The 144,179-nt window shown below is 43.1% G+C and overlaps 7 protein-coding genes across 11 annotated transcripts; 6 read left to right on the forward strand and 1 right to left on the reverse strand.

Moving 5' to 3' along the window:
* Positions 1-760: 760 nt before the first annotated feature.
* On the forward strand, positions 761-20,482 carry elk1 (ETS transcription factor ELK1). The gene is made up of 9 exons (XM_062541414.1): positions 761-1,535; positions 4,445-4,656; positions 6,229-6,633; positions 10,474-10,629; positions 10,901-11,164; positions 11,890-12,031; positions 12,471-12,694; positions 13,334-13,435; positions 14,964-20,482. The coding sequence occupies exons 1-9, from the start codon at positions 1,511-1,513 to the stop codon at positions 15,060-15,062; spliced, it is 1,629 nt and encodes a 542-aa protein (XP_062397398.1). The 5' UTR covers positions 761-1,510; the 3' UTR covers positions 15,063-20,482.
* Positions 20,483-25,975: 5,493 nt separating this feature from the next.
* si:ch211-180f4.1 (uncharacterized protein LOC100144405 homolog) lies at positions 25,976-38,324 on the forward strand. 3 transcript variants are annotated; one of them, XR_009939850.1, is made up of 3 exons: positions 25,976-26,214; positions 34,472-37,382; positions 37,700-37,711. XR_009939850.1 is itself a non-coding variant. In XM_062541413.1 (3 exons), coding segments are annotated over exons 2-3 (2,229 nt in total). In that variant the 5' UTR covers positions 25,976-26,214; positions 34,472-34,571; the 3' UTR covers positions 36,958-38,324. The 3 variants fall into 3 exon arrangements, 2 of the variants coding, with proteins under 2 accessions (XP_062397397.1, XP_062397395.1); XM_062541413.1 differs by having other exon boundaries at positions 34,472-36,799; positions 36,957-38,324; XM_062541411.1 differs by having other exon boundaries at positions 34,472-38,324.
* Positions 38,325-40,049: 1,725 nt separating this feature from the next.
* otud5a (OTU deubiquitinase 5a) lies at positions 40,050-64,100 on the forward strand. 3 transcript variants are annotated; one of them, XM_062541415.1, is made up of 9 exons: positions 40,050-40,834; positions 43,058-43,151; positions 55,791-55,855; positions 55,971-56,127; positions 57,295-57,443; positions 60,612-60,797; positions 62,166-62,373; positions 62,755-62,871; positions 63,862-64,100. In XM_062541415.1, exons 1-9 carry the CDS (start codon positions 40,277-40,279, stop codon positions 63,981-63,983), a joined length of 1,656 nt encoding a protein of 551 aa, XP_062397399.1. In that variant the 5' UTR covers positions 40,050-40,276; the 3' UTR covers positions 63,984-64,100. The 3 variants fall into 3 exon arrangements, with proteins under 3 accessions (XP_062397399.1, XP_062397400.1, XP_062397401.1); XM_062541416.1 differs by having other exon boundaries at positions 43,061-43,151; XM_062541417.1 differs by lacking the exon at positions 62,755-62,871.
* A 1,120-nt stretch (positions 64,101-65,220) lies between these two features.
* pim2 (Pim-2 proto-oncogene, serine/threonine kinase) lies at positions 65,221-68,838 on the forward strand. The gene is made up of 7 exons (XM_062541418.1): positions 65,221-65,449; positions 65,801-65,904; positions 66,047-66,097; positions 66,579-66,799; positions 66,934-67,103; positions 67,213-67,389; positions 67,500-68,838. The coding sequence occupies exons 1-7, from the start codon at positions 65,386-65,388 to the stop codon at positions 67,643-67,645; spliced, it is 933 nt and encodes a 310-aa protein (XP_062397402.1). The 5' UTR covers positions 65,221-65,385; the 3' UTR covers positions 67,646-68,838.
* Positions 68,839-72,866: 4,028 nt separating this feature from the next.
* On the forward strand, positions 72,867-81,265 carry slc35a2 (solute carrier family 35 member 2). The gene is made up of 5 exons (XM_062541419.1): positions 72,867-73,279; positions 74,878-75,063; positions 75,590-75,741; positions 76,200-76,903; positions 80,304-81,265. The coding sequence occupies exons 1-5, from the start codon at positions 73,207-73,209 to the stop codon at positions 80,329-80,331; spliced, it is 1,143 nt and encodes a 380-aa protein (XP_062397403.1). The 5' UTR covers positions 72,867-73,206; the 3' UTR covers positions 80,332-81,265.
* Positions 81,266-81,854: 589 nt separating this feature from the next.
* Positions 81,855-102,899, forward strand: bcap31 (B cell receptor associated protein 31). Its single transcript, XM_062541420.1, has 8 exons — positions 81,855-81,989; positions 82,915-83,023; positions 83,894-83,994; positions 84,157-84,301; positions 90,818-90,953; positions 97,767-97,896; positions 98,146-98,246; positions 101,141-102,899. Exons 2-8 carry the CDS (start codon positions 82,932-82,934, stop codon positions 101,174-101,176), a joined length of 741 nt encoding a protein of 246 aa, XP_062397404.1. The 5' UTR covers positions 81,855-81,989; positions 82,915-82,931; the 3' UTR covers positions 101,177-102,899.
* A 5,867-nt stretch (positions 102,900-108,766) lies between these two features.
* On the reverse strand, positions 108,767-137,136 carry slc6a8 (solute carrier family 6 member 8). The gene is made up of 13 exons (XM_062541421.1): positions 136,270-137,136; positions 128,049-128,180; positions 127,136-127,400; positions 126,276-126,408; positions 122,634-122,768; positions 122,136-122,239; positions 121,363-121,487; positions 113,292-113,404; positions 112,497-112,634; positions 112,225-112,327; positions 111,364-111,464; positions 111,027-111,197; positions 108,767-109,528 (listed from the first exon to the last, which is right to left on the reverse strand). The coding sequence occupies exons 1-13, from the start codon at positions 136,565-136,567 to the stop codon at positions 109,385-109,387; spliced, it is 1,962 nt and encodes a 653-aa protein (XP_062397405.1). The 5' UTR covers positions 136,568-137,136; the 3' UTR covers positions 108,767-109,384.
* Between the last annotated feature and the right edge of the window lie 7,043 nt (positions 137,137-144,179).

The following is a 144,179-nucleotide window of genomic DNA, read 5'->3' on the forward strand; positions in this document are numbered from 1 at the left end:
ATCGAGACAGCCTAATTTAACCAGTGGTTCTCAAAGTAATTTCACGTTTTTGTTTCTGTGCTGGTCAGTGGTCACAGTTGTATCCGGAGGTAAGAAGAGACTGCACTTTTCTTAATCTCCACCTCAGCATCCCTCTGATATCCCATCACACTAGTAACAGTTGCCATGGAAACTAGATGTTGAATTGTGGCATGGATGTAAGACTCGCTTCCTGAAATAGATTGCTGTTTCACTGTAGAGGCGCACATTTCTACAAAATAGCCTACTCTCAAATTTAACCATGTGCGCTAGCCTACATCATCGACGAAACAATCTACGTTAAAAAAATGTTACAAATGTTAGTCTATGTCTATGATCTTGTGTGTAGGCAAAAACAACACTATCTAAAGGCACTGTTTGTTGCGTTTTGAAACTATTTTAGTGCGGAAGACTACATGCTCTCATCTGAGCTGCCATTCAAGACAAACAGTAGCCATGCTTGAGGGGAAAAAAACATCAGAACAACTAAATTTGCATATATGACTACCTTCCTTCGTTTTATGTTCATTTACAAATATAATAATAATAATAATAATAATAATAATAATAAATAGTCGACGATAATCTTTAAATCACTTGTTGTATAATTTCAGTGGGATTTTCACACTTCATGCATTTTTCTAGAGAGGCAATTTACGTCATGAGCAGAATGACGTTTTGTTGCTGGCTGTGAGTCCTCGCGACCAGGGAGAGTTCAGGCAAGCAGGCTGTGTAGCGTACAACGCGCACTAAAGTAGTCGGGCGTTTATGGAAACAGGAAGCCGAGGGAAAGCAAAGCAAAGGATTAAAGTCGGGTCTCTGTGTGACTTCAAAGGGCGTCTTGCTTCGTCGACCTATGATATAATGTATTTAGTACAATTTGAAACACTGAACAGCCACCATGGAGGGAAACGAGAGGACTTTTGGCGCTTTGGACATGAGTACAGTCAGACTTTCGTTTAGGTTCAACGGTGCACGTATTCGTTTACAACGAGTTCGGTGCATGAGAGCTTTCAACAGCTAGTTTTCTGTTCATTTTAAGTTGCTGTGCTAGCTAGCAGCGGAATAACTGTAAGTTAAGTTAGCGAGCTAGCTGACAGTTGGTTTAAAAAAGAATAGGGTGGAATCTCATATGCTACCATTACCGTTAGCTGCACAGCTTTCTTAGCGTTACGTTACACGTGTTTGAACAGTTGCTGTGTCGCGGAAAAGATATTAAGTAACTATAAAAAGTCGACGGACATTAGCAACACATAGGTGAAGGCCAGCGGTACTCCTTTAGCTGCTCGCTAGCTGCGTACAACCGATAACAAGCTAACGTTAATGTCAACTAACATGGAGGAAGAGATGCATGTGTTGTCAGTGCAGTGTTACATAATTGCAAAACAGAATTGTACTCGCTGGTCTCACCTTCTGCTCTTTGACGGCACGCAAACCGACTTTTGACATCTTGGATAAAATACTTATGGCTGTTAATTGACACCCTGAAGAAATGGACTCAAACACTCTGATCAGTGGTAAGTTCACATGTGTTTCCTCGGAATCTTATGAATTGGCAGGCCTCTAATCAACACTCAACTGCACTGATTTTTATTTATCAGCATCCAACACCAGCTAGTCTTATTTTACCTTGCTAGTTTGTTTTTGCTCAGTTATACCTCATGGTGTAGAGGACAACACAATGAGCATTTTGCTTAATAAAATAACCAGGCGGGAGTGTTTTGACTGTATTCGACATATTACACTCATACTCCCATTAAACGCATATAGCTGAATCAACCGTCCATTACAGCTCGTAGCCTACCAGATGGTAAGCAGATAGACCGTACATAAAGGCTTCACGGAGCGATGATGCATCATGATGATGTTGATATGAATTGTTGTTATTAAAATACATTACAAGTGAAAGCGTGGCCATTTTTACGTTTCTTCTACTAGGTAACTAAATATTACTATGTTACCAGTCAGTCCTGCTGGAGAGCGTGCAGAATATCAACCTGTTGGAGGCCTTGGGGAGGCTGATACAAACAAAAAAGAATCAGACATGTGAATGGTCCTGCAGTTCGGCCAAAGGATGATTGAGCAAGTAGCTGGAAAACGTCTAAAAATGTACTTGTTTTAATAGTATTTTTTTTACAGCGTAGCAACTCAATGCTGTAATCACACAAATGGATTTACTGATTACAGTGGAAAAAATAGTCTAATTAATGTCGGTAAACATTAATGTGTGTTTTTGAAACAGTTGTGCTGAGTGCTCAAAGCTTATCATTGGTCTGATTGAGTTGCTGCTGATTTTGAAGCTACAGATGGTGACAGCTGTGTTCAGACAAAGATTGCTTCACTCAGGTGTTGAATAGCCTGTTTCTTCTGCACAAGCGGTGAAAATTCCTGGATGAATTCTAACATGCCCTCCCACCACAACTGCTGACTGCAAAACCAAAATATGCAAATTAAGCTTGTATTTCATGGCTGCGTCAACAAACAAAAATGAGTAGGCTATTGATCCCCACTTTAGCTGTTTAGCTGGTGCATGAGTGTCTCTGTGCCAGCGTTCCTCATCTGTGCAATATCTGCATCTGAAAGTCGTGTCTCAGCGAAGCTACAAACAGGTCCCCAAAACCAGTGGTATTGATCAGGGAATTACCTCGGTGGACTATCACATTTTCTCTCAGGAATGTTATCAACTATTTCATTCCTCTCCACCATGGTTACTCAACCCCCTCTCTGTTCTTGGTGTCTCCATGGTGTAAATTAAAGCTGATATCAGGTGAAATACATCATCTGCACCTCGGCCTCTTAAGAACTGAGATAATTGGCTTTGGGGAGGTCATTGCGCAAATGCTATAGGGGCTGACAGGTTCAAAGCAGATTTATGCTCTGTTTGTCACGCTTCATTGTTTATGTTTGCATTGCTATTAAGATTTATGAGTCTCCGTGCCAATGTGCTGTGGTGTTGTCCAAGATAAACAAGGAGCCATAGATACCACTACAGCAGGTCTGGATCAGTGCTCTCCTCATGGAAAACAACAGGGCTCTCTACAGAGAAAGCACCCTTGACATATGAAGACACTTGTTGTGAATATGCGTAGCGCACAAATTGAAGTGCATTGCAATTGATCCAGTGCAGGAGAAGTTTGAGAGGCTGATGTGAGCTGAACTGGTCTTCGTAGACTACAATTGTCTCCATTTGCTTGTGATTAGAACTATGCATCTTAAATTGCAATGTTCTTGTCATAAATGTCTATAGCAGACTTTGACAGTTCACATGTCTGTCACTACTGCCAATGTAGAGATATTTGCCTGAGTTTATAGCAGCAACAGATGCAATAATTGCTGCCATTTAATGCGCTTAGCAACACCTGAATAGCGAATTTCACAGAAAATGGAAGAAAAAAAAACGTCAACCTGTTCCATGGTGACTGTTGCTTTAACACTTCTACCATGGTGATAGTTTCCTAGGTATTTGATATGAGTTGCGTAATTGGACGGGGAAAAATGGTAATAAGATTAATTTGCATTCACGTCGTGTTCTTCCTTAACTTGTGATGCCCGTCCCCTCCACTTTGTCTCTGGCAGCGCTTTTGTCAGCGGGCCTCTCTCATCCAATCACTCTGGGTAACATGATGCCAACTGCATGGAGGGTGTACTGTAATACTGAACTCTGAATAACACAAACCCGGTCCAATCCATTCAGCAGTAAGCACTAAGCATTCTTGCTTTGCGCCCTCTCACAAATTTAGAGCAAAATCAATAGCAAACCTTATAAATGTTCTACATGTTAAAAATATTATTTTTTTTTGTGGATGGATTGGACAATGGACCGTCTCTAAAGACAAAATACATGGCAAGCAAAGTTTACACTCTATCCATTTCCTTGAATTTTGTTTTGTACCAGTTTCTTTGTAAAGAATACATTTATCTGGTTTGCTGAAACGAAGTTGATTAATTAGGTCACACAAATGCACACTATAGTAGTCATAAACTGAGCCAGACGCTTTACTGCATCTGCCAAAAGCAGACTGTTTGTCATTGGTTGTCTCGTGTCCACAAATTGAAATGTCTGTTCCTCCCCCATTAATTCACTAGTGTCATTTGGGAGGCGGTGAATCATATGGAAATGTCTGTGTAGAGGGTGGATTGTTCCCTCATTCACCCATCTCCCTCTCACTCCCTCCCCCTCTCGGATTCCCACTGTCTCTCTTAAATTCAAATTCAAAGTTGCTTTTTTTAGCACGACCGTTGACATACAGTGTTGTTAAAGCATAAAGGACAATAAAGCTTTGCATTAATTTGTCAAATAACATTGAAACACCTCTCTCTGTCTCTCACCTTCTCTTTTCTCATGTGTCTCTCTTTTCTCTTCTCTCTTTCTCTGTCTCTCTTTCTCTGTCTCTTTCTTTCTTGCTCTCTCTCTCTCTTTGAGCAGCTATGGATCCATCCATCACCCTGTGGCAGTTCCTTCTGCACTTGCTGGAGAACCACAGCCACAAGCACCTCATCTCCTGGACGCCCAACGGGGACGGCGAGTTCAAGCTGCTGGACGCTGAGGAGGTAGCAAGGCTGTGGGGCCTCCGCAAGAACAAGACCAACATGAACTACGACAAGCTCAGCAGAGCCCTACGCTACTACTACGACAAGGTGAGACTCTGCTGCTGCCTGCCGTGTAGTAGTCTACCCAGCCTGGGTAACGCACACTATGGGACCAGGAGATCACAGTCAGAAATACAAGTGTGTTTTGCCGTCTAGTCTACCCAGCCTGGGTAACGCACACTATGGGACCAGGAGATCACAGTCAGAAATACAAGTGTGTTTTGCCGTCTAGTCTACCCAGCCTGGGTAACGCACACTATGGGACCAGGAGATCACAGTCAGAAATACAAGTGTGTTTTGCCGTCTAGTCTACCCAGCCTGGGTAACGCACACTATGGGACCAGGAGATCACAGTCAGAAATACAAGTGTGTTTTGCTGTCTAGTCTACCCAGCCTGGGTAACGCACACTATGGGACCAGGAGATCACAGTCAGAAATACAAGTGTGTTTTGCCGTCTAGTCTACCCAGCCTGGGTAACGCACACTATGGGACCAGGAGATCACAGTCAGAAATACAAGTGTGTTTTGCCGTCTAGTCTACCCAGCCTGGGTAACGCACACTATGGGACCAGGAGATCACAGTCAGAAATGCAAGTGTGTTTTGCCGTCTAGTCTACCCAGCCTGGGTAACGCACACTATGGGACCAGGAGATCACAGTCAGAAATGCAAGTGTGTTTTGGCAACTTTGAGCAAGGCTCATGTATAAATAAATTAAAGGTGCAATTTGGAACTACGAGTTATCCTGGCTCATTACAGAAGCGGGTGGAAGATATAAAATGATCTTATATTAAGGTTGATTTATCGAATCCCTCTGAGAGAGTTTTTTAGCCTTTAGATTGAGACTTATCTTCAACTTTGAGGTTTCCCTTCAGCCCTTAATAGCACAATATAAAACTATAAAAAAGTGTCCTTTAAAATTGTTGTCTGCACAGTTTATTTGTAGACTTTTGAAGGTGAGCTTCCTTACAATAATGTGTGCTTCAGGAGGATTATTTATATAGCTGTTATTGCTTTATAACATTCCTATCACTATGGTTATTCATATCACTAGGCGAGCTTTTGTCTTCAGTCGTTTTTCAGGCAGTTTTGTTCTGCAAATGCTACTGGTGTCTGTGGGGGGTTGCTGCTATGCTGTGCCTTTTGAACATAGCAATTATATGCTATCCCCATGGCTTTCAAGGTGATTAACGTGTTCAGACTATGCTTCTGATTCTGTCAAGAAAATTACTGTTTATTTGTCAGAGTATTTGTCTGCTTCAATAGGGATGATTTATATTTTGAAGGCGTTTATTTATATTCTTCTGGTAGTTCAGTTCAAAGTAGTCTCTCTGCACCCTTAAGTTATACATACATTGTCTTCAGTCTCTTGTGCTGTATGTGGGGAAATGCTCAAATATTCATATGCTATAAATGACAATATATATCTGTTACAGAGTGAACATAAATTGATGCATGAAATTAACCGTGTGTGTTTGTATGAGGGAGAGCGAGAGACTGAGAGAGACAGAAAGAAAGACAAAGCGAGCATCAGCGCTTTGGTTGAGGGTATATGACAGTGAGCAGAACTGATCAGTTTTGTCTTCCTTGCCTCTCCCTCTTTCCAAACGTTTCCACCACAGAACATCATCAAGAAGGTCAGTGGTCAGAAGTTCGTCTACAAGTTTGTGAACTCTCCAGACCCCGCTTCGGCCGAGGGGGTGCGAGGGCCAGAAGATGCCGCCGGAAGGGGTAGAGAGAGTGCCCCCGAGGCAATACTGCAGTCCAAACCTGCGGATGCCCTGGCTGGATCGCCGGGGGTCACCGGCATCCCTAAGGGCCTCCAGCCCCAGAGGCCCTCGCCCAGCTTCGCCCAGCGCAGCTCTCGAAACGACTACATGAAGTCAGGCCTCTACTCCACCTTCACCATCCAGTCCCTGAAGACACAACCCAAGCCCATCAAGACTGAGGGCACACTCCTGACGGCCGAGTGCCTGCCCAAGGCCGGACCTGCTGCTGTGCACACACCTGATGTGGCTCTGTGTGAGGTGAGACACTGCACTGTTCAGCTAGATTATGTCCCACTTTCTTCTAGAGTCCTGTTACACAGGCATGGTAACCAGGGATGGAAATTAGCCAAATGCGGGTGAATTTGTGCACTGGTGGGTGAATTTGGTCAACTTACCGGCCACTGATGGGTAAATATAGATAAAGGCAGCATTCCACAACTATACATTCAGATCCGGTCAAATTACATTTTTTAACTGACTGTTAAAAGTAGTAAACATAAACTTAACGAGATCTGTTGATTTACATAGAATTTCGCAAATAGTTCTCCTTTGAAGTGGCATAATTTACACTTGACTAATTCACTGCGCACTAAAATGGGGGGAAAATAGCCTAAAGAGAATCCGTGGAGGAACGCCTCAGTAAAAAATCTAATTTGTGTAGCGCTATGTTCATCTTTCCTCCAGGCCGCATACGGACATAGTTGGATCATTATAGGATGCTCCAGAAATCACACGAATTGATTGGCTTAGGCCCCATCCACACGAGAACGACAAAACAGTAATGTTTTTTTTTTTGCGTTTTGCCCTTGCCACCATACTATGGAGTTTTAGATGCCCGATAACGGGTTCCTGAGTGGGATAAAAAAAAAAAAAAAAATGTAAAGCTCGCTTGTCCTTGCAATAGTGCACCAAGGTGCTATGCCAACTACCAATAAAGTTAAAGAAGAAGAAAAGGCCGTGGATCAACACTGTGACGAAGCCATACAGTGTGATGAAGGCTTCCAGCAACAACTACCTCACTGCCTGTAATGAGGGGGAGTCAGGAGAGTGATCACCAACTACCTTGATCTGTAACAAAACACTGGAAACAAAGACAGTCTAATAGCTCAAAATGCTCATGTAAATATTTTTGCACCTTGACCATTAACAGAACTCTGAAAGCAAAGACTGCCCTGTAAGTCTAAATGCTTATGCAAATGTTAATGCACCGTGACCATTAAGATGCACTGAAAACAAAGACTGGCCAATAGCTTTAAATGCTTATGCCAATTTTGTGATTGCTCAGGTCACTTGGAATGTTATCAGCACTATTGAGTGTGATGTGTGTGTGTGTGTGTGTATATGTTGTGAAAATAAACAAAAGACTGAAACCATTCGACTTTAATTGGAAAAACAATAAAGCTTTTCAAATGTGCAAAATGCAACATCACAATGACTGCCCCAAGGTCAATGGTTGTAACAGAAATGAAAATAGTAAATACACTCTAGCACACAATATAAAAGAAACCAAACTATATACAACAAACTCCAGCATATACAACCCTATACTGTAATTTCCCGACTATAAGCCGCGGCTTATACATTGTTTTTGTTTCTTTGTTTTGTTTCTTTTAACTTGCATAAAACATTGTCCTGCGGCTTAAACACAATGCGGCTTATATGCGGGCAATAAATGCGAAGTACAACAGTCCACCGAGATGACGCGCAATTACAGAGTCTACATCATCCTGCAGTGCACATTTGTAGCCGGTTGTTTTATCATCCAAGTGCGTCTAGAAGATGTAGAAGGGTGTGTGTAGTTAACCCGATACGTTTCTAAGAATGTAAAGTTGTATGCATGAACCCTGGTTGTGGTATGGGTCCTAGCTGTGTACAAATAAAACGAAGTAGATGTCCGCACACTGGAGACTTCAAAACCGACAAGGTTTATTAAAAACAGATGCAACGTTTCGACCCACCAGGGTCTTCTTCAGGCATCATGCTTTCATGTCTGAAGAAACGTTGCATCTGTCCTGCACCTGGCCCCATTGAGGTGGGATGTGCATGCACCTATTTTACCTAAACTCCTAGCTGTTTACACCCACTGTGGTGGGTGCTGTGGCTGTGTCTTAACTTGGGCTTCGGTAGTGGCTACAGGGCATCTGAGGTGGCTGCTGGAGCAGTAAATCCCTCCGCAGTGAAAAGCTGAAAGGTTTTGTTGATGACAATGGAGGCAATGTTTGTGGTTATCTGCTGCAGATTTTCAGTGTTGCGCGTTGCGCCTCTTTTATGACAAGACACTATGGCATATGAATGAATGCAGTTCTGTTGACCTTGGTTTTGTTACCTCCGGTCAACGGAGGTTATGTTTTCATCGGGGACCGGTGTTTGTTTGTCTGTCTGTTTGCCTGTCTGTCTGTTTGTTAGCAAGATAACTAAAAAAGTAATGGATAGATTTCAATGAAATTTTCAGGGAATGTCAGAAATTACCCAAGGAAGAAATGATTAGATTTTGGGAGTGATGTGTGACACCGTCGGGATTCTGGAGCCGTTTATGTTTTTCGGTTAGTGGTGTAATGGCATGGTATGGCCACGTGGTGGCGGTCTGAATAGTTTAGGTTCAAATGTATGACAACCTAGGAAGAACACTACAGGCGGAGGTCTGCGCCCTCTGAGTGCTTTTCTAGTTGGTACTGTGTATGGAGGACAGTCCAATTTAGAGTTCTATCCAGCTTTGATGGTAGACCGTTAGATGATGGTTGACTTTTGTATCTCTAAAGGTGAATGGCTGGTAGATTTTGGAGTCCACCAGCTACAGTGGGTAGGTTGACAAAACATTTCATATCCACCCCCAATGGCAACAAATTAGGCTTCATTTGCCCTCTTGCTTTGTTACACTATGCAACAGAGAAGGCTTAGTGAACTATGTTGTTTTTTCCATGTTTATCAGTGTACTCAGCAGTGTCCTTCACAGCAAACATTCTCACCATAACAGTAGCAACATGACATGATCCCACAGCCACTGGGTATATATACCTCAAGCAGAATTATTGTTTTTCTTTAAATGTATATATTTGATTTATATTGATATGTATTAGATTTTCTAAATCAGGCACAGTTATTTACTTGGCTGACAATGTAGTCCCACTGCAGCCACTGGAAATAATGAATGCGTTATTTCATAGTAGTTCCAAACTCATAGCAGCATAAATGCATAACAGGCCATTACACAAAGTGTATATGAGTCAGTTGTCTAATGCAGTATATTACATTCGTTATTCTTTATTTACATTATTGTTATAATGAGATGGTGCACAGGTGCATGTGTATTTGTTTTGATAGCCTCAAAGGACATTGACTATGTTAACATCCATGCAGAGTCCTGCAGAGATGTAAATAGTTTTTGCCTTCTGCAAATGATTCGATGTGGGGAGTCAAATGTGTCTGTCGGAAGAGAGGGGCCTTAATGATGTGTCCTAATGACCCTGCTATGAGATAGCAACATTCGTTCTGTTGCTGCCTGCACACCTTGGGGGTCCTTGTCTTCCGGAATCGTGTTCCCATCATGGAGTCTGTTTATTCAGTTAATAGGAAGTGTTGCCTCTGTCTTTGGTCTTCATTTGCATAGAGAAAAAACATGGTGTTTTGAGTAAATAAATGAATGGCTTTAAACAAACGGAATAAAGATTGCTCCTGAAATAACTCTTTCAGATGTCTAACAAGCGCTGCTACTCAGGGGAGCGCACACATTTGCATGCAGTTTTTTATCTGACGTGACTCAGAGTCCGCCGAGTCCAAGTGTATGCTTTTGAAAGAATAAAAGTTGGTGAATGGGCAGCCCAGAGTAAGAGAGGCAGTGGCGTTTTTGTTAACCCGCCCGGTTGATGTGGCTATATCCGTTCACAAGTCCATTCATTAAAGTGGTTCTAGACCTTGGCGGTAAAGAGTCGATCTGTTGGCATAGAAGGCAAAGTACGAGTGTTTTCTTTTTGTATAGTGGAATAATTAGAGGTCATTTGAGGACAAGTGACTATGTAAACAGTGAAAATGTAAATAGAATGCGCACAGGGTTCTGAGGGATTTTTGGCGTGTGTGTGTGTGTGTGTGTGTGTGTGACAGGTGCGTCTGTGTGCCCCTGAGGCCCAGCAGAGCTCCTTGCCCCCCCACAGCAACGGAGTGGAGAGCGGCCTGCAGGTGATCGTCACCCAGCCCTCACCCTGCGCCACGCCCGCCCTGAGCCCGCAAACGCCGTCCGGCTCCACCACGGGCAGCACGGTCAGTCTCCCTCTCACCTTTACACACACACACACACACACACACACACAATGGAGAAGTAAAGAAAATGGATTTGGAGTTAATGAAACGTTTTAAATCCTGGACTGATGCTCATGGACCAATCAAAGTGTACATTGCATTCATGCCAAGCATGTACAAACACAGACGACGTGCAGGAAAGAGAAAAGAATGCAGCTCTAACTTGTTTTAAGTCTTGTCTGCCAACTAACCCCCACCCCCCCCCCCCTCCCACCCCCCATTTTCCACACAGAATGCTCACACACAGCAGACCCAAACCGTGGGCGACTCGCCGCACATCTTCGTGACGAGTATTTCGGACCAGGGCTCCCTCATCTCCCTGACGCCTGTTGGCGCCCCTGTCGGAGCTGGGGAGTGTGTGGTCAGTCAGGCATCCCAGGCACCCCAGGTGTATGTGGTCATCAAACCCCCAACAGTGAGTGCCACCTCTAAGGAGCCTAGCCCGTCCTCGGATGATGACATCCTGGAGATAGTCCTCGATCCGAAGACAGTGGAGGTAGGATTCATCTTGGACTGCTGTATAAACTTTCAGGCTCTGTTCTTTTTTCCCTGTCAACAATCTATCTGCACTGTGCTGCTGTCACATACAAGTGTCACCTACAAGCTTCAGTAGACAACACAATGTGCTACCTACATCACATTGAAATTATCCAGATCAAATGGAGGTGAGGTTTAGCAGCTGCTTCTCTTAAAAGCACCAAGTCCATTTGTAGCCGTGTGCCATATGCACTGGAGCTAGGCTAGCCGGGGTTGGACCACTCCCAAAGGTCTGTTAGCTGTAAGGCATATGGCCACATGACTGTCCATGCCTCTTTCATGTGTAGCGCCCATGCTGTCGTTAGCTTTCATCACTGTATGGGTTGTGTTTTAGTGCGTGGTATACACTGGCATTAAGTTCCATAATAAACTCAAGGCATTCTACATGACAGCATAATGAATTATCCTTAAATTCTGCCCCTGGGATGTGGCACCATGCTGTTCACATAGGCGGAGTTGGTGTTCTTACCCGTTCACATGGAACACAAGCCTGTGCTCGTCCTATTTTTCACGTAGTGTTTGAACACAGTAAAACGCATATTATTCTGTTTGCCAGACGCCTGAGGTTGTTCCACCCCGCCAACCTCCCTCTCCGAAAACCAAACTCACTCGACTCGTAGGTCGCTCGTGTTGTTTTATTTATTTTGTTGTTTCATAGTTTGTCGTCTTGTTTACACCCCTTAGGCTGTAGAGGCAGTGTCCATCCCCCGGGACGCCGAGGCCCCCACCCCTGTGGACGTCCCCTCTCCGTGCGTGGAGCCGGCAGGTCAGCCCGAGAGGCAGAAGGAGGGCGACGGAGAAACGGAGATCAAGGTCGAGCTGGCAGGTCAGTCGCAGCACAGTCCCTCGTGACCAAAGTGACATTTCTCCAACTTTTACAGGAGAGCCAAAACAAATCTAACTGCTTCTATATGTTCACAAACCTTTGGTTTTTGTTCAATGACTATTTATAAATATTTTACTTCTATAATTGTGTCAGCTAAGAGAGCTCATCAAGAGCTTTCAGGTGATATATATAACTCAATTTTGACCAAAATGTCACTTACGCCCCTTTGGTTCTCAGCTCTTGATATGTTAAGGAGACGAGCAAGGAATCTGTCAGGGATTTAGGGATTTGGCTATTTGGTCTCACAATTCTTTGCTTAAAAACACATCTATCAGGCAGCTTGATGTGCAGGTGCTGGTGCCACGTGGGCTTTTGTTGTCTGTGCCAAGCCGTCAGACTGAACTGATCGATGGCCTGAATGATGTTTGTTTTTCCACAGAGGGCTCCCCAGCCCCCTCCCTGTCTGTTCCGGTGTCCACCTCCGCTCAGGAAGTGCACCCGCCCAAGGCCAAGAAGCCGCGGGGCCTGGAGCTACCTTCGTCCCCTTCCATCTTACCGCCTGGCCTCTCCCTGGACAAAGTCAACGCGGCGGTCAACAGCCTCCTGGCCCCTGGAAGTGCCACCAACACACTAACGCCTACAGTTATCACCTCCCACGCCCTGGTGAGTGGAAGAGGCCTCCGCTTAGTACCCTTAACTCAGCTCGGCGGACAAGACCAGCTGTCAGTCAGTAGCAGCACATCACACTGATGTGACACAAGCTCAGAGAAGTCAACTCAAATCTGCGCATTTAGTCTATACGTTCATTCTGTTCTGCGAAGCCTCTTAGCCAGCAAAGGAGCAGTTTACAGGAAGGCTTCAGCTGAAGAGTCTCTTGACTGATCCTCAGCATTGTAAACACGGCTGACTCATAATGAGAATAGGGTCACATAGCGTTAATTTGAGTCAAGTTGTACTTAGCTGTGAGTAGGGTAGAGTAGTGTATACATCTTGTGTGTATTTTCAACCTGTTGAAACCTTGAGCTGCTATACTATTTCACTCTCTTCATATAAATGTGTTGAATACTACTACACATCTCTGTGTCCATATAGGGACAAGACCGTTTGTGTTGTTTCCAACACATTACTTTTGTTATTTGTTACACAATATGTGTTGAAGGTAGCACAACTTGTGTTGTTTTGTACACATCTCTGTGTCCACATAGGGACACGACAGTTGGTGCTTGTTTCCAACACATTTGTTTTAAGAGTGCACCATAAGCAGCCATGTTTAGACATTTCTCTCCCGTGTTGCTCTCCCAGACTCCGGTGTTGCTGACTCCCAGCCCGCTCCCCTCCACCATCCACTTCTGGAGCACGCTCAGTCCCATCGCCCCTCGGAGCCCTGCCAAGCTCTCCTTCCAGGTATGGCTTCCTGTTTCCTGCCTCTGCTGTCTCCCAACACCGCCCTGCACTGCGCCATCTGTCCCTCCTCACACCTTCATCTGACTGCAGGGGAGAGAGAGAGAGAAAGAGGGAGAAAGTGACAGAGAGAGAGAGAGATGGGGAGAGAGAGAGAGGAAGAGGGAGACAGAGAGCTGCCATTGTAGCTTGGCGGTTGTGTGTCAGAGTAACACAGAAGACTTCAGGCAGGGATGCTGTAGTTCAGTCTGCAGTCTGTCCCTTTGTCTCCCTCTTCTGGCAGGTCTAAGTACTGTAGTGTTTTTGAACTGCGGAAAGACTCACCTTGTTGGTGGTCTGTATACACAGTGTTGTACTGTGCAATTTTGTTAGGTGATTTAGTTTTTCTCAAAAAACTTGTCTTGCACAGTTCATTTCTATCCTCATTAACAATAATCTGTCACTTGGTTATAACATTTTGAAGCAACAAAGTAACAAACCACATTGCAGAATGAAAAAGTAAATGTAATCAGTTCAGAACTAGCGTAATCCAGTGTAGTTTTGATAGAGATGTCAAGAATTGGCAATTGCCATACTGTATATATGAATTACTATATATCTCATGGTGAATAGTTGTACATGGAATTGATAGTTACTCTGACTTGTTTTTTTCCTGTTATGCCCGAGTTGGTTGATTAATGAAACATTTTTCAAATATATTTGATGAAAAATATATTGATAAATCTGATAACTGATAAATCAGCTCAGAAGTCCCTTTACACTACCCATGTGCAGTCTTCCTACTGTACGAGTTGTCCTGCTATTCTCCCCCACTCCACTCTCGACCACCTTCAGTTAAAGTTGAAGTGAAACAGGGAGGCTACACCGAGCATGTAACCAAAGCGCTCCGTCTACTGCAACAACTAACTTCCACTGTAATCAATTGAACAGGCTATTCATGGATTTCATCAGGTTTCTTTCTACAGGTGGGTTGATCAAGCACCATGTAGTCTGCATTCATAATCAACGTGCTACATTTTACACACCTGTGGAAAGGGACCTGATGAATCCCCTGATTACCAGACGTGATCGCCGTGTGTACGTTCGAAAGAAAAAGCCCTTTCCTCTAAAACTATTACTACTTCGCTATGCAATGGAGCGCTCGACTTGCGGACCCGGTGTAGTGTAGTGTGGTGTGTGGACCCGGGTGTAGTGTAATCAAAGATCCTTAATTACTGACAAGATAGAGCAACATAATGCATCTCTATGGAAGAAAAATTCGAACAGTTTCTGTCTGCTTAAAGAGGCGTGTCGCAAAGACGTCATAGTGGGATATTGATTCCTGTCAGATTGGCAAGCAGTTCAGTTCGATTGTTAACAGGTCTGCTTAAAGGGGGATTTAGCCCCCCTCCCCTTTGCGAAGACAGAACGCGGAAATGATCGAATGTTTGCGCCTCTCGCTCCGCTTTAACCCTCTCTGTTGTAATGTAGTGTGGCGTGGACAAGGTGGTTTCAGCTGTTTTAATTTGCATCTCTGTTTTTACGCTTTCAGTTCCCCACCAACGGCAGCAGTCAGATCCACATCCCGGCCTTGAGTGTGGACGGCCTCTCCACTCCCGTCGTGTTGTCGCCTGGACCTCAGAAGCCCTGAGCACCTGCCTGACTCCAGCACCTGCTCCTACGTTCTGTAGTTTCCCACAGCCTAGCCAACGAGAGGCTAAGGACAGATGACTGACTGACACACACTCCACTCAGAGATCCCAGTGTGGCCAGTGGGCGGGGATATCTGAATCGTCAAGCCAATGACGGCACAGAACTGCATGTTCCAGTGTGGCCCCAAATCACCTGATTGGCTTGTCTACATGCCTTGGCTGCCAGGTGGCCCAGAGATGGCATCTGTAACTTCTCTTGCGTCGTAGAAAGTTCTAACTCAGTCTTTTTATTTTTCTAAGAATGTGTTTGTGCGTTTCTTTTTTCATTATTTATTTTTGTCTGATTTCAGCAAAGTAGACATTTTGGTGCATCTCTCTCTCTCTTTTTCCCCTCTCTGTTTAGTCGTGAACATTTTAGTAGTGAACACTGAGCACTTTTTCAGTGCAATGGCGCCATGATTGAGCTCATTTGTACTTTGGACTGAGCAAAAAAAAAAGAAGATTTTTTTGACCAAGTGATGACAGTCCATCTCTCTTTCAGTCAAATGTTTCAATTTCAAATTCACCATCAGATCCACAACACAAGTGACATGAATGTGGTTATGTGTGCTGTTCGGCTGGATGACTTGAAGGGAGAAACATTTCTAATGTTTGATGCACTTGGTCTGCAAAAGGAGAGGAAGACGACAAGAGAACTTTTGTGACCCTCTGTATATTTTCCATTGATAGAAGAATCTATTTTCTAAATCAGCTGGCACTTTTCCGGTGGAATTTTCACAGCCATCCTTTTGGAGTTTTCCTTTCTAGAGCTCTGCATGAAACATGGACACATTCGATGATGCGTGGTCACATTCAAGAGATTCTCTTCTCTCATTTTTTTTTGACAAATGGAATGAACTAACTTTGTCTAGTGAGACAGGAGAGTCCATCAGATTTGCATTCCACCATTTTAAAACGGCTCTTTTGTTCTACATACTGAAGCCATTCCATGTTTCGGGAAGGAAAGAAAAAATTGTCTGACTGCTTTCTTGTGCTTCTCTGATGTTGCAAAGCATCCCTTACAAAGGCAGCCTCCTCAGTGGAACAAGGTCTCTGCAGTGTCACAAGAAACCTTTTGTAATTGTATGAATTGTATGAATGAATGAACAAAAAAAACATCACAGGCAACCAAAGAAATAGCATAAGCTGTTTGTATACAAATTGAAAGCATCTTTCGTAGTGCTGCAGTGTTTGTCTGTTTTGTGGAAGGGCTGCAAGACCTAGAATAACACCACATGAATCATAATCTGCATTCATTTCAAAAGTCTGGAGAAGAGTGACTGTAATGAATGTAAGTTCTTCTGGTGGTGTAACACTTAGTGTAATTTAGCAGAAGAGGGGGAATCCATCGTTTGAGGACGCGACTGCTGTAATTTTTGTCTTGGACATTTTCCCAGCCCCGTATGAAAAGCAGTTGGTTTTTAGTGTCATGATGAAGCACCACATATGAGAGATTTCCTCAGATTTGAATCTGTGAACGAAGCCAAGCATATTTATTCCAAATGAAAAACGCTTGGCTTATGAAACAAGTGTCATCTCAACATGTTAGAAAAAAGGAGGTAAAATGATCCATGGCTGCAACCCCCCCCCCCCCCCCAACTCAGAGATGCGTAACAAACTGATTGTGGGTCCAGCAGCTTGTTCTCTGGTGCTGTTTGACTGAAAAGCCTCTTATGCTCCTTAATGCAGAGTCTGATTGAAATGCTTGTAAGCAATCCGGTCTTTAACAACACAGTCCAACATCCCACCAAGCAGCCTTCCCAAAATGTGTCAGCGCTTTTGCGGATTTGGTGTCTGTCAGTAGGAAGTGAACGATTTTGCCGGGGTTTGGCCCAAAAACGAGTGTGTCTCAAGCTCTTTGTCAAGAATGTATGTTTTTTTGTTGTTGTTGTTCTTGTTGTTGTTTTTTATCTGTAGTACAGGAATCTCTGTCAGATTGTATTAAGCACTTTCGGAGAGTGCACACACAGTCTTGTACTTAACGTGTCAGGCAGCAAGAATGCTGTGTCCTTTCAACAATCATATCTGAGGAATTGTAATGGAACGATCCAGTCCAAGCACATTCAGACGCCCCCACCCAGCTCTCCATTCACAGCAGAATATCCCATTAGCTTGCTTGTACAGATGTTATCTAAACATCTCGCCAGTTGAGTACACTTAAGAGGACGAGGTATTAAGATGCTGAGATGTGCCGATGAAATTGTTGTTTTATATTTCTCTGCATGTAAAATATGGCGCTATGCTCCATGTCTCTTTGACTGTTCGCATTTCTTAATGCACCTGTTGCAGCTCGGCCTTGAAACACTTGTGCACAGTCATCCAAAGAGAGAGAGAAATAGAGAGAGAGAGAAAGAGCCCTTGAAAGAATTAACTGTTAAAAGTGGAAGCTAACTTTATGCCATGTAGTGATTTCCTCTGTGGCCAGCTGATTGGTCAACTGGTCATCCAAGCCAATGTGTGAAGGTCTCTAATGTTTATCCATTCCTTGGTCCCTGTGCTGACTGTTTGCTGAGGCTTTTTTTTTTTTTTTTAAAGCATTATTCACACCAAACTTTCACCCGAGTTGAAGCCAAACAGATTTAACTGAATGAATGTACAGTATCTTAATCGTTTCTCTCTGTTGTAACATTCCCAGGGCACCACCACTGACCCGTTCACTACGAAGTTGAGTTGATCTTGCAGTTAAAGTTGTGATATGTGTCTGAAAATTGAATGGCATAGAGAAAGCAGAAGTACAGTAGCACTTCATTCTCATGTTCCCAGTCTACGCAGCTCTCTGACGTTCAGGTTGTATTGTAAATCCAGATGTTGTAAGTTTGAGACGACATGTTTCAACATATTGTTGTTATACAAGTTACTTTTAATTTATGGGTCACATGGGGTATTTTGAGTACACGTACAACAAATGAAATGTAAAGCCTGCTTTTGTAGTGCTCAGCAGTGGAAAGATTATTTTTTACAGAAAATATAAGCAGCTCTCACCTCTCAGACAGTTATTGCAATTGTTATGTTTGTCTTTTTTTATGTTTTAATCCTTTAACCCCATGATTAATGAAATATGTTTAGATATCATTTCTCCTTACCCTTGTTCTACCGTTAAAGTACATTTGCTTGTAGTCAGCATGTCTTTTTTCAGAGGGAGGTGAGTTTGAAAGTAGAAATCTCAGTGTGGACTGACTGTCTGTCACCGGTTGTTGACATTGTTGTCATGAAGTGGTTTGTTTTTGCCATGAAAATCAGCAGATCGTTACGAAAATGAAGCCATTTTACACAGCGTGGTGAGCTTGTTGAGTCAGCCCGGTGGATTTTCACAAGTAGGGCACATCGCTCATCCTTTACTTATTAACCAGGCAAACAATAACACCGCCTGCAATATGAAGTGGCTCACTGTGATTTCTGTTATTCTTAGTTATGGGTCATTTTAGAAAGCACACGTACAAAAACACACCTGCCCATGCACTGTGGCGCTTGTATTTGGCACTTTTGGAACACGCTTTTGTTTGTTTTCAAAGTTGAAAAAAAAAGAAAAAATATTCTCTTTCACGATGTGTACTTACATGCGGAGATGAGCGCATTTCATGCTAAGAGGATATATTGACTGTTTCTGTGTTTCAGACTTGCTTATTCTAATTCTGCGTGTCCTAAGCCTTGTAATGGGGGGTTAAATGCATTTTAAATACCGCTTGGCCTGACTGTAAGCTCTCTCTCTCCCCCTCTCTCTTTCTCTCTCTCTCTCTCTCTTGCTCTCTCTCTGCAGTTCCTTAGCATGATGTTGTGTTTGCCTTCTCTGACCTACAACCAGCGTTTGAGTTGACCACATGGCCCTGAATTGGGGGCAAGATGGGGGCTGGGCTGGGGTTGTCCAATGAGGTGGCACAACCAGATATGTATGTGAGCTTTCATGTGTGTACAAAAACAGTGGGCGTAAACAAACATGTTTCTGGGTTAATATGCAGTATAGATTAACACAGTTCTTGTGGCAGCATGGCAATGTGAATGTTCAGGTCTATGTTGCTTTGTATTTTCAGATGAAAGAGTATTTTGATAGACAGAGTAGTTTTCTAAATCGTTTGAAGATGACGACGAGCATGGTTGAGCTCAACCTTTCAGACGAAAAAGGTTATGCTTTATCTTGGCGCGTGGCCTCAACCAGCTTTCCCTCTCTGCAAAGTCAACTGAGTGAGAATCTCTCCATAGACTGTTATAGTGACCATTTAGAAGAAACAAAATACGGAGAATAAGCCAAAGCCTTAATATTGAGCATCAGATGAATATTTTGGCATGTAACACTTATATGAAAATTGTTCACAGTAATGTGAAATATTATGGCCCATTGCTTTCCCAGCTTTATATGCTAAAGAATATCTGTTACTGCTCAATAGTGGTGTGCTGTTTTTGATAGATTCATCCCTTATTGTTAGGAGTGACCAGGATGTGTTTGGTTCCCTATCCGTGTATGTTATGCAAACTAAGGGCCAGGATATGAAAAAGCCATTGAAAATGATTTCAGCTCTACAAACAGCAATCATCCGACACGGCTCATGCTATGTACTCACACCACCCTTATGCAAGTTGTATCTCAATACCAGCAAAACGTTTGGTTTCCTTCTGTCCTTTGTTTCTTGGGCATGGAGAGGGGGCATTTACCCTTTTTGATGGTCTTTTTGAAGAACCTTTTTTTTTTTTTTGCACCCCTTATTAGCTGATGTCTGCATTAGTGCTTGTCTCAGTCGTCATGCCCTTTAGGTTGTCATAGAAATATATCAACAACTTACTCTCAGCACCCATCAAATCATTTGGGCTCAAAACTGTTGAAGGTTTTATGCTTCGTTTTAATATACTTACAAAGTTACTGAAAATGATGTATCTACGATGACAGGTTGCTGTAAGTTGTGATTCCGTTCCTTTTCCTCTTTGACTTGCTTTACTATTTAATACGTCACGTGGGAGTATTCTCGTACGACCTGGTAAATCGCAACGTGTTGGAAAAAAAAAAAAACTTGCTATATATGTATGTGCAAATGTATGTGGGATATCTCTTGACATGTGGAATGCAGATTCCTTTGAGAGTCTGCATTTCAACCCCAAGACTCTGTTGCGAGTCGTTACGATCTGTTAGGCTTCTCCTTTCTTAACCCAGATGAGTGGTGCTCTCTGGGGTTTTATTTAGAGAGAAGGAGAAGTCCCTTTTCGTCTGATTTGTTTTGTTTGTTTATGAACTGTCCAAATACATTATATTTACTGGAAAAAAGAGAGACAAAACTATTTTTAATCTGCACATTCTACTTTGTTTGTGTATATGTTATAGATATTAATCTTGTTTTTTAAAGAAATCTCTGGAACTAATGTTCAAGAAAAAAAGAATAAAACCTTATTTTGTTCTGTACATTGTCAATTGTTGATCACTTTATTTCATAATTCTTATGCATGTGTCTGACATGTTTGTGCTGGTACTTTGTAAACTCCCAACAAGACTTGCTTCGTCAACAATTAGTTTAGATGGAAAATTATGGAAATGATCCTACTCCATTGCCCGCACACAATACCCCAGTCCAGCAAAAGTGGCACAAAATCTGACATGGCACATTTTAAACTTGAGAATCCCCCAAATAATTACAGCCTGCTCTAAAAAGTTGAATTTCTTCCGCTAAAAAACAAACTTTAAAAAGTAATTTCAACTAGGCCTGAATAATACAACCCAATCCCTGCTGGGAGAACTTGGTACCCCCCCCCCCCCCCCCAAAACAATGCTAAAAATATCCAAGAGAAGCCCACTCTGCCCGCTTCAGGAGTTTCCATCATGGATGTCGTCCTCTAGTTTTGGGGGTGGGGGGGGGCGGTTCTGTCCCTCCAGGGTGAGAGGCAAGGTATTAATTAATGAGGGGGGTTTTAAGCAGTGGCACAGCAGGACCTCCGCACAATGTACTGATTAGCCAAACCCCAGAACACTCCCTTGAAACCAGTCTTTGATTCCGCTTGGCGGAGACTTTCAAAAAGAATGATGAAAGAGGCTCTTTTTAAAAATGCTTATCTGTTCCATATTCTGTGGCGGTGGAGGCGAACGATGGGCCTACTTATCTGACATATTCTGTGTCGGCTTCGGGAAGCTCTGGTGCATCTCCTTGCGTTGGGGAACCGACGGGGAGGGGAGGGATGTGCCCCACTCTGTTGTTTTGCTGTCGTCACTGATGCCACCAACCTTGATCTTATCTGCTGTGCTTGATCAGTTTTATTGCCACTCGGGCTGCTAATGGCCACTAATGTGCCAAGCTTCTGAGAACCACAAGATCCACTCTGCGATAGCATCAGAAATAGCACAAAGTACCCACATTTATGGGCAAATATATTAGAGTGCTCAATTAATAGATATAGATAGATAGATACTTTATTGATCCCCAAGGGGAAATTCAAGGACAATTCTCCTCTTGCATCCTGAGACGTATGTGCCAGGATTAAAGGTGTTATGGTAAAACTGTTGTAGCATTTCAGATTCTTTAATTTAATTTCCTGACTGCCATCAGGTCATACATACAGTTACAGTATAGCAACACTACTGTTCACTGTTTATGTTGTTCTGCATTTCACTTTTGAATATCAAATCTTTGAGTCTGTCAGCATCCAACATGAAGTTAAACTACAGTCCTCGGCACCATCACAGAGGGACTGAAATCAGTTTTCCCTCAGTCCCACATCAAAGGCCACTCTGAGCCCCTGACAGGGTCCACCTCCTCACAATTAGTCTTCCCTTCTGAATAAAGCCTGAGGGAAACACAAGCCTAAGAGAAAAGTAAACGTATTGCCACAAAGTTGGGCCAGATCTGCTGTATACATCTCTGAAGTGTTCCAGGAGTGGTGCGCTGTTCAGGTTTCAGGTTACAGTGAGTAGTTTAATATACCCGAGCTGTGCGCATCTTACATAAGATGGATGGTAAAGCCCGCAGGGACGATATTAGTGCTGTCAGTACCCTGTATTAGGCAGATGGAGGATGCACAGCCAAGAAGGCAGCATTGCAATACCCTCTCGTCATGCAGTGATCTAAGGGGATGAGGTGATTTGAACCACAGATTAAATTCCTGCTTTGTTTCACTGAGGCAGAGGTTTGCTCAAATATACAGCATAATTCACAAGACAATGTACAAAACAATGTATCTGATCAACCCAATTACCCAGCTGTCTCGCTGTGATCCTGTGATGCTGTCTGTATAGTGCTCAGTGTCAGGGTGTGTGTAAATGTGTGAGAGTGTGACAGGGTGAGAAAACTGAGGAAAACGGAGAGACTGGCCTATTTATAAAATTCAGCTCATCCATATACTCTCACCCCCAATTTCACCATCTTTTGCCTACAGATTCAAACCACACTGGATCATGCAGCCACACCTTTTGACAAGTTGTCGGTCCTTCCCCTTTAAGAGGCTTATATTTATTTTACACGACTTCAGCATTCCTCTGTCCTTTGGCATATACTGAATTACAATGACCTATTTCATCAATGTCCTTCGCTAATGAACCAGGCATGCCCTGCTCCAGTGCGCCCACCGCCATTGGAGCATGGCGCGGCCACAGGCTGCATGGGACTCCGCACATTTACATGTGCATATAGATATTCTGCTCACCAGCTCTCGCTCTGAATATCATCAAAAACCTCACACTACCTGCCATGGTGCCTTTTGCCTTACAGTGTACAGTATATACCGTATTTATATTTTTCTCTTTGAACTTTTTTGTTATTCCTTTTTGTTCAATATAGGGAAATGTCCATTGCAATTTTGTCATGAACTGAACATGGCTCAGCAGTATCCAGACACAGTGCATAAGCCAGTTGAGTTCAGTTTAATCACAAAAAAGAAAGAACTTATAAATACTGCATGTGCATCACACATCTTTTTATCCCTACTGGATTGTCTAGAAAGTTTTAGTCATCGTGAATCCCATAGTGTATACCTCTTATGGTAATGCTTTATAATATGTTTCTCATAAAGCCTTTATTACAATAAAAAATAATAATAATAGCGCACCATCTTTAGTGAAACATAATAGAAAGATAGTGAGAATTATTTGTGCTTCTGATATTTTATCTCTTTACTCTACGAGATCTGCTTTTATTAAGAGAAAAAGTCTTAATTGAAATGAATTAGATATCACATAAATTAAATAAAATCACATAAATTGAATAAAAATCCCGTATTGCAGCTATAACACTTCAGTTTGTTAACATCGATTTATTCACAGAATAATGTGTAAGATAGATTCTATATTTTGGATTGTATAATGTTGCAAATAATTGAGGTAAAGTTGAATGCATTTGTGAAAACGACCAACTGCTTCATCATCAAAAAGCAATGATGGCTCAAAATTACTGAAATTCATCCCTCTCGCTTAACCCTGTTAGTAAAGGGACCAGCCCTCTTGTGTTTCTGTGCAGTTGTTCTGATGTACAGTATGTAGATTATCTTTCTAATGGAAACGGTGGCCAATCAATGTACAGGTCTTGTTTTTCGTTGTTGAGTTATTTGATTACGTTAAGTGTTTTCAGGATTTCAGATGCGTCACCCTTTGAACTATTTTTTAGACATTAAGATACACAAGTGATCTCTACTCATCCCACAGCCACTGTGACAGTCGTTGAGTCACTAAGAGGCCTTTAACACAATCTAAAATGCTTGCTAATGTCATAAACAAACCAATAAAATCAGTCTATTGTTCCATGGCCAAGCACCACTGCCCAACAAGTTGTCCAGTGAGTCACACGCCTTGTTGTGGTCTGAGTAACGGTAAAGGAGGCCGCTGGTTTGGGAAGAAAAAAAAACATGAGCGCATCAGCCCAGCTCTTCTCTGATGACTCAGCAGAAGCATGCTATAATGCCACGATCAATAGCTCCGACCAGGCAGGGAGCAAGCCCAATGACAGCAGAACAATGCTGGGCCATGTCATCCTGCAGTGATAGTGTGCTGTACACACGGCCATGAGGAGAGGAGTGTGTTAGGGCTGCCGTGTGGTTATTTGCTTTGAGCACATCTCGATGTGTCCCTTATGTGTATTTGTACTGGAGACTGCACAGCTGTCAGACTATCCTAAAAGTCTGTTTTCTGAGCATGTGTGTGGTTTCACCTACAGTTCTATTAAAATGTAAACAAAGCTCTTCTCCCAAGGAGGCAGTGCCACACACACACACAAACACACACTCTTTCTCTCTCTCTCTGTCTCTGTCACACACACACACGCACACACACGCACACACACACACACACACACACACACACACACACACACACACACACACACACACACACACACACACACACACACACACACACACACACACACACACACACACTTAAAAACACACCAAAGATCTATCCCAGCATGTCTCCACCATGGCTGTCTCAGTGGCTCAGTGGCTGCTGTCTCAGAAGTTGTTAAGACAGAGCCGGGTACGTTTGTGTGTCTCTATGTAAGCTGCAACGTGACTCTCCCGCAGGGGCAAGCCTGCACACCAGCCGGCACAATAAACTCCCATGTACGGGCCCGAGGGGGAATTAATATTTGCCTGACTAATCCAACGTAATCCCGGATTTCAAGGGATGTGATTGTTTTTCACTCGGCGTGGCAGGGTGCTGAGATGCACGCCCAGGTCTCACACATCAGAGTGGGGTATAGCGGGTGGGATGGAGACCGGGGGTGGTCTGGAGCTAAGCACAATTCAGAGATACTGGCCAGTATTTATTGCCATTGTTGTCTTTGATTGCTGTGTACAGTGTGATTCAGGCAGTAGGACAAGCCCTGCTAGAGGAAATGGAACACACACGATTAGGGGTAAAAAAGAACTAATGCTGTCATTAATTGTGTAGTCTGTGGCTTGGATTTGTGCAATGAATTGGTCATGGACATTTTTGATCAATGCTTTTGCACAATACAGTAACAGAGGCCATGCACCTTTGGGAGATAAAACCAGTTACAGAAAAAAAAATAGAATTATATTCAGTCTTTTATGTGATGGTTCTAATCCATTCATGTTGTAATTTTGATACAAACTGACCCTCAGTCAATGGTTGAGAAACTTCATGAACAACCTATGATTTCTTCTAATTGTATTAGTATTGGTGGGGTAGGTTTAATTATTCCTTAATTGAAAACTTTATATTTGAAATTATATGGATTTGGCTACATTTTGATTGTGGTTTGCAGAGATTTGGGGTCAATTTAACACAAAGAGTGATGATAGGAATTGGGTCAAGAGGGCTCTCATTGAATTATGTCAGCCAACAATCACAATTGAAATATCAAAATACATAAGGGTCTATACCAATTGTAATGTTTTATGGCTACAAATGTTTGTCAACAATGGTCTAATTTACTGAGCGCTGAATTTACACATATTTGAGCGTTAAAGGTCAGTCCATCCCGCCTTTTGTGACTGTAGGCTATTCCAAATATCATCACTATGATGCTAAGGGCAAAAGCTGCAGGCTAAATATCAGTAACTGTGTCAGTCATCGCCGATTTCCCATCCTGACCTACAATATTCTTACTCATTTTATGAAACCGAATGCCTAGGCTGCGTAGCTGACATCATCGCTTGACAACATTTTTAATTCCCACACTGCAGCAGGAACGGTAAACCCTAATAACAAGACGAAAAACTAGACCATTACATCATTCCAACGGGATAGACTGATAAGATTTTTTATATCTCATTGGTTAAGAACAGCGACCTGGCGATGCTATTGGTTCAACTTCAATAACACGTCGAATTCTACTGGAGAAGATCAGGGTCCTGGGGATGTTATTGGTCAACGACATAGTGATGAGCGGGAGTGAGAGGAGTGTACATTCAGGCGCGCAGTCTGCTTCAAATACAGTGGGAACCACACACAGGACAGGTTGAGGTAGGTAGCCTACATCAGTGAGCGGACCCGGAGTCAGATCTTGTACCCCCTGACTGCGGTTCAGAAAATCGTGTCCGGTAGGGAGCCTACACATGCATGCTTCAAGCGATTTTCCATCAACAAAAGGATATGCCACCACTGGCAAATTAGTCCGCACTGAGGATTTCCAAGCGAAGGAGGACCAAGGAATCTCCTCAATTGGACTCCGCCTGCATTTGCCGGAGGTAAGGGCGTTACTTCGAGCATTTTAATGGACATTTTAATTCTGATCCACTGTCAATCTCTCAGTGTTTATTTCAATGGAAGAAGCAAAAAGTTGCACAATACTTTGATCTTCTCTATTGTCTGCAGCGATTCCTCATTGATTGACCTGCTCCAGCGCTCGTGTGGGCGCATGCAGATGACAGTGAGCGCCTGGGTATTTGGTTAGGTTACTTTGATCTCAAGTTTGATGTCTGTCAAGTGCAGCGCCTGTGTTCTTTTTGTGCCTCTCTTTCAAGTCATACAACAGTTAATGAAATACACCCCTGGCATTTATCCTAATAATTATCTCTAATTATAGCAGTTATGTAGGCTATTTATGTTGCTATATATTTCACATTCCACAGACTATGTTAACAAACCTTTTTAGATTCAGATTCAGTAGCCTGATATAAATGTCTTGGCGTGCATGTGTTTACCATCATCACTAATAACTGCATTAAATTATTCAAATTGTTGGTGATAAGTCAACAAAATGTTTCTCTTTATGAAATTTGCATTGGATACATAGTTGGGTTCACCAACTTAAATAGTTTTAACTTACCAGGGACATTCACCATCAGAAGTTGATAATCATAGGCTACTTTTTCAGGTGAAAGTAATGATTTGCGTCATGTTCTTCACGTGTCATTGTATAACACCCCAACATTTGTTAGATGTTATGCTAGGACCTGGTGGAAATGTTGTTGTTACCAATCTCGAGCTATCTCATTGACAGCTACGCCACCGCCAGAACTCACAATAGATCTGCGGCTCCCACAGCAACCAGGGAGCCGAGCGCTCCTGCTACAACTATCTCTGTGGGGGTTGCTGGAGATGACAGTAAAAGTACAAAAACAAACTGCCGCCTACCACCCTCCATCTTTTTTTCCCTCCCTTTGTAGCTGCTTGCCATCTGCATAGGGGCGCTCAGAAACGCTCCATCACACACACACACACACACACACACACACACACACACACACACACACACACACACAAAAGCACATACACACAAGCACACACACACACACACACACACGCATGCACACATGCACAGACGCACACACACACACACACACACACACACACACACACAGACACACACACACACACACACACACACACACACACACACACACACACACTCTCTCTCTCTCCCTCTCTCTCACTGTCATGCACCTCTCTAATGACAGGACCTTGATACAGGCACATCCCACCAGATGTGTGTCCTGGCACAAGGCTCCCTATTTTGGTCTCATTTTTATAAAACGCTAATGGCCACCTCATTTCACTGTCACGAACAGGAGTGATGCACCTGTGTGTGTGCGTGTGTGCGTGTGTGTGTGTGTGTGTGTGTGTGTGTGTGTGTGTGTGTGTGTGTGCACTGTGTCTGTAGCCTATCACACAATCTGTGTGTTTCTCAACTGCCATGGATGTATAACAGAGATGTTGATTACGATAGCTGCTTACTTACAGTTTGACACTTGACACTTCAAAGAGCTCAACTTCCATTTGGGATGTAAACTTTTCTCACACTATTGTGTGCCTCTTCACCTCGCATTTTGATATCATATTTTTGTCCATGATGCGAGTAACTAAGAAGAAGATTGAAGTACAGATGTAGGTGGACAGACCATAGTTTCTTATGACCTATTGTAATCAACCTTATGCCACTTAACTGTTAACTGTACCTGGTGCTACTGCCAGAGGTATAATGGTTGTATAGAGATGGCTTTGGCATGAATGTTTTTAGTCACGAAGAGCTGCACTTAGGTAAGAAGTGGAGACTCTTGAAGCCTATTTTCGCCCTGATAATTTGAGGGAGTGAGTGTTGCAGAGGACTGACATTGCTGAAATGTTAATGCTGCTTAGCTCGGTGAGTGCACACAGTGCGATGATTCACCACTATAACAAGCCCTCCAAGTGCACGCCCTCCCTACATGTATACTCTCTCACCAGCTGGAGTGCTGGAAGGTTAGGGCATCCTCTGCACTTTGCCTCAAAAACAAAACTGTAGAGGGCTTTGCTTGATGGAGTACCCCGTGTGTGCGTGCGTGTGTGTGTGTGTGTGTGTGTGTGTGTGTGTGTGTGTGTGTGTGTGTGTGTGTGTGTGTGTGTGTGTGTGTGTGTGTGTGTGTGTGTGTGTGTGTGTGTGTGCGCGTGTGTGCGTGTGTGCGTGTGTGTGTGTGTGTGTGTGTGTGCGAGCACGCGCACGTGTTCTGTAGTGCTCTGAAATGAAGTTCTCACAGTTAATCATTTAAAGCCTGAAGTGTCAGTGGGCGGTGTTGTTGGATTGAATTGTGCGTCAGGTCTCATACACATGCTTTTATTGCAGCTCCAAGTGTTACTTTTAGCAAACAAGAAAGTATTCACAACCATATGAATAAGAAAATTACAGTGCTGGATGCGCAAACATACAGTCAGAGTTCAGTCAGATGCTCAGTGTCCTGTTAGCCAGGATTCAGAGTATCTCTTTGTACAGAAGCAATTAAACACCACCAAGTTTTACGCAGGACACATACACATATCCTATCATACTTCATAATCCATGTTGTGCACACTAATGGTTTATGCATTTGGTGTAATTGATTATTGCTTTAAATGAAATGTGATCGTCATTGGATTCGCCCCTACAGTAGAGAGAGGGAGGTGACTGAGAGCGTCAGTGCTTTTATGTCCCCAGAACAAATGAACATGAAAGCGGCGAGGCATGTCCTTGAGCCAGACTTCTCCCTCCCGGGAGTGATGCTCTTTAATTCGAGCTATCTGCAGCATCTCTTTGTCTGTGTGTCAGCGCACTTTATCTACCTATCCCAGTGCATCCCTATCTACCTTATCAAAACTGATTTCCTTCCCCCCCTTCTCTTTCTCAGAGCATAAAACAGAAGGAGGGAGTGTGAAGATCCAACAGATAGGGATGGGAAGTATTCACAAGAAAGGGAGAGAGAGAGGGAGAGAGAGAGGGAGAGAGAGAGAGAGGAAGAGAGCGAGAGAATGTAGGTGAAGGAGAATGAGAAGGAGAAATCCAAACAACAGAACTGTATTATCAGCCACAGGCAGCAAAGTCATTACATGAAGTTACTTTTTCCAACAACTTTGTTGAATTAATACCTTAAATGTAAGGAGAGATTTGGAGAATTTGTTAATATGATTTTGTAGTCAGTTAGACAGTTTTGTACCTGGCATGATATCTCAGTTCAAATTGTGCAGTTACTGATACGTGGGGCATTTTGAACTGAAGCCCAGATGAAAGTAAATGATTGTGGAAGTCAAATGTATTAATTAAGAACATAATATTGTTCATAAATGTGGAGGCTTAAACTGTGATCATTCATATTTTATCTGATGTGCAGCCGTGCATTAGATGGCTGGAAGGCAGTTCACTTTGCATTTAGAGTAAAGAGTAAAATAAGTCAAGAACTGAATTTTAAGTGTTTTGGAAAGATGCTTACGCTGGCATTTCTCTTAAGACACTCGGTCCCTGTGTCCATTTGGAGCAGCTTCTAAAAGCACTCTCGCTCTCTGCTCATGTGCTGGCTGCAAATACAGCGGCTCCTATCTGGCAGGGCGAGAGTGCACTTTGTACTGACCCCGCAGCATCTTGGTGTACTGGTGTGCTGCTGTTTTTTTTTTATTTTGCATCAAGAGTCTAATGCAACAGCTGATACATCTTTAGAGAAGACCCGATCAGATCATAATTTTACATCGACATCCAGCAATAACAAGTGATGACGTGCTTTGGGATACTTTATTTGGCCTCTTGCTAACAGAACAAAATGCCCAAAAGGAAGAAAAGAGCATTTGCACAATTTCAGTATTCCGGTTTAACTAAAGATGCCAGTCAAGGGTTGCGTGACCTATGGTCGACTTTGTTTTGCATCAGTTGAAGTATCGAGATGGCTAAATAAGGAAGCTCCTGTCATGGGAACGCAGTTGCATCTATCAGTGGGGGTGTTGATAAACCGTGAAGCCCCAGCCACTACCTCTCTTTCACGCCAATTAACAGCTGGTTTGTGCGCTCCGTACAAAAAGCCAGGGATGAAAATTAAAGACCTGCCTGCAGTACTCTCAATAATTAATAAGTCAGCCATGAATTTTTCATCACATCCAATACGTTTGCAAATGTGGGCAGATGCAGCAAAGCCCAGCGTAAAGGAAGGAAGCACCATTTTACAGAGGACTGATGAGAGTGTAATCAATACAGTTCCCATGCGTGAGTGGGCAGAGGTCTTTAGCACAATCTCTCCGCAAGTCTCAATAAATCATTCAGTTGGATAAGCATTGTGTTGTTGTTTTTTTTTAACTACTGGTATTGAGGTTGTCAGTGGCATGGGTCTATAAGTACTTTCTATTGCGGCTTTTTATTTGTTGTCTTGGTTACATTCATTTGTTGAATTGAAGGCCGTAGCAACGAGCTCCTGGCGTGTTAGTTCTGCTCAGTGGTCCTAGTTCTTATGTAGTTGGCAAGAGACTCAAGCGTGACAGCTTGAAGGTATAGAGCTAGTTTTGTGAACTTCACAATGGTCGTGTCAACATCTGGCTTGGTAATCTTGCTTAAATTAAAAGGCGTGCCTTGGAAAAGCATTTTGCCCAGTCAGTGAGGGGAATTCAACATTAAAGATGCACATCGCCTGCAAACATCTGGCTTAGTTCTGTGCTGGAAACGGTTCAAGGCTACTCCATGTTTATTTGTAAAAATAGAATTGTATTTAACAGATCCGACTCTCACTCTCATTTTTCTTTCCTCGGTAATTCAAGGCTCTCAAGAAGATTATCATTCTCATCATATCATAAAGGCCTTGCTTCTTTTTGTTGGTGGGGTTATTTGAGAATAACAGGCATTGGAGTTGGAATTCCCACAAAGACACTGGGAGACTTCACAGAAGGGAACAGATGTTCTCTGATGCCTTGTTGATGTGTTCAACCGATTTGTCTTAGAGTAAGCTTAAGTGAAGTGTTGAAGGCCATGGACTCTTGCTCTGTATCAAAGACAAAACAATTGGTTGACAGAAGCATGAAAATACATGACAGCTTGATCAATTTATTTTTAGATGGCTATCACACCTGCCAGTCAACACTCTCTATAGCTATCTAAGTAAATGCATTAGGCCTATATACCACAAGAGCTTGTGGCTGCATTTAATTTGATACATTTTACACAATTACATGTAGTAACCTGGTATTTAAGCCTCTGTTGTTAATTAACAATGCGCAGACATCCCGTTGAGTTGGCATCCCATTTAAATTAGCATCACATTATTTTTATATTGTCTATTGCTCATTCTTTCATAAGCATCTTGCATTAGACAGCATTTGTTTCACAGCAAATCCCATTTTCGGTTCTGTCATGAATTCCAAATGTACTACGCCCTTCCCCATTCCCATCACTGTCTCCGTGTTTGAGCGAGCGTAGCGAACAGTCTCACTGAGACCCAAGTCTGTGAAAGCCCCCTCTACCCCAGCCCCACACTCACACTCACACACACACGCACACACATCCCCGCCCCACACCCTCTCTCCCCCGCCCCCCTTCACCCCGGGGGCTGCTTTCCTTTTTTCCCCACTTCCTGTCAGGTTGCCATGGCATCAGGCAAGGTGGCCCCATTTCCTGCCGTCCTCAGAGGGGTCTGCGGGGGTTAGCGTCCTGAGCGGGACCGCGTGCGCTAATGCGATCAGACAGGCGTGGTGGGGACTGTCACACATCCACATCCCGGACAGACGGGGAGGGAGGAGAGGGAGGTAAGGGAGAGGGGGGGGGGGGGTTGCTGGAGAGCATGGGGTAGGGTTGTTGGTGGTATAGTGGGAGGTCTTAGCTGATTAGCCGCCACTGTCGGCTGTGGGGCGGGGCAGTCTCTCTGCCATCCACTGTGTCGTGCCGCTTCCTTGGACGTTCTGGTCCTCTCCCTCTAGGGGGGTATTACTAACCGGGGAGGTTACGCTTTTGTCTCGTTCTGGGAAGCTGCCTCCCATCTGTGGTGAAGGGTCTTGTAGCGGCTGCTTACGAGGGAAGGAGAGGAGAGGAGAGGAGAGGAGAAGGGAGGGGAGGGGAGGGACGAGCGAGTGAGAGAGTGGGGGTTGGACAGGTGCAGGAATCTCCTCTCTGCTCAGCTCCCAGCACAGGCGCTCATTAGGAGCCATTAAGCCTCTCTCCTCCTGGCTTGCGTCTCTGTGAGCTGCAGTGGGGAGAGGACGCGGTCCCAGGCAGAGACAGCCAGGGATGCGGAGGGGCTACGGGTTCAGGATGGTTCCCGTGCTGTGGGGTCCTGGGCAGTCCTCTTTAAAGCTGAGCTGAAGCATGCTCTGCTCTCCATCACATTGACACTGCTGCTCATCTCTCTCTCTCTCTCTTTCTCTCTCTCTCTCTCCTCTCCTCTCCTCCCTCTTTCTCCCTGATGCAGGTCTCGTGAGAGTCAATTTGTGTGCCTTGGTTGAGAGGAATCCGGGCTAATTATTCCCGGTCTTGTTTTTGAATATTTTTTTCTCCACATTTTAATTTTTTGTTTCATTCTGTAAGGCCCATGTATGTCATCAGGCACTGCGTGTTATGTATGTAAGCGTGTGTGTGAGTGTGTGTGTGCGCGAGTGTGCGTGTGTGCGTGTGTTCACAAGTGTGTCCATGTACCCGACTTTGTTCAGAGGATTTCAAACTAGGCTGTCATGCGAGCGTTTCCACAGGCTGAACAGATTAAAAGCCGGGGAGACTCTGCAGTCAGACGCATCGCTGCAAGTTCTTTTTGATTCGCCATCCTCCGCTCTCACCCCCCACCACGCCAATAGCTGATGGAGACAGAGCATGTGCTGGCGTGGCGTTGTCTTTGGCAACCCCATTGACAGCACAAGGTCTTCTGGGAAAGAGGATTGATTAGGGAGAGGTCCTGCACTCGCCCTCCTCCCCCTCCCTCTGCCTGTGACCTCTGTAATGACCAAATACTTCAGCAGCAGACTCGTTGTTTAATATACACACACACACGCACACTCACGTCAGCAGCACTTGGTGGGCAACAAGGGGCTCATGAATTAGTTACAGTTTAAAGGGCTTAGATAGGAGGATGTCTGAGAGCATTATCCAAAAAAACATCCCCTGTGTTGTCTACCTGGGCACTCCTAAGTGTCCCGCACTCTTTTGCAGAAAAAGAAGACGCCGTTACTTGTGATTGCATCATGGCAGCTTCTCTCTAAGTGTCCCGAAAGGCTCAGGGGGGATTTATTGTCCACATCAGGCACTTTGCCAAATGTGAAATCTTCTTTTGTGGTGATGTAATTGGTACATGGTCATAATGAGTGAGGATGGCAGCTTAAACCATATAAACATCTGCCCACTGTTTCCTTTAAACACGCCAGCATCACTCAATTGCTGAAATAAGCTGTCAAGTTGTTTTTGCCACCCCTCCTCCCCCTTGTCTTGTCTGTTTTTTTTCAGATGTGATGAATTCATAGTCGTGACCCATGTGCCCACTTTATGAAATGAGCGGTCGGGGAAAAAAATCTTTCCAATAGCCGCAACACCTTTTAAGTGCTACCAGCCTCCCACTGTCTTTTTACACCCTGCCAGTAACATTTGGCTCATTAGTGTAGAGTGGCAGTAGCTGCAAGCTAATGCTAATATTTGCCTCTTAGCTCCTAGAGACACCACACCAGACAGGTTTCATGTTGACATGGGACTGAGGGAAAGAGTTTTTTTATAGAACAAATGATCAAGTCTTCCTTCACACATATGCTATGAATGAAACTAGCTCACTGCTCTTCACTCACTGAGGGTTTGTATTTCTTCTGTACGGTATGTTACACCAGTATGTGGCACTCTTACAGAGGCCATTCTTTTCTTCTTCTTTTTTAACAGAACTGGTGTCTGCAGTTTTCTCACCTTTGTACTTACAGGCCCCTGGGGGACTATAAGACAGAATGGTTATATGAGATCATGCAGTTCTCTAGGTGCGAAGGAGACAGACAACACCAAAAGCCAGCCTCTTTGATCAGAATTGTCTTTCATGTTCCTGTTGACAGGAGCATTTGCATTTGAGAGAACATGATCCAAAGCATATTCATGTGATTAAAATATATTTTGCACAAGATAAAAGATTTAGAAACATTTGTTGATAAAATAAGAAGATGAGAATTTGAGATTATTAAGTGAATGAATGAAGCGAGCACAGATGTATTGACAATGTTAGTTATTGTTTGTTATTGTGCAACAATAACGATAATCTAGTTGTTGTTTTTGTTTTTGTTTTCTAACAGAACTGGATGACAGAGCCGCTTTCACGCCCTCCCATCTTAGGTCACCTTGCCATCTGTGAAGACTAAGCCATCGCTTGAAACAGTTTTAAAGAGGTTCAGCATGAAGAGAACTGGCATCCGTTCTTCACTCTGCGCATGGCTCCTGCTTGCAATGACTCACTGCTCCCTGGTGGGGTCCTCCTGCCCGCCGCAGTGCGTGTGTGAAACCCGTCCCTGGTACACGCCACAGTCTGTGTACCACCAGGCCAAGACAGTGGACTGCAACGAGCTCCATCTGAGCCATGTCCCGTGGAATATTTCGAGAGACACTCAAGTGCTGCTCCTCCAGAGCAACAACATTTCCGCCGTGACACAGGAGCTGCAGCGGCTGGTCAATCTCACCGAGCTGGACCTCTCCCAGAACCACTTCAGCCGCATCAAAGACATCGGCCTGACACCGCTGACACAGCTCGTCACACTCTACCTGGAGGAGAACCAGCTGAAAGAGCTTCCGGATTACGGCCTCAAGGAACTGGTGAATTTGGAGGAGCTGTACGTGAATCACAATCAGATATCCTCCATCGGCCCTAAAGCCTTCTCAGGCCTGGTGAACCTTCTGCGTCTTCACCTCAACTCCAATAAGCTGGTAGCTATTGATAGCCAGTGGTTTGAGTCGCTTCCCAACCTGGAGATCCTGATGATTGGAGAAAACCCAATCCTGGGGTTGCAGGATATGAGTTTCTATCCACTGTCCAAGCTGCACAGCTTGGTTCTGGCTGGCATGGGGCTGATGGATGTTCCAGCGGGGGCGTTCCAAGGGTTGGAATACCTCGAGAGTCTCTCCTTTTTCGATAACAAGTTAACGGCAGTACCAAAGGACGCTTTGCGCGTTCTTCCGAATCTCAAGTTCTTGGACCTCAACAAGAACCCCATCACTCGGGTGCAGGAAGGAGACTTCCGAGACTTCCCCCACTTGGAGGAGCTGAGCCTCAACAACATGGAGGAGTTGATCGCTGTTGAGAAGGGAGCTTTCGCAAACCTTCCGGAGATGGCCAAACTAGAGCTCTACAACAACCCGCACTTGTCCTACATAGACCGCGGTGCTTTCTTGGATGTGGATGGACTTCGCACTTTACTGATCCACAACAATGACATTAGCCTGTTGCCTCATGAGATTTTAGGCTCTTTCCCCAACCTGGATGAAGTCAGCCTTCACAGTAACCCACTCAGGTGTGACTGTCTGTCGAACTGGGGACCGGTCCTGGGAAATCAATCCACACTCAAACTGCTAGAATCCCAAATCACTCTGTGTGCCTACCCTTCTCATCTGATTGGACGTTCACTCCAGGAGGTGGTCACAACCAATTGGAATGTGGTTAGCAACACCTGCCTCCCTCAGATCTCCCTCCACACCTTCCCTCCCCAGCTCAATGTGTCAGCTGGTCAACCTTTGACCTTAGAGTGCTGGGCTTTTGCTGACCCTGCGCCTCAGTTCTATTGGGTGACCCCCACAGGGGACAAGGTGACCTCCGAGGTCATCGCATCACAGATGATTAATGGCAGCAGTGCCAAGAAGCACCGGCTCCAGGATCAAGGTGCTTTGGAGATCCTCCACGTCGAGCCCGAGGACGCCGGTCTCTACACCTGTGTGGCGTGGAACGCTGAGGGAGCGGACACACGGAGCATCATGGTGTTCGTGGAAAGGAGTGAGGGCGGCAGCGGCCGGCGCAGCTTCGGTGGTCCGGCCTTCAGGAACGCCACGGGAGCTCTGGTCGTGCTGGCCAAGATCATTCACGCCCAGTCGGTGGTGTTAGAGTGGAAGCTGAACGCCCCCGCGTCCCATCCCGGCCACGAGGTCACCCAGCCTAAGTGGGTCAGCGCCACCATGAAGATCGACAACCCGCACATCAGCTACTCCACCAAGGTCCCCGTGGACGTCCAGGAGTACAACCTCACTCACCTGCTGCCCTCGACCCAGTACACCGTGTGTCTGACCATGGCGGCCACCGAGCTGCAGACGCAGCACTCCTGCCTCAACATCACCACCAAGGAGGCCAGCTTCGCCGTGGAGATGGTTGCCCAGCCGACCAACGTTGCCTTGGCAGCTGTCATGGGGTCCATGTTCGCTATCTGCATAATGGCCCTGCTGGTCTTCTACATGGGGCGACGCATGAAGCAAAAGTCCTGCCACCACTCTCTAAAGAAGTACATGCAGCATGCCACGTCCATTCCTCTGAACGAGCTCTACCCCCCTCTAATCAACCTGTGGGAAAACGAGACTGAGAAAGAGAAAGAGGGATCAGTCGACTCACAGAACTCACAGATCGACACTTCAAAGACTTACATGTGGTAGGTCGGACTTGCAGGGTTAGTTGGAAAAACAAAAAAGGACGTTCACAAATGGCTTATGTATTGTATTAAAAAAAAAACATTTATCTTATAACAAAAAATGTCTTTGTGAACAAATTATATATGTATTTTTAGACTGTATATCTCTTTTTTGCAGACACACACTTTGAGTTGAGCAGTTGCATTTGCTTCCAGCTGTAATGGAGAGAACTAGCTGTGAAACCCATGGCCAAAAATACACTCACGCAGCACAGAGTGTGAAACCCATGGCCAAAAATACACTCACGCAGCACAGAGATTTGTATTTTTTGAGTGACATCGTTCCATCCAGCATGCAGAGCAATTATCACTTATACGCTTACGCTTGTTCATGGAATTATATTTATTTGTGATTTAAGCGTTTCTACCAAAACAGGTATAACTTGACTGCAAAGGCAGGTCGCCACATCTCACAGGGGTAAAGATGGTTCCAAATCACTGTACAGAACCCTTAGCATGTTTTTGCATGTTCTCCTCGTGCTCATAGCCTACAGTGAGTCCCACCTTCCCTTCTTACCTTCTCTAACCTCTTCAAGACCACAAGGTGATATTTTGTACACTTACACTTTTTACACTACTAATTAGTTTATGACTAATCCTGACAGCTGGAAAACCATGAGCCAAGTGTAATGATAAGCATCTTCAAAACAATGCTCAACAATATCAGGTGAAATGAACATGATATGCAAAAGAGATCTTTCTCATTTGTTTCTCTTTAATTTGGATCAAGTGATTTTGATTTGCCATTGTCCATGCATCCAGCTGCAGTATGATTTGGCTATAATTAATTGTGATATTCTGTATCTGATTGTGAACGTCAGCATTAGCTGCATTGACTGAAAATGGTATTTTGTTTTTCAGTAAATCTGTCTGGACTTTCATATGCAGATCAACTGAAGCACTCCCATCTAGACTGCTGCATATCCAAAAACGTGTTGCTAAACCAGTGTTATATAATGTTCAAAAATAGCTGTTACCATGTACTTTCTCAGACGGACTGTTAAAAACAAGGCACACATATGCTTATTTTGGCTTATTATATTATTGATCTCAATTGGCAAGCAATTGAAACTTATTTTTTTGTGTTGTAAAAATTATCATACATAAATTAAGATATTTTTTATTTATTTACATCTGTATTTATTTATTTATTTGCCTTGTTATTGATCTTCTAATGTCAATATTTCACACCTGAAACAATTGCATTTTTATTACCTTTCAGCTGTAGTGCTATGAAAATGTCATCAGCTTTCGTTTAAAAATGCCTGTTAGGCACGTGTGCCCTCTACTGGTCAAACATCCTGATGTCCAAGATAAACTCATGATTTGTTGTGACAGAGAATAACAGGGTATTTTATATTAGAGAATCTATTGTAATATTTTATTCAAGTAAAGTAATAATCTACACTTGATCGTTGTCAAATAGTTGAGATGTGATGGTGTATGCTGTACTTTTAGAACAAATAAACAACCACTACAAATGCTGTGTTCTGCTTGTGAATGGTTTTGATTGGTCCATTTGGGTAAACATGTCTGAACCGCTCCATTTTTAAAAGATATTATGATACAGTACAATAAATAAAAAAATGCAAACAAAACAATGAGAACAGAGAAATATGTTTTGTAGTTGGCCATCAAACAAGGCATGGCAGGCTTTAAGCAAAAGGACACTGAAGCTGTACCAAAACAACGTTTTGTGTTTTCAAAAGGTTTTATTCAGTCAGCAGATTATCTTATCCAAAGTGACTTACAAAATAAGGAATAACATTCAAGCTACAATTCACAGGAGACTTTAGGTAACACTATGTACTATTATGGGGAAGAGACTATGTACCAATGAATACTAGTTGATAGGAAAGAAGTTGATAAAAGTCTCCACACATGCTTGAGGTCATGGTGGAAATCTGTATCTCTATCCGGTAAGAATCATCATCTTAGGCTGTCTACTTACGTTGTGTAGTCTGCCGGGCAGAACTGATGTTTTTTTTTTATCATGCCTAGGTGAGTGAAACAGTGGGTGGTGTGTACACAGATGTATAGATGGCTTAATAGACAATACTTACTGGGGTTGATTGAAGCATCATCTTGGAAACTTTCAAGTTTCACGTAATTACTTGTTCACATTATAACATGATCATATCATATTATTTCAAGATATACGGTGATGCTATGGGAATGCAACATTAAGTGAATAAATAAACTACTTAATTTAACTAAAAAAAGAATCAGGAAATTATGTCTTGAGGGTTCTTACACGAATGTGAAGGAGGTGTGTGAATACACTTTTTACATACAATTTATTAGATCAAAATATACTGCTACTGAAGATGTGTGTTCATTTTGAAAAAAATATATAGTGAAACCTTGACACATTTGTTTTGCAGCTGCCCACTAAGTTATGGGCTCTGTGTTTAATTTAAGTTACTTATTGACGATTGTAAAACAATAACAAAAAAGCTACAATGCTGCTAAAAGGATTATTTTCCCTTGTAATTCGTCTTCTCTCTTTCTTTTTCCTTTTACTTCTCTTTACCTCTCTTCATCTCTTTACATGTACTGGTAAAATATAATGTTTGTGCTTTGATGCAAATGTTCATATTAAGTTTATTAAAGCATTGAAAAAAAGAGGGCATGTGTGAATGTGGAGGATGTCTGAATGGCCCGTCAGCAAAGCCCCTCTAGGTGTTGAACCAAAGAAAGATGATCAAAAAACTCCCGGAGCATGACCATGTCAGAGCCAACTGCAGTTAATAAAAAATGGCTAGCCAAATTTCTTTATTGTTAACTCTTTACTCTTTTATTTGGTATAGTATAGTGCCATTCAAGAGAGGAATTACATGAAATACCATGAATGGTTCTAGAGATGACCTTACTTCCTAATAAATTAGGCCTATGGCATAAAAAAAAGGTAAAAAGGAAAGGTAGCCTAATTCAGTGCTGTCCTCCTAAAGATCAATAAATAGGCCTAAAAGGTCTAAAGATATTGAAGGTTAGTCCAGGGCTGGCTCAGATGACATTAACATAAATTGGCTATTTTCAGTAATATTGCAAATGTTAAGTCATCAAATCTGACATCAAAAACACAATGGCTATATGTTTTCAACAAAGAAAGGGGTTAGACGTTTCTAGACTGATGTCATTTAATCAGTTTACAAGAGATTTAAAGGCAATCGGAAGTGACGTATTGGTGTCGTCACACGTGTGTTGATGTTTTGTGGAAACTGGGAAGCTTGGAGGACGGGAGGAGGGAGACGGTTTGTTTTTGTTCTCCGAGCATCAGCCCAGAACTCAATTTACAACATATATTAGACGTTTTTGCCCAATATCTTTAAGTAAAGATTACAATATTTATACGGACACATTGGAACTCTACAAACACGAACCATTATTCGAAAAGGAAGAATCTCCACCCCTGACCCCCTCCCTAAATAGAAAATCATGACAATTCTTCCTAAGAAGAAACCGAACTCGTCGGTTGGTGTTTCGGACCATTCCGACGAAGCTGACAGGAGAACAGGAACGGACTCGCACCAACATTCACACGGAGGCCGGTCGAGTACAAGGCCCAGGGCCTCCCCGCCACCTTGGTCGTACCAAGCCGCTCCACCGTCATCACGCGAGGACAGACGAAATGAATCCAGCTCGCGGCCGCAGCAGGCCTCCCCTCCTCCTGTAGGTTCAGGTTCTCCTGCCGTTCCTGTCGACGGAAGTAGCATTGGTGGAATAGCATGTGTAGCAGGGGGACGTGGAGAGCTGTCAGGTGGCATAGGCTGTGGCAGTGGCCTCGGAAGTTGCTGCTCGGGTCCAGGTTTGAGTAAGAGGCGACGGCAGGCAACCTGTTCCGGTGGGGTAGCTGGTGGTGGAACTCTTGGTGTTGCTGGTGGAGGCAGTGGCGGTCCAAGTCCTGACTCAGAAGAAGGTGCTGGTTACAACAGTGAAGATGAATATGAGAACGCATCAAGACTACAGTCCATGGACCCAGCAACAGTGGAACAGGTAACGTGCCTTGTCTGATAATGGCATCTTTTGTCCAAGTGAGCATCTTGGCATGTGGTACCTTTGCTCCCCTTTGCTGTATGTATTACTCACAGAAAACATCTTTAAACTATGCCTTGACTTGGCTTATGTTTTATTTTATCACATTCAATGTTATTGAATGATTAGAGGACAGTCTTTAGCCTCACCACAGCTGAAAAGTTTTTTTTTTAGGTATTGTCTCAGTCAGGAATTTAGTGAGCACTATTTGCCATGTTGATAACAGATATGTACAATAATGTTCTGCCATCCTACTACTGTAAACAACAGTTCATTATTTTTTATTATGGCCTTTGTTCAGATCAGAGACAGGAGGGGGCATATAGACAGATCAGTGCTGATCTCACTGGCATGGCCTGGGCAGTTTATTCCACTGCGTCCAGAACATGCCACTTAGTGCTGAATAACACAAATGTTATGACATGGAGGAAAGGCCCAGTATGTTCCTTACTGAGCAGGACATAAATGTTCTAATTCATAAAGCAACCAACCTAATATGGCCACACTGTTATAGAAACCCATGCTGAATAGTCATGCTTGAGCTCTTTAAAAGGGACGTACCCCTTATCTAGCCTAATCATGACATAGTTACATATGAAAAGCACTGTCTGTATTTTTAGACTTAGACTTCTAGAGCTACAAGAATTAGGCTAATGTTGAGGGCATGATGTCAAGTCAGTTGCTCAGTACCATTGAACACTAGTGTCTGGAATATCAAGCATTTCATTGCATTTTTATTGTTCAAAATACAAGTTTATTCAAAGTACTGATGCAACCAAATTCACATCCATGGGTTTTGAAGAAGTTTTTACTGGTCCCTCATGATTCAATACAAACAAAACAACAATAAACACCACTCTGGTGATTATATTTTGACAAGATATTTAAAAATGGCTATAAAGTCAAGGATAGATTTTCATCGTAGCAAATCATTTACGATGTCAAACATAAACATGAAGAGTACAAACAAACCCAAACACTGTCTATTTGTCCGCCTGAAATAATAATAAAAAGCTTGTCCCAGACAGCCGCATTTGTGTATTAAGTGACCAGATTCTGTAGATGGTCTGGAGCTTCTCATGGGGATTGTGTTTGTACTGTACATGGGTTTACACAAAAGCTTGTTTGTGCAGTAGGAGCACCTGATATCAGCCTTTAGTGCAAAGGAGTTGAAGCGTATGTAAAGTGAGACTCCGTAGACCTCGCGCTACGTGGAAAAATCACCTTCAAATCACGTTTGCCAGTAGCTCCTAGGAGAAACCAGCTGGAGACCCTGCTCTAAAAAAACACCTGGTTCTGCAAATGTAACCCCAGGCACCCCAGGGGATCACTGGAAGCAGGTGTGTGTGGCACAGGGAGGTGTGGTGCGGTGCCATTTATATAGCTCTCTACGGCCCATAAGTCTGGACAGCACTTTCATCAATGATTACACCAACCAGGTTGTCTTAGAAGGGCGTTTCATTATGTTACAGGGATGACGAGTGCCAGGCAAGGGTCACATCTGAAAAGGTCTAACATTTCAACAGGAACAGTTTTGAGAAATGACTGATAACTGCTGTACATGAGTATGATCCTCATTCCTCACCTGTCTTTAATTTGCTGTCATGACAGACCCGGTGTCCTCTGGCGTCATGATTATTCACTATGTGGAGTTGTTCCGTCAGGCTACGGCACATGCATCCTCCAAGATCCATGTGTGTATATTATGTGCACATATGGATATGTCAAGAAGTCAGTGTGTGCTTGAACTGGGCAGTTAAATGTACCTTTACCATTTGTATGTGACTATTCCATTTGGTGAAGGTAGAATAGTATTTTAACATTTTTGTTCAATACTTTAATATGTCAGACAACTAATCTAGAGTAACGGCATGGTGATGCATTGCATTCATAGGAGTCTCAAAGTCAGTTCCTGTATAAAGTTTGTGTGTGTGTCTGTCTGTTTGTCTGTGTGTGTGTGTCTGTGTGTGTGTGTGTGTGTGTGTGTGTGTGTGTGTGTGTGTGTGTGTGTGTGTGTGTGTGTGTGTGTGTGTGTGTGTGTGTGTGTGTGTGTGTGTGTGTGTGTGTGTGTGTGTGTGTGTGTGTGTGTGTGTTCGTGTGTGTATGTGTGTGTGTGTGTCTATTCGTCTGTGTGTGTGTGTGTGTGTGTGTGTGTGTGTGTGTGTGTGTGTGTTCTTTGTGCAGCAGGAGCACTGGTTTGAAAAAGCACTCAGGGAGAAGAAAGGGTTTGTTATCAAAAAGATGAAGGAGGACGGCGCATGCCTCTTCAGAGCAGTCGGTAGGTGAACATTCTCTTGTACACTTAATCCCTTCACTAGAATTCCCATATTTGTTTTGCAGCAGTTAAACATATGTTTGACTTTTGTTTGTTTGACTTCACTTCCATCTGGTAAATCACACAAAGTGAGATATGCAGTTACCACATGCCGACACCAGAGGGCGCTGTTGTAGTGGAGTTGGCAGAGCCGTATATACGGCTCTTAGAGTGTTGAGTTTATCATTTGCTGTACCAAAGCACTACATCTGGTATTACAGGAGCTCTGGGGAACATCAAGGCAGCATTACTCATGTATGTGGTATACATGAAATAATCTTTTCCACTTCATGAGTGACATGCATAGTATACCTTCAATGTTGTACCTTCTTTCCTATCTAGCTCAAATCATGCACTGTCGATCAAGAGTAGCCCAAGATTACAAGAATTGTGCACTTAGTTGTGATAGCCTGGTTTATTGAAAGGAAGATATCGTATAGATGGATATGAATTGTCCTAGGACATCTGCTGTCTAGGGATTGAACTTGTAACGTCAACGGGTTGAAACACAGTGGGAAAGACTGTGGGACATCCCCTCAAACACCACACGAGGTGCTGTGTTTAGTAGGTGATTTATTTGTACACTTCCGGAGTTCTGTGGAAGAGCAGGGCCCGCAAGGCCCATCCCCCCCCCCCCCCCCCCCCCCCAACCTCTGCAGGTTACAGGGGCCCATAGTCTTCCTGTTATGGCTGACCTACATGCTGGAGCTTTCATTAGGTGTAATGCACTGGGCACACACACACACACACACACACCCTCTATCTCTTTCTCTCTTACGTCCACACACCTCCTGTTGTCCTACAGGTGTGTAAATCAATACTAGTCCAAACAATTACAAAAGTGGACCAAGATGAGGCTTACATAAGCCTCCTTGTCCCTCCCTCCCCACACACAACACACACACACACACACACACACACACAACACACACACACACACACACACACACACACACACACACACACACACACACACACACACAGACAACACACACACACACACACAGACAACACACACACACACACACAACACACACACACACACACACACACACACACACACACACACACACACACACACACACACACACACACACAGACAACACACACACACACACACACACACACACACACACACACACACACACACACACACACACACATACCACACACACACACACACACACACAACACACACACACACACACACACACACACACACACACACACACACACACACACACACACACACACACACACACACACACACACACACACACACACACACACACATACACACACACATGCTTTCTGATTGCTCTGCAAAACACAACAAGTATGATAAACAGTAGCTACACTCAGGCCTGGGTCACACCTGCGCTGCAACATGCATGCAGTCCCTTATTGTTGTTACATGTGCTGTGGTCCGGGCATGGTCACATGCACAGGGGTTTTCTTGTGACCAAAAGCACACGGGCTGCACAGTACAGCTCTGCTCTACAGTGGACTCCTGCTCAGTCCGCCACAGACCTGTCCCTGCAAGATCCTGTCCCTCTCCCCCAAAAGCTTTGTCCTTTTTCGTCACACTTCTGCCTGTTTTTTTTTTTGTTGTTGTCATTTTCTTCCCTTCTGACCAGCAAAATCCTGCAGGTGGACGTTTAAATGTGATGGATGTTTTTCGGCCCTATTCTTTCATGTATCTGTTTTGCACACCCATCCTCACCTGCACACCAAAATCAAAGTGTCTAAAATGCTCTCGTTTGCGCTGAGATCCACAGGTCCTGTGCTGCTCCTGCAAAAGTAGAGGCCTCTCTGCTCTACAGTTCAGGAGTAGCATCTTGTGAAAGGACACAATTAGTGTGTGTGTGCGCGTGTGTGTGTTTGAGTGTGCGTGTGCGTGTGCGTGTGTGTGTGTGTGTGTGTGTGTGTGTGTGTGTGTGTGTGTGTGTGTGTGTGTGTGTGTGTGTGTGTCTGTGTGTGTGTGTTATTTGTAAGAGATTCTGGTTATGACTCGATGCTCTTATCCTGGCCAGAATAGACTGAAGGTCTCTGAGTCTGTTGGCGCTATGACAAAGACGTAAAAGGGCAAATGCAGCGTGGTTACTCGTCATGGTAGTCATGCTTCTCTGAAATGTGTCTAGCTGAGGTGGTCTTGCGGTAAGCCCACTCTCTTACCGAAAGTATCACTTTAGTTGGTAAGTGTAGGCCTAAATGGTAAGCCACACTTGATGTGCATTAGACACACACACACACACACACACACACACATACACACGTAATCACACTCTCAGAGACCCTCGTTAACACCTGTATTCATCATTCGGAGGTGTGGATGTGTGTGTGGTCTTTTCAATTGCAGTTTTGATATGATTTGAACTGTGGAGTTTCTGTTTCTGTCTCTAACTGCTTTATAATCAACAGGCACACACACACACACACACTCTCTCTCACACACACACACACACACACACACACTCCGAGACCCTCGTTAACACCTGTATTCATCATTTGGAGAGGTGTTTGTGTGTGGTCTTTTCAATTGCAGTTTTGATATGATTCTGAACTCTGGAGTTTCTGTTTCTCTATCTGTTACAGCTTTATAATCAACCTAGGTGTTTGAAAGTGCGTTGTGTTTCTTGCCAATGTAGAATGCGTAGAGTAGAATGCACAGGGGAAGCATCGCTCCGTCAAAAAGAAACACTCCCTTTTTGGAATTACTATTCAAATTCTGCTCTGTCAAAGGAGCATTCTTTGTAGAGTGTTTTTTTCTCCTCTTTCTCTCTCTCTCTCTTCCTCCCTCCCTCTCTTGCTCTTCTTTTTTTTTAGCTTGAACAGAATGTTGTTGTAATTAGTGTCCCCGGGTCACAGGAGGAATGTGCACTTCTGCTTTTGATTGGTGGGAAAAAGGAGTCAGGTGTCACCTAGCGGAGCTCTGCCCTAGCTCAGAGCACTCTCACTCTCCATTTCCCCGCCAACTCTCATATCAAAACTGCAATGGCAAAGACCACACACACACCTCTCCGAATGATGAATACAGGTGTTAACGAGGGTCTCTGAGTGTGTGTGTGTGTGTGTGTGTGTGTGTGTGTGTGTGCCTGTTGATTATAAAGCAGTTAGAGACAGAAACCCGCCAACTCAGTCCACACAGTCAAAGGAGGGAGGCGTCCACTGGCCCTCTCTCTCTCTCTCTCGCTCGATCTGCCTCTCTTGACGCCAGTGACATGGCCGTCTCTTGTGTTTGTGTTCATACAAACACACACAAACACACACACACACACACACACAGACACAAGCAGGACAACAGTGAGCAGAGCGTCCTGACCTGGCCTGATCGATTCGCTCCACTTCTCTCTCCTCTCCTTTCAGCAAACAGGCACTCATCCACGAGCTGGACTGCTCTTGACAATTAATGCCATTAGCCTCCATGCCTCCATACCTCCTCTGGACAGTACCTGTCCAAGGTGATAGATGCGATCTGGTGTTTACGCAGTGACGTCCTGTCATGCGCAGCCTTTGTTGGTATGACAATCAGCTGACGATGGCGGTGGCCTTGTGACAACCTTTTTTTTTTTTTTTTTTACTTTGTTTTCCTCCTGCCAGTGATTTGTTGACGAGCCCGCAGCGATACTCCGCCGTTTGTTTTCGGTCCCACATCAACCACCGCGGAGTCTCTGCTAACAGATCGGACTCACGCTGGAGGCAGGTCGTCTCCGCGAGGGAACTTTGTGTACTAGACGCTCTCTGTCAAGGTCTTATCCCCCCCCCCCCCCAAGCTGGCCTCTTTCATGAGTTGAGAAAACAAACACAAGCATCTCTTTCGCAGAATTAAAGTGTGTGTGTGTGTGTGTGTGTGTGTGTGTGTGTGTGTGTGTGTGTGTGTGTGTGTGTGTGTGTGTGTGTGTGTGTGTGTGTGTGTGTGTGTGTGTGTGTGTGTGTGTGTGTGTGTGTGTGTGTGTGTGTGTGTGAATGTGAATTTCTTTGCATCATCATAAGGAAAACTAGTGCGTGTCTCTAGATAAAATGTTACTTAACTGTAATCTCATACTATCATGAGAACAATGTGGGTTGAGCAATGGCATTCATTTTTGCTTTGCTGTTGGAACCCTGTCTGCTGTATGCAGTGAGCATTGCTACCATACCTGTACTACTATCCAATTTGCTCCAGAAAACAGAATGGCCTATATTGGCGCCATATTTTGGATAGGAATATTGTAGATGCTTGACTACCTCACAAGACTTATCGTAGAAGGCAGTCAAACCTGTGCTATCACATCCACCCACTCACCTCCAGCGACACACACACACACACACGCATAATTCAGGTGTTCTTAATAGGCGTCTCCAAATTCCAAGCACATTCCAGCTCTTGGTTTGCATATTAGACTCAGTGCTGTCATCAAGATGCATAGCGATAAACAAGCAACATCAATGTCCTGTTTGGACATATCTGGCATTTCACAGACTCTTCCAAGCCCTTTGAGCAGGCGGTAGGTCTGCAGGGCAGGTGTGTGTGTGTGTGTGTGTGTGTGTGTGTGTGTGTGTGTGTGTGTGTGTGTGTGTGTGTGTGTGTGTGTGTGTGTGTGTGTGTGTGTGAGCCTGTGTGTGAGCCTGTGTGTGTGTGTGAGCCTGTGAGTGTGTGTGTGTGTGTGTGTGTATGTGTGTGTGTGTGTGTGTGTGTGTGTGTGTGTGTGTGTGTGTGTGTGTGTGAGCCCTGTGTGTGTGTATGAGCCTGTGTGTGTGTGTGAGCCTGTGTGTGTGTGTGTGAGCCTGTGTGTGTGTGTGTGTGTGTGTGAGAGAGAGAGCCTGTGTGTTTGTGTGTGTGTGAGCCTGTGTGTGTGTGTGAGCCTGTGTGTTTGTATGTATGTGTTTACGTGGCTTTAGTTAGGCGTGGCGTGGATTCCACTCAACCTGAGACGACAACAACAACAGCGTTTCTCAGCCTGGGGCGTGTATGAGCTTAAGAGCCCAATTGTTGGGATTTGTAGACAGGTGGCCAGGCAGGGGTGCTCCCTTCAGCAGCCAGTCAGTCCGCACGTGGACAAGTCAGCTGGACTCCCGTGCCAAAGTTCAGCTTCAGTGGAGCCTGCAATTATGATTTGTTTTGAGAAGTGTTTATGTTTGGGAAAACATGAGTGCTTAGGTAATTTTAACATTTTTTTTAAAAATGTATTTATCTACAGCGTCTTTGCAAAGCCAGTTGTATATTGGTAAGCCAATCAATTAGTTGATCATAAATCAGTCAACTACCCTGCAGAATTCGCGGAACTAATTGCAACTAGTTTTCAGACTTCTCTGATTTAGCAATAAGAAAATAGAAATATAATTATATGGAGTGTCAAACATGGTGCATTCTAATGGAATGAATTCTGTCTAACAATAGATGGACGTCACGTCATACAGACGACTGAAAAACGCTTCCAGATTGGTTTTACTGTAAATTTGCCTTGAGGAGCTTTAGCAGAGAGGGTTAAAGCGGAGTAGTAATGAAGGATCTTTGGCTTTAGGGTTATTGAGTTTGTATGCATAGATGAGTGCTTAGAATTTACTTAAACCCATTATGAAGGGTTGGGATCATGAGATGAATGGAATCATTCTCATGTAAAATGCATTACCACATTACAAGATAACATTTAGAAATGCCTGTAGAGATCTTATCATTCTAAAAATCAGGAAGATAAGGCTGCACTCTTATGTTTTCTCTTGCAGCAAATAGTTCGATCCACTTGGTACAAGAGTATAATAACTTGGAGCAGCATTGATTTTTGAGTACTGCACAAAGTGCCCAACCACCATAAACAGTCACACTAAAACAATTCTGGATTCTAGAAACAAGAAACAAGATCGGTTTCAGTATCAGTTATTTAAAAGAGGAACAGTCTCACTAACATCTGGAAGCAGGCTGGAATGGCGGTTCAGTATGTATGGACTTGCTTTGCTCTTCTTGTGTGTCTGTTCCTTCTTAAATCAGCTTTGATGTGTGTGTTGTTCTGTAAGAGCAGATGAGCCAGACACCACAGATAGATAGCATCACAAATTACTTATAGCAAAGGAGTCTAATGTTGATTAAATCAATTTCGTAAACATGTTTTAAACAGCAGATCGTATGGTCATATCAGCAAATCATCAAATCATAAGAGCACAGCAAAATAGTCCACATTCATATGAATGAATTACTCATCGTTGTATTTATGTCTGGACTATTTACCCACACAAGTACAAGACTTAATTGTGGCAAACAAATAAACGCTGTAGTTGTCTTGGCTACAGTGATCATCCTCCACTATTTATTGATTGTAATCACAATGTAGCACTTAATGACTGCTTGTTATGTGTTGCGTTAAGAAGTTGTTGTTTTTGTAGTGTTGGAGAACAAACAGTGGGTCAGCTGAACTGCTATCTTGTCTCTCCAGTTTGTTTTGATAGGCCGAGCACAATTAAAAGGCCTGACCTCAGGACATCATGTAATTGCGCTTGTCACTCGTCACAGACACAGAACAAAGTTTGAGGCCATGTTGGAACCTGGAGGATCACAGGACATTCCTGAAGCCTCACCTATCATCCTATTGATCCCCTGTATACAGAGTGCCACAACAGGCTTAAGATTTTTGGTGTGCTGTTGTAAAACAGTGGAAAACGGACAGCTCATGTTGTCCTTTGACCTAATAGCCACTTGTCCAGTCAAAAGTGCAAATGAGTCAGCAGAGCATCATCGGTCAGACCTGCATTATGTGGTAACGTTACAGTTGCATTAAAACCATTTCCGCAATGACTAATTAAAACGGGGGAAAATTTTAATTTGATTTGAGAGAATTTGAGGGTATGAAAAAGAACCATCAATATCAGGGAATAGACTGTGGTGCTCTGGCAGCATTTTTTTTTTTCAAAAGTTGTCTGCCATTTATTTATTAATATAATTATTTTTATAAAGATGCTGGCAACAGGGCCCTTTGCTCCAGTGACTTAGACTGTCGGCGTGCGTCAGTCCAGTCCATGCTTTTTGCACGTAGGCCCATGCAGTCACGTTCAGACACTCAGACACCCTTGGCTCTTGACTCTTAGACTCCACACACACAGACATTCCTCATTGAGAAAGACCAGTCGTGTCTCCCACCTTATGCAATGTTTTCGAGACCTTTCACCCAAAAGCAAAGGTTGGTGCCCTAACAAGTAAATTGTACCAAGTAGAAGTAGCTTCTCTCCAGAATGTCGGCTGTCAGACTATTTTTTTTTTTTAATTTTGGTCCAGGGCTTACTGGAAGCCCGTTACTCAGATCACTAAGTACCTGCAATTATTCTCTACCATTTGTCTAGTAGTCATCATGGGTTTAACCATGTTGGGCAAGGGTGATTGCACATCTGTGGTGTGCAGACAGACATGCACTGACATTGACGGCGTAGACAGATTGCAATGGTGGGTGTGATTCAGTGAGTTATGGCATCCACGAGACCCAACACATAGTCCCCATGACTCACAAGCTAGCAAAGCTGTGTGTTTCACAACCAAAACCTTCAAACCCCCCCTGGCAAAGTTTCCATGGCAGGGGTGTACTAGTCTGATTTTGAGCAAGCCCTTTGAGTACATCATAACGGGTGGAATATTTAGCCGACAACTGTCACGTCAACATCAGAATCAGAATCAGAATCAGAAAAACTTTATTGTCTGACGTACATGACAGAAAATTTTCTTCAGCGTGGTTAAACATGGACACAAACACCACAGACAAGACATAACACAGAAAAACAGCAGACATCAGTCTGATTCACTATCAAGTCTTAAATTGGGGCTGCACCATTTTTTGTTAATGGAAATCGCATTTGAGCTGAACCAGTTAACTATTGGCTAAGGCTGTATATAATCGTGCAGCTCACAATGGTTAATCTGGTCTCATCTATGACTCTTATTCATGTCATCCTCCTTGTGTGACAGACAGTCAAGCTCACCTTAAAGGAGTGCTGTGTGCTTGTCATGAGCTAGGCTTGCTTAGCAGTTAGAAGTGGCACAATTTAAAGCAACATTTGGAATATTAAACTGTAGCTTGAATGTGAATCAAATCAGTATTTTTCTGAAAAATCACAATTAGATTGTGCTGATTTTTTTTTTTTTTTTTTTGAAGTATATTTTTTGGGGCTTTTTTGCCTTTATTTGTATAGGACAGTGAAGGGTGAGACAGGAAGTAAGTGGGAGAGAGATGGGGTGGGACTGAACCTGGGTCCCCGTGGGCACTCGGACCCCTATGTGGTATGAGCGCTGTAGCCAGCTGCGCCACAGCGCTCCCCGATTGTGTTGATTTTGCTGATTTTGCTAATGTCTGTTTTACAGCATATATTTTTCTGTCTGAGATATGTAATGTGATCACATAAGGTTGTTGAATAGATGTCGGTGGTGAAAAGCGCTCAGGAGCATTCTTCCATTTGATGCACAGGGCATCTAGTTGGACTGTGTGAAAGGTTGTTCTTGTGGCATTGATTTGATTAACGTCACTTGTTTGTTTGAGAGAGGAGAAAAGGTGGAGAGGCCTGGTCACTGAAACCTGGCAGTGCAGGGCGACCATCAGAGAGGTCAAATACACTATTGATCAAACAGTAGAGTATCCACCGGGCCAAAGTAGGCCGGAGAAGTGGTGTCAAAAGTGAGAGTGATTGTTAAATGTAGATAACATGTTTTTTTTTGCTTTGCTTCACTTGCAGGTGAAGTACATTTACATGACCATTTGTCCTTAGCACAGTTCACTTATCCTTTGTGCACTTTAGACATCTTTAGTTGCACAACTGACGTCTGCATCAAACACATGTCTATTTTATTCATAATGTATGTTATGACACCAGTTTATAGAGTTTATATAATATATTAGGAGATATGACTAGAACATGGTTGTGCAGTGTATTGTAATTCACAAATGTATGCTATCTGTCTTTATCTTTGAATGGGTTTCAGAGAAACCTAGATTTAAACATGCATGCTCAAGTCATGGTCTTCAATTAGGTTGTATACATGCACTTAAGTTCAGAATTGTATTATGTCAGGCTTTCTGTGTGACTTTGTAGGCCTATTCAATTCTCATGTTTAATGCACAAACTTAACATGGGTTGTTGAGACTGAAGCTCAGGCATATTAAGCCGTGGACAGTGGACACTGTGGTCACTGACTTCATTTGCTACTCTTACCACAAAGTTGGCTTCCTTACCATGAAATGTGCCTAATCTAAAGTGTTAACTTTCTGTGGTAAATTGATAGTGAACTTATGTCTTTCGTCGGAATCAGCCCCATTTGGAGTTGAGGCCAGATTACATGGAAGGGAGCTCACCGCAGTAGCGTGACCCCGAGAGTGATTTCCTAACGGTGTCAGTCGACTGGTGGGTAAGCTGAAGTGCCAAATGACCGGGCGTATTGCCTCATTGGCCATGCATCTATTAGACTGACTGGAAGTCAGCCAGTTGAGTATTGGTGTAATGGCTCTTTGCCTTTTATATGCAGACGTTATGTGCAGAAGTGCTTACTCAGTAGCTGCTGAAAAAAGCAAAGACAAAAGGTAAAAGCAAAAGAAGACAAATGTATCTTATTGTCTAAACTGTTACGGTAGCCTATGAATCTCTAGCTGCTTTTTTAGATTTCAGAAATGAGGAAAAAAAAATTCTGAAAGAACAGCATGGTAGGACCTTGCTGACGACACAATTCCTGATGTTAAAGTTAGTGAATGAACTTTCCACGGGGTTGACTGGAAACCACAGAGAACATCCCATAATAGTATGGAGTGGTAGTAAATGACCAGAAGTGACCAAAGTGCTGCCCCAGGACTGCATGGATAGCTGTTATCAGGCCCTCGCAGGCCAGGGTAGGCTGGGCTCTTAACAAGCGCGCCATTCTGCAGAGCGCCGCAGAGAGGAGAGTGGCCTCTTTCTCAGAATTGTGCAAGCTGGTTACGAGCGTCGGGCGCTATCTCTGCTACACATTGGTGGAGGCGCGCTTGTGGTTTCTTTTCTCCTCCACAGCCGTGCGCGTTCTCCTTTCTTCAGAAGTTTATCTCAGCGCCGCTCGTTTTCTCAGTAGACTAGGCTCGGCTCTTCCTCTTTCTGAGTCCTGGCGAGCATTTCACATCAGCGACGGGGGTTGAGGCGGAAAAGGTCACCCGGTTGACTTCTTGTGTGATTGAGCAACTGGCCTCTGAAGGCTCCGTTCAGGCAATGGTTGAGTGTGACTTTTCTTTGAGGTTCCAGACAAGTGACTGACCCTTTAGTCATCCAGACCATACCTTGTTCCGTACTGTAATAGTGTTGACGGGTTGTGACGGATTAGCCCTGGTAACTCCAGGCTTTATGTCTGTGGTCACGCAAGGCCTTCCTCTGTGGCTCGCCACAGTGAAGGTCTACAAAACTTCCAGGTCTGAAATGGTGTCAGTTAAGCATAAAGTACACCATATACTGCAAGGCAGCAATGTAAAATCAGGTTCAGGTTCAGGTTACTTTATTGGTACACGTGGGTAAAGGTTGCAGTTAGAGAGAGAATTGACATCCTTACAAGACAACACATACAGTAGACATGCACATTGGGGTAAACCAAATGGGACAGACATTAACGTATGACTTGGGTAACCACAAGCACATACACACAATACATATAAATGGACAGAAGACTCATGCCCATAGCTCACTTAGCTCATACCCATAGTCATATCTGATAAGGATTAAGCGATACTCTCAACCCAAAGTTTTATTTGTCGCAAATAGTTAGAGACTCTTTAAAATGACTTTTCTCCTGTTGATGCTGTTGAGCACCTGGAAACCACGTTGCCTGATAAGCGTGTGTGTTTTTTTCTGACTTGTGACCAGCCCACACAGGGAGAGTTTGAACAAGCGTCACGTAGTAGGTGAGATCACAGGTGGAACGAAGCAGCATGGTCGGGATTTGCTGGAGATGAGTCACAATAATGCAAAATAGAGTGTGTGTGTGTGCGTGGAGGGGGGGGAATCCCAATCATGACCACCCTTCAGCAGTCATCGAAAAGAGTGTGCCGGTGTGTGACGATCAGGTCCTGCCCCCCCAAACAACACACACGCACACACGGCCCACACACACACACACACACACACAGAGAGACACAGAGGCATACAGACACCCACACCTCAGGGCCGCTAAACGAAAACAAAAAACGAGACGGAAATTACACGGTTCCACTCCCTGGCAGGAACTAAAAACTCCAGCCAGGTTCTTCCCCTCCACTCATTTGTGATCAGGCAGGTTAAAACCCCAGGTATTTATTATGAATCGAAATGGGTTTTGTGTGGGTTTTTTTTTCTTTTCTTCTGTTTTGTCTCTGTTCCATGCCACTTCACCCACCCCATGAGGTCCTGCCCATACTCTACTGTCTGATGTGTCCTCTTAATTACTGCACAGGCTTCTTCCTGCATTTGTTTGGGCTTGTTTGCTCTCAAGCCCATAGGAATGAAGTCATGCGTGGTTGAGCCGATGGAGAATCCGGAGGTCTGGTCTTGCCAAAAATGTGACTCTCCTCTTGTTTATGTCCAGAGCAGGCAGGCACCTTTGGGGTGGTGCGCTACGAAGAAATGCTTCTCTGAACAGCATGCACAGGCTGCTGGTTTATTCCAACCCGGGGGAATGACAGCAAGGTGTTCTGTTCGCGTCTCGGCACAGGACCTGCCAGGGTCATGGAGCAGCAACTGGTGCCACACAAAAGCTTTTACACGCATCTTTTTCCAGGCAAATCAAAGGCCGGAATCACATTAGCATCAAATAGTAAATAGTTCAGTCTCCACAGTAACTGCTGGGACTGGGTGCAGCCTGGTGTTGTTTTGAATTCCCCTAGAAAAATACATTTCCCATTGACATAGTTTTTTGTATTTGTGCCTTGAAAATACTATTGCTTTTTTCTTTTTTTTTCTAAAGTTAGGTTTTGTCTTTTTTTTTTAACCCTGAAGTTCTTTGAAGCTGTACTTTTGAAATTGAAAATAGCGCTGTTTTTTTTTTTATAAATGTGTTTGTAGCTCGCTGAACTAGATTTTTGCATTCCGCCTCTTTTTTGAGGCCACTGCTGCGAAAGAGGAAGTAGTTGACTAAGATTCTGAGAACTACAACGCGCGAACTGGTCATGTGACTTGTTGGAAGTCGCTGCGGGGGGTGCGGTGGTGGTGGTGGGGGGCAGAGCTCATTTGCATGCCGCAATGCTTGACGGAGCGGGGAGCGAGATGACTGAGATGACTGAGATGAGACGAGATGCCCACACCACTTTGTTTACATCTGTTGCCTCTTCAGCTGTCACTCAAATCGAACCGTGCCATACAAGTAGACAAAGCCCGCCAAAAATAAGCCGCAACCACTTTAATAAGGTTGCTGGTGGGCTGTTATTTACTTTAGATGTTGCCCATAACTAACAATACCATCTGCCTTCTGAGAATTAGCTGTAGTGCATGCAAAGCAGAGCCATATGTATCTATATGGCTCTGATGCAAAGGAGATAATGCATTCTAAGGTCTATTATAATGCATTCTAATGCATTCTAAGGTATTTTCGTTTCTAAACCATGCTATTGCAGGTTAGTGATGTTAGATATATCAATTTAATGAATACACATGTTCTCTTTTGCACAGCTGATCAAGTATATGGAGACCAAGATATGCACGAAGTTGTTCGCAAGCACTGCATGGATTACTTGGTAAGTCACTCACTGGTTGTCCATTAGGCTGCAATGCCAGTCTAGTGAACCACATGGTTTTGAAATTGTTGTTTGCAGTTTGAACCTTAACCAAACTGTCCTGGCTTAATTTCAGACGAAAAATGCAGACTACTTCTCAAATTATGTGACAGAAGACTTCACCACATACATAAACAGGAAGAGAAAAAACAACTGCCATGGGAACCACATTGAAATGCAGGCAATGGCGGAGATGTACAACCGACCGGTGGAAGTTTACCAATCTGGCACAGGTGTGGACGCAAGGGCCATGCTGCATCTCAAGTGGACATCAGGGTGTTAAATAAGTGTTAAGCAGGAACCTCAGTATCCAGTGCCACTTCATAGTTCAGAATGGTGATGGTACTATGATATTAAGTCAATGTATGGATAAAGGAATGACAAGAATATAAAGACAATAGGTTCCATTTTTTAAAAACATATAAAAGTATATAAAGAAAAGAAAAGACAATGGAAGCAATGTAAATGGAAAAACATGACATGGTGAATAAGCGGCATAAAGGCAAAAAAATAAGCAATGAATGAAATGAACCTCAGAACATGGTAAAGGGAATCAGAATGAAAAAGGCCAAAGTGAAAACATCTAAGACAATTAGAATGAGCATGACCCATCAGAATCACAAGTGGACTTGACCCCCAAAAATGTAGATCTCTGAATGAATTAAACAAAAGCATAAACTCAAATTGAACTAAAATAAGAAACACATAGTTAAAATCCAGGGAAATCTAACTTATAAAAGTGAGTTTTTAGTCTTTCCACACAGACAACAGATCTTTTATTAGGTGGAAGACTATTCCATATTGGTTGCTTAGGATTAGTAACCGTGAAATCTCACTCCGTGTTTAATTCAAAATTGGACCCAGGTAAAACCAACAAAGGCTTATCTGAGGACTATAAAGCCCTTGAAGGAACATGGGGGATCAAGAGACTTGAAATAAAGCTAGAGGGTCACTCAGAGCCATTAAAAGCACACAGTAAAAAAAGAAGGTCTTGGAGTGAATATGATTCAGTGAAGACCGATGTGATGTGTTCAGACTTCTGAACAGGACACTTTTCTGATTTGCCTTCAGTCCTTCTCCATATTTTTCTTAATGTTTAATATTGGTGCTCATATCTTAAGAGGTTACAAAAATGCAACCAACTGCCTTTTACATAGTGTGTGTATTTGTGTATGTACATTAGTGTATGCGTGTGTGTGTGTGTGTGTGTGTGTGTGTGTGTGTGTGTGTGTGTGTGTGTGTGTGTGTGTGTGTGTGTGTGTGTGTGTGTGTGTGTGTGTGTGTGTTGTCTGTGTCTATGTCTGTATCTGTATCTGTGTCTGTATCTGTGTCTGTCTTGTCATGGAACACATGGTTTTAGAGACATCACCGTAAAAGGCCTCTGTTCTTTTTTTGTGCAGAACCAATCAACACGTTCCATGGCATTCATCAGAACCACGATGAGCCAATCAGAGTTAGTTACCATCGGAATATTCACTACAACTCTGTGGTGAACCCCAACAAAGCCACCATTGGAGTTGGGCTCGGGCTTCCTGCCTTCAAACCAGGGGTGGGTACTGTCTGCTTTGGCCTGCACATACATGCATCAATTTTCTCAATGACTGCTGGTACAGATGCATTTGACTTACAGCATGCTCCACAATCTGTCTAGAACTGTAGTTGTGATACATATAGTACATGTATAGTGTGAGAAAAGGACAAGATGAGGCATCCTTGGTCTCAGTTAAATTAGTAATGTCAAAAACATGAACGTGTATCTGCAGGTGTTTTCCGTAACAAAAACAGTTTTAAATAGCTATTGCCCCTCTTGTTGATGGAGTCTTTATTGTCCTATAAGGATATTCTTCTTCACACGTCAATCAACATTCCATAAAAGAGATAGCAGCATTTGATGTTCACATCACATATAACATATCACACATCACACATCACACATCACACATCACACATCACACATCACACATCAGACATCACACATTGCACATTGCACATTGCACATCACACATAACATACAATATAACATATAACATATAATGTGACACCCACCATACACCCCCTCCCTTCTAGTTCCCCTCCACCCCAACATGGAGATTTGGTGAATATGATGGGGAATGTAATGTGGAACCTCACACACGTTGATGCTTTTGAAGAGATTGCGCTACAAAAGACTTGAACGGAAGATAGGCTACTCCCCAAACATGCCAGCAAGGCTTTGCTGCTGGGTCCGAAATAAACTCTCCTGACCTTGATTGACCCCTGTCAGAGTGATTGATTTAGAGCACATGGGTGTGACTGATGCCTCTGTGTACTCGTGCACGTCCTCCTCCCTTTGTCAGCTGGATGGGACCCCCTAAGAGATGTAGCACACACAGATCTTACAGTGGAGTGCGATATCGGGGGCGGGTAGTGCTACAGTATGTTCTTAGGGATCAGGAAGGCATGGCACAGTTGGCTCAGAAGCATTAGCAGTGTGTTCCGACTTCCAGCCCATTCAGGCTGATGTGGACTCAGGTGAATCAGAAGGAGAAGTATTTGTCGGAAACATACTGTATTTAAAGACTTTTACTTAAGTCTGGTCTGCTGCAACAAGTTCGTTTTTAGACTGGTGTTATAACCCTGATCTGTCATCCCTGTTTTTAACGATCTCATTAGAGACAGTCATACTGCTCCTGTACCTAAGTGTTTCAGTATCATTATTAGGCATTTGTGCTGTGTAAAGGCAGTGGTCGTTCCGTCTTTGTCATCAGGAAACCAAGTGTGGCCACCTGACTCAGATAGGCCCCCCTGTGTTTGCGGAGCGGAGAAGTCAGAATTACGTGACAGTCCTCAGCTCATCAAAGCCTCATCAGAGAGAGAGAGAGAGAGGGAGCACCAGACCCGACCCTGTTCCAGAACACATGAACATCAAAGGGCTGGGCGGCACAGCTCGGACAAGGGCAACATTCCACACGTCCCTGTCTCTCAGGGAAAGCCTATTAGCAGTACACTGTCTTGTTTAGGCTGTAGACACCCTTAATGATAACACTGTGTGTTGGTCAACAGGCAGTGGAGCATCTGTGCCGAAATAGCCTTTAGTAATTAGAAGAAGGGAAGAAAGAACACTTTGTGTGCTTCCTCTTCCTTTGACTTGGTCAACCTGAAAGCTCTACGGTTGCATTATGTGAAGTGTTTTAGGAACAGACGCCCCATTTCCCAAATGGTGATTGCGCTGCTTTGGTTTTTTTTTGTTGTCTCTTGAGTTTAACCTGCATGTGTCATAACTCAGTGCCAGTGGAACATTTCAGCAGGTGCCAAGATGAACTAGTAAAGTGGGAAAGTTTGATTGTATAACACATTCCCTCTTCTAGTACACAGTGAATGTACAAAATCAACATGCTTAGATAATAACTTTGGGTTCTTATCTGTTAAGTCTCCAGGAAACCACGGTATTCTTACCCACTGTCCTCCAGATAAAATGGCAAGCAGCAGTCACGCTTGACTATTGTATTGGTCATGAAGTGGCTGATAAAGGTGGTAGCACTGGGGTATGTAGGTTACTCACCGTGAAACACAGAGGCACAGGCGTTTTTGTCCCAGTTTTGGAGTTGTTATTTGGATGGGCGGCTGTGCACTGGTCGTATTTGGGTCAGTCCGTTCCTTGAACTGTAGCTGCCGGTTTGGCAGGTTAGAAGACCATCCATGGGATCTGGAAGAAACCGTTGTTGATCTGTTGGAAAGGCAGGGAAACGAAATACAATGAATCTATGAACACTTTTTCATAAGGTAGCAGAACCATAATTCCCAGTAGAACCAGTGAACATGTTAATTAAACTTTTTGTTTTGCAATGAGCACCACTGCAGTCCTGAGTTCTGAGGCTTCCAAGTAAAGTAGAACATTAAACTTTATTATTCAGTGTGAGAAATCCTTTCTTGGTACTGAGTTCAACCAGCATGTCCTGGTTATGTATCAGACATGAGCAGCTCCTAAACAGACCTCTTTGTTTGTTTTTGATTTGCAAAATGTCCTGTCTCATGTTACTGTTGACGATTTGATAGTGTAAACATGCTTACAATTTAGATGTCATTCAGAACACAAAGGCTGGAGTCTGAATAGAACAGTTTCTCATACAGGAAAGAAAACCAAGTAATGTGAAAACAACCTGTGTAAGGAGGGGAAATGTGATTTAGTGGAGAGTTTCATAGCAGCACACGTTCAGTTATCACTAACACACCCAAGTCAGATTCTGTTTTAACGCTTTGTCAGCTATGATGAAGCTGAGGCGAAGACAAAGTTGTACCAAATGCTTGGGTCCAGGCCAGGGCACCGAATGGGCACATTTCATCTCTGCATGTGTTTGAGCATGCCTGATCATCAGCCATCAATTATAGAAAAGACATAATGATGTGGGAGGAGAAGGAAAATATAGGACCATTCTATTCCACTGTAAAGAAGTAAAGAGGTCCTCAAGATGAATTAATAAGCTTATTCTGGCCAAGGTAGTGTTGAACTTTTAATGTGTAGCAGCTATACATTGAACCCTGGGGGTAGTGGTAGCGTAGTGGTTAAGGAGCTGGCATGCAATAGCACGCTAAAGCTCTAGGTTCAATACCTGGCTTCTACCCATGCTTCTACCGTTGTGCCTGTGAGCAAGGCACTTCTGTACCCTGTTATCACATCTCATGTTTTACGGTCAGAAAAGTGGAACATCAGGGTCTCTGCTTTTTTTTTCTTTGGCAGTATGCCGACACGTCGCTGATGAAGAATGCCATCAAGACGTCGGAGGAGTCGTGGATCGAGCAGCAGATGCTGGAGGACAAGAAGAGGGCCACCGACTGGGAGGCCACCAACGAGGCCATCGAGGAGCAGGTGGCGCGCGGGTCCTACCTGCAGTGGCTCCGGGACCAAGAGAAGCAGGCACGGCAGGTGAGACAGAGAGGAGACCGTGGAGACAGTGGAGCCACATCAATAACCATAACTGTACAGTGTACAGGCACCGCCCAGTTCCGTTAAGCTCTTAATTCTCTTGGCAACTCACTCTGCATAATGTGCAGGATTTATGTTTTGTTCTATTCAATTGATTTGGTTCTTTAGGTACTAGATAGTACTAAATAGGACTACATGAATGTGTCTATGTGTGTACTTCGCGTCATTTATATTTTTGCACTGAACACACTGCTGTTCTCTGTGACACTTGTGGCATTTGTTGTAAGCAAATTGTATAGTGACTAATTTGCCTGTCTTAGTCATTCTTAGTTCCCACACTTTGGCTTTTGGTACTTGGCCTAATTCAGTGATCGTTTCAGGGTAATACTGTTTGACTCTTGAAGCATTGCCCCTGAAGGCTTACCTGCAATATGGGAAAAAAAGGATCTCTCAGCTCGCAAACCTTCAAAGGAGATTAGTCGCTCTATTGCCTCATTTTAATTCTGACTTTGGCTGAAGGAGGAGCGTAGTAAACTGCAGATAAACTACCAGTAATTGAATAACACAAATTGACATGTAAATGCACAAAAAGGAGTGTCACTCTGCCGTCTGCCTGTCAAAACACTGATGTTGTAATATTCAAACTGGGCTTGGACCTGAACCAATACCGATACCTTGAGTAATGTTTACAAATTTCATCACTTTTTTGTTTAGTTGTGGGAGTGTCAGGTTATTTTCAAAATAAAGGGCTAGGCTTTGTTATGGTGGTTACAGTTACTACTAAGGTATCATCGCCTTAAATGTCAGCATATAGGTAGCATACAGTTTAAAACAGCAATATACAATAACATATAGACACACAGTTGCTCTCTCAATGCAGCTACACACACACAGACACACTCACATACTAGATAATGACTTTGCATATGTGCAAAGAGGTGGCACTTATCGCTACTGCCAGTCCTTCTAGTCAAGCCCGTCCTTATGCCTCTCTGGAGTTCTTCTGGGCAGTTATTTTAGTCCCGCCCCAGATCGGAGCATCTTCCTTTCTAAAATGAATGTTAAAACCAACAAAAACGGCATAGGAAATTGTTTTATTTTGACAAGTTGTCGTCGATCTGTCTTCCAAGTTCATGAAAGGTTTGGTATGAATGTTGAGTAATGTCTCATGAAACAGTCATGAATGCTTCATTTGCAGTGTATGACAGCTGCTATGAATGTGTTACGAACTCACCCGTCAAGTAAAGTGTTACCGTTATTTTCGACAGTTTCATTTTTATTTATTTTCTATGAAATCACATGCTTCCAAAGAGTGTTGAATAGTTGGAATTGTCCTGAGTGCTGTGTGTGTGTGTGCATTTTGTGCAGCCTCGTAAAGCCACTGCCACCTGCAGCTCCGCCACGGCGGCGGCGTCCAGTGGCCTAGAAGAGTGGAGCGCCCGCTCTCCGCGCCAGCGCAGCTCCGCACCCTCCCCAGAGAACCCCGACCCTCCCCACTCAGACACCGCTGCTAAGCCCCCCTCCCCGGCCGGAGCCGTCCTGGCCATCTCCAAACCCCCCTCACCTTGCGCACCAGGTGAGCATCGCTCTGAATCCCGCACGAATGCTACATCTTATACAACTCTCAACATGTGAAACTCAAAGTCGTCTTAGTGGAACACATCAGTAAATATCTTACTGCTGTGTTCCAAGGTTCTATATACACTAGGTTCATGAATCCCGTAAACATTTCAACTTGGAACTCCCAAAATGAACTTTAGTTCATTTTGAAAGTATTTCCAGCTCAGACTGTCTTGTAGTGGAAAGTGGAAAATGGAAAAGCCCTGCGTATGTGGTTTTCCTTGTAGGCATTTTTAGGGGCAGAGGTCACAGGTGCTCTTAGGTCCCAGTGGGAATGTCGGACTTGTCTTCTGAGCTCACAGGAGGTGATTTTCGAGCCTGTGCTCTTGTGCCGTAGGTCCCAGTAACCAGGCGTGCGTCGGGCCAGAGAGGCCCACCTCCTCCTCTCTGGTGTCCCTGTACCCAGCGCTGGGGTATCGTGCCATCATGCAGGAAATGTCACCCACTGCCTTTGGTGAGGCATGCTCCTGATCACCTTGTCGTCCAGTTCATTCTCAAAGAATTTCAACTGTTACATTCTTGCTGTGCATCTCTGCTTACTGTCACATTATGTTCAGTGTTGACTCATGGGTGCACGGTCTTTTCTATGGGCTGCATCAGGATTACACCATTGACCAGTCTTGTACAGTCTTCAGTAGAAAGATGGAAATTGTCATTGGCTGTGTGAATGAAAGATTATGTAACTCAGATGTAAGGTCAGATATGACATGAGTTCTGTGGAAGGAGGGGAGGAAGGAAGGAAGGAAACGATCGAGCATTATAATAGAGAACTCAGTTTACACTCTGTGACCTGAGCACTCGGGGACAAGAAGTTCACACCTGGTGCACCTCAAGCAACATGCCTTTTGCAGTTTTACAAATAATCCTGGATGCAAAACTGTGGTGTCAGTTTTCGAGTATCACTATGTAGTTTCATATACGCTAAACATCTATAATGTACCCAGTGTGCTTCAAAGGGGTGTAGTTGGTCTGAGCATTGTCTAAATTTGCCGTTAGTCACCGAGTATTTCTTTCCCTCTGAATATTAAACGTACTGTAAACTATTACATTTTTTTGTCACATTAAGCAAACAACTTACAATCTACTAGCTGTCCATTCAGAGTATACTATTTAAAAAATAAATAATACACAAAGAAAAAAACTATTTTTGCACAGCCTTGATCATTGAAAGTCATAAAGCAATACTCTTGGGTAAATGTACCATAATGAATGACCTGTTTAGGTAAATCCTAACTTCAGTGATTATGCTAATGGTTTGTACAAATACATTTTTGGAATACGGACATATTTTTTTGACAAACAATTTTTTAAAAGCTTTTTTTTGCATCTTCCAAAGAAGAGAATAACAACATCTGATGTTGTCCTTCATAAGTATGAAGGATTTTCATTTTGTGGGATAGTGCTTATCAAAGACAAACATTTAAACATTTGTTTTCATCTCCAGGTTTGACAGACTGGGAAGATGATGAGATTTTGGCCTCCGTCTTGGCAGTTTCACAACAAGAGTACCTCGACAGCATGAAGAAGAATTCAATGCATAGAGAGCCCTCTCCGGACAGTAGTTGATGGAGGGATTCGCATGGAGAGGGCAGAACAGGAGACCAATCCTGTCTTTTCCTTCACTCATTCTTTATCTCCACATTCACCTCTCCTCATTACCAATAAAGATCCTTCATTCTCAAACTCTCCAAACCCCCTTCTTTCTAATACCATTGACACAATCATTGGACTTCTTTAGGTGCATGTTTAAACACACACACACACACACACACACACACACACACACACACACACACACACACACACACACACAAATATCATTTTTAAAACAAACAAGAAAAGACTTAATTAAGATGTCATGTCATACATTATACACTTAATGATTAATATAAGCTTGTTTTGTTTTATTGTTTTGGATGAAAATACTTTTTTTTCTGGGAATAATAAAGAAGAACTTTCTGAAGAAATACGTTCTTGACTTCTCTGTAGTTGTGTGTAGTTCTGTTGGTTATTTGGGAAAAACAGAAATCTAATTTCGGATAGTAAGTGCAGCATGTGTACTACAATTTGCCTAACCGTGGCACGCTGCAGTGGAGAAATGCATTGGCAAACACTCAGAGTAGGCACATTTCTTCACATTTGGTGAGTCATGGGCGTAGTATAAGTTCTTCTAATAGTTTTCTGAAACGGATGCCAAACTCAAAGCAGAAACACCTCCGGCGATTAGTTAGACCCATGATGGGAACACCGTACATTCCCAGTCAAGAAGATGCGTCAGGTGTACGTGCTTCACATAAAACTGTGTTTGAAGCAATGTTTTTGAAGAGGCACAGACACTGTTGCAAATGGAAATAACCTTACATTTAAAGCCAATACCCCGTGGGAAAATCCTGTAGACTACATATTTTAAATCTAATTGTGTTTGACAATGCAATACCTATCAGTCACGAACCAGATTGTCTTAAAACACAAGCGGAGGTCTTAGTCCATTTAATTTCATTTAATCGATTTAAGAAAAGAAAAACAGAAACAGCTAAAAAAAAGTTTACGATTCACCAACACATTTCCTTCTTTAGCCAATCCGCGCAGCGCGCGCTACTTTACTGGAAGGTAGCCTAATTTGAGCGGTTGAGTTCTGAGAAAAACCAAACATTGGCTCATTAATATTCTCATATTTAAATGTAGGCACGTTGTGATTGGAAGACGGTTCAAAATACAGGGAAAGGCATGATTCTGATTGGCTAATACCCTCTACCTGGGCGTGTTCACCGATGTAAACTTAAAACAGCAACAAACTTTCAGCTCATCATTCTGACATGTGTTCGCATCGTGAGCATTGCACCAACGTTTTTGTGAATTTAAATGGAGCTCTGGTGGATTAACTAGACTAAAGTTGGTCAAACTTGGATGTTATCTTGAAACTACCTTCGGTTTGTGTATTTTTTCAAAATTGTAAAGCCGAACAAAGATGTTGGACAACCGCATTGTCGATATCCATTTGGAACAAGCAGAGGATGTTAGGGGCAAACATGGTAAATTGAAAGCCTTTTTACTATACATTTTTATATAATTGTAGCAAATATAGATTAATAGCCTACTATCATCTCGTCTGACCTGTTCTATGTTCGATTTACGTGTTAACAATTTCATAGGACTACGCATAGCTGGCCTATGACTTTTTATCGCATGTTTTATTTGACTTGAATTGTCAGCTGTAGCAGCTAACGTTAATCTGCAACGTGACAGAGACAGACTCGGTATAACTTATAGGCCTACACATCATTTCAAAAGTTAATAACCCTTTCAAGTAAATTTCTGTTGTGTTCTTAGACGCATTTGTTCAAGTATTTACTACTTAACTCATGACTTCCTTCCACAAACAGCAGGCAAAGAGCCCTTTGAAAAGCAGTATCAGCTTGGTTTGCTGCTGGGGAGCGGTGGCTTCGGGTCTGTCTTCGCTGGCCAGCGCATCTCAGACGGCTTGCAGGTGGGTTTGGATTGGAATATCCCCTCAAGAGAATACTGTCTTTATTTGTTTAGCTAAAACGGCACAACTGTTGGCACAAAATTCTTGTCTTTATTGTCTCTTAACCTTAATTAACTTATATCTTGCATTTCGTCCATTTTAGGTTGCGATCAAACAGATATCCACTGATAGAGTACAGCAGTGGGCAAGACTGGTAAGATTACGTTTTCTGCTTTGTTTTCGTTTGATTCTTGTTTTTTGTTTAGATGTTATTGTCCTCTTGTAAAGTCAGCGTGTAGGCTACACAGTGTGGTGCTTTGCTCCCTCTGGTGGGGAGGGAGGGAAAACCCCAACTGTTTTGGATGACGTAGCAATGACGAGTTTTCCTAAACAATATTTGCGAAATTATAGTCATAATTTCCCCAAGAACAGAAACTGCACTCATTTGATTATTCCTAATTTGTTGTTTGCTGATTAAATTGTAGTACAATTTAAATGAAATTCGATTTGTTATACTTTTAGGCTATGTTTTCCTATTTATTACAATATTATTACAGAATAATTACAAAACAATTACTTATTATTATAGCCTACGTGACACATTTAAACAAAATGGATTCCTCTGCCGTTCAGATAGGCTAATTACCATATTCTTAAGTGGCCTAATCAAGCTCTCCCTTTTTTCCTTGTTACAGCCTGATGAACCAAAACTTGTTCCCATGGAGATTGCTCTACTTCTGCGTCTGGCGGGTGAAACAAACTCAGGAAAAACTCATAGTGGGATAATTCGGATGCTGGATTGGTTTGAGCTGCCAGGACGTGGGTTCCTAATTGTCTTTGAGAGGCCACAACCCTGCCAGGACCTCTTTGACTTCATCACAGAGCGAGGATGTCTGGAAGAGCATATTGCCCAAAGGTGAGTTGAGTTGCTATTAGGAGGTGAAATAGCTTTGTTCTCAATTTGACATGGTCAGGGTCGAACTAATGTTTTCTTTTCTTTATTATTTGGAAGTAAATAACATGGTCTGACATTGGTGGCATATTTTGCAGGTTTCTGAGACAGATAGTGGAAGCCCTGCAGTTCTGTGAATCCCGGGGGATTGTACACAGAGACATAAAAGATGAGAATGTGCTAGTGGACACCCGCACTGGAAACATCAAAATCATTGACTTTGGATCTGGTGCTCTCCTCAAAGAAAGTGAATACAGTGATTTTGAAGGTATGTTAAACTTCACATCATCAGCAGCTACATGCCAAATCTCACTTGAGCATGAAAGACACAACTAGCACTGCATTTCTAACAAATGTCCCTTAATTGTTTGTTACAGGTACAAGAGTCTACAGCCCTCCTGAATGGATACTACACCACAGCTATCATGCCAGGCCTCTCACTGTGTGGTCACTTGGAGTACTCCTTTTCGACATGGTCTGTGGCGACATCCCTTTTGAGAGGGACTCAGAGATTGTGCAAGCCAATCCCAGTTTCACTAAACGCATCTCAAAAGGTGAGTCTTCTGGGCCTGGAGTGCTGTAGGGAATAAACAAATATTCCTGCTGCCAAATGATACTGTCTGTTGTATGACTCTAACCCCAAGTTCCTCTCTCGCTTTCCCAGAGTGCCAGTCATTAATTCTGTGGTGCCTATCATATAGGCCAGAAGACAGACCAAGTTTAGAAGACATCTTGCTGCACCCTTGGATGGAGACCTGTGAGGATATTGTAGACTTGTCAGAGGAACAGAACATCACACCAAGCCTCTAATTTCTGGATAACTTCACATGTCCAGCTTCTCATTTTCTCCTCACTGACTGTTACTTAACAATCCGTTCTGTGAGTAACACTGTGCCATAGGATTGTTCTGTTTCGATAAGGCACAGTCTTCAGCTAGTTCAAGCTGTTAATGCCTTGATTGAATTACCAATATTTGGGCCTAGTACAACGTGGAGGGTTATCTAGATGTTACTTTATTTTGTAGTAATGTTAAACAATTGTGGAAATCAGAAGATTTTTTTTATTATTTATTAGGGAGTTTATTGTGTTATTTATTTTCAAAATGGTATGTTATTTATTGATGATCCAAGGCATGGAAAAGTTTCTGATACCTCCCATTGTACTTCAAATGCAGGCCAAGAATGTTGGCATTTATTTGCCCTAAGACCAAAACTGATACTTAAGACCTGGTTTTACAGGTAGTTGTATCTAAGGATTTTTCACCTTGTTTTAAGAGGTAACAAAGACCAGGGATCCAGTTTCCAATTCCCACCTCACATAACAATAAGACAGAGCACTACTGATCCACTTTAAAAGACCTGAAGTACGTTAGAGCTTGGGAGTGGCATCACTGGATTTAAAAAGAGATTCCTGTTGCTCCTGAAAAGCTTTGGGGTTGTTTCTTTTTCAAACTACAATGTGTTGTTCTGCTCATCAACAGCTAACCCACAGGATTTCATTTCTCTCTGACGTTCAGATTGTCAATACTAAAGAAAGAACCTTGAACAAGGAGTCATTGTTTAACCCAGGACTAAGAATGGTCTACATGCCATCAAGAGTGTAATACTGGGCATCAGCAAGTTCAATTTAAAACAGCTTGTTTGATCTGATGTCTTTCTTTGGGTTGGATACGTTTATAACACGCCTGGGAGCAATGTTGTGTTCAGTGGACAAATCTCCCCACTAAAAAACATATACAGTTTGAATTACAATAGATACAATTGATAGAAGTGCCTGTTAACCCAGATGCTTGGGACGTTGGAGGGAATTGAACAAAAGCAATGTCACCCTTAAGTTATTTTTGAAAATCTGGGTTGTTTAGCCTGGGTTGTAACAGCTTGATACTTGTGTATTGTTTACTGTAAATTGTTTAGGTAATGTTATTTATTTCAAATAAGATTTTCACCTGAATGTCTATACACTGTATATACAATGTTTGTAAATAAAACAATATTTGTCACTAACTAAGTTACCATTTTTTGTGTTGTCTACGCACTACACAACTTTGTGAACATAGGCATAGTCCAGTCAGCAATAGAAACACTTGAGAAATGAAGAAAAGGACAGAAAAGTTTTTAATGGAGAGGCTGATGTAGAAACACCTTAATTGCTCATGTGTTCATGTGTATGCCCAGAGCAAGTGGTTGCATTTTTTTTTTTTTTTAAATGTGTCGACCTATGACAAATTTAGATTAAAACGGTATCTAATCTTCATGTGACCATGCCAGGGCTACTGTACCCCTCAGGGTCCACAGGGAGGCCAGACCATAACTCCTCATTTTCTGCCTCTAGGCCCTGGGACTAAGATACTGTAATATGTCTACTTCACTGTATGGTCCCCAGAGTGCCACAGTCAATTTCTTCTATTGTCTGGTTTAGTATCAGGCTACATTTAATTATGCCATTGCCTAGACCTGTTAATGACATCCTTACTTACTTAGTTTCTTTAGCATTAAAAATAAAGTTCAATACTGCAGAATGCTATTTCAAAGTAGCTTTTGAATATAGAGTACTGTAAGTCATATTTTTAATGAAAATTTTTGCCATAAAAAAACATCCACATGTCTGTGTATATAGCCACATAATGAATTCTCTTACAGTGTTTTATTTGGACTGTTATTGCCGGTGTAAGCAGGTCCTTTATCATTTCTCTTTACCTGAACCTGTAAGGAAGTGTTATGCAGTCAAAACATTTATTGTAATGAATGAAAACAATGAGGAAAAATCCAACCTTGACGTTAACCAATTTATTCTGTTAAAAAGCAAAATCTTAAAAAGAAATTGATATTTTTACAAAAACACATTATCCACAATTATTGGCTCTTAGAAAATCCTATATACAAAATGCAACAGAAGAATTTCCCTATCTCATTTCAACTTAAAGTTTTACGGATTATGGAGTGTCGTTGAACTTTCAGAAGTAGTCATGACTTTCTTTTTCACGATAAGGAAAATAACGTGACAGAGGTTAAATCATCATCATCAAAGTCATTTCGGAAAGACAAGAGATAGGCCTACACTAAATTTAAATGAAAAATAAAGTCTCTTGACATTAGCGAATGGCTATAAAACTATAACTTTGTTGAAAATGCTTACAGTGAAAACCATAATTAAAACTGGAAATGTGACAAACAGACCCATGGTTATCCTGCCACCACACAGCATGGAGGATGATATAGGCAAGACATTATAAGAACCACTGTTGGAAAATATCATCTTGGGGTCACAACTCCCCCAATAAATCATCAAAAGTGACCTTTGCTAATAGATTATTTAAAGGGAATGCCAGCATTTCCAGTCATTTAATTACAAGCATCAGGAGTAACTTCAGGAAGTGTGTCTATTGTCAAATTAAATGAAAATGCTCTTTGGCAAGAAACACTTTAGTTGGGTTTGGTATACACAGAAGAATGACTACTGAAAACATGCCTAATGAGAAGGTGCAAGGCTCTTATTATGGGACTGTTTGTATTCCCAAAGGCTTTGGGAACTTTACTAAGCATCATAAACCACCCCAGAAACCAGAACATTTTCAAAGTAAATCTGTCAATCTTTGCCAATACACTAAAAGTGGGTCATGATTGGATTATTCATCAGGTCAACAAACCAAAACAAATGTCCAGATCAAAACAAAAATGATTTGTTCGAACCAGTTCCAGGACCCCTTGAGGGGTAGAACATTTTCTGAGGATCCTCCCCCCATAATCATAACAATTGAGCAAATGTCATTTGTATTCTCTGATGTTGTGGCCAAACTTGGTCTTTTGTCATCATTGGATTTTGCGTGGACTGGTTAAAAAATGTCTCTGAGGCAAATAAACCAAGCTAGTAGCCGTAATGGTTCCTTGTGACCTAATTGAAGTGATTCAAATTAAATGTGGGTGCACAAATGTTTTGATTTTTGTTGTTGTTGTTCACTGTCATATAAAAATCTATCAGGTTTTTATATGACAGACAGTGAAACCATTATAAGATCTTTGCTAAATCTGTGTAACCTGAAACATATAAAACATTGTAACCTATAAGGACTATATATGACGTTGTATGAGGAAAACGAGAAAGGGGCCACTTTCAATTCAAACAAGTTTGGATATAAAACACATTGCTGGCATATACGTTTTTTTCTATGTCTTTTCCATTTGGGATGTTTCCTGATGGCATCAGAATGTGAATGTCTAGTTGGCAAAGCACTATTATAGGCCAGATGGCATCCCGGCAAAGGTGCTGAAGTGCTGCGCAATGGAGCTCTCCCCCATCTTCCACTCCTTCTCTCCCAACCCCCCCGCACCATAGTAAGCAGCCCTGACTATCCCCGGTTCTTCACCTTACTCCCATCTGGCCTCAGGTACAGAGCCCTGGACTGGAAAAAAGTGCACTTTAAAGAAAAGTTTTGTAGCCTATCCTCGGCCATGACTGCACTAAACAGTCTCCTGTGACAATCATCCATGCCCCCTATTCTTTTGTGTTTGTTTGTCTGCACTGTCCACACTTGCTTGCACTGTGTTAAGGATGTTATATGTGATATGCTATGTATGAGGCTGTGACGTTAACATCAGTTGCTGCTGTCTTTTTGTCAAATGTAAATGATATGTGTGAAAAAGAATGTCCTTAGGACAATAAAGACACTATGACACTGCAGATCCTGATGAGACTGCACCCCAAACTCTCTCTCTCTCTCTGCCTCCTCTCTGACGGTTCAACTGAATAGAATAATGTTGGTTGGGCAAAAATACATACAGATGCTTTTTAAAATAAAATATAAATACCTTAATTTCAAGTTATAAACCAGCCACATGTATCAAAATAAAATATGCTTTTGATGCTAAAAATACTCTTTAAAGGAAACATGCAAACACTTTGCAAACAATGTCTGTCTATCTGATCTATTCCTTCATCAGTAGGCCTGCACTGACGCTGTTTACAATGTTTGAGAGCCACAGCTTTTCTCTGAATATCAATATTCTGATCATATCTGGACATCAGTCCAGATGGTTCTTAAAGTGGGGTCTAGGGACCACTGGGGGGCCTCAGGCCATAGAGGTCTGCACAATAATTTGATTTAAATTATTAAGTTGTGTTTAATCATTTAAAAAAAAAAAAAAAAAAATCATAGGCCTACAGATGATGACAGATGGCCCTTTTCACCAATGAAGTAACCAAATTGCGCCAATTCGTTCCCACCCACAATAACATCTTCAATCAACAATCAGTTATAAAGAACTGCTGCTAGAGTGGTTATTTTACAAACTAGCTGATGAACAGAGTCTGCTGTCAAGTGATGCAATATCTCAAGCTGTCAAAAGTCATTTCAACTCAAAAAGAATGAGCCTGACCACAACTTCAGAGAATAGGCTACATGGCAAATGCTAAAATTTCACAATGAGGCAGTCCTCCGAATATGTATAGGCTCAGTAAGTAGGCCCTATTCAAAGTATTTTGATACATTTTTCTTCAGCTCAATAAAATAGATAAATGATAAAATAGCCTAGACCACCTATTTTGCTTTTGAAATAGACCTACATATTTAAAATAGGCCTACATCATAAATAATCTAGGATACTACCATCAATCACTGATTGTTGAAATATAGGCTACATTAACAAAAAAACGAAATTTAGGCCTAGGGGCCAATCCCTGCAAATCTGTGTGTTCGAAAGGAGTAGGCTACACAAGCGCATTGGCTAAAGATTGTTTAGTTACTGGATTAGCTTTATCAACCATCTCTGATCTAAGTTTCAACACGCTTCTTTTCTTCACATATTATAACAACCATAGACTGACTAGCCTAGTATCACCTCACTTTAAACATCACCATTAAGTGCCACTAACGACCTAATTTGCAGCAGTTGAACATGTGTTTCTACAGTAGATGGCAGAATTAGGTTTCGCCGGGCGCCGCAGATGCGCAAACTCTGTTTTTAAATCAGCCGCTCTATGGACCAATGACAGTTGCCACCAGGTTGCCACGACAGACAAGGCGGAAATAAAGCAACGGAGAGACAACAAGAGGCTGGATGAATGTAGCTAGCGAGCGAGGAGATGAATGTAAACGTGTATAATAACAGATATACCTTACAACTAGGTTGACACTGCATTTATAATTCTTACATTCTCAGCAATGTCTACGATGACAGGGCCTCTGTTTCTAGTTTGACTGCAGCAGTCTCAAGTGTCCAGTTGGATTGAAGTCTGAGTAGCAGCTAGGGACTGTAGAACAGTCCTCTCCGATGTATTGCTTGCTAGCTGGCCAGTAGTCTACACATTGCTGGAGAAGCTGGTGTTTGTTAGCTAGCTAGCTAGCCAGTTCTCTGCACTGAAACGTCAATGCCAACATGGCAGGGAGCAGCCATGGCACGGGCTCTGGAGTTGGGGAAGATAAGAGTTTTCGCAGTAAACAAAATGAAGGTAAAACCCAGACACTTTGACGGTAATCTGCGAAACTGTATTATGTTGATGATCGTTCTCACACTTGTGAAAGTTAGTGACCGTAACGTTATCAATTAATGTTATCTGTTTCCTTGTTAGCTAGCCGTCTGAAATTAACGTTAACTGAGGAGGATCACAGTAGCACTAGTAACAATAGTTTATTTTTAGACCAGAAATATCTGAATGGATGAAATTGTATTTATTGTATAAGACATTCTCGCTCACTTAGCTGGAGTGGATAATGTTACAGTGTTACTTCGACTAAACAGTGAAGTTTAGTAGCTTAAGCTACCAGATGTGGAAACTCGGCTAGGCTGTCGGTAGAACCGTATTATTAATGTTATGTGGGTAATATTACACGAGTCTTGTAGGCTATGGTTACCATTACTTATTAATAGTGCTGTCTTGATTGACGGGTCATTCCACGCCGTCTGGAATTGACAATTTGCCATAAGATAATGTTAGCTAGTGAGCTAGATAAATAGCAAGCTAACGTCAAATTAACATGATAGCGCAGTCCACTACCATTATCCTTTAGCTAATCTGTAAAGCATTATCTATATTTCGTCCTTCATGTATGGAACAGTATCAATTCATTACATAATGGGCCACTACCATTGTCTGCTAATCCAGTTAAACCAGAAACGGCAACTAAAGAATCTTTAGGATACCCTGTCATGTATCCTCAATCATAGTCATAGTGTCTTCTTCAGTGTGCACTAAGTTTGTTTCTAGAGGTGAACATGAGAGGAGGTAAATATTAAGCCTTTTGAGCAGCTTGTTTGAGAATTAAGACTAGATAGCTAACTTTGGTGGGTTGGGTACACGACCAGCAAGTTGGACGAGTTCTTAGAAATACTAGCATAAGGCTATCCTACCCTACATTTGCTTGATTTCTCATTGTTAAGGAAATGGCATACTTCACCGAGTAAATATGAGCAATTACGACAGTTGTAAATGCGTCATGTTTCATACTTAAAGCATTCGTTGGGCTGCACCTATATTTGTCTACTTCCAGAACACTATCCGTATTGAGCGTTTTATAAATGGATGTCTGTTTAGCCTTTTTCTGTTTACCAAGGGAGTAGAAATAGCTTCACACATTAGCGCATTAGTTAGTTAGTGTTCTATATTGAGGAATTTATGTTAGTTCAACTTCAATATGTTCTTCTCACTTCTACTTATGTCTCCTACTACTGTCCGTTGACTAGTTCTTAAACTTCTGCACTCTCATCCTCTGACAGTCAGATATTTTTTGTAAAAGTGTTTATTGTTACACCAACTGCAATGCAGTTTGAAACTTAGTCGTCATTTGCAAGTCCCAAGCGTCACCTAAATGAACAAATGTAATGTAATTTAATGTTGTAATGATGTAATTGTCAGTTCAAGGATTGTTGAGGTTTATTCTTCCATTCAGCAAGGATGTTTTTCCTGTAGAATCCTGTACACAGAAGTCTATAGCCCTACATGTAAGAGAGCACGGTCAAAATACTGTATCTGTGTGGAAACGAACATCAGTTACAGCACAACATCCACTGATAATTGATTTTGTTTTGTCATTTTGCCTCTCTGCACAGACGTGAACAAGAAGTTGAAGTACATCAGTTTGGCTATCTTGGTGATCCAGAACGCCTCACTCATTCTCAGCATCCGATATGTTCGCACACTGCCAGGGGATCGCTTCTTTGCGACCTCGGCTGTCGTCATGGCAGAGATTCTCAAAGGCTGCACTTGTCTGCTCATCATTTTGTTTCAAAAAAGGGGTAGGTCTCCGTGATTGCCGCTTGGATGTGAGGTTAGATAATGCTAGAAAATGCTTAATGCTTTATGTTTCTTCTGGTGTATTGTCTTCTAGACCCTTTCAGTCTGTTCCTAGAAGATTTGCGGTCGAAATGTTCAAAACCAACGCAGATACTTTCAAATGCTTTTAGCCTAATGCTCTACAAAATGTCGACTTTAAAACTTTTTTTTTTATTCTCAAGGTACCATTAGTTCAATGTTGTTTTCTGTTCTGCCGGGAATAGTCTCAGGAACGCATGTTGACACATGATACAGTTGAATGGGTCTATATCAGGCAGAACATTTTATTCTCCTGCCATTAAGCCAGCAGTGAAATAAAACCAACATTTGACATCCTAAGCTCGCCTATGTTTGAATGAACTAACAAACACGTCGCACAAGCACGCACAAACAAGCTTGCATATTCTACCTATCAGTCTATCTATCTAGCTGTATCTATCTATCTATCTAATCTATCTATTGCATATTGCCCTGTTTTTCTATTTGTAGGTAACCTCAAGGAGTTTGGGGTTCTCCTGTACGACTCCATAGTCGTTCAGTTCAGGGACACGCTAAAACTGGCCGTCCCGTCCCTTATCTACACACTTCAGAACAACCTGCAGTATGTGGCCATTTCAAACCTCCCAGCAGCCACATTCCAGGTGAGATGAATTAGCCTAGCCTCTGACTGCCGTAGCCCGAAGCTGGGACATAAAAGGAGAAAGAGGAATTTACTGCTCTATCCTCTGGCTCTCCCTCACTGTCATTTCCTTCTTTCATCTTTGGGGTTATTGTGCCCTCTCTAATGTGAACCGTTTCGAAATGCCCCAGATGCTTCCAGTGTTGATTACGGTCATTTCCAACTTGAGGTCACAAAACAAAAACAACCCCTACATTCATAAGTGGTCCCAGTGACCGGGTGTCTGGTACTTTGTGTTCTGTAAACACAATGATAAACGTTCAATTTCATGCCTGGTTGTGATATCTTGGGGTTTCCTTTGTAGATAACTCTGCTTTCTTGCTTGCTTCCCCTCTCACCCACTTTGTCTGCTCATTCCTTCTGTCTTCTGTTCTTTCTCACACTTTTTTTTTTTTTTACCTGTACGTGTTCTGACTCCAGGTGACGTATCAGCTGAAGATCCTGACCACAGCCCTCTTCTCCGTGCTGATGCTGCGGAAGAGCCTGTCGCGGGTGCAGTGGGTCTCCCTGCTGCTGCTGTTCGCCGGCGTCGCCGTCGTCCAGGTGCAGCAGGAGAGCGGCAAGCAGAAGGAGGCCTCGGCGGCCGACTCCGGCCAGAGCTACGGCAAGGGTCTGGTGGCGGTGGTGGTGTCGTGCCTGTCGTCCGGCTTCGCCGGCGTCTATTTTGAGAAGATCCTCAAGGGCAGCTCGGCGTCCGTGTGGCTGCGGAACGTGCAGCTGGGCATCTTTGGCACGGTCCTGGGACTGCTGGGCCTGTGGTGGAACGACGGTGCCGCCATCGCCGAGAAGGGCTTCCTGTTTGGCTACACGCCCATGGTGTGGGGCGTGATCCTCAACCAGGCGTTCGGCGGCCTCCTGGTGGCCGTGGTGGTGAAGTATGCCGACAACATCCTGAAGGGCTTTGCCACCTCCTTCTCCATTGTTGTGTCCACCATCATGTCCGTCTACCTCTTCGGCTTCCACGTGGACTTGGTCTTCACGCTGGGCGCAGGGCTGGTCATTGGGGCCGTGTACATGTATAGTTTGCCCAAGCCGAGTGTCGCTGCCTCTTCCTCGGCCTCAGCCGTGAGCCACGGAAGAAGCAACCCAGGAGGAGACTCAGAGCTGGAAGCTTTTCTCTCCAAGTCAGTTGTGGTGAAATGATTTATCTTTTTAAGCCTTTTCTTCACCTCTTTTTGTTTCCCCCCCCCCTCTCCTGTGCTCCTTCTCCTCTCGTAACAACCTCTCACAGCTCACTGGATTTTCTAACTTTCTCATGACCTGTTCTTTCCTGACTACATTTTTTTTTGGTCTTTTTTTAAATCTCAAAACTCTTTAACACTTCTCAGCGTTTTTGACTGAGGATATGTCAGTGGTGGGCATGAGCCCATGTCCATGTTGATGTGTCTGTAATGAAAGACCCCTCCTGCTCTTTCTCAGGCCACATAACACAATGGGGGCTGCCTGGCTGGCACATATGTTGCAGTTTTTTGTTTACTGTGTGTTTTCTATATTTTTTTTGAAAAGCACAAGGTACAAAACACACATTAGGCTTTGTCTAACATACTAATTATACATTCTCTCATGGCAGTAGTATGACCATTATTGTTTCATGGCATAATCGTTCATGTCACAGCGAGTGTTTATCTTTTCATGTTTTGTTTTAATTATTTTGTATTTCTTTTGTACCATATTCACGGGCCTCCCTGTTTGCCTTAAAGTGTATTCTTTTCCAGATCAGTGGAATGCCTTATCACATATGAAAAATGGGTCAGTAATGTGGTCATGATCAGATCATGGTATAGGTTTCAACTTGCCTGATGCCCAGCGAAGGTATATGATATAACTAAATTGTGCATTTGCCACACACATTGTCTGTATAAAATCAGAGTAAACAGCTTTCTCTGTAATACTGCTCTTGTTCACAAGCCATCCAGCTATCAGAACCAACACAGCGCTGTGTATTTATTATTATTATTTCAGAAAACAAGATCTTGTCAATCATACTTTTATTTCTGTTCACTGGCAATATATTTCTATGTCAAACAAGAACTTATGGTATAAGTACTTTTATACCACTGTGAATTTGTACTCCAAAAATATCTTAGATATTAAGAAGAGATTCATAACATGTATATAAGTAAAATATAAAGAATTCAGATGAACTATTCTGTATAGTTGTACAGGATAGATGGGCCATATAAAGTATATCAGAGATATTTTACGTTTAAGTTTACAACCAGCCGACATCATGGCCATCATGTGATTGCCAATGCAAAGTCATCTTTGTGGTCTTTGAAGTAATATTCACTGCTACTACAGGAGCTATGTGGAAATAACCAGCAATGTTTACTCTGGCACACTTCTTTGATTCTGTGTCACAGCAACACTACAGACTACCTAACACTGCAGAAAAAGGTGTTGGGAAGATTTGGGTCCATCGATGTGTTGGTGGTGTAGTGGACCCAAATCTTGAACTATTGAAAACCTTAACAAATGATGCCAGTGCAAGAGCACTGAAATTGCAGTGGTAAAGGGCCATTACAGAACTCATATTATGCTGCAGAGAAATTGGTACCTGCACAATGCTTCATCTTTTCCCCCCTGACCACCGTGGGTTGAGCTTGTCTTTGAAGTTGAGATGATTTGTAAACATTGCAATCCAACACAACATGGCACCTTATAACTGGCTGATTGAGGGAGGAGGCGGAGCGTGTATCTGCTTCACCTGAGGTCACAAATGGACATACCGTGCCTTCTCTTGATCCACATGTACAACGGACTGTGCTGAACTGTAATGTCAGTAAGAGTTTTCCTTTAAAAAAAAAAAAAGAAAAGAAAAAAAAAACACATGTATAAAGTATCGAAATGCTATTTCTCTGAGGTTTAATTTAGAGTTTATCTATTTATGTTTTTGTGGGTTTGTTTTTGTGTTTGGGTATTTTCGTTTATGGTTATACCAAAAGTGGTCTCTCGTTAGATGACTTAAAAAGACATCAGCTGAGACTTAATGAATGTTAATGGATATCCATGAAGTGAAATCAAAAGGTTCTATATTCTCTTGTCTCATGGACATGGTAGCCACAAGTTTGCTGGGTGGGGGTTTTATAAGCGGGTTTTATGGCAGGGGTATGTTATGTGTCATAATCATAAGCGGTGGGAAATCTCTGTTGGGAAATTAATCGGATAGTATTTACTGGTAAAGAAGTTTGGCATCACTGGGTGAAAAAAAAACTTGAATGGTGGGATCAATTTAATCAATGGAGTCTGGTCTGGTAAATGTCAGTGTCTGCAGGCAGCTGTGACTTCATGAGTCATTCTTCCTCACTACTTATCGCAGTTGTGACTAAGCACTGTTGTGACATCAGGCAGAAAAATATGCTGAAGTGTGTGGATTTCAGGTGTGGATTGTATGTTTTAATGTTACCTATTGTGTCTGGCCTAATCTTATCAAAGTGATTTGTCACCATGAACAGCTAGTCAATCTGTCTCAGAAAAAGTATGTGCAGTCATCTCATATCTCCACTGTAGAGTTTTGCTACTATGTAAAAAAACATATGATGACCCGTGTTAACTTGACACAATCTCTGGTTTTGAAATGCATAAATGAATGAATCATGGACTCACTTTACCAGCCAATGGCTGGCTGTGTACTCATACAGTAATTGCCTCTTTTCTTGAGGTAAACAATAAATGACATAAATTAGTGAACATTTTCTTATTTCTAATTAGTGTCAAATTTGACTTGTAAATATACTGATTCCATATTTTTTCATGCTTTAAATACAAAAAAACAAAACATTTTAAACTGTTTTACATGATATATGCTGTAAACATAAAAAAAACTGGTAAAGATAAATAAAATAAATCAAGAGTTGGATGATCACTTTCTTGTTCTGGTATTTTAAAGACAATCTATTTTAGTACTTTTCTGTTAGCTAGTCGAGGATAATGCTCCATAGGTATGATGCTTTACATTATCAGATGATCAGAAAGGTGGAATGTTGTCTTGACTGAATAGAATTCAATTACTGAAATAAGCCGAATTATGTCAATGAATGGATAATGAGAACCAGTCAATGTAATCTCAGGTGGGATGAGGTTCAATGTTAAACATACCCGTAGACAACCAAGAACTCTGAAGCTCTGTGAAAGTCTGGGATTTACCTTGAGTATCTTGTTTCATAATTCCCTGCTTTGTTAATCACTAACCAGGAAGTGTGTCTGAGACAGACAGACCTTTGACACCATGACAATCCTTGGGACAAATACTGTACATGATGGTAATAGACATACTGTAGAGTCTTGCTATACTGATCATGGTAAAATACATTGAAATGGATACAAATAAGGTGTTGTGAGTTCCCAGTCTTTCAGCATTCAACTGTTAAGATGAATATCTTTATTGAGCTTTATCAGAGCAAATCAGTTCTACTGAACCAGTTTGCACCTCACCTCTGCAACTCATGTCTTGCTTTTTATTATCTGACTTGATTGTTCTCTCTGACTCACTGCTATGTTTCTTTTCTTCTCTCTTTTTTGTAGGAATCCTGTGAAAGAAAAGGAAAGCTGAGATTGCTACATCTCTGCTTCAGTGATATAATAAAAGTTGTGAAAGAGCCCTGCCAAAGCAACACGGAAAAAATGGATTTGTGATGGTTCAAGTGCCTTCTGTCAATTGTAAGTTGTAGCAGTTAGTTTAAGCATTTCTTTATGACTTTAGCATCCACTGATCTGCAAAATAATACATATATATTTTTTGCATTTGTGGAAACCTCATCTGTTTTTACATAGATTGAAACTTAAAATATGGACACACATACAGTAGGTACTGAGTTTGATCATGTAATTTAGCTAGGCAACATGTTATGGTTAAATTGCTTGATGCTATCCTCTGATATGACACTATCATATGGTTGTAACATATTTTAATGATTTACATTTCTTTTTACCTCATTGAAAACCCTTGAAAAAAGGGGTTTATGTTCAGTTGTCTGCTCACACTACATCTATCTGCAGATGTGAATAGGCACTATGCACATTAATTTAAGTGTCTTTGAAATGTGTATTAAGCAATGCATTTCATTTAGCGATGCACACTCACTCATAACCATTGAACACAGTATTGATGCTTTGAGAGCAGTTTGAGAGAGACTGTCTTAACAGTGGGTGTATTAGTCATGTGACTGATAATGAAATTGTCGGGTGGCTTGATCTGTTGTATGTTGGCGCCCCCCTCTGGCACAAATGCATATCTTCAGCTAAACACAACTATTTGACAGCAGTGCAGTGCAGTGTATGTGTTTGCTGTGCAATATATGAAAGTTAATTATAGGAAATTGCAATTATTGAATTAAAGTGAAATGACTGACATGAAGAAACTGGTGCTATAATAACAAACCTGATTGAATATTGTATGCTTTAACACCTCATTTGCCAGTATTTTTTTACAAGATGATTCCAAGTTGGCTATGTATTTTTGTGCTCATGCTGCAATCTGGTTTGATAGTTCCACTGGCACAAGAATAAAACGTTTTTAAAAGTCATATTGTGTGTGTGTGTGTGTGTGTGTGTGTGTGTGTGTATGTGTGTGTGTGTGTGTGTGTGTGTGTGTGTCTCAAATGAAAGATGGAAAACGAGTTTGCCAGTTTAAGCAGAATAATGTACTAAACCACTAATATCTAAACAATCTTTCCCCCTGTAGCCTAGTTATGTTACCAGGTAAGAGCTCTACAAGCACCTTCAAAGTTGCCCCTATCCAGGGGCTTTGTTGCACACCAGTAGGCCAACGTCATCACTGTATCAGGCCTTCATGTTGGATGAGGTGGCGTTATGTTTGAAGTGCTTGTGAAATGATCTGCTCCTTGAAATTTCATTATAAAAGCCCTAAGGCTAGGCAAACACGTGCTCTCCTTTTTTATTTACCCATGGTATGCAAATATGCTGCAATGACTTTGTAAATTATATTTTATGTAGAGATGGTGTACGCTGCTCATATATTCAACGGACACTCTCCAAAGCCACTATGTTAATCATAACTGCAATCATTGATACGCTCAGACTCTTATTGTGAAGAACTTCAAGTAATACGTAACCGGAAGAATTATCGTGGCTTATTGACGGTCGTTCATATACCGGAAGTATAATAGCTTTCTTGTGAAATATAGAGAACACAAATTCTCATTTGGAGCAGAAGTCGGCATCTGCGCTTCTTTCTCTCTTCGGGTTCTTGTAAGTTGTTGATACTTAAGTGATTTTAGATACTATATGTTGGAAGTATTACGAGTATAAAACAACTATTTTCAGTGGGTGTGCACCTTGTGAAATCCAGCTAATATTAACTAACTCCAGGCCAACCATATGACGTTAGCCTCTGGTGTAGGCGAGTCCATATTGTAGACCAGTGAGGTAAACTATTGTAACTGAGGTAGATTAGAGTTGAGATTTATTTAGGATTTATAATGGTCAGCGCAGCACTTAAATGTAATGTTGACACCGTAGCATAATCTGTGAGTTGCCAGATAACATTCTCGTGACGCGCCAGTTGCAATGATGGCCTGTAGGCTGTTTGTTTGACAAATTCTCAATAAGAGTTATTTACAGTAGGCTCACTTGGTTTAACCATATAGTGTAGGCCTAATGAATGCACATCTGATGACGAAAAAATCTGATGTTTGACCCGAGGCATAGTTGATGCAACTCGGCAAGCTCCTAACCAGGTTAGTTAGGGCTTAGTTTAGGTATGCAACTCAACAAGCTCTCTGTCAGGTTAGTTGAAGTGCTATCGTGTCTATGATGACAAGAGATGGTGCTGTTGCTCTTCTGCTCGCTACAGCTCTGACGCGGCTTGGGCGTTTATGCCCTCAGCAGCTAAACAATATTTCACACCATCGCACGGGATATGTGACATCCGTGTGAACTGTCCACAACACTGTTCAAAATAGCATTGTTTGACAACAGTATAACAGCCTCTCATGGCTTCGAATTTACCGACGGGACCAGTTCACATTTCTTAAGCTATATGGTGTATTATAAGTGCCTCGCTCTCCCCTTGTTATTATGGATATAATGTAAAATAGTGAAATGTACAGTGGGGTTTACTGTAACTTCTTTAGCTGACATATAGACTCATGATGTTTATCTGTTGCCTCCTCAGAATCTCCGCCGGCAGCCATGAGTTTGCAGTGGACGGCCGTGGCGACATTCCTGTATGCGGAGGTGTTTGCTGTGCTGCTGTTGTGTGTACCCTTCATCTCCCCCAAAAGGTTGGCCTCTATCCACAGTTGGAAACCCTCTCTTAAAAGGGGAACATTTGTCCATGGGAGCTCGGGAAGAGGTGTGGCGTGTGTGTTGAAATCGAGTCAGATGGCAAGATTCCACAACCCTTAAACTCATGCCCAGTAGCAATCATTGATCTTTTCGAGTCCTCATGACTCCGTAGAGTTAATTGGCCGAGTCCTGTTTTGGACAGTTATGCCTAATCTGATGTGTTTCTCCGCGCTACTCCTAGAGACTTGTAGAAGCACACAGGGCACCTCTCTTCCAGTTCTTGATAACCCAAGCACTGATTGCGCTAATCAAGTACTTTGGTTTGTTTACGGTGTCCAGTTCAGTCAGTCAGTGTGGCAATAGAAATGTTGTTGCACATCACTGGCATCTCAATGAAAACCTAAAAACAGTTTAGTATGTACTGGGTCAAATGTTACATCACCTCTTAGTTCAGAATCCCCCGGAAAAACTCACAAACAAGGCACTCAGGAGGATGTGCCTGGCTAATCTAATTGGATCCATCTACCCACTCTTTGCATGTAGTGGCAACAGGAATAGAGAAGCTGTAATTTATTTACCGCTGGAAAGACTCTCATGACCACTCAACTGATTTAAAGGTTGCTAGGATATCTAAAACTAAAACATCAGTTCCCAGAAGTGTAAACAAGCTCACTGCTGATGTTGGTGTTGACTCATTAAGCAACCTAGTGTTTTTTTTCCTTTTCAGTAATTAATACAGAACAGTAAACATGTTTTGCTCCCTTGGGTCGTGAGTGTAGCAATAACTCTCAGACCACCCTTTGAACATTCATTTTTGTCTACATGAACTAACATTTGGCCATACGATCACATTTTTTTTTTCTCAGGTGGAACAAGTTCTTTAAATCCCGTTTTGTTCAAACGGTGACATATTATGGCAACACAGCCTTCATGGTGGCCATTGCCATCCTGGTCTTTCTTCTCATTGGTGAGTGTGTGTCTCTGAGACCTTACTGCTCATTATGTTGATGTTTATGTGCTCTCTCACGTTAGTGAAATAAATAAAGCCCAAGTGTCCTACACCAGATTTCCTCATATGTGTGTGTGTGTGTGTGTGTGTGTGTTTGATTGTTTCTTTTTCTGTGTGTAGATGCCTTCCGAGAGGTGCGTAAGTACAGTGTGAAAGACACCGTTGACCTGTCCAACAACCCGGTGGCCGTGGAGCACATCCACATGAAGCTGTTCAGGGCCCAGAGGAACGAGTACATCGCAGGCTTCGCTCTGCTCCTCTGCCTGTGAGTGGCCTCTTCCTCCACTCTCATTTGCCATTGGAAATGTCATCTCTGTCTCACCCTTTCTCTCTCTCATATACACTCACTCACTCACTCACTCACTCACTCACTTACACTCTCTCTCTCACTCACTCACTCACTTTATGAGTGTGACTAAAGTTACTAAAGCACTATACTAATATATATATATATATATATATATATATATACAATGTACAGTATATACAATGTATATCACCACAAAACAAAAACCATCAGGAAAAGAGAAATTTGTGTCAACGTCAGTATTGAACAAATCTCCTTTGCTCCATGTCTCTCGCTCTGAAACTGTGAAGCTGTTATCATTTTTTAACAGAATGCTGAGTCTTGCAGTCCCCCTCTCATTGTTCCCTTCTCCTGTAAGCACCATCAGTCACTGGATTCTGCTCTCCTCCTCCTTCTCCTCCTCCTCCTCCTCCTCCTCCTCCTCCTGCTGTTGAAGATGATGGAGTCTAGTGCTCAGCATCTCTCTCCGCACTTCGTTTCTTCTTACCCCTGCTTTCCATATACTCAGTAATCCCCATCATGCTCACCACCAACATCTTCATCAGTCCCCTCAAAACAAGAAACTCCACTAGTACAGGTGTCATATTCTGAAGTGTCATGTTTCAATGCAGACTTCTTATCAAATGGAAAAATGGCCCGCCTCCCTTAATAATTTACATTTTTTTGCATATCGGCTTTCTAGTCTATTGTTGCAGCTGTCAGTTTTTAGTCTTACTTAGTCTGTACTAAAGTGTACTTAGTGCAATAAAGCACAGAGTGAGACATGAGACTCATGCAATGCAGATGAGATGCAACACACTAGACACAAAGACACAGACAGACACACACGCACACAAGCCATTCTCTCCTCTGAGCTGTTCTATAATGGGCAGTGAGGCTCGGTGGTGTGTGTGTGTGATGTAAGAGGTCATGGCCCTGGGGACTGGGGTCACTCTGTGTGCTCGGCAGTGCGGCCATATGGAATGCAACGCCGCCCTGGATCCCACGGCAAAACATGACGTGCTTCCTTGCATCAGGCCATGTCTGTGAATCAGCCCTTGAAACCCTCGAGTTTGACCCCATTTTCATGTTATGTAATATTTGTGAAGAAGTAAAATTCAAGAATTAGCCATGACTAATGCCAGTGACTAACCACTCTCGTGGTCTCTGCCTCACTGTCTGGCAGTTGTTGAACTGGAAATTTTGATGGGGACCGGAGCAATCAGTCTGTCAGTCAGTCAGTGTTGAGTCGTACTGGATCTATTCTGGTTGTGTTGAAATGCAGTCGGGACAGGAACATACACTAGATATGCAACTCAATTGGTTCACATAGTGGACATGAATGGCTCTAGCCACGTTTACATGGACACTTCTATTCCGATTTGAAACAGAGTAACGGCTCAATCACAATACATTTTGTCATGTAAACACCTCAATTGGATTCCTGATCCAATCATTTCCTAGTCCGCTCCTATTCTGAATGAACACACCCATATACAGTACCCTCCAGAATTATTGGCACCCTTGGTAAAAGTTGACTAAAAATAGGTCTAAAAAATAATCTTTAGGTGACTTATTGTACTCAAACAATGAAAACAATGAGGAAAAATACACCCTGCAAGGGAAGCAAATTTATTCTGAGAAAAAGGAAAATCTCATAAAGAAATAAATGTTTTTAATAAAAACACGTCACTCACAATTATTGGCACCCCTACTTGTAATACCTTCTTAAACCTCCCTTTGTCAATAAAACAGCATGTAATATTCTTCTCTGACACCCCATAAAGATTGAGAATACAAAGTAAGGGATTTAAGACCATTCATCTTTACAAAACCTCCCCAGATCATCCAGATTGCTAGGTCCACACTTGTGCATTCTTCTCGTTGACTCATCCCATTGTTTTTCTATGGGGTTTAGATCAGGGGACTGCTATGGCAATGTCTGAAGCTTGATTTTGTGTTCAGTAAACCATATTTGTTTTGATCTGTGCATTTGTTTTGGTTCATTGACCTGATGAATGATCCAATCATGACCAACTTTTAGGGCCTTGGCAGAGATTGTTTGATATCCTTTGAAAATGTTCAGGTTTTTCTTGGTGTTCATGATGCCATGCACCTTAATTAGGTTCCCAAGGCCTTTGGGAATTAAAACAGCCCCACAATAGCACAGCCCCTCCACCATAATTCTGATTAGGCATGGGGTTCTTTTTAGTATAGTCATTCTTCTATGTACGCCAAAGACACCTTAAGTGTTTTTAGCAAAAGAGCATAATTTTATTTTCATCTGACAATAGACCACACTCCCAGACATGTCATGGTACCATTCAGTAACTCCTGCCATTTACATTGTTCATTAAATGACTCTACTGGCTTTAACCTGACATGCTGTCTAAATAATCTATTAGCAGTGAGGTCACTTTTGAAGATTTTTGGGGGGGACTTGGTGACCCCAAGATGATAGCTTTGTCTGTAACTCTCAACAGTGGTTCTTATGGATTATTTTTGCCTATCATACCATCCTCCATACTGTGCGTGGGAGCAAAATAGCCATGGGTCTTTGTCCAAGCATGTTTGCCACATTTCCAGATGATTAGAACCTTTTAGTCATCATTTTAACTGGAAATATAGGCATTTTCAAAAAAATACCTAGTTTCCATAGACATTCTCCTACTTACAAATGTCAACACAATTTCTTTTTGTTTCAATTTAGTGTATTCTCTTGTCTCTCCAATGTTGAAAAATGACTAGAGGATTTAGCCTCTGAGTGACTTCATTTTCATACCATAGTGAAAAAGAACGTCATGAACTACTTCTGAAAGTTCACAGACACTCTGATTTACTTTAAAACGTTGCATTTACATAGGAAAATGTTCCTGTTAAATGTTGTACATAATATGTTTCAGGGGTGCCAATAATTGTGAGCAAGCTGTTTTTGTTAAAAATATTTATTTCTTTATGAGATTTTCCTTTTTCTCAGAATAAATTTGCTTGTCTTGCAGGATATATTTTTCCTCATTGTTTTCATTGTGGGAGTACAATAAATCACCTAAAGATTATTTTTTATACCTACTTTTAGTCAACTTTTACCAAGGGTGCCAATAATTCTGGAGGGTACTGTATAGTCATTCGGATGATTAAATGTTGGTTACACTTGGCTATACAAAGAGCTTTCCACACCTGCAAACACTTAACTGACCGTTTATTTTTGTGAGACTGTGAAATGAATGAATTTTGTATATATCAGTAGATGGATAGATAGATAGATCCAAGGGGAAATTCAAGATATAGTTAGATATAATTCAAGTATAGCGACAGAACTCATTCTGTCCTGTCATGGTACAGGTTGGGATGATGATGACAGGAAGTTGATTGGAAATTGATGCTGCGATGTGAGAAAATGTGTCGCTGGCATTGTATTGATTCCTCTGTGTTAAGTCATTGACCTCTGCAAGACAAATACAATCCCCAGTGTGTCTAGGTGTTTGCACACACATAGCAATAGAGTCGTAAAACAAAAGCTGTGGCAGTCGGACTATTGATGAGTTCCTACATCAGACAATTCTGCCCTAGTTACTTCACCATAAATAGATCAAAGCACACTGTATGTTTGGGACCTCAAGAGGAGGATCTCTGTTTTTTTTTCTCTTTCTTTCTCTCTCTCTCTCTTCTCTTTCTCTTCTCTCTCTGTCCATTTGTCTTCCTATCTCTCTGTCTCAGCTTCTCTTGTTCTCCTCCTGTTTTTTCTCTTGTTCTCTCTCTCTCTCGGGACAGTAGCAGTGGAAGGAATGCTGACTGTTAAACGGCGACTAGCGGTATTTTCCATTCACAAATCTCATCAGAGGTGCAAAGCCCCGGGCCGGCCAATTGATTGGGCGTTGGTTGCCATCGCTCTGCCGGCCGCTAGCTCTCCCATCCCCTCATTCATGCGGCCCTTGTCTGCATAGCTCTTCCATACAGGGCACCACCAGTCATATTCCTCTCAATGGTGCCCTATTAATAGCCCCCCTGTGAGCCTGGGGTCTACTACATTTATGTGCGCTACTACTCGGCTCCCCTTGCCAGGTTTGGCTGTTCGGCCCATAGCGGTCTCTGGACAGCTGCGGCCCGTCGTCGTTGCAGAGCATGTGATCAGGCAACTGGTGACGAGCGTTATATTTAGCCCCCGCCGCGCCGAGTGGATGTCATGCCTTTTGGAACAGCACAGCCGAGAGGCTCCAGTTGCACGACGACGGCCCTCTTGGCCATGCGTGGAGTGGAGTGGCCCGGGCCTGTTTTGACCCACACACGCATGCTACTGGCATGACTAACCTCCGTCACATGCTGCTGGGTGACTGATGGCGCGCTGGCAAGACCTGGCATGCGTGGACAGCGTGTTATATAACAAAGTGGCCGCCATCAGTCGCAAGGCTAAACGTATAGGAATGTATCGGTTGAGTTGGGTGGGTGCAGTTTGTGTATGTGTGGGTTTCCCCCCCTTTCAAACCCTCCTGTAATACGAGAGTGGCAGTGCTGGTCCACCAGCGTGTATTATTGTGATGATGGCTTCACAGCAGATATATGGCTTTTCCTGCTACATATATCTCATGTGCATTCTTACAGTAAGGAAGCCTGTCAGCTGTCGGGATTCCTTTAGCGGTTTCACAACATGGATGTGACCCGCTGGGTCCTAAACGGCAGCTCAGACTGATCTGGGATCTGCGGAGTGTGGATATGTGCATATAGTATGTAAGTGTTTCTGGGGTGTAAATAATGAGGCAGTGTGGTGGTGACGTCAGTGGCGATGGATCGTGCCGGAAGAGACGTCGCCTGTGAAGGCAGTCTTGTAGTGGCGCATTAGTGTGAGATGTTCTGATGCATATGGGGAAGTGCTCGCCGGGTTTTCGTTCCCATTCAATGGAACATCGCGGTAAATGATAGAAGCGAAATGGCAAACTAAAGTAGTGCGCTGTTGTTCCAACACGGCGATGGGAAATCACAAGCAATGTTGTACATTTTGAGCCTAGCAACTATAAAAATAGGTTAACTTTTAGCTGAGGTTAACATTTGATCAAGAGCATTTGTTTACCCGTGTGAAAAATTATTTGTACGCTAGAGCAAGTCCCTTGATGGCCTTATCCTTAAGTGAACTACGTTTTTGATTTCTTAGAACCACGGGCCTCTTTGAATCATCCTCTGTAATCAAATCCCCAGCAGTGCTCGAGTCCAGGGTTTAATGGTGGCGGAGATGTTATTTCATCGATCAGTATAAAAACATTCTCCATGGAGGGCGCTCCTCTGCCAGTGAAGATTCAGTAACAGCTTGACGTGACTCCAGGATTGTAAAAATAGAAGAAGTGGCTGAATACGTCCGTGATGTCCATGCAGCAGCAGCAGGGGACGCTTCTAGGTATCGTCCAGCGCACAAAGGCCATAAGTGAATCACCTATGCTTGCCTATGGTGCCGTGTGTACCATACTGTACATGTTCAGCTACAGCAACACTAGAGCGACTTACTGTTTACATGTCAGCTCTGTCTCTGCTGAGTGTGTGTGTGTGTGTGCATGCGCGTGTGTGTGTGCGCGTGTGCCTGTGTGTGTGTGTGTGTGTGCATGCGCGCTCCATGAGTTTCTTCATTTTGATCCCTGTGGAAATGAAGTGGTGCTCTGTCAGCATATGGGCCTCCATATGCTCACCCAAGGTCATGTTCTTGGGTTTCATCACGCAGCGTGCTGCTCTTGATACAGAGCCATAATGAGTGGAAAGATTACACTTACATTTATTCATGTACCACATGCTTGTGTCTGAAGCATAAAATGACGTGCTTAGTACCCATACTGGGGCCGTGTACACAGTGGCTGAAGGGAACCTATCTCTGCCGGTTTAGCCACTGGAAGGTTATGCTTTAAGATGATTATTTTTATTTTGTTTTGTGTAGATATAACGCTCATACCAGTACTCTGGTACTCGCATCTTTACTTTTACAGTGTCTTGCATAACGATACATCTGTCTTCACACATCTGGACTTTTGCATATTGAGGCCTTGTCAAACATCGGACACGTGTCACAATCACACACATACACAATACCATTTGCATACACACTTAAGGCCAGTTCAAGAAGTTTTAGAACGTTGCTGGTTTTTAGAATGTTGCAGCTCGTCTCGTCGCGGATCTTGTGTTTGAACTGGCCTTAACAGTCTCACACCCTTACATGTGTACACACACACACACACACACACACACACACACACACACACACACACACACACACACACACACACACACACACAGACATTGTGACTCACATTAGTGTGCACCTGGTTCTCCATCATATCTGTCCCCTGTTTAGCCCTCGCTTCTTTGCTAGCCTTTAATTATAAAGCCTCCTATATCCTGCTATGTTCTACTAAATTGTTCCCTTTTATGAGGTTACGTGCTGTTTGTCTGTATTTGTCTAGTGTCATTGATATTTAGACTGTCCCTGAGACTTATCTGCTTTCCCCTGGTGCTGTTTAGGATCCTGAGGCGCCTGGCCACCCTGCTGTCCCAGCAGGCCACGCTCATGGCCTCCAACGAGGCCTTCAAGAAGCAGGCCGAGGGAGCCAACGACGCGGCCAAGAGGTACATGGAGGAGAACGAGAAGCTGCAGGACGTGAGTCTAACACGGCGTAGCGTAACGCTCGACACGGCCTCCAATGTGACCACACACACACACACACACACACACACGCAGGCACGCACGCACGTATACACACTGATCCGGAACGCAGCGGTTTTTGCACGCAGTGTGCATTAGAACACAGGCTGTATGAGAAGAACAGGAACGTTCCTGAGGTCAGCACAAATGAAGGCAGGGAGAGAGATGACAAGGGGGGTCACGGAACAACAAGTACAGCAAGCGGTTGGAGGGAGCGTGGAGACATTGAAGAAAGCACACTCTGTAGTCTAGCGGCTCGTTTGAATGAAGAACCCATGCGTTAATGAGAACAGCACAGTTCAGCATAAATTTGGCAGGTGTATTATACCTCTGTGTGGGGGGTGTTGGCCAGACCTTCTCCAACTTGTGGGTTCGGTGCACTCTGCAGGATGCTATGCCCATCTGAATTGCTGGGGGGCGATGTTGCACACTAGGAATGTATGAATGTGTGCTGATTAGAGTGCAAATGCTGAGGGGAAATTTTGGCTGCTTTTTAAAGAGGTGTATTCTATGCATTGTTGATGTTTGCACAAAGTTTATACATCTGCTTTGTGAACATATTTACAGTTCAAAATTGGACTTGCGACTCAGACATGTCTTGAAAGATAATGTAGGCTACTTTATCAATATTAGTATTCGTCCAATTTCTAGCCTTCTTATTTAGAATCTTTATATGATGATCATGAGGTCTTCATGTGCAGAATTGCTGCATATGCCTCAATATTTAGTGATATGCCTATGATTATAAGCGTTAGAAATAAACAAGAATATAAACAATGCAATAGTTAAAAATGTTGCTAAGGCTACATTAAGGAAAATGGCAATAATAAACAATAATGTCAATGCAATATCAATGATCAAAAGCCTAATAAAAATAAACAAATACCACAATATACAAACCATAACTTACAAAAACCACTTAGTTGTGATGGATCATAGTCAACCTGAGTTTTGAGAGCCACACAGCAAAGTATGTTCTTAGATATTCAGTGGAACTGAATGTCCTTTTAAAGCCTTTCAGACTGCTTTCTGGGTAGAATGAACCATGGGCTCTCATGTACTATCAATGATCACGCTTGTATGCAGGAGGTCTGTCCTAATCCAATCTATTCAGGCAGATTAAGTCTTCTTGCTCCTGATGTAATGCTTTCACCCTCTTCACGGTTGGGTTTGTGCTCTAGGTTTTGATCTGTTGGCGTTGTTGCAATGATGAAACAAACGCAGAATTTGTACTTTCTCAAAAGCGACAAAATACAGAAAAAAAACAAACTCATCAGAAAGTGTATATTGTACATACTGTATATGAATATAAAGTAGGCTACATATGGGGATTCAGTTGAATTGCTTCCATTTATTGAAAAGTGGGCGCACCACCCTTCTATAAATTGAAGCTGTACCTTATCATCAAAGTAATTGCGCTAGAGGGTCCCAAGATTACTTAAAATGCACAACTATAGGCATGTGAGCTGCTAGCTGCTCAGTGCTGAGTTGAGTCAGGTGAAAACCGGTTTCTGATTGGCCTCGCTTCAACCTCCAACAGATCCAACGCTATTGTGACGTAACCGGGGACATAAATTCTATATGGACGCTACACGTGACTATATTATTACTAAAAGCACCGAACAGCTGTCATTGATTTGATTGTTGAAGACCATACTGTTCTGCCCAGCTCGCATGCTGTGCACTACTCTTGCCCTCGACCACCCACCCCACCCCATCCGCTCCACCCCCCACCCCATCCGCCCCACGCATTCATAACTGAGAACATTGATCTCCTAGATTGCGTCCTGGCCCAGAAGGTCGTCGCCAGTCCCCACGTGGGGCGCCCGCATGCCACAATTACTCATGTGCACCGTGGCCGGTGCAATGCACAGCAGCAGCCATAAACCAAAGGGCAACGGCAGCGCTCGCTGTCTCGCAAACAGAAAGGGCCCTGCGAAATCTGATTTCAGTTCCGTCGAGGTAGAAGGCAGTTCTCTGAACCAGTAGGGGTAGAGAGAGGGGGTGGGTCGGGCGAGCGGGCGGGCGGGAGGGAGAAGTGAAAGAATTTACAGCTGAGGAGAGAAACTGATATGTGTGGTCTTTTTCGAGAGTCGTATGTGGTCAGCCTTGGTCTGGTTGAGCTGACCTGCCCTTTCCGACGACTTGTTTGTGTGACGGAGGCCCCTGGTGGTGCTGATAGGCTGTCATGGGGTGCACGCGGACTGCGCGTGGGACCGCGCCGCTCTAATCAACCCCGTTCCTCACCTTTTGAATAACTTTGTCTTTCCGCGAGAGGAAAAAAATCCCATGCCGTGCGGTCCGTCACTGCGACCCCTGTCACTGCGTCAGCCCAAACGCTGTCCTGCTAGCACTGCTATTGATCTTGAGGAAGATGAATCCCCTGTCTGCTGTCGGTCAAGCTGGAGCTGAAAGGATCAGGAAATCGGCATCAGTATGACTCCGACTAAACATCACATGCCATTGTCAATTTAGTCGTTCACAAATGTATTATTGATTGCATAAACAGTGTTAAGTATCAGTTGTTTATCCCAAACTGAATTTGTATTGTAAATGCCAACTTTGAGTAAATGAATGCACTCAGTCTGTCATGATCATTTGGATATTTCTAGAACAAAATGGTTTTACAGCAGCAAGTTAATTTATCTAGTTGCCACAGTCATTGGCCATGTTGTTTTTGTACTTCTGTACAGCACAAGTTGTACTTCAACTAAAAGTACTTTCTATGCCCATGACTAATTTGGTCTCTGGTTGTATCCATTCTACCTGCCTGGACTTTGTACTATTGCAGTGGTTTAGCATCTGTGTGGATGCTGTATTCTTACCAAGTCCTTCTACAGTTTCCCATCAGAGGGTATTTCAGAGTTTGTTAACCCTGAATTGAGGGGAAGCTCTGGGATTTCCGTTGCTGTAAGAAACTTAACTTAAACCCAGTATTTCTCCATACCTCCTACCTCATGACATGATGGTTTCACTCAAATGCAATTTGTGGTTCATTTTCTTTTTTAGTAGACACTAGACAAGAAGTAGAGAAAGTAGAAGTCTGAAACTACAGAAAGTACAGAGAGACAGGAAGTGAGTGGGAAGAGAGAGTTGGGGTGGGATTCGGAAAGGACCATGGGACGGGAATCGAACCCGGGTCGCCGGCGTGCAGTGCAGGGGCTCCAGCCAGTTGCGCCACAGCTGGGGCCCATTTTCTTAAAAAAAAAAAAAATAAAAAATTGTGCACACTGTACTCATCGGCATAACTTCTTAACTGTAGTGACGTAGGAAATGGGGATAGTTGGGTCTTTTTTCCACTAGTTGCCATGGTGACTTCATTTCTGAGCCCCATTGATGATGACTTTTTATAGTCATTGGACACGCGCTGAACTCACTGTTGTGTTGAACTCACTTTGTGTTGATTGAACTAACTCAGACCAGCTGTATTGGAACCAAAATCTCAGTTTCCCATCTCGGGCTCAATCATCCTTCAGGATTAGACGGGGGAGTTTTGTAAACCTCCTTTCTGGAACACCCCCCTGGAGTCTGCCAATGAAATATTTCCACGAGTCACCCGCCTGTAAAGCAATCCCTATCAAAAATGCACAGAATGTGTCTTTGGCAGCGATCCCGTCACAGGTGTGCTGCTGGACGCTTTGCCCCAGTGGTTTCACCCCTATTGCCACAGACTCGTTGCGGCCTCTGCCATTCAATCCTGGGTTGGGGTTGACTTGATGGGCAACATTTAACCTGGCCTTAACTGCAGTGCATGCAATTTAAGCATGGCCTTTAGTATAGTGCATAGCTTCTCATTGTCCATATAATTCCTTTATCAGGGTGTGTGTTATTCCCTTATCAGACCATGAAGGTCGTTTGCTATGAAGGACATTTGCCCTGGTGTCCCAGAGAATAATGACAGATTTAGCACCACTCTATCAGTGGTGAAGCCATCAAATAGAATCTTGCATGCAGCCATGGTTTAGAATCGATGAAAAGCGAATATCTAAATTCAATTCTCGGGTACTTGGACCTGAAAACCGAGCCTCCGAGAGCACGGATAATTGACAACGGCTATGTTGTCCAGTCCAATAATTTTCATCTCAGTTGCCATCTTTGGTTTGTCTCAAACGAATCACTCTCTCACACTTTGGATCACTTTTTTCTATCTATACCATTCCTATCATATTTAACGTTTCAACTCAAACAAAGCCGCTGATTTTTTATTTTCTTTCTAAGTTTAGATTGCAGGTTGAAATTGCCAGCAAGGAACATAGAAAACCATCTGACCCAGATACAAAAGCAAGTCTCTCTCCCCTCCCCTCAGGGGGACCTTAACCTTATTCTGTTTAAAATGATTTGAACAGAGAACTCCTCTCATCTAAACCTCCAGCTACAAAACTACTTATTTCTGGATTCGCTCAGACCAGCGAATAATGTCCCCCAGGTAGGAGCTTAACATATTGTCAGATTACTTTACAATCAAAGGCAGACGTCGTCAGAAATTCGTCCTCAGATTCTTTATGTAAGTGCAGTGTGTGTGTGTGTGTGTGTGTGTTTTTTTGTGTGTCCTGACGCTGCACCGGCGGTGCAGACAGCACATCGCGCCTCCTTATCAGGTTGTTTTAAGTGCTTGCTTTTTGCCAGCCTTGCAAGAGAAATAAGTGACATTGCTATGGCTAAGATAACGGTGTTTGGCTCGGAGAATTGGCTTGAAGCTGCCACAGTAGCCCTGACGGTCCGAGGAAATAAAAGGGCAGAATACAAGATTGATTAATAAACCGAAGAGCCACATCTCTTCAGCTTAATTCAGCGTATTGATTGACCTCAATGACCTTGGTATCTTTTGCGATAAAAAAACATTTTGGCTATGCCACATGTGTTGGGTGAATGGATTATGCTGATGAAGATGAACTACTCAACAATATAGACCTTAACACATTTGTGAACAAACTGGAGAGAAATAAGCCTTTTGTTTGTGTATAGAAGTAATCACATCCTTTACTATAATCCATGAAAAATGGGACTGAAAATGTTGCTTTTACATTCTTCTTTAGTGTATGTATTGAGCAAGTAGTGTTTTCCGTGGTGTTTTTGATTTGGTTGATACCTCAACGAGATAAATAGGATTCCTCGTCCATGTGCTGTTTATTTGTAGGCTACATTTCTTCCCCTCGCCCCCCCAGTCCGGTTGTGTTTCCTAGTACACCTTCTTAAGATGTATTTTGTTTTTCAGAAGTTGATCCCATAACCAACCCCCGGTGTTTTGCATGTAACCGAACCTTCATTAGAAAGCTCTGCGTCTCCAAGTGCCAAGCCCTAATGAACATCCGGGCACCAAAACATGACTCTCTCACCTTTTTAATCCTAGCTTTTCCACCAATTAGACTGCCCTCTCCTCTCCAGGAAGTCAGTGTGTTGTTGGGGTCAGGGGGAAGGGCTTGAAATTGTCATTCCCTGACCTTCTCCATTTTCCCCGCATCAAACTGGTTCAGGCTAGTTGTTGCCAGTCGACCGGTGGAATCTGTGTGCTCTTATATCAGCAACACAGAACTCTTTCCAAGTAGTAGCTACCAAGCTCTTAATATATTCCTATTTTATTGCTAAGGACATATTCGATGAGCGTATTTCGATAGTTTGCGGCTACAGCTTTGGAAAAACCATGCACTGCCGAGCAAATTGTCTTTGGCACACCACACAGTCGTGTTGGCATGGGTGCAGTTGTACTTCAGCAGGGCTGCCTCTGGCATTGCTCCCCAAGATGTGTTTGATTCACGATGGGGGAATAAGATTGCTGCTGCCATGGCGGCTTTCACAATAGCTGATGGCCTTTATAGCTTTACTCAGGTTACGCTGACATTTTAGAGCGAGACTGAATACGGGCCTTTATACAACATTATACGTCCAAACTATAACGTCTTTCAGTGTAGTATGCCACAGGGCACCTAAAGTGTACTTGTGTGGTATTTTTAATACCCTGCAATTAATTGAACCACTTGCAGTGAACAGGCAGTGGGGAACAGTCCCTACTCCTTACTGCCAAGCTTTCATAGAAGCTGGAGAAGTAAATGCCCCTCACAATAGACAGAAAACGAGTGCTTGGTTTTAAATCTTCTTCTCTTGTCAAGTATTTAACAATGCGTGATCCTTTTGGGAAGTGCAACTCAGACTCTGAGAAGAAGCATCCTGCTTGAGGCGGTGAGGTGCAGTTCAGAGGTGAGGTGGTTCATGGCTTACCTAAAGCCCACACCGGTGTAGCAGATGGCCGTCTGCTTACCAACGGCCCTTAAGCTGGGGACATCTGCAATCTCATCTCTCTGTCTCTCTGTCTCTCTGTCTCTCTCTCTCTGTCTCTCTCTCTCTCTGTCTCTCTCTCTCTCTGTCTCTCTCTCTCTGTCTCTCTCTCTCTGTCTCTCTCTCTCTGTCTCTCTCTCTCTGTCTCTCTCTCTCTCTGTCTCTCTCTCTCTGTCTCTCTCTCTTTCTCTTTCTCTCTCTCTCTCTCTCTCTCTCTCTCTCTCTCTCTCATGCTGCACAGCTTATTCAGATATGAGGGAGATGTTATGTTAAACAGAATCCTTATGAACAGTGAGACTGATGAGCAATCTGATAGTTCTCTGACTGCTCGAATACAAAGAAATACTATATGCGGATACTACACGCACGCACACACACACATACACATACACGCACACACGCATGTGTGCACACACACGTGCACGCACACACAGTAAGGACTGCAGACCACAGCAACATGTAATCACACACACACACCCCTGTGTCCTTTGACAGCAACTTCGGGAGGCCGGGATCGAGATCCCCGAGCCGGGCGCCAAGAGCGGACCCAGCGTGCAGGAGGAGAACAGGACCCTCAAGAAGGAGGTGAACAAGCTGAAGGGCGAGCTGGACACCACCAAAGAAGGTACCGTCCGCAGGTCTAGTAGCAGAGCCACACAAAAGCCTATGGTGTTCAGGCCTTCATGGGACTGGCGTTCTGTCCCGAGGCCTGTTCCTGGTGTCCTCCTTCTTAGGGAGACTTCTTTGTCATTGTATGAGGACTTTTTTGTAGACCAGTAGGCTACACAATTATAATTATTCTTGAAAGTGCTTTGCTATTCATTCTGTATATTGATTGAAATGTTCTCTCTCTCTGATTTGTGTCTGTCTGCAGCCCTTCAGAAAGCTGACCGTGATGTGAAGGCCATGAAGTCGCAATCGGAGAACCTCACCATTGAGTACGATCGCCTGTTGGACGAGCATGGAAAGCTACAGGCATGTACACACAAACACACTCCGTTGCCACATATGCACGACTGCGCTTTAGTATCCAATATTTATTTCATACATGCCTTTAGTGAGTCAGGTCTTGACCTCCTTCATAGTTCATACTGGCCTTCGGGTGAACCTGGATTGTGTGATGAAATGAATGAGGAAATTGCCTGACATCTTGATGTGATGTTGTGCACGTACCACGTAGGAAGGTTTATGAATCTCAAAGGTCTATGAACCTTGAAGTTGCACTCTACTGTCAAACAATACAGTTTCCCTAGAGACCAGTAATGCAAGGTCCTAAAGGATTATGTATTTGTGTGTGTGTGTGTAATATATATATATATATATATATAATGTAATATGATGTGATGTGTGTGTGATATCTAGACTTTAGTTTGTAAATAAAGCTCTGCTGATGATATGAACAACAAAAAAACATTAACTTTTCCATCCGTAATGACATCTTTTTTCTAGTCTTTGGCTACTTGATTGCATATGAACTTAAGTGACATCCCATTCTTAATCCATAGGGTTTAATATGAAGTTGGTCCACTCTTTGCAGCTCTAACAGCTTCAAGTCTTAAAAGGCTTTCCACAAGGTTTAGGAGTGTGTTCATGGGAATTTTTGACCATTCTTCCAGAAGTGCATTTGTGAGGTCACACACTGATGGAGACTGGCTCTCAGTCTCTGCTCTAATTCATCCCAAAGGTGTTCTATTGGGTTGAGGTCAGGACTCTGTGCAGGCCAGTCAAGTTCATCCACACCAAGGGGCTATCCCCAAACTGGTCTTGGCCCCTTAGTTTCAGTGAATGGAACTCTGAATTCTTTAGCATTAACCAAGGGAATTCCATGCACCAACTTTTGTAGGAACAGTTTAGGGATGGTCACTTCCTGTTCCCACATGACTGTGTCATCCATGTCTTTGTGGACCTTGTTTTGTGCAATGGTGCAGAGTTTGGTGTGGATATACCAACGTCATATTAAACCCTATGGATTAAGAATGGTATCACTTAAATTCATATGTGAGTCAAGGCAAGTGACCCTATACTTTTGGCAACATAGTGTATGTGTAGATAACGTGTAGATGATTTTTCAGGTCTTGATGAACTATTTGTCCTTTATGACGTTGCATATGGCATCATTACTGGTCTAGGACAAGTGAATTTTTTGAACGAGTGCAACTTTGAGGATCCTAAACCTACTTACGTGTACAAAACCTGCTTACTCTATTCATTCTCTCGTGGCAGACCGCTGCGCAATGACATACTAATCAGTTTAAGGGGCACGGTGAAGATGGCCCTGGGTTCACCAACTGAACTCACTCTGGATTCTAAAATGCCACGCGGTTTTACCACTCCGCATCTTAAGGGTGGTGTACAGTATGACCTCTTGAGGGATCTGGTCAGGTGTGGTCAGATGTTTAAGAGTCATTACTAGAGTGACTCACTGTTTCCCAACAGATGTCGGATAAGTGAAACCCTCCCCCCAAACACACACCCCAACACATACACACACACACAAGTACAGTCAGGATTACTCATCCACTGCTGTAAAAATAACATGTTTCACGGCATGTCTTAATATGGTGCTTACTGCACTACCTGCATACCATCAGGTGCCCCAGATGAGCAGAGAGGAGAGCACCCAAAGCAGGGCAGAGCAGGGAGCGCTGTGGTATTAGCCCCATGGCTCCAGCAGCAGCAGCTCACCGGCAGCTCACCGGCAGCTCATCACTAGATTATGTCTGAAAAGCAGCTGGGCCCTCTTTATGTCTGTTTATCTGCTCTCTAATCACAAACACGGCTCTCATTTTTTGGAGATTGTAAACAGCCGTGATGGACAGTAATGACCCGTCTTATTGCGGTACTCGCCACAAATGTGTCTTCATGTTATGTGACCTTTTGTCAGTGGAGATTGATGACCGAGTAAGTCTATATGGTGTAGCGTGTGTTCTCGGTAAACCGAGCGCGCTTTTGCTGTCTGCGTCCGTAACTGCATCCCTTGCCTGTGTGTGTGCGCGCGCGTCACCTTGGTGTTGGGATTGCTGCACGGCCCCAGGGCTGCAGATATGAAGTCGACAGGTGGCGGCAGGGCACGTGTGCCCGGTGAGCGCCCGCCGTCTCACGTGGGCTCTCGTCGGCCCCCCGGTTTTCCTTGAACTCGCTGCAACCTCCAGAATAAGACTAGTTAATGACTTCCAACCTCCAACCTCCGCGTCTTTGGCACGTAGTGATCAGTGTCGTCCAATAGGACCAAACATCTGCCGCTCTTCAGGAGTGGCTCCAGTGCAGTGAAATGTTTAAACCGTTTTCATATCTGTCAACATCTATCGATATAGAAAGGGCCTCAAGAAAAATGTTGTTTCAACTGATGATTTGCATACTCTACCTTCTCACGATATGTTTGATATGAGTCAAAACGCCCTTGTGGTTTCAAAAGCCATTTATAGACCCATATGTATGCTGGCATTGGAAGTGTATCATGCATCTAGCGTGCGTGCGTGCGTGCGTGCTTGGACGTCTCCTCTTCTGTATTGAAGTGTAAATAAATCGGTGTGCCTGGTTCTACATGTAATGCCCTTTCACTGCCCCAACTGTATGACGTGATCACTTAATATCCCCCCCCCAAACACTTGTAGGTGTCTAGTTTCATTGTTCAGTTTACTGCAGTGCTACGCTTTCACCACAGCACTCCATAGCTTCCTGATCACTAAAGAGCTGACCGGAGACAGAAACCCACCAGAGAACAATGCCATTTTGAATTGAGCTCAATCACCAAAGTTAGAAGTTAGGCAGCAGTGTCTTGAGTTGAAAAGTCCACACGAGGCAAAAACATAACAGACGCCCATGTGACATGGTTTTTTTTTTCAATATAAACTTCTTGTGTTCCGCAGGCGAGTGTCGACTCCCAGGATAAGAAGTCCAATTGATCAGCTGAAGGTGTTTTCCCCCTCATCACCTCACAGACCTCCTCCTCCTCCTCATCCTCCTCCACCTGTTTGCTCATAGAGGGCGTAGGTGCTGCACACCGCTAGGTGGAAGCACTGTCCATACCTCCACCTGTGAAACCTCCCCACCTGCACACATCTGGGAGATGCAAGGCAAATATTCAATGGCCTGCTTGCCCAATGTTATTCATGATTTGGTTCTATTCTATACGTGTGTGTGTGTGTCTGTGTGTGTACACATACACACAGTTCTTTCACATTCTTTTTATATTTACTATTGTTTGTTTACATTCTCTTTTTCATGTTAATGCGCTTAATTCTTTGATTATTTTATTCCCATCGTCACTGTACTGTGGGACGAGTGCTCGTTCTGCAGCTTTGTCACGTAGTGATCAGTGTCGTCCAATAGGACCAAAATCTGCCGCTCTTCAGGAGTGGCTCCAGTGGAATGTTTAAACCGTTTTCATATCTGTCAACATCTATCCATATAGAAAGGGCCTCAAGAAAAGTGTTGTTTCAACTGATGATTTGCATACTCTAGCTTCTCACGATATGTTTGATATGAGTCCTAACGCTCTTTTGGTTTCAAAAGGCATGTATAGACCCATGTGTATGCTGGCATTGGAAGTGTATCATGCATCTAGCGAGTGGTCTAATGAATCATTCCCCTTTCGGTGTTCTCACGGTCGCACGGAGGGAGGGAAGTGTGAGGCACATGATTTGACTGGGCTGCAGCCGGTTGAGGCCGGATCCCAAGCCCCGTGCGGAGCCTGCATAATCTGATACTCGGCCCCATGTACTGTAATCTACAGGCACAGTGTAGTGCCCTGGCAGCGGCGGGCAGCGTGCCTTTAGTGTCACAGCCACAGATTGGGTTTCAAAACACGCTCGTGGGGGGCCAGTCCCAGATGCCCGCGTCTCAAACCCTAATCTAAAAGTGCTAGACTCTGCTAAAACTCAGTCCGTGTTGTCCATCATTGTAAAAGCTGTGAAAAGGGGGTCATGTCCCTCTCTCTGTTTCAACCTGACTGGGCCAACGTACTGTAGGCTTATGTGTACAGCATCACTGGGGAGAAGCTGGTCGTTAAAAGTTGTCCAGTGCTGTTGTTCCGGTTGTTCCTGTCTCTTTTAGCTGGGAGCTGGTCTGGTGGATGCTGTACAGATAAATCTTCCCCAGGCGCGACCCCCAAGAATGGCCGGACTTGACACCTGTCAGTCTGCCTCTTCAGCAGGTGATCTCCGAGCACAGTCCGTCAGCTCACGTCCGGCATCCGCTGCGGCCAGCAGTGCCCTCCGCTTCGTCCAAAGAATGACATCACGAATTGTGGCACCTGGTAAAAATAGGCACCTGCAGAAAAGCTAAGCAACCCCCCCCCCCCCCCCCCCATATGCCAGTGGGTATGGGCATGAGGGCAGCTGTTGATCACCACAGGATTTAAGGAAGCGTTAGCCCCCGGGCACGATGCTAGATTAATTTGAGTGATGTCACGATGGCATATGGTTTCCCACACTTGTAAGAATGGGTCTGGGAAGAAGACGCACTGCTCTGTGACTTCAGGCAATGGCATTGGCTGCGCTGTTGTTAGGATCATCTTTCTGGAATGGGACGTTAGGGATTGTCACAGTGTGTGTTGGTGTAAAAGGGTTTTCTGGCTGTAACATTTGTAATTTGCAAGTCAATAAAGTAAATAAATAATAAAAAAAATGTTGTGTGTCATTAATAATTTCAATCATTTTTTATAATGCAACTCTATATAGTATACTATACTATAGTATTACAACTGATTGTCTCAATACTGCATACAGAACCCAGAGACTAACCCTAGAGAATGGACGGTGGTACCATAGTGGCTAAGGAGCTGGGCTAGTATGCAGTAGCCAGAAAAGTTGTGGGTTCAATTCATGGTTTTCATCCTTGTGCTCCTGAGCAAGGCTCTTAAACCCTAGTTGCTCTGGGGACTAAGGCGCTGTAATATAATTGACACACTACTCACAAAAAGTTTAGCCTGGCTAACGCCACCACATGGGCACAGGAACCAAACATTCATTTTCTCGTGTTTTGAGGCATGGATTACGAATGCCCAGAGCCGTTTATTGGGCGCCATGGATGTCTATCGGCTAGCCAGTTGTATCAGTTGGCCTGTACCAGATGACAAATGTAGAGCGTTTTAATACTTCAAAATAGCATTTGAAAAATGAACCTTAAGTACGAGATTCGACCAAAACCTGGTTTGGTTCTTAACCAAAATACAAGATTTGGTGTGTTGCTTAGACGTCGTCATCGTCTTCCTGTCTGTGATTGGTTCCTAAACCTAAAATCCACTGTAACCTTTACAGGTGAACTTGATGTAACCTCTAACTTTTGAATGTGCATATCCAACAGTTCAATGTTTCAGTAAATTTCTGTACTGAAACATTACATTTCACCTGAAAGCCAGATATCCCTGACTGTTTGTGAGTAGTGCATGTACATCAATTTGGATAGAAGTTTCTGCTAAATGGAAAGAACTGAAGCACTGATAAAAACCAAAGGAAACCTTGAGCAGCAGCCATCTCAGAAGGGGAGTCCATCTGCTTGGGCCTTGCTACTGTAGGTGAGAAAATGAGTGTGAGGGACTAGAAGAGACACTCTAAGCTTTGTCTCCTATAAAAATCAGCTTGCATAGGTAGATGAGTTCATGTTGGTGTCCCTTTCAGGAAGTTGGCATGGGCTATGGATCTTGGCCTTTTTTAAAAAAAATGTAATGCGAGACTCACTTTTTGCTGAATCAGATTTACAAGGAGGAAATGGCAGTCATAAACATTTATGATAAAGATGCCAAAAGTGCTGCACATACGTCGTGTATAATTCATATGCACGTGTTGGAGGCAGTGATCACGGAGAACAATGTCACCGAGAACATCACATGAAATATTAAGGGCGGGATCTTAAAATGGCTCTGCCATGTGATCTAAGCATAGCAGACGTGAGGAGTGTACCGTAGGCCCTCTTGCGAGTGAACTTTGACCAGTTTAAAATTCAGTTAATTCACCTTATCTCATGGTTTTGGCACTTGCAAATGAACTGGCGATAAAGGAGGCCTAGCATGAAAATGTAAACATTAAGTAGCCGACATTACATAAGCGCCCTCAGAAACACACACACACACACACACACACAAACACAACTTTAAAGCACTTGATATAATTGTGAACTGAGCGTAAGAACAATGACAAAATGTAAAATATGAAAAGTGCTTGTGCACTTCTTTATAAGCAAGTCAATGATGACTCATAATGTTAGGGTTAAGGAAGGACACCATAAGACCAAGGAAATGGCAAAAGTCATCTGAGGCATCCATGTTGGAAGGTTATGGCCTCCTTACACCAAACAACTTTGACAAAATGTAGGAAAGACTCTTGAAGGAGTCTTTTAACCAATGTCCCCCATTCAAGCTTTATTCAAAAGACTATCTTTCAAGAATTCTTTCCAAATCTTTTCCAAGTTGTTTGGTGTAAGGAGGCTATTAGTTTCATAATGGAATCGTAACTAATGGCCATCTGTCATAAGCACAGCTCTGCTCAGTGCTCTTAGACCCCCCTGTCTGACAAATGCAAATATAGTTTACACATACACACACACCACCCCCTTCACTGTGACGGCCGGCCACACACACACACACACACACACACAGAGACACAGAGACACACACAGATGAGATTTGTATGTCCACGTCATAAGACTTCAGTTTAAGACAGCTGCATTGCAGTGCAATATTAAATAAAGCTTTAATACTAAGAAATGTTTGCACATCAATCATGTAGGAGGATACAACAGGTATACCGGGAACAGGCGTTTGTTTGTGTGTTTGTTTAGCCAATTTGGTCTTAAACATGTGAGTCAGATCTTGCACCGCGCCGTTACGAGGCCGAGCGGCTGTCCGACTGGACACACACAGCCAGGCCTTGTGTTGGGCTTCAGGCCGGCCTGAGCCGGGGCAGCTGCTGTGGGGAGATCCAGCAAACACTGCTGAGGGCCAAGCAGCCTCCAGCTCCTCTGCCAGAAATAGAGCGGTGGCGGCTCCGAGGGCACTAGCTAAACATAGCCAAACAACTTCAGCAGCGGCGGACGGCACAGCGGCCTTGGCTTAATATGGCATCTGTGACGCGTCGGACAAACTGGGCATTTGTCATTAAAAACCAGTTTGAACTGCTCTGGCGGCGCTCTCCGGCCTCCTCGTGCCACTCCTCCCGACACAAACTGAGAGTGGGATGAGCAGATGATTTAATGGTGGGTTGGTGGAGAGAGAGAGAGAGAGAGAGAGAGAGAGAGAGAGAGAGATGATATTGCTGTCTGTGTTCTTTCCCTTTTGTAAGTGCCTGTAAGGTCACATGTAACCATAGTGTGTGTGTGTGTGTGTGTGTGTGTGTGTGTGTGTGTGTGTTTGGAATGTAATGTGTTTACTTCAAAATACTTGAAGATTGTGCACTTCTTTGTTTCAAAAGCTGGCATGTTTATCAAAATAGTGGGGTTTTTTACATGCTTGTTTCCTACACATAGTAGGGGGGAATATATATATAGATATATATTTCCATCTTTGCTGTTTCTAAGTCATGAACAAACAAAAAAGTGAGAGTATTTTTCAGTTAGTTTTATTGCCATTTGTTATTTTGATTCAGGCCAGTGGATTTGTTTTAGCACAAAATCACAGTGGTTTCACAAGCATGAAGCCCTTCATCGGTGAGGGAAACTGCAAGACAGATGGAACTCCTTTGTGATGTTAGCAAACATATACATACAGAAGTATACAGTGTATATATCTATACACACGCACAGTACATTTATCTCTGCAATACTACTGTACATCAGATCATGAAAGACAATGGAAGACCAATGTTACATCTCACAGTTTTGTTACAAAGCACAACAATGAGGGTTAAAAATCTGTTAAGTTGCGAGCCAACAGTGCTAATGTGAATTTTCAAGACAGTATCATTCTCCAAAAGTTCAGATATAAGACTTTATATCTGCTGACAAATGATGTTAACACTCCATTGACAAATCAGAATTAATGTATCCATTCCAATAAACTATAATCTATTTAGCTCAGGCAAGGAGGATTCATTACTGGATGTTTATCATTTCCATAATGTATACTAGTCCCTTTTTGTGCACTGTGCATGTCGATCCAAGTGATATATCTTTAGTTGGAAAAATCAGAACCCAGTCAGTGAGCCATTCAACTATATTTAACCGCATTTTTATATTTATTTATTTATTTATTTATTTATTTATTTATTTATTTATATATACATGGAGTAATTTCTGAATAGACCTTTGGAGAAAAAATACTGTCAAGAACAATTTGGCAGAGCACATAAATGACAATAGTTACATTTATAATTTTTTTGGTAATGTAATTTTTTAATTTTTTGTTCTACATACTACTACATTAGAGTTCTAAATCAACTGATCCACCCAGGCTATGAAATGTACTATATAGATGGCAAAGGTTAAAAAGACATTCTAGTTACACTGACTGTATCTTCCAATAAGGTTGGACGGTTGTACCACCACTGTCAGGTAAACTGGTGTCGCTTGTGCGTCCACTGACTTGCAATTCCGGGCACTTGCACATTCTTTCTCACTACAGAGAGAGAGGAAGGCATTGGCAGCTGAAATGCTCGTTTGAGAATTTTTTTTCTTTTCGATTTGGGTGAATGTTTTGGTCCTGTCACACATTGGTGAATGACATACGGCAGAATCTTTACTGCAGTTATTGTAGACTGCTAATGGCAAGGGAGAATGTCTTTGACATCGGAGATCGTCTCTGTTTTTTTGAGACTCCAGGTAAAAGGAGGTAAAGTCGAAGAAAAGAAAAAAAAACCCACCACCGAGTGAATATTCTGAGCATGAATCAATCTACACTGTCCCTTTTAAAATGAGTAGAGTAGGCGTGAGGCGTGAGGCTCTGCTGGAAGTTGAATGATGCGAGTGTTGCCTCACACACCTACTGTACACATCAGCGTTCCCAATATCCCCAACGAATGAAACTTGTAACTTATTATACATAATATAAAACCATTGTGGAGCTCTGGGTGGTCAGGACAATACTGAAGTTGAAGCACACAAAGACAGAATCTAACACTTTCAAACACGGTAGCACTTGAAAATGAAATTAAAATCCATTCAATGTGCTATCCATCTCTCTATCCATTCTGATGCTGCATTGCAGCAGTTCAGGGGGATACATTTATGCTTTCCAAAATCGCATACTGCATCAAACTTTCAAAATATAGCACACAAAGATATTTAATATGTATTTGTATATGTTTTAAGCAAAATAAAAGCCTTCACAAAATAAATCTCTGATTTATTTGACAAGATGTAAAACAAAAACAAAGAGAATCTTATTCTAACACGATTGTAAAGTGCTAGCAAGATTATTATTGTACAACAATGTGCAAATATAGTTCTGGAGCCATACATTATTTAATTTATTTTACATTCTAATTATATTGTATAGTAACAATGATTTATAATGCTAATGTACAGAGCAGAATTCCCACAGGTGAACTCTCAGGGCAGTGAGCTGGGAGACCTGGCGTTTGACTTGGCTATTCGACAATGGGCGCTAGACTTAAGACAAATCTTTCTTTAATAAAAAAGGCAAAATTTGGCAACTAATTGTCCACCCTCTAAACTGCGACTGCAGCACAAACGTTGTATGGAACTCAAGGAACACAAGGAACACAAACATGGTGTAGTATGCATATTGAAGTGTCTGCATGTGTGTGTGTGTGTGTGTGTGTGTGCACGTGCCTATGTAGATCCATCTGCTTGTGGTTATTGCACAATCTGCACTCCTCATTGGCAAACAGTTTTGCAGCTGCTGTTAATTGTATGTGTATTTTAGTGTGTGTGTTTGTGTGTTTTTTATGGCAACCAAAACCAGTCTCTGTCAATCAGTCAGAGATAGACAACATGCTCCCTTTGGCACTTAATTAACTTAAAGTGTGTTTATCATTACGTCTACAACAGAATACTGAGGTTCACTGTAATCATGAAAGACACATTAAACAAAACTTGTGCTCGTCAGACAAAGCATTGGCTCTGACAGTTTGGCAACTGTGTTGTCGTGTCAGGGACCAGCATAAGTCAGACCAAACATCCCATCACTTTCTAGAAGAGTCGGCCTTGATCAGATCAGATGCATGTACAATCTGTGCGTCTATTAAACAGATTGTGATTGTCAAAACAGAAATAGAATTATAAATTAAACAACTTAATTTCAAATGAGAATTCTGGTGTTCTGTGCTCATGTACCAGATGGCATCTTATTTCCAGCACAGGGACTCGGACTATTTGGAGTATTTGAGTGTTTTTTGGATGGGTGATGTATTCTGACTAACTCTCCAGGACCGTGACCAAGGGTGGTGCTGTGTCCTGCGTAAGGAGGTGAAAGGTCAAGAAAGTCCCAGTCCCTCCTCTAAGATGTACACACGCACCTCAGACAGACAGAGCGGTCCAGTCCAGTCCACTCAGCCTGGTCAACAGCCCCCCCCCCCCCTCCCGCCCCCCCAGCTCTTCCCTCTGTCCGTCCCCTACGCTGGCTATGAAGTGTGGGGTATTAAGGAGGCCCCCAGCGGACTGCGCTGCTAGACAGAGCTGGCCTGTGGGAATTCTGCAGTGGTCAGGGAGGTGGAGGCCGCACCACACCCCTGCTGGGCTCCGGCCTGGTGCACAGGCCCACGCCACGCCTACGGCCTCCCGAGACAAGCTGCCACGCCGGCTACTCATGGTGGACAAATACTGGTATGAATTTAAACAGACAAACAAACCCAAAAAACAAATCAATGATGGCCAAAACAAAAGGGTGAATTTTGACATAAAGAAATGTCACTGATGGTTCTGTTAAGAATAGAGGTCAATCACCTGGGGAAATTATTTGAATGGTAAAATGGGTGTGTAATAGACAGAGGGACCAACTATTAAGAATGAGTTTGCATAATAAAAGAGAGGTCACGTCTGCGATATGCAAAAAGGTCCAATTTGGTATTCAAAATATGGAATATAGTGATTTGGAGACTTTGAAGACACTTTGGCTTTCAAATCATTTCGTTCAAATAGAAAATTAAAAAGCATAAAAAGGAAGAGTAGCCTTCTCTGCAGCTTGTCTTTGGAGGCGTCCTCCGTTTGCAGACCTTTGCCTACATGACACTCTCAAAGATGATGACCTTGTTCTCCTCCGAGCCCGGGGAAAGAGGCGAGGCCAGGCTTTTGATATCAGCATCAGGAGCCATGTACTCAAGGTGATGGGCGCCCCATACTGGTTTGGTCAGGTCCGCCCAACGCTGCAAGAGAAATAGAAAAGGGGGGGGGGGGGGGGGGCAACTTAGTTCCAGCTGCAGCATTGTGCACTCGTAAAATCAGAGGCTTAAATTCATGTAATGTATGTCAGACACACTCATTAGATTCACTTGTGTAGACAGTCACTCACTCCTTCACTTGGTTGTCCTCTTAGTTAGTTGCTAACATAAGAAAATCACCTCTGCCCATGTATGTGTTAATAGACAATGACACTGTGATTTTTGTTGTACAGCTTACTAATTAAGACTACACATTTAAAATCCTCGATTGTGTAAAATCCAATCTTAAGAATCCTGTGGGTTTTTTTTTTCTTTTTCAAACTACGCCATAAAAAGGCCAGGTGTCCTTCCTCATTTTCTCTAAGGCGGTTATCCACATTCTCATGGGCGCACACACACACTCATTTGCATACAAGTGGATATTTACAGCACTTTGAAGAGGTCAAGACTGTTTGCTCCACCTGCCCTTACATCATCCATATGGAGCCCATTTTTCAACAGAATATGTAAGACAGTGACTCCAGTGACTCGTTCCAGGAATAGCAAGCACATCTTTACAACAACATGTCAGCAAGGGTAGGCGTCACTGTGAAATATGACTAGAACACAAAAGACAAGTGCTAAAGAGCTGAGAATTGAGGCTCTGGCAGTTGCACCACTGAGCCCTTCTTTTGGAGGTCTCCTGGGGCTTCCTCGATAAGGGGCACCAGCATGGTTTCCCACAATCCATTTTTTCCATTCAACCTCTTCCCATGGCTTGCGGTATGTTAGACATCCCTCAAAAGCCTCACATTTCCTATGTCCGAGTTTGGCTGGTAGTCTATCGCTCACACTGATACATGGTTTTGTTTCTGAAGCTCAGTTGGGACAGCTATACATGTATGTGTGATGTGAAACACTGGTAAGACCACGGCTTCAAAGCTCGGCTTTTTCCCCCACGTGTCTGCTCTGACAAATATTTACATTTTTCTGCACTGTGTTGCGTTGTTGAGCAGATATATTTATCACTTTATGTGACACTTGGGAGAGCAAAGAATGCACACACTCCACTACCTTCCCTAGAATTATTACTGCTTCTTCAGTTTATCTTAAAAAGTTAAATCAAGGTTGTTCAAATGTTGATCATTCAGCTTTAAAATGAAACATTTTTTTAATAGATTTTTTACAATACATTTTTAAATAAGTGCCATTGCATACTTCAACTTAGTACAAGTACAACATTCAACAGGAAGGCTTCTCTGGCATGTCAACCAAAATAAAACACTGCTATGTTTGCTATGTTCGCTCTGAATAAAATCGAGTAAAGTCAACAGTGTGTGGTAGAGTGTTCTTATTATTGCTATTTAAGTTTGTTCCTTCAATCTACCTGCACCTAACCAAGCTGTGCGTGGACCTTGGATTAATTTAGAACTGCTATGTTTGGTTTTTACAGAATTCACTGTCTACAGAGAATCCCAAGGAAGCTTTGAGAAAACGCGCTGACCTCTTTGAAGGTTCCCATGGGCCCGGAGAGCTTGTACAGCAGGCTGACGGGGATGCAGAGCATGGAGGAGAGGGCCAGACACCAGCCGATCACCTCACCCCACCACGGGTACACGTACGCATTGTTGTAGGTAAGAGGCTTGTAATTCATCAGGTGAAACAGGAAGATAGCCTGAAAGAGAAGATGATTGGTGGATTTGACAGCAGGTCATGGATCTCAGGGGGGCAGAATACACTCCAAATGTCATAAGGGGATCCATTTTAGACTACGGCAGCTGGGTCTGTCTGCAGATGATGCTAGGTGGGAGGTCAAACACGTTGAGCTTAAAGGCACTTACCATGCAAACGCATGGAGTAATAAACGACCAGCACCACTTAATCCAAGGGAAAGGCCGGTAACCGATCATACGAGCTATGTCGTCCATAAACCTGTCAGCACCTGCAAGGAGGAGACAGACGGCACGTCCCACATCAAACACTGATAGACACGTCTGACATTAAACACTCATAGGCACACACGCGGGGTGATAACACCTGGGCTTTGTCGAGGTGAAAGGCCAGACGGACTGCCAACCCAAGGTTTTCGCTACTAATGTCAAATAAAAGTGGTGGTGTTTGTGATTCGCATGTAATACTCGAGAACACTACGTGCTCGAGATCAGAGGACTGACTACCCTTGGCTGGATCCGCATGTCCTTTACTGTCACGATAATAAATAGGTCCTGATCCGAGAGGTATATCTATTGTTAATAAGAATTCCGGGCATTATATCTGGAATGAGGTGCTTATCGCAGACAAGGACGAACTGAGTGTGATGTTGACATATTGTTCCCCATGATGAGACATGAATACTGATGTCCGATGTGCCTACGCTACGTATAGAACAAGACATACAATGCTGTGTTATTTTTGTGAACTGTTTCAGCGCCCTTCTGGTGTCAAGGACTAACATGTCATCAACGTGTATTATGACAGCTCGGTAACAAAACACTAATGTGCTCATAGTCAGTAAGGCTTGTAAGTGAAAGAATGGTAGCTCCCAAACTACTTCCACTTGATCTGTAAGAATATTTACGTACACGTGGGCAGAACGAGCACACCGTCTTTGTGTTACTCTGCCCTACAAAGCCAAAGAGCAGTAACTGCGAAAATTCCAAACTGAGAAACACAAGTAAACATGAGAGGAGTGAGACCCTTACCGTAGACCCAGGCGACAACCACGCACTCCCAGAATGCCTGCCACAACAGGGTCATACCGCTGGCAGAGTAATAATCAAACAGCTGGAAGACGAACATCCCTCCCTGAAAAAAAATCAGGCTACCTCACTGCATAGAAACTGTGCATATAATAATGAATGTAAAAGACAAATATCTACATTGGGTATGGGTGGGGTCTGATCAACACCTTTGACATATACAACATGCCCTGCATGGATAATGATTCAGTTCTGTGCTCTGAGGGAATACTCACCTGTGTAACCATGGAGAGATCTATTATGAAGCACAATGAACAGCAGATTGCCACAGCGATCTCACGCTGGTAGCGCATGTAATACTTTCCAGGATAAATATCAAGAATCCCAGTTACAAAACCTTCCACTCCAACAAACTGTAGAAAGAAGAGACACAAGACATGTTTTTAGTCATCTGTGCGCCTGTGGAGATACTGCTTGGGGTCACTGTTTTCATAGGGTCACTGTTTTCATAGGGTCACTGTGGGGTTCACTAACAGTTTGGAATGAGGTTCTGTTTCCATGTGGTACAGAGGTGTATGTTAAAAAAGCGGTGCCTGTGATCCAGAATTTGTATTTCATTACGCAGACGGATCACTCATACTGATTTTACGTTGTTGGAAGAATTACTGAAGGAAGCTATGACTTGAACATAAATAACTCCTGTGGAGTTTTAGGTCTTCGCACTTCAACCTTGGGTTGTTCTCACAGTTTTTTTTTTCCTTCTCATTTCCAAATGTTCATCTGTCCTCAGTTAAAGGACTTCTTAACCTCTCCCCCACTTTCCTTCATCTTGCTCAACCGTTCTGGTCACACCTTCAGCACGTCAGTGGAGTTTTAGGTCTTCACACTTCAACCTTGTTTTTTTTTTATCATTTCCAATGTTCATCTGTCCTCAGTTAAAGGACTTCTTAACCTCTCCCCCACTTTCCTTCATCTTGCTCTATAGCTCTCGTCACCACGTCAGTGTGCCCCCTGTATTTTGTACTGCATGCCCCCCCCCCCCCCCCCCCCCCGCCCCTGTGCCGACTGACCTGACTGTCGAGTCCCAGAAGTAACAGCATGAAGAAGAAGAGAGCAGCCCACACGGGAGCCACGGGCATCAGAGACACGGCCTTTGGGTAGGCGATGAATGCCAAGCCGGGGCCTGCAAGGGGAGGGGGGGAGGCGAGGAGATGATGAGAGAGACTCAGCACCTGAGGCGCACGCAGGCGCTCCACAGACACAAACAAACAAACAAACAAACACACACGCACGCACGCACACACACAGAGCACTGACGAGCAGACTTACACACCACGCACAAACAGCAGAGTGAGAAAGGAAGACAGGATGAGAGAATCAAAAAGGAGATAAAGAGACAAAGAAAGGGAGAAAATAGCACAGAAGAAGGATGTAAGTGGAAAAGAGGGAGAGAGAGAGCATAACAGTGCAAGAGGTGCACCTGAGTGTGGGGCAGTGGGAGTGTGTAAGAGAGTGCAGTGTGTGTGTGATAGGGACTAGTATGGCAGTAATGCATTTCTGGTCTGCAGCTTGGGCTTGTCTAGAGAGGCCTGTGACTTGGCCTCACATCCACACAAGAGTCAGGCATGGTTAGTGGTTAGATGTCTCCTTCCCTCTCTACAACCTTTGGCTATGATGTTATTGAAACATACTATATCATCTCTCGGGGGGGAAGGGTGTGTTATCTTGGAGTGGGGTAGGGGGCATGCTTTTCAACACTATTGCTACGGATTAGTGGTGTGGTTACTCATTTGTCATTTAGGTTATCTGATTTACAGGAAAGTCAGTAGGAGAAGTTAGCTTCAGGCAACTGCACTTAGTTATAGATTAATCCTATCAATACCACACCACAGAGACCCAAGGGAATCATTGCACTTGTCAGAATCAGAGGCTGGGCTTTACTGTATCACCAATATATTTTTTTATGATCTCTGCTATATGGCCTCGGCTTTAAGGTAGTCAGAGAACACAAAAAGTTGTAAGATAAAGAAAAGTTGCTGAGGGAATGTTCACGTGACTGCAACATACAGTATGTAACCTTATGTCTGTTATATACAATACTGTAAATCTACCTCTACAATTGTTCTCTGGGAAGTGAACAAAATGGGTGGTATTTCCAAACAAACAGAAAGTGCATGACAGAAGAATATATCAACGGGCCCTAAAGAATATTAGCAGTACATAGAGTGCTGTGAAAAAGTGTTAGGAACCCATTAGATTTGTTGTTTTAGCAATGTTATGATGACCATATATGTTTATTCCTCAGTGTCTTCATTAGAATTCAACTAATCAATCAATATAATAGAGGAAATGTGCCTCTGTGTGAATTGACAAAAAATTTTCTGGCCTTTTGCGTCCATCCAATTAGTTGTTTTTGCAGTGTTATAATGACCGATCTCTTTCAAGGGGGAAGCTGAAGCCGGTTGGTACTGGTACCGGTACTGGCTCTGACACATTGGTATCAGAAGTGGTAAGGAGATGATGACCATTTCACTATTCAAAGATCTCACTGGAAAGCTACAGCTGGAACAGTTCATTGCTCGTCTAAAGTGGAAAATGCACGGTCAAAGGTTTCTATTCCTAGAGCCTTGATGAGGCAAGTTTTAGGGTGAACCACGGTCAAGTCAGCAGCTGATCTCGACACCCCAAACATAACTGGATCTACCAGCAGCTTCTGGCTGACCAGACGTGCCTGTCAATAGCCTGGGTGGGGAATGACAGCTCCACCAGGAACTTCCCCCTTCGGTGATTAATTGACATTTTTTGTGTACTTAAAAATACTATGCACATACTGTAGTCCATGTGTTGTCTGGTCCTATTCTAATTAAGAGAGCGAGAAATAAACAATAAGGTTCTTCTTGCATTACTTAAGCAAAACCTCTAAGGTGCCTAACACTTTTGCACAGTACTGCTTGCATATAAATCTATGACAACCCCCTCCTCCTGATTTCATATTTCTTGTTTCTCCTCATAAGATGTTAAATATGTTTTGAGCATGTATGTTTTGATATAATTTTAAAATGTACAGTACTTCACTCTCTGAAATGAATGTTTGTGCTTACAGTGTGAACATATCATACATTTAGAGAGGCGTTCCAAATGTCAGTATTATTTTTATGTATGAAAGTCAATAGATGCCCATGTCTTTTTCATGTACACAAGTGATCAGATACTAGGCTCTACAGTAAGATGATATGGTTAATGGTCCATTTCAAACCTTAACTACTATAACTATAACAGCAGAGACTGCTGTCTTTGTTGTCTCATTGTCTGTCATTTTTAAAACTCTTTTTCTGATTAATAAAGAAATTATGCATTTGATGTGCTTCCATTACTTATCTTTGCCTCTTATTAGTGCCAGTACATGTTTGTGAGGTTACTTTGAGCACAGTTGAGTTGCAGAGGGAATATGCGATTTCATTTCATAAAACTAGTTTATTTGTATATTTGCAAACCAAATGTTTGCATCTGTATCAGCTGTGTGTATTGTTTTGGGTAAAGTTATTCATGATCTCCTTTTTCTGCCATTTATTCCTAAAACCTTTTGAACAGTTGTGTTTTGTTTTAAATACATTAGATGTGTATATATTTACCGTAACTTCGTCACAGAAGTCACTAATCTATAGTGATTGTAATGGAATGGATATGTGGATAAAGCTAGTTAGTTTTATGTGGCTGTAAATAGGATCAACTGTGGTATCCAGTGTGATATCTACTAATGAATAGTTTCCTGATAAATTATACATGTCTTGGTAGCATTAAACTGTTTCATTTATGGCAGTCATTCATAATTTGTGCTACTTAATTGGATAATAAAATATTATTATCTTTACTTGATGACTGATGAGTGGGATAGGTGCCTTCCCTGTAATAACTATGGCCATTACCAAGTGGGCCATTCTGATCCTTGCGTTGCACACAAATCAAAAGTGAAACAAATAAACAATCAAAGATTTGAGTTTATACAACAAACCCCAGTAAAAACCCATTTGGCTTTACATTTGTCTTATTATGTGCACATTTGATTGGTCAAATAGCTGAAAATCTCTGAAAAAGATGCTCTGTCTTTTTTTAAAAAATAATAAAATGGACGGACGGACGATTAGTTTGTACTGTGTTGAGGTTTAGTATGGTTAGACTGGGGCACTTGGACCTACGGCTGGATCACATGTTCTGTTCAACTGACTTCCTGCTTTCCTGTCCTGCAAAGCTACCTGGGAAATGCAGTCATCTGTATGGACTGGGTTTGACTGGACTCAACTGGACTGTATTAAAAGTGTATGCTTTCATTTAGATATCAGAAGTTTACCTGCTGATGCAGTCAGCTCCAGGACCCCTCTTGAAATCGAGATGTGCACATCTCAAGAGGCAAAATTCCTGGTTAAATAATCCTTAAATTAACATTTAAATAAATTGAAAAATATAGATATAGATATAGAGGAGACGTGAATCACATTTCAGATACTGGGACTGAAGACAGTACAATCCTGTTAAAAGGATCAAAATGGGGGATTTCTTTGGCAAAAGTGTACAACAGCCTGCAAGAATCTGAATGGATTTCCAATAATTTTTAAACATAACAGACCAAACAGTGGCTGATCATAAAAAAATGCCATAGTTTGGTTTAAATCTATAAGGCAGTTTTAGACAAGAGCAACTCTGTAAAACCTTTCCCTAGAATCACAAGTGCACATACAAGGTCCTCAAAGATCCAGATACAAACAGACGCACAGAACATGATGTACAAACATAGACTTACATACACTCTGAGACAGACAAACAGACACACACACACACACACACACACACACACACACACACACACACACACACACACACACACACACAGTCACACACACACACACACACACACACACACACACACGCACACACGCACACACATCTTCTGATTTGCTGTCATACAACCAAACACACACACACAAACACACACACACACACACACACACACACACACACACACACACACTAACAATCACTCCCTCACTATTGTTTCCAACAACTAACAGACACACAAAAACACAGCTTAGGTTCGTTTTCAAGGCACAGGTCTGCTTATGCTAGTGACCTCAAGTATGTCTCAGGGTCATGTTTTCCCTTCCCTTTCCCTTCCAAGTATCTCTACCCAGGAGATAGAATTCATAAATCAATGTTCATCTGATATTCTGATGCCACATCAGTGACCTTACCCCCCGTTAAGGATGTCAGAAGAAACCCGGTGACATCATTAGGTCTTTCTTTACGCATGTGGGGCCTGTCTCAGAGCCAGGGTGCATGCTGTTCCTTGCTTAGCCTCAACAAGCCGGTGCTTTTGGATTTAGTCTACTGCTGCAAGGTGAAATGGCGTCTCATCATCACACAGACTGATATCACAGCAGAAGACGTCAGTCATGCAGGGGGGGTTGGGGGGGGGGGGGCGGGGGGAGGGCGTGGAAGAGAATATCAAAAGGCCAAAAGACACCAGCGATCTCTGCATACACAGGGCTTTGATTGGATAATGGATAGCATGGATAATGCCTGTTAGGAATGCTGCACGTGTATGTCGGCAACATACAACAGAGAAAGCACCATGTCACATATTCTAGTTTTTTTGCTCTCCAAATAGATATTTAGAGATTGTGCAGTTGATGTCCAATTGAAAACATACTATATGGTGTCTGAAACATCAAACAAGGTTGTTGTTCCTTGTCAAAATGACTCCAATGGGTCCAATGTTCAGAGATCACCTCTGGTGCTCTTTGCCACTGCTGTCTTTCCTCCATGGCATTGCATAGAGTTTCTCTTTCACAACTTTCACTTTTAGGCCTGAGGAAACAGGCTCGAGGGGGACTGATGTGATCTAGATTTAATGCCATAAGTCACCTAAAGTTGAACATTTACACCAACAATAAAAAAAACCCAAAAAATAAACCCCACACAAAGTCATGATTATAGGTTTAAATCAACCAGTTTGATGAAAAGTCCAGTTTAATGCAATCCCATGCAGTTTGGAATGTGATGAGTCTGTTATGCTCCTCAGTGGATAGCAAACAGCAAAGGAGTGGGACTAATAATGTCTGGGGCTTTCTACTGAGCTTAAAGGGAGCTTTGTGCAGACAACCTGGACGAGGCAGCACACAAACGGCCGTCTGCTGCCCAGAGGGTTGACCCACAGATCCTCATGATTAGCACCCAGTTCTGCTCGTTATTATTATTACACAATGGCATCATTCGCAAGAGACGCCACTACAGCACAGCCAAAAATAAACTGTGTGGCTGGCACAAACATTTAAACGGCCTAAAAATAGCACAAGTGCAGAGGGTGATTTTTTTTTTCTTTGTGTGCGATGTTTACAGTTGCTGTGCTCTGCCTAAGTTAATGGCGTAATATGAAATAGTTACAGTGACACCACCATGGAGCAAATAGACTCCACTGTGGCTCAGGGACGTAAGGGCAAATCTTGGTTTAAATCTGCATGCCATTACCACATACTTTATTTTTTACAAGCCCAAATTACATATTGTTCATGATGTTGAACATCTATGAGCAATACAATGTGTTAAGCATGAACTATTTTGAGAACGTTTTAAAATAAATGCTAATATCATTTTTCAATTAGGAAACAGTTTGTGGGAGAAATGGATGCAGGGCGTTTATGTTACAGGCCAGGTCACTGTCAAGGTGAACACTTACACTGTCAGTGCAATATTTGTGAAGTAGTCACTAAAAGGCTTATGCATTTGAATGCATATTTTGTGCTAAAAATGATGACAACTGTGGGAATTTTAAAGAGATAGTTTACCTATGCTGACGTACCCATTTTGTGCATTGATTTTACTGTAGAAGGGAAAAGGAAATCTCGGTAACAAGGAGGAAGGAACGGAAAGCCTTGATGACTGCAAATGATGATAATGATTGTATGCTAACTGATTCAAATGTAGCAGGAGATTCTTAATTTAGTTTAGTTTACTCCTTTTCCCTTTCATAGCAAAAACGCAAACTACCCCTTCCTACTGGCATGAGGTTACAGTAAATAAAAACACCGCGTTCACACTGCCCACGTCCGTCAACGGATCTCATTGACTTTGCATGGGGCGGACTCGAAATGCATTGTGGGTCCGTCCGTTCCTTCAGCTCCGCTGCCTCCACCAAAAAAGTTGAGAAATGTTCAACTTTTCAGGCAGGGACGGATCCGTCAGCCAATCAGATCGCGTGTATGCAAATATACATACGGCAGACAGGCATTCCGAGATCTGTCGACGGAAGTAGACAGTGTGAACGCGGTGTAAGTAGATTATCTGAATATTTGGAGGGGCAAATGAAGAGTCGGAGTACTCACAATTGGGAAATGTTTCCAACCCAACATCGTAATGGGTGTAGACTTTTGCGATAAATCATTGCTACAGCCTAACCAATCACATTGATCGGGGATTCCTAATATTACTTCCCACTCCACCAAACCTTCAAAAACTGATCTATCTACCTTTGCTGTATACATTTGTATATTCTTATGACTAAATTCGATTTATGTTTGCAACCGTTGCTATTACAGTACATTCACCACATGATGTTGAAATTAACCTCATCCCCTCTCATTGCAGACTGGTTCTCCATTGTAGTGGCTGAGGGAAACGCAAATGCATTGAAAGTAGGCCGACTAGTATCTCCGTGAAATGAGAATGAGTGCGGACACGAGGCGAGCGGGAACAGGCTAGATAAACTATCCCTTTAACAGGAGATCTACGGCATCATTATTCGGACGGCTGCTTAACATGACTATATAGATAGGAATGCATGTGAATTCCAATATGCAATTCAGCACTGTGTCAGTCATCAAGTAAAGAAAAAAGAGATGTTGAATACATTAAATTGTAAAAATGAAAGCACAAAGTATCCCAAATGATGCTGAATCCTTTCTACCCCAACATGTCAGATGTACAATGAATTACGCTGAATAACTAAGGTAGTGCCAACATGCCAGAGCACTATTGATCATGCCCTTGGTAAGTAGCATGCCACACTCTCAGGAGTAGTAGTGTCATTAGTCAGAATATCGCTACGCTAACGGGGGCTGGTGTGGTCTGAGGTTAGAGCTTCTCAAAAGGTTATTTTAATCAGTTCCATACTATATATGTTGTAACAACTTGCCTAATACAAAGAGCTTTTTTCTCCTGTTTACTGCTGTTCTCACTAGTCTTAGTGAAATATGAGCATATCTGATATCTTATATGGGAAGCTCCACTTATTTTTTTAACCACAGTGTCTGTGAAACTCATTTGACACTGAACGACTCAATCGCAATTCTCCCCTTCATACAGACACACATTCACAAATACATTTACTGTAGATACACATACAGTGCACACATTCCTTACACATTCACACACAAACATGTACATAAATGCACATTCATACACATACACTCTTGCACACATACACATACAAACACACACACAAACCCAATCCAGCATGTAACATTCTCTATCCAATCTCTCATCATGATCTAGTATAGAACATGTTTCGCCTTTTGTGCACACACCCATACGCATTCACACAAACAAACAAAAAAAAACTTTAGCCTAATTGCTCGTAAAAGAAAAACAGGAAATTATTTTGGCATCCAAAAATAGTAGGCTACAGAAATACACCCCTAGCATTATAAAACATTCATTTTTCCTGTATATAGCACGAGCAGGTTCTTTGCAACATCATATTTCTGACTTCTTTGTTTCAGAAAAGCAATATCATGAATAATATAAACATCTCAACACAGGCATGAACTTGAATTAGAAATCAGTTATGTGAACTGGAAAGCACTGGATATAGGGCTAAATTATTCATCAGATACATGGAGAAACATCCTTGTGGCACGAGAAAATGGCTGCTTCTGTTTTTAAATTACGCAAAACAGTCAATAACTATTTGACTCACATGGCAAGAAAACATTTCCTTATAAGTAACAGACCATCAACATACAGGAGACAAGCAACATCACATTACAGTACATGTACCTAACAGCACATCTAGGACAAACTATCATCACACAGTGCTGACCTAAATGCTTGGGTTAGTGGAGAGCTGTGAGAATGAGCAGGAACCTGTACCTGATTCGGCTACTTTGGAGATGTCCACGCCCTGCTCTGAGGCCATGAAGCCCAGGATGGAGAAGACCACAAAGCCGGCGAAGAAGCTGGTGCCACTATTGATCAGGGCCAGAACAAACGCATCCCTGTACACCGGGACAGAACCAAGTGGGTCAGACGTGCTCTCAGCTGGAGTTCACACACTCAGTTACTTCCTGGCTGTGTATTTACTTTGATATCTCATTAAAAATCTTTGTTAGTTTTTTTTTTGTGTGTGCATATTCCACATTGTAACATCATCTTGTCATAACAATGGATAATGTCAACACGGTAGCTGTCCAGTGAAGTCTAAACATTGGCTAATGCTTACTTATTTCATATAAAACTGCCTGCCTTCAGCTATGGTTGGAATGTGCAGAATAACAATATAACATCGTAGATTCCTAAACATATCATAACTCACAATTGCCTTATTCTTGCCACTTTCTATTTTCTCTTCCTTTACACATAATTTGGGTATAACAAATGATTTTTTCCAATGCTGCCACCTTGTGTGCAGGAATGCATTTATGTGCTACTTGCTCTAAATGAAGAGGTTTGTTAGGATAAGAGTCACAGTTTTGATAGCGGTATGCTACTCTGGTTACTTTATATTCATTACACTGTAATTTAACACAGCCTAAAAGGCAATGACCAGTTATCAGCAATGCAAAACACATACGATAATAATTATTTGAATTTAGCCCGTCAGCCAAGGACAACCAAAGCTGGTAGATCATGGAACACTGACTTACTTATAGCAGTCGTTATTGAATCTGTTGTAGCTGCCAAGAGCAGTGAGAGCTCCCAGGCCAATGGCATAGGAGAAAAATATCTGTGTGCCGGCATCTATCCAGACCTGGCAAAGACAAGAGAAGCAATCAGCTCTCAGATCACAACCTCAAGTCACACAGGAATTGGACAACGAAAGAATAGTGCAATCCAGTGGATTTGCAGCAACACAGACAAGAATAGCATTTCCTTCAGGATGCGTTGCAGTTTAAACCTCTCTCTGGAGCTCTAAATGAGAAACACTGAACCTCAGGCATCATTGTAGTTTTATTCGTACCGACACACAATATTACAATACTTTCATTTCCTTAAGGGGAGAAATTATGGTAATGGCGTTTTAATATTCTTCAATTATAGCAGCAGTTTTCCGCTTCAATCAAGCGTGAGACACTGAACTTCAGGGGGACGGCACTGTATTTACAACAATAGATTGTTAATTGCCAAGGCCGTAATGATCTTACCTGTGGCTCTGCGAGTTTAGACCAGTTAGGCTTAAGGTAGTACATGATCCCATCATAGGCCCCAGGCAGAGTGACCCCTCGTACCAGCAGGATGATCAGCACAACATATGGGAACGTGGCAGTGAAATACACAATCTAAAGGAGAGCACAGTGACAGAATCAGCACGGGAACATAAACAACAATCACAAAACATACACACAACGCAACACTCCATTACTTCAGTACTGTTGATGGTGGTTAAAGCGGTAAAGCGCTTTGGGTGCATTTATAAAGCGCTATATAAATAAATAAAGTTGTCGCTAATTGCTCACAGTGTCAACATCAAAATTGTCATGCTTAATGAATTGCACTGAACTTTACAGTGCATCGCAATCATCTTCTTCAGAACCAATAAAAAGTGCTGTCATTGCAATCATTCAGATCTGCTGTCACATTAAAACACTCCTTTGTGCACACCCAAAGCACGGCATAACTCAATCAAGTTAACAAATGTAACAGTATGTTGTATAACTCTGATTCACTGGACATTTATGTTTTGACTACTTGCCAAGAGGCACCAGTCATTAAAGCCAGTCTTATGACTGTAGAGGAGTAATTCATCACTCGGGCCTTTTGCCACACAGATAACAAAGCAGTTAAAGATAGGACTAAGTGGAAGTGTTTATCTGCTCACGGTACACTTCAAACACAGCAACCTTGACCTGTGCCTGCTAAGACACACCTGACTTGGCACCTCTTTTACAGGCCCTGCCTTTACTACTCTGGAGGTATGCTGGTCTGAAACTAGGACAACTGTCCAGCGCCACGTCCCTCTTTTCGTGGAAAAACACAGTACCCAATATCATTACTATTCAGACTCCATTGCGTGCTCGCGGTCAGGAGTTGTCTTGTTCTTTCGGGCTGCGGCGGAGGGCGTATCGCCCTTGAGAGGCGAAGTTTGGCATCTGAGACAGAGTGGACTTTTCAAAAGGGCTCAGAAAAAAAAAAAAAAACCTTCACCATTGTTCCATCTACCTCAAACTCAAATCTCCTTCCGATCGCTTGGTGTTCTGCCATACCATTCTAGAATGGAGGAACAATAGGGAGAGCTGTGGTGGTACTCGGGAGAGAACAGGCTCTATGGGAGCTAAATGCACACTGACATTGACTCAACAACACAGACACAGGAGAGTCAGAACAATGAATCAATGGAAATGAGATTATCTGTCTCGGCCCCACATTCTACAAGAGGAGAGAGAATGGGGCCAAGCGGAGACAGAGAGAGAGAGAAGGAAAGACAGTGAGAGGGAGAGAGAGAGAGAGAGAGAGAGAGAGAGAGAGGGGGAGAGAGAGGGAGAGAGAGGGAGAGAGAGGGAGAGAGAGGGAGAGGGAGAAGAAGAGACAGACAGACAGACAGACAGACGGGGGGAGGGGTGGGGGGAGAAAATGTCCGGCTGACTTTGAAACAGACCCCCGTCGCTGTGTGCTAATAGCTACGCCGTAGTACACATGCGGTAATGCAGCCCTAAAAATAAAAATACAAATCTCAGTGGGATATCAAAGTGGTGCTGGTCCATCTGCAAATGGCAATGCCCTTAAAGACACTTGGACACGTGCCCAAATCTATGCTTTAGATTTTTCCTGAAAGAGCACTCAAGGAAGGCTGTGTTACCAGGACATTAGTACCTCCTCACGCTGGCAGAAGGGCTGCACTATGGGCTTAACAAAATGCGCTAACTGGTGGCAAGCCACCATAGTAATTTGAAAAATCTGCTAAATTACTCAAAATTTTGTGGATTGTTTTCATTTTTTCACGATTTTTTCATTCATGTCTTTTTTCCTCTGACTGTACTTTAATACTCCACAGTGATAATGTGTGATAGTAAACGGGAGACACGAAGCACTCCCGAGTTAAACAAATCTCATCAAGGAAACACAATACTCCCTAGTACACACACCAACCCAGCATCTGTGGCTTCTATGACTGACTGGAACAAAAGTCTGAATGAGTGGAGCGGCAGCGGCAGTGACAGAAGCGGCGTCATTTTCTGCGAGGGGCTTCGCTTCGCGTGACCCCGCCCCCGGAGCTAAGAAGATGGCTGTAGCCTTCTGCACGAGAGCCTGGTCACGTCTCACTGCAGACAATCCGCCTCAGCCCACCAATCACCAACCAGCATTGTGACAGGGCACTTTGTAATATTTCATAGCCACACCTCCTCACCCCCCCCCCCCTCCCCTTCCCCGACGCCCCCATCCCCCTCCGCCAATGACGTTGCCATGGCTACCCACTGCCTCAACTGTTATATCGAGGCAAGCGGCAGTGAGCGAGGGTGGAGCTTGAATCAAGGTTAGGGAAAAAAAAACAAAAAAACAACACAACAAAACACACACAAACATCAACAACTAGATTGTGTTCTCATTCACTCATGAGAGAGAGAGGGAGAGAGAGAGAGAGAGAGAGAGAGAGAAAGAGTCCGGCGCTGGCGGATTATGAGCGTGAGCTGACAGCTGAGACGGGAGTCACCAGCTGCACGGCCATTTGTTGTCCAGCTGATAACACCTGACGCCTGACTGAAGGGATCTCATTAAAACACTGTGGCTTTACGTGCCGAGGCCTCTCTGTGCCTTTCCACGCGGCTGCTAATGTCTCTCGTCTACGCTGAGGACACACACGCATACGGAGGGGACTACGCACAGAGCAAATTAAACATACCAACACAGATGCTTTCATGCTGCCCTATGATACTGGAGTCAGGATTAAGCGTGAAATGTGGTTGGGACAGAATAGCGAGTTAAAATATTTTACGTCTCGTTTAAATAGGGTGATTTTTTCCCCCATCTTCCCCTTTATATCTTGGCAGTCTGACAGAATAAGAGTCTACTGTATTCTTCTAACTGACTGTAGATGCTACCTACAAACCTGAACTCTGCTGACACTGATCATTCCTCGGATGAGAGAGAGCGGGAGAGAGAGAAAGAGAGGGATGAAGAGATGGAGAGAGAAAGAGAGAGGGGAAGAGGGAGGGAGAGAAGGAGAGTGTGTGTGCAAGCTAGGAGTGCTGTTACATAAGTGTGAATGAAGCCAAGAAGGCAGCCTCTGAAGCATTTGGCTCAGATCTTCACACCCTGCTTTTACCTGTGATCATAAGACACAGATCATCAGCTTTTCTCTGCTTTAGTCCATTGGTGTGTGTGTGTGTGTGTGTGTGTGTGTGTGTGTGTGTGTGTGTGTGTGTGTGTGTGTGTGTGTGTGTGTGTGTGTGTGTGTGTGTGTTGGCAGTAGATAAAAAAGTGAGGAAGGAGGTACTGTAGCATAGGCAGGTGTGTGTGTGTTTGAGAGTGAAAATTGCTGGCAGAAACGGCTGCGTGTGCACTCTAAACAGTTTGCATAAAAATAGATGCTTCAAAGAGAGAGAGAGAGAGAGGTAATGGCGTGAGCCAGGCCAAAGTTGATTAGTGAAAGTTTTTGTCAAAGCTGACCCGCAGCAGTGCCAAACAGCGGAATACATCAGACGAGATTACAATGAAAAAAGATGGCCGATGCTGTAGTGGGTTCTGGACAGTGTCTGACCTCAACAACTGAGAGAATGCTATTTTGCCATGCCAATATTCTGAATCCTATCCTGTGTGATTGGGGGTGGCCTGGCGATGGCGTTTTTTACCTTTCCAGTCGACTTCACACCTTTCCACACGCAGAAGTACACCATGATCCACACGGCCACCAGACACAGAACCAGCTCCCAGTTCATTTCGCCCGGCTCCTCCAGACCATTCGAGATGTTCAGCACCTTGTTCCTGAGGGAGGCGCACCGGAGAAAACCCGAGGGAAAGAGAGACACAGAGAAAAGAGAGAAAGAGAGCGAGAGATTAGACCCAGGACCTGTGACCGCGGACAGGCCCCCATTCATCCCAGAACAATCCCCTCATTCAGGCCTCCTGTCACAAAGGAAGCAGGAGGCTCTGTCTACACCACCGAATGCTACTTCTGACCTCTACACTACTGTAATTTGACGACATGTTACATTACGTGTCGTAAAGGACGGTGCTGGCATCCTTGGCCTCTGTGTGTGTGTGTGTGTGTGTGTGTGTGTGTGGCTGGTGTGGACATGGTTACGACCTTCACCGACACATATATTCATATCTCAAAGCCAGTCCCCCAGGAGCAGGAGAGCAAATGCTGTGCTATGCACATTACTCAGGGCCACATGACCAGACAGAAGGAGATGACCTTCACACCACTCCAGTGCAATTACAAACAAAATCAGAGCAAACACAGAAAAACACTTTCACCACAAAGGAATTATGCTAATTCATCAAAACTTAGATTCGGCTTAGGTGGAGGAGTAGGTCAAATACTGTGTACTAATTCCATATAGATTGTTGTATTCTCTTATATTTCTGCTATCAAAATAAAAAATGAAAAACCTTGTTTAAAACTTAAAATCAACTTATCAAAATTTGATGAAAAGCCAGATCTTGACTACAGTCCCAACACAATGTCATGAATACCGGACACACTCACTCCCAGAACTCTATGATGGGAGAGCGTCCCTCTGCTAACTCCTCGCACGTCATGTTGCCAAAGGTGGCGTTGCCGATGGTTCCGTTCTTGCAGTCCTCAAGGCGGAAGATCTCGATGCAGCTGGGCGTGTTCCACGGGTTGTCGCAGGTGGACCACGGCAGGGTGCTGTTGAAGGACTTGATGAAGTAGTAGAAGCCCCACGCCAGGACCATGATGTAGTAAGTGTTACAGAAGAACACAATCACCATGGACGCATAGCCCAGTCCTTAGGGAGACACAGGAGGAGAGTTAAAGGAGGAGTTAAAGTACACACACTTCACAGTCTGTAGGATGGATATCATTCCTGGCAATGTAAGGGACTTTCGAGCTGCCTGAGATGGGCTCTGAACAGAAGCTAACTGTTCTGTCATTCAGCTGAACTTGAAGCATATTGCTGCACTGAGCCTCACCATGGAGGGACAAATCTGATGTGAAGGGCAAAAACGGCTGTAAAGGGCAGGTATTTATAGCCCATTTATAGCCGACAATAGGCTTCTGCTCGCTTCTACAGATGTTCCTCCTTATGTCCTCATGACAAATTACCAGCCCAAGCAGCTGATTCTTTGATGCTACTGTAGCACAAGACGTTTGCCTTTTACACTAATGAGTTACGGAAACCGTGTGATGACTGTGACTGTGATGCTGACTGTGCCCACAGGCATCAGTAGGTATGGGCAACATATTGACTGACTGGACACAAGTCTATTCTGATGTAAGTACTCAGCATCATTTCTGATACAGCTTTGCATGTGCTAAAACTGTGGGATCTGTGGGCATGTGAGGTGTTTCAGAATATGCATTTTGTTTGCATATTCCAACAGAGAGAGAGAGAGAGAGAGAGAGAGAGAGAGAGAGAGAGAAATGAAACAGATACCTTTGAAGAGCGGTGCAATATTCCAAACATTGATACTTCCGGCCTTCATGAACTGACCCAGAGCAATCTCCAGGAAGAAGATGGGAATACCCCCCAGGAATATAAAGAGTCCATACGGGATGAGGAACACTCCTAGGGAACAGACACAACAAACAGAGAGAGAAAGAGAGAGAGAGAGAGAATTTAATTAAGACACTTTATTTATGAGACAATTAACTATTTATGTATCTCGTTTACTAGCATTAGCATTTTTATATGTGCTCTGGGGCAAGAAGAGGTGTACAGAAATGATTTCGAACGATGAAACAATGTGCTTCAGCACTAATTGGGACGGAGTATGTGAGTAGGAGAGAAAGAGGGAGAGGGAGGGAGAGGGAGAGAGGGACAGACCCTCCTGTTACAGGCCAGGCATTGAAAGTCCCCTCTAGAGTTACCCAATCAGTCGGACAAGCTCCACGCAATGCTCTTTGCTGCATTAACCAGCATCCTTGAAGCTGTGCTGTGAATGCACAGCAAACCCATCATCTGCAATGAGGCCTCAGCCCCCTACGTTTGACGGACAGCTCCCGCAGCCCGTGGACTACGGATGAGGGGGCAGGGCCTGGAGTGAAGGCGGCCAATGAGACGAGGGTGGGGGCAGGGTCATTGGCTGTGTTAGCGGCAAGGCTCCTAATGCAGATTATCCATTGAACAATGCGCCACACACACTCAATGAAGGTCCAGATGACGTCAGCCCTCCACCATCGAACCCCCCCTCCCCAGCGCTAAGCCCCCCTCCTCCTCCTACTCGTCCTGAGCCCATAGGCCAGCTCGCAGGCTGACAGTGAGAGCGAGTGTGAGACTGCCGAGAGCCAGTTATTCAAAGCGCCACCCGTTGCATAACGCCAGGCTCCGCAAGCTAGCAGCAACAGCCAAAGGCTCCCTGACAGAATTAAAGATGGATGCTTGAAGGCGACCCCCCCCCCCCCCTCCCCCTTTTGTTTGCGGAATGGGGTCGAACGAGCCGCGATGGAATGAGCTCTGGGACATAATCACTGTGTCCGTCTTCCCAGGTAGAAAGGCGGAGGGCATATCAGAAGCACTGGTGCGTGGCTGTATATTAACCCGGCGCGACACAGTTGCACTGCGATAAAGGAGATGGCAGCCCCCCTCGGAAAAAAAGAAATAGTTCAACTTGAGGAATCTGAACCGGGTGAATGAATAGCTTTGCCTGAGCTCCTTTTCACAGAGCATAAGCTACTGTTCGGAATGAGGGGACCATGACTAGGAGAGATAGAAGCCTTTTGATTAACTGCACACAAAGGGAGCTGGGGGAGTGTGTGTGTGTGTGTGTGGGGGGGGGGGGTTGTATACAATGTCCTACAATCCTATTCTGCCTTACAGAAACAAATGCTGCCATGACTGGAAGCATTATGGCACCTCGACCTATTGCATTTGTTGCACAAGCGAACGGCGGTGAAATATGTAGCCGTGGGTTTTGAGAATGGTGAGAGGAGATGGAAGCTGATACGCACACAAAGAGCGCGCTATGGAAATGGCTGTTGGATGATGAATGAGCGTGTGACTGCCAGCTCACACACTAAGAGGCGGAAATAAGACGCACCGTCGGCACGCCGGTGACTCACAGGCGCACACACACACACACGCTCGCGCGCTGTCGCACAGCCGGCAAACACACTGCGCAGGACGTCGTGACTTTACCCTGAGGGGGGGGGGGGGGAGGGGGGAGTAAAAGCATATCAATGGAGGCGAGCACCTGACTCTACCTGAGCTGAAACCCGTGATGCTGCGATTCAGAGATGGCAACGGAGCTCATCCCGCCACGTTAAACTCAAGCGCCCCGACTCGCTACGCATGACCAACCCCGCGAAACCCGCCATCTCCCCGCCCCGATGGTGCCTTCCACTGCGGAAGACACGTGACACACGGAAAAACGACTCCATATTTTCAGAGGGCCGTCTCCAAAATAACACCAGGACGCCAGACGAAGGAGGAACGCTGGGTCAGACAAGAGACTGACACTGAGGCTTTTTTTTTTGCTGAATGGCTGTCCCCGTTCTCTCACCACCCCCACCTCTCGACCCGTTTACTTTTAGTTAATTAGCTCAGCAATTATCGGTGGCGCTCCTCTGAGCCGCTCAGGAATAGCCGGCCCATTCAGGCGCGCTGTAGTAGAGCGAGAGTACGCTAAGCCGTCTATTCTCGACGGGCTAAGTAACTGTCTAGAGCTCTGCTGGCCTTCGGGGGGGAGAACATTAGACGGACAGTGAGCGCCGAATCCCTTTTGCTCAACGCCGCCGCCGCCACCACCGACATTGCCGCCAGGCAGAGGCTGCAGACCGCATCGAGAGAGAGAGAGAGAGAGAGAGAGAGAGTGCAGTGCGCAGCGCAACACCTGAGCTCCTTTAGACCAGCTGCATCATCCCCCTCAGGCAGTCACGAGGCCTCGATTTTTTTTTTTAACGGTGTCGCTATTAAGAAAGCGCGAAGAAAAGTGGAGAGAGGGAGAGAGAGAGAAAAATGAGAGAGAGAGAGAGAGAGAGAGAGAGGGAGAAAGTGATAGAGGGGGAACTGACAAATACTCGCAGGCGGTGATTAGACATTGTGGTGTTGAAATGATACAAATGCTAAAAATAACCCCCCCCCCCCCCCCCCTTCTCTCCTACACAGCCAACACTTGGATATGACCCCCGCCCCAGTCATCACATGCAATCATCTCCAGAGGAGGGGGATTGGTAAGCATCTTACTACTGGCAGTTTGGTGAGAATAAATCTCTGGCACAGAGACACGTTGCATAGCTGAAACTGCTAACGATGTCTCTGCTTTTTTTCCCCTCACCCAGATCATAAATGTAAACTAACATACATTTCTGAGATTAAGAATATTGGCCATTTCCTTAAACCACCTCACACATGCAATTGTAATCCCTTCATAGCCTGCACATTTAAAACTAATTTTAAACGTCTTATGATGGATTAAGCCAACCCAATTATCCATTCCCTGGTTATTTTAGTGGTATTCAGATCACTGGGTGCAGCATGAGATTACTGGCCATGCCGTCAACATACTTCAATACTGCAAAGTGACAGCCACCTTGAAGCTCTCTACTACCCCCCAAATCTGTTGGGAAGTAGAGAGTTCCTTAGACTCACTCCCCGACTGACGAGGCAGCAACAGAGGCTACAATAGCCATCTCTGCGGACGCTGAGATGAACAAGTGGCTCCCTGCACTTATCGACTCTCCTTAGCCAGACTGTTAACCTCATATGCCGGGCAAACATCAATAAAAACCCCCTGGGCAAAGGTTAGCGTTGAGGACACGCACACAAACCAAACAATAGCCGCGAGCCTCGTACGCGACATACGGCATACGTGTGCAAGAAAATGATGTCTGCGGCCGCGCCACGTGAGGCCATGCACCTCTAACAGTAAACGGCCTACTTTTCCGTAACAAATGGCCTCTATTACAGTGAGGGATGAGAGTAAAACGCCCTCCACTCTTCCTCTCGTGGTGGTGGTGACCGGCGGCGGCAGTGGTGTGACCAGGGGACCTGACGAGCAGTTCCAGGGCCCGAGATTGGGTCGCACCATTCCCTGCCTGAACCCTAAAGCGCTCCTGGGTTCCAGTCAGAAACGGGGGGATTAAAAGATTAACAGACACTCTTCTTAATCGCTCGTCCACGTGGGGTGAGGAGCTGATGTCAGGCAGGGCAGGGAGCCAAATAAACTCCGCCGTATTCACACTACAACCTCGTGCTGGCCTCGCTTCTCACGCCGTCCGCCCTCCCGCCCGCCCCACAGGAGCAGCACAGTGCTCAGCTGTGTCCCCTTCACTCATGCATAGCGCAGGACAAGCTGCAACAGAACTTCACAAACAATTAGTCTTCAAAGTTGTTCAGCGAGGGCCACAACGTTGAGGTAACGCCACATAAAAAAACACGTGGATTTTGACCACTGGCCACCATAATCCAATCAGAGACCCAAACTAAATAAATCAGCACTCAAACGACATGGCATGTGAACGGGCCCTCTAATCCCAATTCTTCAATAAAGCAAACAGATTCCACAGGACTGTAAGTGTGTAAGTAAGAGGAAAGCCATTTCACAGACAACGGCCGGAGGGTGGGGGGGGGGGGGGGGAGATCAGCTTTTGACTCTAGACATGCAAAATAATCCCAGATGGCATATCTGCGCGGTGACATCGCTGTTTGACTCGCGCCGCACGAGGACATGGCGACGCGCACGGTGGCACGGACGCATGGTGCATCGAGTGCATGCGGGCGGGCGAGTGGACCTCTGTAGGCTGCAGCCAAGGACGTGCAGAGGGCTCACTGCAGACCCTATAAATCTCCTGGCTGGCGGACGCTATGCGCTAACGCTACCTACTGCTGCTTTTCAGGAGGCACATAACCCCCCACACACACCCTGCTGCAGCCACTGCCACCGGCAAATACACCACTGCAACTCATTCACCTTTGCCTGCCTGTCTGTCTCTCTCTCACACACACACACACACTTCCTCATTCCACAAGAGGGACAAAACCCCCGCAATGTCATATGTCTAACCACAGAACTTCTCAACTTCCTATGAGGGGAAAACGTGGCATCCTTAACAGAGATGGCTCCCTATTAATACGATGCAAGTGTGGACAGACCGAGAAAAGGTCACTTGGTTCCCTCCTCATGTATGTGACAAACAGTCTCTTAAATGTCTCTTTCTGATTTCGCTGAAACAGATAGGCCTATTTGGTGATATCCTTGCAAAGGTTAAACCGAAGGACATTGATGAGACAGATAAACTGATACGGCGAAGACCTCTCCCTCGACCCCCAGAGTGGAATGTCATCATCAGTATTAGTGTCACTGTCAGCTTAATCAAATGGAAATGCCGACTGGGTAACTGTGTGAGTGACAAATTAGATTAAAAAAATTTGACAACCAAGGAGACTCCAGATTTTGCATCAGTGGGACACGACCAGAATTTGTAATTGCATTCCATACGTTTCATTGTGTTTCTTCATGCAACTTTTAGAAGGAAACTTTTGAAAGTACAGTGCACTGTGTTTATCAGCACTTGGAGTAGAAATGTTGAGCTGAGAGGTGTAGTGGATCTTGTGTTATCAGCTAACCTTTCAAAAGGGCTTAATGGTGCTATGGAGGTAAAAAAAAAAAAAACAATTCTACAACTACTATGGGAGCCTCAATTCTATGACCATTCACCATCAAAGCAGGATCACGAGAAGAAATCTGTATCAAAAAGTCCCATCTGTATGTCAGTGACACTCTTAAAAGCAAGACTATAGTTGTAGTCCTCAGATCAGGATTTGACCACTGGTCTCGTATCAAAGGACACAACTTGATTGCAGCTTTCTCTCTACCCTCACTGTTATGATACTCATTTGTGAACATTTCCTAGTGTGTGCCAAACGTGATAGTGTGCGAGGATGAGGGCACCACGTGGCAATTAAAAGGAATCCAACTGTAGTGCATGGAAGTGCCATCCCAGGAATTATTAATGAGGTGGAGGGAGACATCTAAAATGTATGAGCTCATATAAAATGCATTGTGAACAAAGGCAAAGTGCTGACTGGTGATTTTTTCAAATGCTTCTCCGTACCACCAAATTGTTGGCCTATCTTAATTCATTATGGGTTCGTTGGAAATTCCATAAGATCAGAAAGCTTATATCAAACAATAAAGTACTAAATGAATTAAGCAATTTGAATAAATGAAAGACAAATGTTCGGCAAGCTTTCTCATTACCCCGTGGAGCCAATTTACACAGAAGTGTCGCCCTCCTTCTTGGCTGTTGGTACAGTAACTTGTTTCTATGTGAAGAGCACCTTTTCAACTTGGAGCAGCTTGATTTGATTTGGCAAGAGGATCTTGGTAGCCTCTGTGGTATGCGCACAATTTGAAAAGGACACATACTGAGTCTGGCAACCCGGACGGCAAAAACATCATCATGTTACCTTAGAGCTCACAGACAGGGGCAAAGTAAGTATTTGGAGAAGAGGGCCAAGACAAGGTTGGAGACATCGCCCGCCACTCATCAACCCTCGAGCCTTTCTCTTGCTGGCACCTCTGGCCTGAATTAAACGTTGTTCTAGCAGAATTGATGCTCCCTCTAGACATTTCCCACCAGCAGGTCCCCAATGGCCTTTTCAGAGGGTCAGTCTTTACAATCACCAAGAATAAATGGATTTCATCCAAACAGCCTCTTGTTAAAATAGATACTCTCTCTTGTCTCCCTCACACACACACACACACACATTACGGAAACCTAAAATCAGCTACACCGATTATTGGCTGACAGGAACGCGGCTGCTATTGAGGTTGATAAGTTAAATTAGATTTAAAACATGCTCTGAGGGATCGTAACTACACGTATTCTATTGCATCCATTTTGACTAACAGCACAGAGGGGGGCCCAGAGCAGCCGTCGGTGTTTATGTGGAGTTATATTTGTTTGGATGAATGATGGATGGCCCCTAATAGAAAAGCCTCATGCTATAGACATTTATTACTGTACATAATCAAATCATAAGGGAAAACATTAGAGGCAGATGTGTCGCTATATCCATTTCAAGTACATGTCCAATCACCTTTGGAAACGTATACAGACTCAGCAAAAAGCACATTAGGCTATTGAGACTCCACACAGCCTTATGTTGGCTTCAAAAACATATAAAATGTGAATCTGTGACTACTTTTTTCTTTACTTACTTTTACTTTTCACTGACTACATGCTGGTCTGATATCAGCTTTAACTCTTTAAAAATAAGGTACCCTTCACTAAATGTATTCCCCTATCTTAGTAATGGCCATGAACTGACTGTATTTGTCAAAGTTTATGGGACATACACCTGAGGAATGTGTTGTGTGTTTACATTTGCCAATTAAAAAACAATAGGTTTTGTATTTTGCTTTTTCTTTAGCAACTACCAGCACCCCAAGAATGTTTTTTTTTTTTTTAAATCTGGGCCACTGCTAACAGTATTCAGCAATTCACTATTACGTTACGCATGTTAAAAGAACACGTAACATTTCCCGCTGAAATATTACATTTCAAGAATGAGTTCAAGTAGCTGTTTTGCTGAAATGTTATCTTGTCTTATAAGTGACTCCTTGTACAGTATGTGTTAGAGTGTGCAAGAGACACTTCAGTGCCTCCACAAGACCAAAATATCATCTTTTGCTTACTTTTACCTCTGATTACACATCTCTGGCTATGTGCACTGTAATTTGGTTATAAACAGAGATTCGTTCACCTGAAACTGCCCTTTGGTTGGGGATACCACCGAATTAATCCTAGTTGGATCAACTGAGATGGATTTAATTAAAGGTGTACATCATGACTGCGATCACTGGCCTTTTTATGGGGCTCTTATGTAAATCAATTGATTAGCCTAAGTAAACTCTGGGCACAGTCCAATTTGGGGCATATAGGGAGAGACATTCTTCATTTGGAAAAGAAACACAACAACGCTCTTTCTCATAAGTCCTGTCTGCGTGATTCAGAGAGAGCCCTTTCGGTACTGCATTCAAATTATAATGATCCAAAGGAAGCTCACTGTCTAGAACCTGTTCATTACAGAGACTGGAGACACCCATAGCAACGTTTACAACTTCAACTTCAACGTTTAGTGTTTTCACGCTGGTTCTATGATTTATCCATATCTGTTGTCCAAAAGCACTACACCCTCTGAGTGAAATGACACGAGAAAATACAGGAAAATATTTTAACACTTCGCGCCATGGACGTCATTGGTGCAAAATGGTAAAGTCATATCGCGCAATATATGGGCATTCTAACCGTACAGAAAGCTGATATACATAAACGCAATCGTGACTACGTCTTGTAGGCACGCCTCCCGTCCCAAAGCACTGGAAAAACCCCAAGATTTGCCATCAATAGGCAGACATGTGATGTCGCGGTAATGATGTGCTGACGTCGTTCTCCATCTTGCAGAGGTACCCCACTGAAGGACGAGGTGGGCATACAAATTAAAAACGCCTGACGTTCTAGCTAGTGCGTAGAATTAAACGTCATCTGACGTCCCACCGTCTCTAGTGTGTTATCTCGGGAGTCACGGTACATGACTTAAGGGCATGACCGAACTATATGATGGGATGCTATACATGGTGTAGACCACGGTGTGATGGGACGGGGTATACACGTCACAGAATTGCTGCTGCTGTTTAGATCAAACAACTCACCTCCTCCGTTTTTGTAGCAGAGATAAGGGAAACGCCAAACGTTTCCCAGCCCCACTGCAAACCCCACGCAGGACATGATGAAATCCATCTGTCTGGTCCAAGTCTCTCTTTCGGGGTATCCCTTGCCCACGGTGGGCACCGCAGGTGGAGCTCCAGCACCGGCCGCGCCAGCGCTTCCAATAACGGTTCCATTCGCGCCTTGATGTCCATTTCCATTAGGGATGAGGTGACCCTTCCTCTCTTCCCCTAGGACCACGTTCACAGCAGAGCAGTCAGTGTTGAAAGAAGATTTCTCCATTCCAATTATACACTTGTAAACAAAACACCCTCAACGTCCAGACAGCACTGAGAAGTAAGGAATAAGTGAAAATATCACCCTATTTATTAATAGGTTCTGGTCCTTTCAGGTCCCTGAAAGGGATACAAGTCAGTAGGTAGAATTTCTTTTTCAATAATCGCTTTGCAGTGTCATACGCTCAACGATGAGCAGGCAGTCAAATTTGTTGGCGAAATTGGCAACTGGGATGTTGGTAGGATTGTAAAATTCCTTTATAAAATAATGTCAAAGAAAACTAGAAAACGCTCATAAAAGAAAAAACACCGAATTAGACAGCACCCTCAAAAACAATCCACGAAACACTTAAATGTGAGTCTGAAGAATCGCATGGGAACGTATCTCTCAAAGAGGAGACGAGTGTCGAGACGAAAAACTAAGCGAGCCTTGCGCGCACAATTTATGAATGTAATGTAATTACATTCACAGATTTTGTCTTTAAATGTCGTGCCTAGACCATTTTCCTTGTTGCGTTCCTTCACTGAGAAATGCGTGAGCCGCGACCGTGTGTATGTGGGTGCCCCTTGCTGCCTTCTCCTCTGTGCGCTGTCTGACTGAGTGCAGAGCGCTCGCAGCTTTAACAGGGTAGATGTCGCCAAGGACGTCACTTGGATTTCATCCCTCCCCCGTCCAGCTTAAGGATACAGCGGCTCATTCAGTTTAGTGTGGCTATGCCGATCATTACAGCGCCAGAGCGGGTGTGTTCATAACTCTTCTGGCGTGCGCATCAGCACGCTTCCAGATCGTCCACCAAAACAACCCAAGCTGAAAATATAATCTCCTCCATGGCAGAGGTGAAAACATGTTTCGAATAATGGCTCACCATTGCCATGATATCTGTCATTTCACAACAAAAACCTACTATATGTAAACGAAGCAGAGTATAAGTATAAGTGAAGGTAGGTGTTTTTGAAAAAAAAGAAGAAAAAAAAAACACAAACAAACAAAAAAACCTGAATTTGAAACCATATGGAAATCGATCAATTGCAAATCCGCTTAATGCATTGGAATCTTGGATTGATTGGTTGGACAGGCATGATTGATTATTTTGTAAACAACCTGAATCAATGGCTTTAGCGACATAATCTTTCAGTTTATCATATTAACTAGGTTAACGCAACCGTGCCATACTGTCTCGCCGCTTCTCCAGTGTCTTTGAAGGCACGTGATAAGTGCAACACGACCCTCAGGACATATGTTAAAGAAGTATTAATGGCAAAAGAATTCTGTCTCAGTGTAACCCATAAAAATAGCACATGCAATTACGTCATTTTGTATAGGACTGATTACTTCCATACTCGGACAGGAGATTAGTTAAGTATGCAAAGCAAGCTACATTCTGTTTTACTTAAATTGAATACAGTTACCTATCAGCAGCTTGGAATCACATTGAAACTGTTGACAACCAAATAAAGTAGAGCAGTCAGGTGACTATCAGGGCTGTCATTAATTTACATGTTATTCTGACCAAATTGTCCTATTTGACCCTGCAAGTTATTTCACTTTGTTTCCCAATATCTCAACTTCTTGGTCGTTATATTGTGATAACAGCACATTGTTTTCTCAAGATAATGTAATTATTCGATATCTCAGGAACATCATACATTGTTTGATAACAAATTTAAACTCCAATGTCCTGTCCTATAGTGGAAACTATGTCATTCAGTGTAGCAATGAGCCGCAGCAACCACATTTCTGAAATATGATTGTTGAAATAGAAGTTTCCTTATTGGAGACAGTATATGAGAAATTCCGGGGTAGCTACAGCTTATTGGCTAAGACTCAAGTTCACTTGTCAAACACCAACCACTTTAGCCTGACTCTCGCCAGCCCCTTGTAGTTCCGCCATGCTCCACCAGAGGCGTTTCGCTGAAGCTCGGCGAACTACAAGGATCTGGCGATGGTTAGGTTACAACCACTTAGAATACTTATACAAATACATATACAATAATAATCAACAGGGTTAGCTGACCAGATCCTAGTGATCCTGTTGGAGGACTGAAATATAGTGACTTTGTCTGAAAATCTGAAGTAATCCGGCCATTTATAGATAGGCTACACACAAAATACAAACAAATATAGGCTGTGAGGATGCCCATTAAGAGACATGCAACATATACGTTTAGAAATGCAATTACATTTTCAATTAAATATCCTACCCACCTGAGCTTGATGAGGAACCTGATTTAAGATAGTCATTAGCCATATTGTCAATAATCACCTGCTTCACCGGGGCAACCATGCATACTGGCAATTCAGAGAACACCCATCATCTGATGTCATCTGAAGGCAGAAGGGAAACTGTCTTTGCAACTGAATAAGTTATAAGTATAAGTATAAGTTATAGGTTAAAGTTTCAAAGCAGTTAAGGTGATACTGTAGGATAAAGGCAACTTTATCCTCAACTCTTGCTCTGCAGCAACACTGACTTAGATGATGTTATTCCAACAATTGATCTTTTTCAGACTAATACAATATTGTGATTATGAGTCAATGACCAGCTGGAGGTTAGCCACAGAGCTGTTGAGACCATCAGCTAGCTTTCTCCAACTAAACTGCAATACATCTGAAATCCTTATCACTGGCCCAAACTCCCCCCACCTTGCCCAGACCTTCTAACTCAAGATCGGTGGCTCCAATGTCACTCCCCCAACCAACATCCGCAACCTTGGAATGATGGAATCATCTTTGACTCCACCCTCTCACTCTTTCCATGTCAACCACATCTCCAAAACTGCATACCTCTGCCCCTCACTGACCTTCACTGCAGCTGAAACTCTCATCCATGCTGACTCAACTACTGTAATAGCATTCTTAGATAGATACTGTAGATTTTATTGATCCCCAAGAGGAAATTCAAGAAATTCAATTATTTAAGGCCTACCCAAGAAAACCCACCAATAAGCTTCAATACATCCAGAGCTAATCAAAATCATAATAATAATGAGAAGGAGAACTATTATTATTATTATTATTATTATTATTAATGTTCGCTTTGTTATAGCTGTTTTTTTTTTTTTTTTTGAAGGACACTAATGTATGGATGTGATGGAAAATCAACTGTCCCATAGTTCAAACCTAACAGAAACAGCCTACATGTGAGAGGTCATTGACAAAATATTAGTTCTTCTGTCATTTAACAAGAATGTAATGTAGCCATAGGCTTGGTAATGGGTGATGAGCCATATTCTTTTAACATTGAGCAATAGCAGCCCCAGCTGTGGCACAACTGGCTGGAGCACCTGCACCATACGCTGGCGACCCGGGTTCGATTCCGGCCCCGTAGTCCTTTCTAGATCCCACCCCTGCTCTCTCTCCCATTCACTCCCTGTCAATCTCCACTGTCCTATCGCATTAAGGGCATAAAAAGGCCAAAAGTGCAATAGGAATTCATTAAGGGGGGCAATAGGAATTCAATGACTAATGTCTGCACCCATATCTAACTATCCTTGCACTGCTGCTATAACTCTTATATTACTATGGTATGTTTATTTTAATTGTCCATATATTTATACTAGTTCTGTTATTACTATGCTTACTTTTTTGTACTGTACATATTTATTGCTGGTCACTTTAATCTTGCACTGTTGGACTCATTTGCACTACCAACTTGACACACACCTCATACTGGATCACAGTACCAATCCTCAGTACATTCATGCACATCTTTATCTATAGTATTTTACTGCTCCTTTAGTCATGTTGATTTGTTGATTTGCCTTGTATTTTCCTGTTTACATTGTAATGTATGTTGTGTGTGGTGTCTTAAGCTGCTGGGACATTGAATTTCCCCTTGGGGATCAATAAAGTATCTATCTATCTACCTATCCCTTTTTTACGTGCGTCAGTTGCGCACATTCTCCCATTCCTGCTTCTGTCACACCCACAGTGCGCAAGTTCGAAATCTAGGCATCCTTATGAGAAAAGTGTGATTTATTACCTCCGCCAAGGAGGTTATGTTTGCATCGGGGTTTGTTTGTTTGTCTGACTGTCTGTCTGTCTGTCTGTTTGTTCAAAGTTATAACTCAAAGTTATGGATGGATTTCGATGAAATCTTCAGGGAAGGCCTGAAATGACCCATGGAAGAAAAGATGACATTTTGGGAGTGATCTGTATCACCGTCTGGATAAAGGAGGCGGTTATGTTTTCGCTTGGCGGAGGTTTGCGCTCTCGGAGTGCTTTTAGTTTTAAATAGAACTAGACTTATCCACCACCGCGACGGACCTCATTCTTGTCCCCTTCAACTATGTTCCTACCCGCCTGATTGTACTGTAGGCAGGAACTCTAACACTTTCTCCCGTCTCAGGGTAAATATATATATATATATATATAAAGTGATCAAATAATGCACAACCATTCAAAATGATGGCTGAGTTTGTAACGATACAAAGCTTAATGCAAATGGGTGAAGTGCCTCTGTACGTGAAGGGGTGAATTTGCACTTACACACTATTACACACATGGGAGAATTGACCCCTAAGACATTGCGTTTAACTTAAGAAGTTTAGTTATGCTAATTTGGGCCCTATGTTGACGATCTAAAATGGATGGTCAGTGACAAAAAGGGGTGTGTCCAGTTTACATTTGGGATGGTTTTGTTATCAAACGCCGGGCACATTGTTCAAAAAGGTTGTTTTTCTTTTTGTTAAAGCAACACTAAAGAGTTTTTCGCACCTTAAAATAATGTTTCCAAAATCATTTCAGCGGTTCATCAACTTGTAACAGGGTGAACGGCACTTCTGCTTTCACTTCGCGGCCCTCTATCGGCTACAACCGCACTATGTAACTTTACAAGGTGGGGTAGTGTATCTGTAGTTCGATGAAATGAGACATCAGAAAATACAAATTTGACTTGCTTCGATGTCACAATACATCATACTGTCAAGGTCAAGGTCAAGGTAACTTTATTGTCCCCAAGGGGCAATTTTTGTGCAGCCAGCAGACAGGTATACATAAGGACAAGACACACAACAATACGGCAAAAACATAAATTACCCATAGAAACTAAAAACACAAAACAAATAGGATAGGAAAATAAACAATAAAATAAAATAGATAAAATCAGAAAATAAATAAATTGGTAACACTTTGCGGTAAGGGTACATGAATCATCATGAATTCATTCATGATTTATGCATTACTTAATGGCTTAATATCTCATGAATCATCAGGAATTGATATGAGTTCACCATATGTCATTCATGACCTCATACATGAACAACGCATCAACTAAAGCATTAAGTATGGTGGCTACATCATTATGAATTATGGTTTATTAAGCATGATCATGATGATTTATTTTTCTGTACATGAATCATAATGAATTCATGCATGAAAGCCTTCCTGAATTATTAGGAGATTAACTAAGCATTAGTTACTATGACTGTTGGGCTTGATTTGTACGAACTCTCTAAACACACTTTCTTAAACTCTTTCTCTAAACATACGTCATTATTCACCACTTTAGTTGAGGGGCCACAAACATGATGAACTCATGAGTAACTAATACTTAGTTAATCCCCTAATATTTCAAGAAGGCTTACATGCATGAATTCATGATAAATTATGTACAGAAAAATAAATCATCATGATCATGCTTAATAAACCATAATTCATAATGATGTAGCCACCATACTTAATGCTTTAGTTGATGCGTTGTTCATTCATGAGGTCATGAATGACATATGGTGAACTCATGTAAATTCCTGATTATTCATGAGATATTAAGGCATGAATATATAACTCATGAATGAATTCATGTATGAATTCATCATGATTCATGTACCCTTACCGTAAAGTGTTACCAATAAATTAATACATTTAAAACAATTCTGGCAAATTGTTTAAAATGGAAATGGCAGTCGGGATAAAAGAATTTCTGAGTCTATTTGACCTACATCTGGGCATGGAGTACCTGCGTCCTGAGGGAAGTAGCTTGAACTGGCAAGACAAGGGGTGGCTATAGGGTCAGCTGCAATGGATTGGGCCTTTTTTGCCACTCTGTTTGAGTAGATGTGGGAGAGAGTGGGAAAGTTTATGCCAGCAATCTTGCTACATGTCTTGACGATACTTTGTAATCGGTTTTTGTTTTTTTGTGGATAGGGAATCAAACCAGCAGATAAAACAGAAGGTTAAAACAGACTCAATAAAACAGGAATAAAACATTCTCATAAAAGTGGGATCAATGTTAAAATTCCTCAGTTTTCGATAAAAGTACAAGCGCTGATGGGCCTTGGCACAAACAGCATCGGTCTGTGAATTAAAACATAGCTTGTTGTCAATTATTGTGCCAAGGTACTTGTACTCTTCTACTGTCTCAACAAGTTGGCCATCAATGGTGGTGGGTGGAAGAGAGGGGCACTGCTTCCTAAAATCAATGACAAGTTCTTTGGTCTTGGAGACATTTATGTTTAAAAAAAGAGCGCTTGCACCAATCATTAAAATCCTCCACTACCGGTCCATGGTCAGTCACGCTTCCACTAAGAAGGGAGACAATGACAGAGTCATCTGCAAATTTAAAAATCTGTCTTCCGTCATATTGGGAACGGCATTCATTTGTGTATAAAACAAAGAGGAGAGGGGAGAGGACACATCCTTGGGGGGAGCCAGTGAAGGATAAAAGATTGCCAGATAAAACACCATTGACTTTGACCCTTTGGGATCTGGAGGTTAAAAAGTCAACTAACCAGGCTATTAGCCCTGGGTTGATGTTGTGTGTCTTTAAAAGTCTGTCTGCTAAAATGTGTGGTTGAATACAGTTAAAAGCCGATGAGAAATCAACAAACAGTAGACATGCAAATGTCTTTGCCTCTTCCAGGTGGTTAAGAGTCATTGCATGAGAAAACCAGGCAGAGGTGGGAAGATGGGGGTCGGCCAAATCGGCTCATACTTTGTATATGTGATAAGTATGTGGAACTATGAACAGCCATATACTTAAAACCCTCCAGCTGTTTTTTGTTATGGAGTTCTGGGACCCCTCTCAGAGACACTCAAAAATCCAACAATTCATGGCTGAAAATGACTGAAATTGCCATTTCTACCCTGATTATCCTGATAAAGATATGAACATAAGCTTTATATTTCCATAGAGCCTAGGTAGCATAGTTTTAAAGACCAAAAGGTGCACCGAGGGGTTATCTACACCACTGAAAGCAGAATTTTCCTCCCTCTAAAATTGGAAGGATGAAAACCCTCCTCAGGATCCTGGAGGTGGCCTGGTGGCCATCTATACGAAGAGATGTGTGGGATCATGTCCGCTCGTGTCAGAAATGCCAGCAATATAAAGCAACGAATGAAAGGCCTGCTGGCCAGTTACAACAGACGAATGTCCAGACTCCGGGAGAAATGATTGGAGTAGATTTTATGGGCCCTCTCCCACTCAGTAAGGCTCGGAACACGATGCTCATGGTTGTGGTGGATTATTACACCAAGTGGGTGGAGTTGTTCCCAATGAAAGACGCGAAGACTCCACTGGTCTGTAAAATCCTGAAGGATGAAGTCTTCACAAGGTGGGGTGTGCCAGCCTACATGGTCTCAGACCGTGGACCCCAGTTCACCAGTCAAGTCATGTCCTCTC

The sequence above is a fragment of the Sardina pilchardus genome, chromosome 7, assembly GCF_963854185.1.
Source record: "Sardina pilchardus chromosome 7, fSarPil1.1, whole genome shotgun sequence".
In the NCBI taxonomy this organism is placed as follows: Eukaryota; Metazoa; Chordata; class Actinopteri; order Clupeiformes; family Clupeidae; genus Sardina; species Sardina pilchardus.

Excerpts from the sequence above, each read along its gene's own strand:
- elk1 (XM_062541414.1), top strand. The coding sequence starts at position 1,511 with ATGGACTCAAACACTCTGATCAGTG. Across the intron at positions 1,536-4,444 it reads CTCAAACACTCTGATCAGTG|CTATGGATCCATCCATCACC; the intron begins GTAAGTTCACAT and ends CTCTTTGAGCAG. Across the intron at positions 11,165-11,889 it reads TCGATCCGAAGACAGTGGAG|GCTGTAGAGGCAGTGTCCAT; the intron begins GTAGGATTCATC and ends TACACCCCTTAG.
- si:ch211-180f4.1 (XM_062541411.1), top strand. The coding sequence starts at position 34,572 with ATGAAGAGAACTGGCATCCGTTCTTCACTCTGCGCATGGCTCCTGCTT.
- otud5a (XM_062541415.1), top strand. The coding sequence starts at position 40,277 with ATGACAATTCTTCCTAAGAAGAAACCGAACTCGTCGGTTGGTGTTTCG. Across the intron at positions 55,856-55,970 it reads AGCACTGCATGGATTACTTG|ACGAAAAATGCAGACTACTT; the intron begins GTAAGTCACTCA and ends GCTTAATTTCAG. Across the intron at positions 62,872-63,861 it reads AATGTCACCCACTGCCTTTG|GTTTGACAGACTGGGAAGAT; the intron begins GTGAGGCATGCT and ends TTTCATCTCCAG.
- pim2 (XM_062541418.1), top strand. The coding sequence starts at position 65,386 with ATGTTGGACAACCGCATTGTCGATATCCATTTGGAACAAGCAGAGGAT. Across the intron at positions 65,450-65,800 it reads GGATGTTAGGGGCAAACATG|CAGGCAAAGAGCCCTTTGAA; the intron begins GTAAATTGAAAG and ends TTCCACAAACAG. Across the intron at positions 65,905-66,046 it reads GCATCTCAGACGGCTTGCAG|GTTGCGATCAAACAGATATC; the intron begins GTGGGTTTGGAT and ends CGTCCATTTTAG.
- slc35a2 (XM_062541419.1), top strand. The coding sequence starts at position 73,207 with ATGGCAGGGAGCAGCCATGGCACGGGCTCTGGAGTTGGGGAAGATAAG. Across the intron at positions 73,280-74,877 it reads TCGCAGTAAACAAAATGAAG|ACGTGAACAAGAAGTTGAAG; the intron begins GTAAAACCCAGA and ends CTCTCTGCACAG. Across the intron at positions 76,904-80,303 it reads CTGGAAGCTTTTCTCTCCAA|GAATCCTGTGAAAGAAAAGG; the intron begins GTCAGTTGTGGT and ends TCTTTTTTGTAG.
- bcap31 (XM_062541420.1), top strand. The coding sequence starts at position 82,932 with ATGAGTTTGCAGTGGACGGCCGTGGCGACATTCCTGTATGCGGAGGTG. Across the intron at positions 83,995-84,156 it reads CCTGGTCTTTCTTCTCATTG|ATGCCTTCCGAGAGGTGCGT; the intron begins GTGAGTGTGTGT and ends TTCTGTGTGTAG. Across the intron at positions 98,247-101,140 it reads ACGAGCATGGAAAGCTACAG|GCGAGTGTCGACTCCCAGGA; the intron begins GCATGTACACAC and ends TGTGTTCCGCAG.
- slc6a8 (XM_062541421.1), bottom strand. The coding sequence starts at position 136,567 with ATGGAGAAATCTTCTTTCAACACTGACTGCTCTGCTGTGAACGTGGTC. Across the intron at positions 128,181-136,269 it reads CTGCTACAAAAACGGAGGAG|GAGTGTTCCTCATCCCGTAT; the intron begins GTGAGTTGTTTG and ends TCTGTTCCCTAG. Across the intron at positions 121,488-122,135 it reads TTCAATAACGACTGCTATAA|GGATGCGTTTGTTCTGGCCC; the intron begins GTAAGTCAGTGT and ends CCCGGTGTACAG.